At 62.6% G+C, this 138,266-nt stretch overlaps 17 non-coding genes across 17 annotated transcripts; all 17 read left to right on the forward strand.

The window, feature by feature from the left end:
• The first annotated feature begins 6,498 nt into the window (after positions 1 to 6,498).
• Positions 6,499 to 6,617, forward strand: LOC131866123 (5S ribosomal RNA). The gene has a single exon (XR_009364755.1). It is a non-coding gene; the product is annotated as a 5S ribosomal RNA (ribosomal RNA).
• Positions 6,618 to 14,424: 7,807 nt separating this feature from the next.
• LOC131866124 (5S ribosomal RNA) lies at positions 14,425 to 14,543 on the forward strand. Its single transcript, XR_009364756.1, has one exon. It is a non-coding gene; the product is annotated as a 5S ribosomal RNA (ribosomal RNA).
• A 7,805-nt stretch (positions 14,544 to 22,348) lies between these two features.
• Positions 22,349 to 22,467, forward strand: LOC131866106 (5S ribosomal RNA). Its single transcript, XR_009364738.1, has one exon. It is a non-coding gene; the product is annotated as a 5S ribosomal RNA (ribosomal RNA).
• A 7,805-nt stretch (positions 22,468 to 30,272) lies between these two features.
• LOC131866125 (5S ribosomal RNA) lies at positions 30,273 to 30,391 on the forward strand. The gene has a single exon (XR_009364757.1). It is a non-coding gene; the product is annotated as a 5S ribosomal RNA (ribosomal RNA).
• Positions 30,392 to 38,195: 7,804 nt separating this feature from the next.
• On the forward strand, positions 38,196 to 38,314 carry LOC131866126 (5S ribosomal RNA). Its single transcript, XR_009364758.1, has one exon. It is a non-coding gene; the product is annotated as a 5S ribosomal RNA (ribosomal RNA).
• Positions 38,315 to 46,118: 7,804 nt separating this feature from the next.
• LOC131866127 (5S ribosomal RNA) lies at positions 46,119 to 46,237 on the forward strand. Its single transcript, XR_009364759.1, has one exon. It is a non-coding gene; the product is annotated as a 5S ribosomal RNA (ribosomal RNA).
• A 7,817-nt stretch (positions 46,238 to 54,054) lies between these two features.
• Positions 54,055 to 54,173, forward strand: LOC131866128 (5S ribosomal RNA). Its single transcript, XR_009364760.1, has one exon. It is a non-coding gene; the product is annotated as a 5S ribosomal RNA (ribosomal RNA).
• Positions 54,174 to 61,955: 7,782 nt separating this feature from the next.
• On the forward strand, positions 61,956 to 62,074 carry LOC131866129 (5S ribosomal RNA). The gene has a single exon (XR_009364761.1). It is a non-coding gene; the product is annotated as a 5S ribosomal RNA (ribosomal RNA).
• Positions 62,075 to 69,878: 7,804 nt separating this feature from the next.
• On the forward strand, positions 69,879 to 69,997 carry LOC131866130 (5S ribosomal RNA). The gene has a single exon (XR_009364762.1). It is a non-coding gene; the product is annotated as a 5S ribosomal RNA (ribosomal RNA).
• A 7,803-nt stretch (positions 69,998 to 77,800) lies between these two features.
• LOC131866131 (5S ribosomal RNA) lies at positions 77,801 to 77,919 on the forward strand. Its single transcript, XR_009364763.1, has one exon. It is a non-coding gene; the product is annotated as a 5S ribosomal RNA (ribosomal RNA).
• A 7,805-nt stretch (positions 77,920 to 85,724) lies between these two features.
• Positions 85,725 to 85,843, forward strand: LOC131866133 (5S ribosomal RNA). Its single transcript, XR_009364765.1, has one exon. It is a non-coding gene; the product is annotated as a 5S ribosomal RNA (ribosomal RNA).
• A 7,804-nt stretch (positions 85,844 to 93,647) lies between these two features.
• Positions 93,648 to 93,766, forward strand: LOC131866134 (5S ribosomal RNA). The gene has a single exon (XR_009364766.1). It is a non-coding gene; the product is annotated as a 5S ribosomal RNA (ribosomal RNA).
• Positions 93,767 to 101,570: 7,804 nt separating this feature from the next.
• Positions 101,571 to 101,689, forward strand: LOC131866135 (5S ribosomal RNA). The gene has a single exon (XR_009364767.1). It is a non-coding gene; the product is annotated as a 5S ribosomal RNA (ribosomal RNA).
• Positions 101,690 to 109,493: 7,804 nt separating this feature from the next.
• Positions 109,494 to 109,612, forward strand: LOC131866136 (5S ribosomal RNA). The gene has a single exon (XR_009364768.1). It is a non-coding gene; the product is annotated as a 5S ribosomal RNA (ribosomal RNA).
• Positions 109,613 to 117,416: 7,804 nt separating this feature from the next.
• On the forward strand, positions 117,417 to 117,535 carry LOC131866137 (5S ribosomal RNA). Its single transcript, XR_009364769.1, has one exon. It is a non-coding gene; the product is annotated as a 5S ribosomal RNA (ribosomal RNA).
• A 7,730-nt stretch (positions 117,536 to 125,265) lies between these two features.
• Positions 125,266 to 125,384, forward strand: LOC131866138 (5S ribosomal RNA). The gene has a single exon (XR_009364770.1). It is a non-coding gene; the product is annotated as a 5S ribosomal RNA (ribosomal RNA).
• A 7,800-nt stretch (positions 125,385 to 133,184) lies between these two features.
• On the forward strand, positions 133,185 to 133,303 carry LOC131866139 (5S ribosomal RNA). The gene has a single exon (XR_009364771.1). It is a non-coding gene; the product is annotated as a 5S ribosomal RNA (ribosomal RNA).
• Positions 133,304 to 138,266: the final 4,963 nt, after the last annotated feature.

The following is a 138,266-nucleotide window of genomic DNA, read 5'->3' on the forward strand; positions in this document are numbered from 1 at the left end:
TAGCATTTAGGAGACCTGCCGCGTCCCTCACACTCGACAAATGGTGGTGCACGTTTATAAATCCGAGCGATCCCAACCCTTTCAAGCACCAACATCGGTCGAGATAGAGGGGCACGGAGGGGGCTGCGTGAGACAACACAGTCCCCTATATAAGTTATTTGTCCGATTCTCACACATCCGAAGAATGGTCATCAAATCGGACAACAGCCCAAACTTCCGACTTCCGTCCCAGAAAGCCCAAGAGCTATCTAAAACGTTCATGGCCGGAACTCGATCGCGGCTATACCAGTCCGCCAAGCAACCCAAAAGCTAGACTGGAGCTCTAGTCGAATCACCTCTGTGGCCATTGCAAGGACGTGTTGGAGCGACTACCATTGCCGAACCATTCCGCAGGTCGAGTCCATACCAAGGCCGCATAGAGATTCACGATGAGCTCCTGCATAGCAATCAGGAGACTTGCCGTGTCCATCACAATCGATAAATCCTGGTGCAAGATTTTTGCATCCGAGCGCTCCAACCAGTCGAGCACCAGCATCAATCGACATAAACGGGCACGGGGGGAGGATGCTCGAGAACACTACCTCCCCTATATAAGTTATTTGTCCGATTCTCAAGCAGCCGAAGTCTGGTCATCGAATCGGGTCAAAGACCACAACTTCCGACTTTACCCACAATGCAAGTCATCGAATCGAACATCGGCCCCCGAGTCGGACTCCATGCGTATGTCAGGTCATCGGACCCAAATTCCGCCTTCCTGCGCATGGCGGGCCATCAATATCAACTCGGTCATCAGACCCAAACTCCGCCTTTTTGCGTATGGCACGCCTTCAAATCGGTCATCGGACCCAAATTCCGCCTTCCTGTGCATGGCGGGCCATCAACATCAACTCGGTCATCGGACCCAAATTCCGCCTTTCTGCGCATGGCACGCCATCAACTCGGTCATCGGACCCAAATTCCGCCTTCCTGCGCATGGCAGGTCATCGGACACAAATTCAGACCTCGCCAATATGCCTACGTATCGAATCGGTCATCGGACCCAACTTCCGACTTCATCCATACTGTAGGGTCTTTGAGGTTGGCGCGGTGCGCTCAACCCAGGGAGTCGACCCATCGAAGCATACACCTCCCCTATATAAGCTATTTGTCCGATTCCCACACCTGTGTAGTTTGCACCTCTGACCAGGACATCGACCCCAACTTCCGAACTCGACTGCAACGACGGCACCAGCGCCTTGGTGCGCACCTTGCGACGCACAGTCCCAACATTCGCCTTCCTGCACATGGCAGGTCATCGGACCCAAATTCCGACCTCGCGAGTATGCCTACATATCGAATCGGTCATCGGACCCAACTTCCGACTTCATCCATACCGTAGGGTCTTTGAGGTTGGCGCGGTGCGCTCAACCCGGGGAGTCGACCCAACGAAGCATACACCTCCCCTATATAAGCTATTTGTCCGATTCCCACACCTGTGTAGTTTGCACCTCCGATCAAGACATCGACCCCAACTTCCGAACTCGCCTCCAACGACCGAACCAGCGCCTTGGTGCGCACCTTGCAACGCACAGTGCCAACATTCGCCTTCCTGCACGTGGCAGGTCATCGGACCCAAATTCCGACCTCGCGAGTATGCCTACATATCGAATCGGTCATCGGACCCAACTTCCGACTTCATCCATACCGTAGGGTCTTTGAGGTTGGCGCGGTGCGCTCAACCCGGGGAGTCGACCCAACGAAGCATACACCTCCCCTATATAAGCTATTTGTCCGATTCCCACACCTGTGTAGCTTGCACCTCCGATCAGGACATCGACCCCAACTTCCGAACTCGACTAAAAAGACCGCACCAGCGCCTTGGTGTGCACCTTGCAACGCACAGTGTCAACATTCGCCTTCCTGCACATGGCAGGTCATCGGACCCAAATTCCGACCTCATGAGCATACCTACTAATCGAATTGGTCATCGGACCCAACTTCCGACTTCATCCATACCGTAGGGTCTTTGAGGTTGGCGCGGTGCGCTCAACCTGGGGAGTCGACCCATCGAAGCATACACCTCCCCTATATAAGCTATTTGTCCGATTCCGACACCTGTGTAGTTTGCACCTCCGCTCAGGACATCGACCCCAACTTCCGAACTCGCCTGCAACGACCGAACCAGCGCCTTGGTGCGCACCAAAAGTGCGCACTTTTGGAGGGCACTTTTGTGCGCTCCAAAGGTGCGCACTTTTGGAGGGCACTTTTCTGCGCTCCAAAGGTGCGCACTTTTGGAGGGCACTTTTTGGAGGGCACTTTTCTGCGCTCCAAAGGTGCGCACTTTTGGAGGGCACTTTTTGGAGGGCACTTTTCTGCGCTCCAAAGGTGCGCACTTTTGGAGGGCACTTTTTGGAGGGCACTTTTCTGCGCTCCAAAGGTGCGCACTTTTGGAGGGCACTTTTTGGAGGGCACTTTTCTGCGCTCCAAAGGTGCGCACTTTTGGAGGGCACTTTTTGGAGGGCACTTTTCTGCGCTCCAAAGGTGCGCACTTTTGGAGGGCACTTTTCTGCGCTCCAAAGGTGCGCACTTTTGGAGGGCACTTTTTGGAGGGCACTTTTCTGCGCTCCAAAGGTGCGCACTTTTGGAGGGCACTTTTTGGAGGGCACTTTTCTGCGCTCCAAAGGTGCGCACTTTTGGAGGGCACTTTTTGGAGGGCACTTTTCTGCGCTCCAAAGGTGCGCACTTTTGGAGGGCACTTTTGTGCACTCCAAAGGTGCGCACTTTTGGAGGGCACTTTTCCTGTGCTCCAAAGGTGCACACCTAGGTGAGCACCTTCGACCACACCTTGTAGCACACCAAACTCTGACTTTCGACTTCATCCGCAATGCAGGGTCTTTGAGGTTGGCGCAATGCGCACAACCAGGGGAGTCGACCCATCAAACCCAACACCTCCCCTATATAAGCTATTTGTCTGATTCTCATACATGCGTAGCCTGCAGGAGCAATTAGGACATCGACCCCAACTTTCGGCTTCTAAACGAAAACAAGGTCTTTGAGGTTGGTGTAATGCGAACAACTAGGGGAGTCAACCCATCAAACCCAACACCTCCCCTATATAAGCTATTTGTCTGATTCTCATACATGTGTAGTCTACAGGAGCAATTAGGACATCGACCCCAACTTTTGACTTCTTAACGAAAACAAGGTCTTTGAGGTTGACGTAATGCGCACAACCAGGGGAGTCGACCCATCAAACCCAACACCTCCCCTATATAAGCTATTTGTCCGATTCTCATACATGTGTAGCCTGCAGGAGCCATTAGGACATTGACCCCAACTTTTGACTTCTTAACGAAAACAAGGTCTTTGAGGTTGGCGTAATGCGCACAACCAAGGGAGTTGACCCATCAAACCCAACACCTCCCCTATATAAGCTATTTGTCTGATTCTCATACATGTGTAGCCTGCAACAACGATTAGGACATCCACCCCAACTTCTGAATTCGTCTGCGTTGACCGCACCAAAGGTGCACGCCTTGGTGCTCACCAAAATCCGACTTCCGACTTCTTCTGCTATGCGGGGTCTTTGAGGTTGGCGCAGTGCGCACAACCAGGGGAGTCAACCCACCGAATGCAACACCTCCCCTATATAAGCTATTTGTCTGATTCTCATACATGCGTAGACTGCAGCAATGATTAGGACATCCACCCCAACTTTTGACTTCTTAAACAAGACAGGGTCTTTGAAGTTGGTGCAGTGCACACAACCAGGGGAGTCGACCCATCAAACGCAACACCTCCCCTATATAAAGCTATTTGTCCGATTCTCATACGTGTAGTCTGCAGCAGCGATTAGGACATCGACCCCAACTTCCGAATTCGTTTGCATTGACCGCACCAAAGGTGCACGCCTTGGTGTGCACCCTGGAGTGCACTTTGGTGCTCACCTCGGTGCACACTTTGGTGTGCACCTCGGTGTGCACCAAAGGTGCGCACCTTGGAGCGCACCAAAGGTGTACACTTTGGAGCGCACCACATAGGGTCTTTGAGAGGTTGGCGCAGTGCGCACACCAAGGTGGGTGTTGAGGTGCGTGCCGAGGTGGGTGGGTGCTAGGGTGCGCTCCATGGTGGGTGCCAGGGTGGGTGCGTGCTAGGGTGGATTCCAAAGAGGGTCATAGGGTGGGTGCCAAGGTGGGTTGGTGATATAGTGGGTTCAAAGGTGGGTACTAGGGTGGGTTCCAAGGTGGGTCACAAGTTGGGTGCCAGGATGCGTGGGTGTTAGGTTGGGTGCCAAGGTGGGCTCCTGCGTGGGTGGGTGCTAGGGTGGGTTTCAAGGTGGACGCGAGGGCGGGTGCCAAGGTGGGTAACAAGTTGGGTGTTAGGATGGGTGAGTGCTAGAGTGGGTGCCAAGGTGGGTGGGTGCTAAGGTGGATGCCAAGGTGGTTCACAGGGTGGGTGGGTTCTAGGGTGAGTTCCAAGGTGGGTCACAGGTTCAGTGCTAGGGTGGGTGTCAAGGCGGGTGTCGAGGTGCCTGGGTGCTAGGGTGTGGATGCCAATGTGGGTCATAGGGTGGGTACTAGGGTGGGCTGCAATGTGGGTGCCAAGGTGGGTAACATGCTCGGTGGGTTCTAAATTGGGTGCCAGGGTGGGTGTGCACCCACCTTGCCCGAGGTGGGTGCCAAGGTGCCAGTGTGGGTGGGTGCTAAGGTGGATGCCAAGGTGGGTGAGAAGGTGGGTGATAGGTTGAGTGGTAGGATGGGTGGGTGCCAAGATGGGTCACAGGGTGGGTGCAAGGGTGGGTAGGTGCTAGGGTTGGTGTCAGGGTGGGTGGGTGCTAGGTTGGGTTCCAAGGTGGGTGCGAGGGTGAGTGTCAAGGTGGGTCACAGGTTAGGTGCTAGGATGGGTGAGTGCTAGGGTGCAAAGGTGCCAGGGTGGGTGCTAGGATGGGTCGATGCTAGGGTGAGTGGCAAGGTGGGTCCACAAGTGTCAAGGTGGGTGCCGAGGTGGGTGCCAAGTCGGCGACTGCTATGGTGGATGCCAAGGTGGGTCACGGGGTGGGTGCCAAGTTGCTAGGTTGGGTTCCAAGGTGGGTGCCAACGTGGGTGCTAGGGTGCGTGGGTTAAAGGGTGTGTCACAACGTGGGTGCCAGGATGGGTGCGCACCCACACTGGCCAAGACGGGTGCGGGTGCAAGGTTGGGTTCCAAGCCCGGTCACAGGCTGGGTGCTAGGATGGGTGGGTGCCAAGGTGGGCACCAGGGTGGGTGCACCCACCCTGGCCAAGGTGGGTCACGGGGTGGGTCCTAGGGTGGGTAACGGGGTGGGTACTAAGGTGCGTGCCAAGGTGGGTCATAGGGTGGGTGCCAAGGTGGGCACCAGGGTGGGTGTGCACCAACCCTAGCCAGGGTAGGTCACGGGGTGGTTGTCGGGGTGGGCGTCAAGGAGCCAAGGTGGGTGGCAAGTAGCCAAGTTGCGTGCCAAGGTGGGTGTCGGGGTGGGTGCCAAGGATCCAAGGTGGGTGCCAAGGAACCAAGGTGGGTGTCTGGGTGGGTGCCGAGGTGGGAGCCAGGGTGGGTCCCAAGGTGAGTGCAAAGGTGGGTGCCAGGGTCAAGGTGAGTGCCAATGTGGGTTCCAAGGTGCCAGGGTCAGGGTGAGTGCCAATGTGGGTTCAAAGGTGCTAAGTTGGGTGCGAGGTTGGGTGCGAGGGTGGGTGGGTGCCAAGGTGTGCTAGGTGGAAGCCCGGGTGGGTCGGCATCCCATGGGTGTCGAGTTGGGTGCCTGATGGGTGCTTCTTGTCAAGTTTTAGTCGTCGGGACTCATTTCGAGCCTTAGAGGTCGTTTCTTGTCCGGTTGCCCTGTCTTCGACCTGGGAACCCAATTTTGGTCCTCGGGTCCCATTTTTTTTTGTCTCGCATCCCACTTTTGGCCTGTGGCCTTTTCGGGGTCGATTCTCGTTTTGGGCATCAGAGCATGTTTCTTCTCCTAAAACCCAATATTTGTTTATTAAGTCTCGGAACACATTTTTGTTCTCGTGGACCCATCATGGGTCTTGGAACGCATTTGTGGTCCTTGGGTCCCATTTTGCATCCCGAAACTTGTGTTTTGGTGCTTGATCCCTATTTTGGGTGCCCACCTTGCACCAAGTGCGCACCCGGGGCAAACCGAGCGCCTTGGTGCACCGGGGCAAGATCGAGCGTGCACCCGAGGCGCCCCGAACATGCACCAAGGTGCACTCGGCCCACATGTGAGCGCAGGTCGTTGCGCCCGAGGTGGTGTGTGGGCACCGCGTTGCAGACGGGACACTGCACGCACACGACGCCCCCTCCAGGTGCACGCACGTAGGCCGGGCCGGGTGCACACCCGACGCCCTAGCAAGGTGCGCGCACCCGGGCAGGGCTCACACTTGGCGAACGGGGCGCACTTCGCGAGGGAGGGTGTGCACCTCGACGGGGGTGGGTGGCCGGGGTGGATTCGCACGTGGGTCGCGGTTTGCTAAGTACACACTGCGACAAGCTCATAACGGGTGCGATCATACCAGCGTTAGTGCACCGGATCCCATCAGAACTCCGCAGTTAAGCGCGCTTGGGCCGGAGTAGTACTGGGATGGGTGACCTCCCGGGAAGTCCCGGTGTTGCACCCTTTTTTAGTTTTTCGCCGGGCGTCGCAATGCTATTTGAATAAACCTTTTGCCCGTTTGCGTTCTCGTCGGGGCCGGGCCGGGCCGGGGTGCGCTGCCCGCACTACCGCGCGCGCGGGGGCGACACCGAGCGCGCACCCGAGGCGCCCCGAGCACACAGGCCACGGTGCAACCCGGGCGTTGTGTGCGCGCACCCCGGTGCGCCCGAGGTGCTGCGCGCGCACCCAGGTGAAATCGGTGTGCACCTCGGCCAGTGCGCGCTCGGTCGAGTCGCGCACGTTGGCCAAGGTGCACGGTGATGTTTCTTACTCTAAGGTTCCGCACCAGACGCCCGGGACAGGTGAGCGAAGCTGGGCGGGGCCGGGTGCGCGGCCGGGGCAGGTGCACGCAGCTGGAGAGAGCTTTGGAGCACACTTCGGAGCGCACCAATGATGCGCTCCATTCAAAAGTTTCCTGAAAAGGCAAAAAAAGTTGAGATTATAGAATTTCCCACTTGAGAGATTGTAAAAAAAAAAAATTTAAAATGAAGGAAACGCGGGTGCCAAGGTGTGCGCAGCCCAGCCAAGGTGTGCGCACCAAGGCGCCCACCCTGGCGAAGGTGCACGCAAGGTGCGCACCCGAGGCAAACCGGACAATTAACCCAACTTTCGACTTCGCGCGCACCTTGGAGCGCACTTCGGAGCGCTCCTTGGTGCGCACCAATCTTGGGCACCTCGGAGTGCACCATGGCGCCCACCAAGGTGCGCACCCGGGGCAAACCGAGCTCCGACTTCGTGCGCACCTTGGAGCGCACGAAAGGTGCGCACCATGGCGCCCACCAAGGTGCGCAGCCCAGCCAAGGCGTGCGCATCAAGGTGCGCACCCTGGCGAAGGTGCGCACCCGGGGCAAACCGAGCTCCGACTTCGTGCGCACCTTGGAGCGCACAAAAGGTGCGCAACCCAGCCAAGGTGTGCGCACCCCGGTCAAACCGAGCTCCGAATCGTGCGCACCAGAGGTGCACGCCATCGTGCGCACCTTGGAGCACACTTCGGAGCCCTCCTTGGTGCGCGCCGATGTTGCGCACCTCGGAGCGCACCCGGGGAAAACAATGCAATTAACCCGACTTTCGACTTCGTGGGCACCTCGGAGCGCTCTCGGGTTCGCACCTCGGAGCACACCGAGGTGCGCACCTTTGATGCGCTGCCTTCACCAATTTCCAGAAAAGGCAAGAAAACATTGAGAAGGTGTGCGCACCGAGGTGCCCACCCTGGCGAAGGTGCACGCGAGGTGCGCACCCGGGGCAAACCGGGCTCCGACTTCGTGCACGCCGCACCTTGGAGCACACTTCGGAGCGCTCCTTGGTGCGCACCAGGGCGCGCAACCCAGCCGAGGTGCCCACCCCGGCGAAGGTGCACGCGAGGTGCGCACCCGGGGCAAACCGGGCTCCGACTTCGTGCACGCCATGGTGCCCACCGCGGCGAAGGTGCACGCGAGGTGCGCACCCGGGGCAAACCGGGCTCCGACTTCGTGCACGCCGCACCTTGGAGCACACTTCGGAGCGCTCCTTGGTGCGCACCATGGTGCCCACCAGGGCGCGCAACCCCGCCGAAGGTGCACGCGAGGTGCGCACCCGGGGCAAACCGGGCTCCGACTTCGTGCACGCCGCACCTTGGAGCACACTTCGGAGCGCTCCTTGGTGCGCACCATGGTGCCCACCAGGGCGCGCAACCCCGCCGAAGGTGCACGCGAGGTGCGCACCCGGGGCAAAACCGGGCTCCGACTTCGTGCACGCCATGGTGCGCACCGCGGCGAAGGTGCGCACCCGGGGCAAACCGGGCTCCGACTTCGTGCACGCCGCACCTTGGAGCACACTTCGGAGCGCTCCTTGGTGCGCACCAGGGCGCGCAACCCAGCCGAGGTGCCCACCCCGGCGAAGGTGCACGCGAGGTGCGTACCCGGGGCAAACCGGGCTCCGACTTCGTGCACGCCGCACCTTGGAGCACACTTCGGAGCGCTCCTTGGTGCGCACCATGGTGCCCACCAGGCCGCGCAACCCAGCCAAGGTGTGCGCACCAAGGTGCACGCGAGGTGCGCACCCGGGGCAAACCGGGGTCCGACTTCGTGCACGCCGCACCTTGGAGCACACATCGGGGCGCTCCCGGGTTCGCACCGGCGTTGCGCACCGTGGTGGGCACCTCGGAGCACACCAAGGTGGGCAGCGAGGTGCGCACCTTTGATGCGATGCCTTCACTAATTTCCATAAAAGGCAAAAAAAAAACGAGATTTTAAAATTTCCGTTTTGAAAGATAGTGAGAAAAAGGGAATGCTGGTGCCATCTTGAGCCCGCCCTGGTGCGCAGCCCAGCCAAGGTGTGCGCACCAAGGTGCCCACCCTGGCGAAGGTGCGCGCCCGGGCAATTAACCCAACTTCCAACTTCGCGCGCGCCAGGGTGGGAGCGCACCCAACAACCGGGCCTGGGAAGAGCCAATGCGAGAAACCCCACCAAACGCTCTGACAAAAAAAGAGGGGGCGCTCCAGTAACCCCGCTTCGGAGCGCACCCTGGGCAAACCCAGCCAAGGTGCCCACCCCGGCCAAGGTGCAGGCGAGGTGCGCACCCGGGGCAAACCGGGCTCCGACAACGTGCACGCCGCACCTTGGAGCACACTTCGTAGCGCTCCCGGGTGCGCACCTCAGAGCACACCAAGGTGGGCAGCGAGGTGCGCACCTTTGATGCGCTGCCTTCACTAATTTCCAGAAAAGGCAAAAAAAAAAGGAGATTTTAAAATTTCCGTTTTGAAAGATAGTGAAAAAAACGGAACGCGCGTGCCATCTTGAGCCCGCCCTGGTGCGCAGCCCAGGTAAGGTGCCCACCCTGGCAAAGGTGCGCACCCGGGCAATTAACCCTACTTCCGACTTCGTGCGCGCCAGGGTGGCAACCGGGCCTCGGAAGAGCCAATGCGAGAAACCCCACCAAACGCTCCGACAAAAAAAGAGGCGGCGCTCCAATAACCCCGCTTCGGAGCGCAGCCGGGGCAAACCCAGCCAAGGTGCCCACCCCGACGAAGGTGCACGCGAGGTGCGCACCCGGGGCAAACCGGGCTCCGACAACGTGCACGCAGCACCTTGGAGCACACTTCGAAGCACTCCCGGGTGCCCACCGGCGTTGCGCACCGTGGTGGGCAGCGAGGTGCGCACCTTTGATGCGCTGCCTTCACTAATTTCCAGAAAAAGGCAAAAAAAAATGAGATTTTAAAATTTCCGTTTTGAAAGATAGTGAAAAAAAAGGAACGCGGGTGCCATCTTGAGCCCGCCCTGGTGCGCAGCCCAGGCAAGGCATGCGCACCAAGGTGCCCACCCGAGGTGCACACCCGGGGCAAACCGGGCTCCGACTTCGTGCAGGCCGCACCTTGGAGCACACTTCGGAGCGCTCCTTGGTGCGCACCATGGTGCCCACCAGGGCGCGCAACCCAGCCAAGGTCTGCACACTAAGGTGCCCACCCCGGCGAAGGTGCACGCGAGGTGCGCACCCGGGGCAAACCGGGCTCCGACTTCGTGCACGCCATGGTGCCCACCGCGGCGAAGGTGCACGCGAGGTGCGCACCCGGGGCAAACCGGGCTCCGACTTCGTGCACGCCGCACCTTGGAGCACACTTCGGAGCGCTCCTTGGTGCGCACCATGGTGCCCACCAGGGCGCGCAACCCAGCCAAGGTGTGCGCACCAAGGTGCACGCGAGGTGCGCACCCGGGGCAAACCGGGGTCCGACTTCGTGCACGCCGCACCTTGGAGCACACATCGGAGCGCTCCCAGGTTCGCACCAGCGTTGCGCACCTTTGATGCGCTGCCTTCACTAATTTCCAGAAAAGGCAAAAAAAAACGATATTTTAAAATTTCCGTTCTGAAAGATAGTGAAAAAAACGGAACGCGGGTGCCATCTTGAGCCCTTCCTGGTGCGCAGCCCAGGCAAGTTGTGCGCACCAAGGTGCCCACCCTGGCGGAGGTGCGCGCCCGGGGCAAACCGGGCTCCGACTTCGTGCACTGCATGGTGCCCACCAAGGCGCGCAACCCAGCCAAGGTGCCCACCGCAGCGAAGGTGCACGCGAGGTGCACACCCGGGGCAAACCGGGCTCCGACTTCGTGCACGCCGCACCTTGGAGCACACTTCAGAGCGCTCCTTGGTGCGCACCAGGGCGCGCAACCCAGCCGAGGTGCCCACCCCGGCGAAGGTGCACGCGAGGTGCGCACCCGGGGCAAACCGGGCTCCGACTTCGTGCACGCCATGGTGCCCACCGCGGCGAAGGTGCGCACCCGGGGCAAACCGGGCTCCGACTTCGTGCACGCCGCACCTTGGAGCACACTTCGGAGCGCTCCTTGGTGCGCACCATGGTGCCCACCAGGCCGCGCAACCCAGCCAAGGTGTGCGCACCAAGGTGCACGCGAGGTGCGCACCCGGGGCAAACCGGGGTCCGACTTCGTGCACGCCGCACCTTGGAGCACACATCGGGGCGCTCCCGGGTTCGCACCGGCGTTGCGCACCGTGGTGGGCACCTCGGAGCACACCAAGGTGGGCAGCGAGGTGCGCACCTTTGATGCGATGCCTTCACTAATTTCCATAAAAGGCAAAAAAAAAACGAGATTTTAAAATTTCCGTTTTGAAAGATAGTGAGAAAAAGGGAATGCTGGTGCCATCTTGAGCCCGCCCTGGTGCGCAGCCCAGCCAAGGTTTGCGCACCAAGGTGCCCACCCTGGCGAAGGTGCGCGCCCGGGCAATTAACCCAACTTCCAACTTCGCGCGCGCCAGGGTGGGAGCGCACCCAACAACCGGGCCTGGGAAGAGCCAATGCGAGAAACCCCACCAAACTCTCTGACAAAAAAAGAGGGGGCGCTCCAGTAACCCCGCTTCGGAGCGCACCCTGGGCAAACCCAGCCAAGGTGCCCACCCCGGCCAAGGTGCAGGCGAGGTGCGCACCCGGGGCAAACCGGGCTCCGACAACGTGCACGCCGCACCTTGGAGCACACTTCGTAGCGCTCCCGGGTGCGCACCTCAGAGCACACCAAGGTGGGCAGCGAGGTGCGCACCTTTGATGCGCTGCCTTCACTAATTTCCAGAAAAGGCAAAAAAAAAAGGAGATTTTAAAATTTCCGTTTTGAAAGATAGTGAAAAAAACGGAACGCGCGTGCCATCTTGAGCCCGCCCTGGTGCGCAGCCCAGGTAAGGTGCCACCCTGGCAAAGGTGCGCACCCGGGCAATTAACCCTACTTCCGACTTCGTGCGCGCCAGGGTGGCAACCGGGCCTCGGAAGAGCCAATGCGAGAAACCCCACCAAACGCTCCGACAAAAAAAGAGGCGGCGCTCCAATAACCCCGCTTCGGAGCGCAGCCGGGGCAAACCAAGCCAAGGTGCCCACCCCGACGAAGGTGCACGCGAGGTGCGCACCCGGGGCAAACCGGGCTCCGACAACGTGCACGCAGCACCTTGGAGCACACTTCGAAGCACTCCCGGGTGCCCACCGGCGTTGCGCACCGTGGTGGGCAGCGAGGTGCGCACCTTTGATGCGCTGCCTTCACTAATTTCCAGAAAAAGGCAAAAAAAAATGAGATTTTAAAATTTCCGTTTTGAAAGATAGTGAAAAAAAAGGAACGCGGGTGCCATCTTGAGCCCGCCCTGGTGCGCAGCCCAGGCAAGGCATGCGCACCAAGGTGCCCACCCGAGGTGCACACCCGGGGCAAACCGGGCTCCGACTTCGTGCAGGCCGCACCTTGGAGCACACTTCGGAGCGCTCCTTGGTGCGCACCATGGTGCCCACCAGGGCGCACCCGAGGCAAACCGGGCTCCGACTTCGTGCACGCCGCACCTTGGAGCACACATCGGAGCGCTCCCAGGTTCGCACCAGCGTTGCGCACCTTTGATGCGCTGCCTTCACTAATTTCCAGAAAAGGCAAAAAAAAACGATATTTTAAAATTTCCGTTCTGAAAGATAGTGAAAAAAACGGAACGCGGGTGCCATCTTGAGCCCTTCCTGATGCGCAGCCCAGGCAAGTTGTGCGCACCAAGGTGCCCACCCTGGCGGAGGTGCGCGCCCGGGGCAAACCGGGCTCCGACTTCGTGCACTGCATGGTGCCCACCAAGGCGCGCAACCCAGCCAAGGTGCCCACCGCAGCGAAGGTGCACGCGAGGTGCGCACCCGAGGTGCACACCCGGGGCAAACCGGGCTCCGACTTCGTGCACGCCGCACCTTGGAGCACACTTCAGAGCGCTCCTTGGTACGCACCAGGGCGCGCAACCCAGCCAAGGTGCTCACCCCGGCGAAGGTGCACGCGAGGTGCGCACCCGGGGCAAACCGGGCTCGGACTTCGTGCACGCCGCACCTTGGAGCACACATCGGAGCGCTCCCGGGTTCGCACCAGCATTGCGCACCTTTGATGCGCTGCCTTCACTAATTTCCAGAAAAGGCAAAAAAAAGAAAAAAATGAGATTTTAAAATTTCCGTTTTGAAAGATAGTGAAAAAAACGGAACGCGGGTGCCATCTTGAGCCCGCCCTGGTGTGCAGCCCAGGCAAGTTGTGCGCACCAAGGCACCCACCCTGGCCAAGGTGGGTCACGGGGTGGGTCCTAGGGTGGGTAACGGGGTGGGTACTAAGGTGCGTGCCAAGGTGGGTCATAGGGTGGGTGCCAAGGTGGGCACCAGGGTGGGTGTGCACCAACCCTAGCCAGGGTAGGTCACGGGGTGGTTGTCGGGGTGGGCGTCAAGGAGCCAAGGTGGGTGGCAAGTAGCCAAGTTGCGTGCCAAGGTGGGTGTCGGGGTGGGTGCCAAGGATCCAAGGTGGGTGCCAAGGAACCAAGGTGGGTGTCTGGGTGGGTGCCGAGGTGGGAGCCAGGGTGGGTCCCAAGGTGAGTGCAAAGGTGGGTGCCAGGGTCAAGGTGAGTGCCAATGTGGGTTCCAAGGTGCCAGGGTCAGGGTGAGTGCCAATGTGGGTTCAAAGGTGCTAAGTTGGGTGCGAGGTTGGGTGCGAGGGTGGGTGGGTGCCAAGGTGTGCTAGGTGGAAGCCCGGGTGGGTCGGCATCCCATGGGTGTCGAGTTGGGTGCCTGATGGGTGCTTCTTGTCAAGTTTTAGTCGTCGGGACTCATTTCGAGCCTTAGAGGTCGTTTCTTGTCCGGTTGCCCTGTCTTCGACCTGGGAACCCAATTTTGGTCCTCGGGTCCCATTTTTTTTTGTCTCGCATCCCACTTTTGGCCTGTGGCCTTTTCGGGGTCGATTCTCGTTTTGGGCATCAGAGCATGTTTCTTCTCCTAAAACCCAATATTTGTTTATTAAGTCTCGGAACACATTTTTGTTCTCGTGGACCCATCATGGGTCTTGGAACGCATTTGTGGTCCTTGGGTCCCATTTTGCATCCCGAAACTTGTGTTTTGGTGCTTGATCCCTATTTTGGGTGCCCACCTTGCACCAAGTGCGCACCCGGGGCAAACCGAGCGCCTTGGTGCACCGGGGCAAGATCGAGCGTGCACCCGAGGCGCCCCGAACATGCACCAAGGTGCACTCGGCCCACATGTGAGCGCAGGTCGTTGCGCCCGAGGTGGTGTGTGGGCACCGCGTTGCAGACGGGACACTGCACGCACACGACGCCCCCTCCAGGTGCACGCACGTAGGCCGGGCCGGGTGCACACCCGACGCCCTAGCAAGGTGCGCGCACCCGGGCAGGGCTCACACTTGGCGAACGGGGCGCACTTCGCGAGGGAGGGTGTGCACCTCGACGGGGGTGGGTGGCCGGGGTGGATTCGCACGTGGGTCGCGGTTTGCTAAGTACACACTGCGACAAGCTCATAACGGGTGCGATCATACCAGCGTTAGTGCACCGGATCCCATCAGAACTCCGCAGTTAAGCGCGCTTGGGCCGGAGTAGTACTGGGATGGGTGACCTCCCGGGAAGTCCCGGTGTTGCACCCTTTTTTAGTTTTTCGCCGGGCGTCGCAATGCTATTTGAATAAACCTTTTGCCCGTTTGCGTTCTCGTCGGGGCCGGGCCGGGCCGGGGTGCGCTGCCCGCACTACCGCGCGCGCGGGGGGCGACACCGAGCGCGCACCCGAGGCGCCCCGAGCACACAGGCCACGGTGCAACCCGGGCGTTGTGCGCGCACCCCGGTGCGCCCGAGGTGCTGCGCGCGCACCCAGGTGAAATCGGTGTGCACCTCGGCCAGTGCGCGCTCGGTCGAGTCGCGCACGTTGGCCAAGGTGCACGGTGATGTTTCTTACTCTAAGGTTCCGCACCAGACGCCCGGGACAGGTGAGCGAAGCTGGGCGGGGCCGGGTGCGCGGCCGGGGCAGGTGCACGCAGCTGGAGAGAGCTTTGGAGCACACTTCGGAGCGCACCAATGATGCGCTCCATTCAAAAGTTTCCTGAAAAGGCAAAAAAAGTTGAGATTATAGAATTTCCCACTTGAGAGATTGTAAAAAAAAAAAATTTAAAATGAAGGAAACGCGGGTGCCAAGGTGTGCGCAGCCCAGCCAAGGTGTGCGCACCAAGGCGCCCACCCTGGCGAAGGTGCACGCAAGGTGCGCACCCGAGGCAAACCGGACAATTAACCCAACTTTCGACTTCGCGCGCACCTTGGAGCGCACTTCGGAGCGCTCCTTGGTGCGCACCAATCTTGGGCACCTCGGAGTGCACCATGGCGCCCACCAAGGTGCGCACCCGGGGCAAACCGAGCTCCGACTTCGTGCGCACCTTGGAGCGCACGAAAGGTGCGCACCATGGCGCCCACCAAGGTGCGCAGCCCAGCCAAGGCGTGCGCATCAAGGTGCGCACCCTGGCGAAGGTGCGCACCCGGGGCAAACCGAGCTCCGACTTCGTGCGCACCTTGGAGCGCACAAAAGGTGCGCAACCCAGCCAAGGTGTGCGCACCCCGGTCAAACCGAGCTCCGAATCGTGCGCACCAGAGGTGCACGCCATCGTGCGCACCTTGGAGCACACTTCGGAGCCCTCCTTGGTGCGCGCCGATGTTGCGCACCTCGGAGCGCACCCGGGGAAAACAATGCAATTAACCCGACTTTCGACTTCGTGGGCACCTCGGAGCGCTCTCGGGTTCGCACCTCGGAGCACACCGAGGTGCGCACCTTTGATGCGCTGCCTTCACCAATTTCCAGAAAAGGCAAGAAAACATTGAGAAGGTGTGCGCACCGAGGTGCCCACCCTGGCGAAGGTGCACGCGAGGTGCGCACCCGGGGCAAACCGGGCTCCGACTTCGTGCACGCCGCACCTTGGAGCACACTTCGGAGCGCTCCTTGGTGCGCACCAGGGCGCGCAACCCAGCCGAGGTGCCCACCCCGGCGAAGGTGCACGCGAGGTGCGCACCCGGGGCAAACCGGGCTCCGACTTCGTGCACGCCATGGTGCCCACCGCGGCGAAGGTGCACGCGAGGTGCGCACCCGGGGCAAACCGGGCTCCGACTTCGTGCACGCCGCACCTTGGAGCACACTTCGGAGCGCTCCTTGGTGCGCACCATGGTGCCCACCAGGGCGCGCAACCCCGCCGAAGGTGCACGCGAGGTGCGCACCCGGGGCAAACCGGGCTCCGACTTCGTGCACGCCGCACCTTGGAGCACACTTCGGAGCGCTCCTTGGTGCGCACCATGGTGCCCACCAGGGCGCGCAACCCCGCCGAAGGTGCACGCGAGGTGCGCACCCGGGGCAAACCGGGCTCCGACTTCGTGCACGCCATGGTGCGCACCGCGGCGAAGGTGCGCACCCGGGGCAAACCGGGCTCCGACTTCGTGCACGCCGCACCTTGGAGCACACTTCGGAGCGCTCCTTGGTGCGCACCAGGGCGCGCAACCCAGCCGAGGTGCCCACCCCGGCGAAGGTGCACGCGAGGTGCGTACCCGGGGCAAACCGGGCTCCGACTTCGTGCACGCCGCACCTTGGAGCACACTTCGGAGCGCTCCTTGGTGCGCACCATGGTGCCCACCAGGCCGCGCAACCCAGCCAAGGTGTGCGCACCAAGGTGCACGCGAGGTGCGCACCCGGGGCAAACCGGGGTCCGACTTCGTGCACGCCGCACCTTGGAGCACACATCGGGGCGCTCCCGGGTTCGCACCGGCGTTGCGCACCGTGGTGGGCACCTCGGAGCACACCAAGGTGGGCAGCGAGGTGCGCACCTTTGATGCGATGCCTTCACTAATTTCCATAAAAGGCAAAAAAAAAATGAGATTTTAAAATTTCCGTTTTGAAAGATAGTGAGAAAAAGGGAATGCTGGTGCCATCTTGAGCCCGCCCTGGTGCGCAGCCCAGCCAAGGTGTGCGCACCAAGGTGCCCACCCTGGCGAAGGTGCGCGCCCGGGCAATTAACCCAACTTCCAACTTCGCGCGCGCCAGGGTGGGAGCGCACCCAACAACCGGGCCTGGGAAGAGCCAATGCGAGAAACCCCACCAAACGCTCTGACAAAAAAAGAGGGGGCGCTCCAGTAACCCCGCTTCGGAGCGCACCCTGGGCAAACCCAGCCAAGGTGCCCACCCCGGCCAAGGTGCAGGCGAGGTGCGCACCCGGGGCAAACCGGGCTCCGACAACGTGCACGCCGCACCTTGGAGCACACTTCGTAGCGCTCCCGGGTGCGCACCTCAGAGCACACCAAGGTGGGCAGCGAGGTGCGCACCTTTGATGCGCTGCCTTCACTAATTTCCAGAAAAGGCAAAAAAAAAAGGAGATTTTAAAATTTCCGTTTTGAAAGATAGTGAAAAAAACGGAACGCGCGTGCCATCTTGAGCCCGCCCTGGTGCGCAGCCCAGGTAAGGTGCCCACCCTGGCAAAGGTGCGCACCCGGGCAATTAACCCTACTTCCGACTTCGTGCGCGCCAGGGTGGCAACCGGGCCTCGGAAGAGCCAATGCGAGAAACCCCACCAAACGCTCCGACAAAAAAAGAGGCGGCGCTCCAATAACCCCGCTTCGGAGCGCAGCCGGGGCAAACCCAGCCAAGGTGCCCACCCCGACGAAGGTGCACGCGAGGTGCGCACCCGGGGCAAACCGGGCTCCGACAACGTGCACGCAGCACCTTGGAGCACACTTCGAAGCACTCCCGGGTGCCCACCGGCGTTGCGCACCGTGGTGGGCAGCGAGGTGCGCACCTTTGATGCGCTGCCTTCACTAATTTCCAGAAAAAGGCAAAAAAAAATGAGATTTTAAAATTTCCGTTTTGAAAGATAGTGAAAAAAAAGGAACGCGGGTGCCATCTTGAGCCCGCCCTGGTGCGCAGCCCAGGCAAGGCATGCGCACCAAGGTGCCCACCCGAGGTGCACACCCGGGGCAAACCGGGCTCCGACTTCGTGCAGGCCGCACCTTGGAGCACACTTCGGAGCGCTCCTTGGTGCGCACCATGGTGCCCACCAGGGCGCGCAACCCAGCCAAGGTCTGCACACTAAGGTGCCCACCCCGGCGAAGGTGCACGCGAGGTGCGCACCCGGGGCAAACCGGGCTCCGACTTCGTGCACGCCATGGTGCCCACCGCGGCGAAGGTGCACGCGAGGTGCGCACCCGGGGCAAACCGGGCTCCGACTTCGTGCACGCCGCACCTTGGAGCACACTTCGGAGCGCTCCTTGGTGCGCACCATGGTGCCCACCAGGGCGCGCAACCCAGCCAAGGTGTGCGCACCAAGGTGCACGCGAGGTGCGCACCCGGGGCAAACCGGGGTCCGACTTCGTGCACGCCGCACCTTGGAGCACACATCGGAGCGCTCCCAGGTTCGCACCAGCGTTGCGCACCTTTGATGCGCTGCCTTCACTAATTTCCAGAAAAGGCAAAAAAAAACGATATTTTAAAATTTCCGTTCTGAAAGATAGTGAAAAAAACGGAACGCGGGTGCCATCTTGAGCCCTTCCTGGTGCGCAGCCCAGGCAAGTTGTGCGCACCAAGGTGCCCACCCTGGCGGAGGTGCGCGCCCGGGGCAAACCGGGCTCCGACTTCGTGCACTGCATGGTGCCCACCAAGGCGCGCAACCCAGCCAAGGTGCCCACCGCAGCGAAGGTGCACGCGAGGTGCACACCCGGGGCAAACCGGGCTCCGACTTCGTGCACGCCGCACCTTGGAGCACACTTCAGAGCGCTCCTTGGTGCGCACCAGGGCGCGCAACCCAGCCGAGGTGCCCACCCCGGCGAAGGTGCACGCGAGGTGCGCACCCGGGGCAAACCGGGCTCCGACTTCGTGCACGCCATGGTGCCCACCGCGGCGAAGGTGCGCACCCGGGGCAAACCGGGCTCCGACTTCGTGCACGCCGCACCTTGGAGCACACTTCGGAGCGCTCCTTGGTGCGCACCATGGTGCCCACCAGGCCGCGCAACCCAGCCAAGGTGTGCGCACCAAGGTGCACGCGAGGTGCGCACCCGGGGCAAACCGGGGTCCGACTTCGTGCACGCCGCACCTTGGAGCACACATCGGGGCGCTCCCGGGTTCGCACCGGCGTTGCGCACCGTGGTGGGCACCTCGGAGCACACCAAGGTGGGCAGCGAGGTGCGCACCTTTGATGCGATGCCTTCACTAATTTCCATAAAAGGCAAAAAAAAAACGAGATTTTAAAATTTCCGTTTTGAAAGATAGTGAGAAAAAGGGAATGCTGGTGCCATCTTGAGCCCGCCCTGGTGCGCAGCCCAGCCAAGGTTTGCGCACCAAGGTGCCCACCCTGGCGAAGGTGCGCGCCCGGGCAATTAACCCAACTTCCAACTTCGCGCGCGCCAGGGTGGGAGCGCACCCAACAACCGGGCCTGGGAAGAGCCAATGCGAGAAACCCCACCAAACTCTCTGACAAAAAAAGAGGGGGCGCTCCAGTAACCCCGCTTCGGAGCGCACCCTGGGCAAACCCAGCCAAGGTGCCCACCCCGGCCAAGGTGCAGGCGAGGTGCGCACCCGGGGCAAACCGGGCTCCGACAACGTGCACGCCGCACCTTGGAGCACACTTCGTAGCGCTCCCGGGTGCGCACCTCAGAGCACACCAAGGTGGGCAGCGAGGTGCGCACCTTTGATGCGCTGCCTTCACTAATTTCCAGAAAAGGCAAAAAAAAAAGGAGATTTTAAAATTTCCGTTTTGAAAGATAGTGAAAAAAACGGAACGCGCGTGCCATCTTGAGCCCGCCCTGGTGCGCAGCCCAGGTAAGGTGCCACCCTGGCAAAGGTGCGCACCCGGGCAATTAACCCTACTTCCGACTTCGTGCGCGCCAGGGTGGCAACCGGGCCTCGGAAGAGCCAATGCGAGAAACCCCACCAAACGCTCCGACAAAAAAAGAGGCGGCGCTCCAATAACCCCGCTTCGGAGCGCAGCCGGGGCAAACCAAGCCAAGGTGCCCACCCCGACGAAGGTGCACGCGAGGTGCGCACCCGGGGCAAACCGGGCTCCGACAACGTGCACGCAGCACCTTGGAGCACACTTCGAAGCACTCCCGGGTGCCCACCGGCGTTGCGCACCGTGGTGGGCAGCGAGGTGCGCACCTTTGATGCGCTGCCTTCACTAATTTCCAGAAAAAGGCAAAAAAAAATGAGATTTTAAAATTTCCGTTTTGAAAGATAGTGAAAAAAAAGGAACGCGGGTGCCATCTTGAGCCCGCCCTGGTGCGCAGCCCAGGCAAGGCATGCGCACCAAGGTGCCCACCCGAGGTGCACACCCGGGGCAAACCGGGCTCCGACTTCGTGCAGGCCGCACCTTGGAGCACACTTCGGAGCGCTCCTTGGTGCGCACCATGGTGCCCACCAGGGCGCACCCGAGGCAAACCGGGCTCCGACTTCGTGCACGCCGCACCTTGGAGCACACATCGGAGCGCTCCCAGGTTCGCACCAGCGTTGCGCACCTTTGATGCGCTGCCTTCACTAATTTCCAGAAAAGGCAAAAAAAAACGATATTTTAAAATTTCCGTTCTGAAAGATAGTGAAAAAAACGGAACGCGGGTGCCATCTTGAGCCCTTCCTGATGCGCAGCCCAGGCAAGTTGTGCGCACCAAGGTGCCCACCCTGGCGGAGGTGCGCGCCCGGGGCAAACCGGGCTCCGACTTCGTGCACTGCATGGTGCCCACCAAGGCGCGCAACCCAGCCAAGGTGCCCACCGCAGCGAAGGTGCACGCGAGGTGCGCACCCGAGGTGCACACCCGGGGCAAACCGGGCTCCGACTTCGTGCACGCCGCACCTTGGAGCACACTTCAGAGCGCTCCTTGGTACGCACCAGGGCGCGCAACCCAGCCAAGGTGCTCACCCCGGCGAAGGTGCACGCGAGGTGCGCACCCGGGGCAAACCGGGCTCGGACTTCGTGCACGCCGCACCTTGGAGCACACATCGGAGCGCTCCCGGGTTCGCACCAGCATTGCGCACCTTTGATGCGCTGCCTTCACTAATTTCCAGAAAAGGCAAAAAAAAGAAAAAAATGAGATTTTAAAATTTCCGTTTTGAAAGATAGTGAAAAAAACGGAACGCGGGTGCCATCTTGAGCCCGCCCTGGTGTGCAGCCCAGGCAAGTTGTGCGCACCAAGGCACCCACCCTGGCCAAGGTGGGTCACGGGGTGGGTCCTAGGGTGGGTAACGGGGTGGGTACTAAGGTGCGTGCCAAGGTGGGTCATAGGGTGGGTGCCAAGGTGGGCACCAGGGTGGGTGTGCACCAACCCTAGCCAGGGTAGGTCACGGGGTGGTTGTCGGGGTGGGCGTCAAGGAGCCAAGGTGGGTGGCAAGTAGCCAAGTTGCGTGCCAAGGTGGGTGTCGGGGTGGGTGCCAAGGATCCAAGGTGGGTGCCAAGGAACCAAGGTGGGTGTCTGGGTGGGTGCCGAGGTGGGAGCCAGGGTGGGTCCCAAGGTGAGTGCAAAGGTGGGTGCCAGGGTCAAGGTGAGTGCCAATGTGGGTTCCAAGGTGCCAGGGTCAGGGTGAGTGCCAATGTGGGTTCAAAGGTGCTAAGTTGGGTGCGAGGTTGGGTGCGAGGGTGGGTGGGTGCCAAGGTGTGCTAGGTGGAAGCCCGGGTGGGTCGGCATCCCATGGGTGTCGAGTTGGGTGCCTGATGGGTGCTTCTTGTCAAGTTTTAGTCGTCGGGACTCATTTCGAGCCTTAGAGGTCGTTTCTTGTCCGGTTGCCCTGTCTTCGACCTGGGAACCCAATTTTGGTCCTCGGGTCCCATTTTTTTTTGTCTCGCATCCCACTTTTGGCCTGTGGCCTTTTCGGGGTCGATTCTCGTTTTGGGCATCAGAGCATGTTTCTTCTCCTAAAACCCAATATTTGTTTATTAAGTCTCGGAACACATTTTTGTTCTCGTGGACCCATCATGGGTCTTGGAACGCATTTGTGGTCCTTGGGTCCCATTTTGCATCCCGAAACTTGTGTTTTGGTGCTTGATCCCTATTTTGGGTGCCCACCTTGCACCAAGTGCGCACCCGGGGCAAACCGAGCGCCTTGGTGCACCGGGGCAAGATCGAGCGTGCACCCGAGGCGCCCCGAACATGCACCAAGGTGCACTCGGCCCACATGTGAGCGCAGGTCGTTGCGCCCGAGGTGGTGTGTGGGCACCGCGTTGCAGACGGGACACTGCACGCACACGACGCCCCCTCCAGGTGCACGCACGTAGGCCGGGCCGGGTGCACACCCGACGCCCTAGCAAGGTGCGCGCACCCGGGCAGGGCTCACACTTGGCGAACGGGGCGCACTTCGCGAGGGAGGGTGTGCACCTCGACGGGGGTGGGTGGCCGGGGTGGATTCGCACGTGGGTCGCGGTTTGCTAAGTACACACTGCGACAAGCTCATAACGGGTGCGATCATACCAGCGTTAGTGCACCGGATCCCATCAGAACTCCGCAGTTAAGCGCGCTTGGGCCGGAGTAGTACTGGGATGGGTGACCTCCTGGGAAGTCCCGGTGTTGCACCCTTTTTTAGTTTTTCGCCGGGCGTCGCAATGCTATTTGAATAAACCTTTTGCCCGTTTGCGTTCTCGTCGGGGCCGGGCCGGGCCGGGGTGCGCTGCCCGCACTACCGCGCGCGCGGGGGGCGACACCGAGCGCGCACCCGAGGCGCCCCGAGCACACAGGCCACGGTGCAACCCGGGCGTTGTGCGCGCACCCCGGTGCGCCCGAGGTGCTGCGCGCGCACCCAGGTGAAATCGGTGTGCACCTCGGCCAGTGCGCGCTCGGTCGAGTCGCGCACGTTGGCCAAGGTGCACGGTGATGTTTCTTACTCTAAGGTTCCGCACCAGACGCCCGGGACAGGTGAGCGAAGCTGGGCGGGGCCGGGTGCGCGGCCGGGGCAGGTGCACGCAGCTGGAGAGAGCTTTGGAGCACACTTCGGAGCGCACCAATGATGCGCTCCATTCAAAAGTTTCCTGAAAAGGCAAAAAAAGTTGAGATTATAGAATTTCCCACTTGAGAGATTGTAAAAAAAAAAAATTTAAAATGAAGGAAACGCGGGTGCCAAGGTGTGCGCAGCCCAGCCAAGGTGTGCGCACCAAGGCGCCCACCCTGGCGAAGGTGCACGCAAGGTGCGCACCCGAGGCAAACCGGACAATTAACCCAACTTTCGACTTCGCGCGCACCTTGGAGCGCACTTCGGAGCGCTCCTTGGTGCGCACCAATCTTGGGCACCTCGGAGTGCACCATGGCGCCCACCAAGGTGCGCACCCGGGGCAAACCGAGCTCCGACTTCGTGCGCACCTTGGAGCGCACGAAAGGTGCGCACCATGGCGCCCACCAAGGTGCGCAGCCCAGCCAAGGCGTGCGCATCAAGGTGCGCACCCTGGCGAAGGTGCGCACCCGGGGCAAACCGAGCTCCGACTTCGTGCGCACCTTGGAGCGCACAAAAGGTGCGCAACCCAGCCAAGGTGTGCGCACCCCGGTCAAACCGAGCTCCGAATCGTGCGCACCAGAGGTGCACGCCATCGTGCGCACCTTGGAGCACACTTCGGAGCCCTCCTTGGTGCGCGCCGATGTTGCGCACCTCGGAGCGCACCCGGGGAAAACAATGCAATTAACCCGACTTTCGACTTCGTGGGCACCTCGGAGCGCTCTCGGGTTCGCACCTCGGAGCACACCGAGGTGCGCACCTTTGATGCGCTGCCTTCACCAATTTCCAGAAAAGGCAAGAAAACATTGAGAAGGTGTGCGCACCGAGGTGCCCACCCTGGCGAAGGTGCACGCGAGGTGCGCACCCGGGGCAAACCGGGCTCCGACTTCGTGCACGCCGCACCTTGGAGCACACTTCGGAGCGCTCCTTGGTGCGCACCAGGGCGCGCAACCCAGCCGAGGTGCCCACCCCGGCGAAGGTGCACGCGAGGTGCGCACCCGGGGCAAACCGGGCTCCGACTTCGTGCACGCCATGGTGCCCACCGCGGCGAAGGTGCACGCGAGGTGCGCACCCGGGGCAAACCGGGCTCCGACTTCGTGCACGCCGCACCTTGGAGCACACTTCGGAGCGCTCCTTGGTGCGCACCATGGTGCCCACCAGGGCGCGCAACCCCGCCGAAGGTGCACGCGAGGTGCGCACCCGGGGCAAACCGGGCTCCGACTTCGTGCACGCCGCACCTTGGAGCACACTTCGGAGCGCTCCTTGGTGCGCACCATGGTGCCCACCAGGGCGCGCAACCCCGCCGAAGGTGCACGCGAGGTGCGCACCCGGGGCAAACCGGGCTCCGACTTCGTGCACGCCATGGTGCGCACCGCGGCGAAGGTGCGCACCCGGGGCAAACCGGGCTCCGACTTCGTGCACGCCGCACCTTGGAGCACACTTCGGAGCGCTCCTTGGTGCGCACCAGGGCGCGCAACCCAGCCGAGGTGCCCACCCCGGCGAAGGTGCACGCGAGGTGCGTACCCGGGGCAAACCGGGCTCCGACTTCGTGCACGCCGCACCTTGGAGCACACTTCGGAGCGCTCCTTGGTGCGCACCATGGTGCCCACCAGGCCGCGCAACCCAGCCAAGGTGTGCGCACCAAGGTGCACGCGAGGTGCGCACCCGGGGCAAACCGGGGTCCGACTTCGTGCACGCCGCACCTTGGAGCACACATCGGGGCGCTCCCGGGTTCGCACCGGCGTTGCGCACCGTGGTGGGCACCTCGGAGCACACCAAGGTGGGCAGCGAGGTGCGCACCTTTGATGCGATGCCTTCACTAATTTCCATAAAAGGCAAAAAAAAAACGAGATTTTAAAATTTCCGTTTTGAAAGATAGTGAGAAAAAGGGAATGCTGGTGCCATCTTGAGCCCGCCCTGGTGCGCAGCCCAGCCAAGGTGTGCGCACCAAGGTGCCCACCCTGGCGAAGGTGCGCGCCCGGGCAATTAACCCAACTTCCAACTTCGCGCGCGCCAGGGTGGGAGCGCACCCAACAACCGGGCCTGGGAAGAGCCAATGCGAGAAACCCCACCAAACGCTCTGACAAAAAAAGAGGGGGCGCTCCAGTAACCCCGCTTCGGAGCGCACCCTGGGCAAACCCAGCCAAGGTGCCCACCCCGGCCAAGGTGCAGGCGAGGTGCGCACCCGGGGCAAACCGGGCTCCGACAACGTGCACGCCGCACCTTGGAGCACACTTCGTAGCGCTCCCGGGTGCGCACCTCAGAGCACACCAAGGTGGGCAGCGAGGTGCGCACCTTTGATGCGCTGCCTTCACTAATTTCCAGAAAAGGCAAAAAAAAAAGGAGATTTTAAAATTTCCGTTTTGAAAGATAGTGAAAAAAACGGAACGCGCGTGCCATCTTGAGCCCGCCCTGGTGCGCAGCCCAGGTAAGGTGCCCACCCTGGCAAAGGTGCGCACCCGGGCAATTAACCCTACTTCCGACTTCGTGCGCGCCAGGGTGGCAACCGGGCCTCGGAAGAGCCAATGCGAGAAACCCCACCAAACGCTCCGACAAAAAAAGAGGCGGCGCTCCAATAACCCCGCTTCGGAGCGCAGCCGGGGCAAACCCAGCCAAGGTGCCCACCCCGACGAAGGTGCACGCGAGGTGCGCACCCGGGGCAAACCGGGCTCCGACAACGTGCACGCAGCACCTTGGAGCACACTTCGAAGCACTCCCGGGTGCCCACCGGCGTTGCGCACCGTGGTGGGCAGCGAGGTGCGCACCTTTGATGCGCTGCCTTCACTAATTTCCAGAAAAAGGCAAAAAAAAATGAGATTTTAAAATTTCCGTTTTGAAAGATAGTGAAAAAAAAGGAACGCGGGTGCCATCTTGAGCCCGCCCTGGTGCGCAGCCCAGGCAAGGCATGCGCACCAAGGTGCCCACCCGAGGTGCACACCCGGGGCAAACCGGGCTCCGACTTCGTGCAGGCCGCACCTTGGAGCACACTTCGGAGCGCTCCTTGGTGCGCACCATGGTGCCCACCAGGGCGCGCAACCCAGCCAAGGTCTGCACACTAAGGTGCCCACCCCGGCGAAGGTGCACGCGAGGTGCGCACCCGGGGCAAACCGGGCTCCGACTTCGTGCACGCCATGGTGCCCACCGCGGCGAAGGTGCACGCGAGGTGCGCACCCGGGGCAAACCGGGCTCCGACTTCGTGCACGCCGCACCTTGGAGCACACTTCGGAGCGCTCCTTGGTGCGCACCATGGTGCCCACCAGGGCGCGCAACCCAGCCAAGGTGTGCGCACCAAGGTGCACGCGAGGTGCGCACCCGGGGCAAACCGGGGTCCGACTTCGTGCACGCCGCACCTTGGAGCACACATCGGAGCGCTCCCAGGTTCGCACCAGCGTTGCGCACCTTTGATGCGCTGCCTTCACTAATTTCCAGAAAAGGCAAAAAAAAACGATATTTTAAAATTTCCGTTCTGAAAGATAGTGAAAAAAACGGAACGCGGGTGCCATCTTGAGCCCTTCCTGGTGCGCAGCCCAGGCAAGTTGTGCGCACCAAGGTGCCCACCCTGGCGGAGGTGCGCGCCCGGGGCAAACCGGGCTCCGACTTCGTGCACTGCATGGTGCCCACCAAGGCGCGCAACCCAGCCAAGGTGCCCACCGCAGCGAAGGTGCACGCGAGGTGCACACCCGGGGCAAACCGGGCTCCGACTTCGTGCACGCCGCACCTTGGAGCACACTTCAGAGCGCTCCTTGGTGCGCACCAGGGCGCGCAACCCAGCCGAGGTGCCCACCCCGGCGAAGGTGCACGCGAGGTGCGCACCCGGGGCAAACCGGGCTCCGACTTCGTGCACGCCATGGTGCCCACCGCGGCGAAGGTGCGCACCCGGGGCAAACCGGGCTCCGACTTCGTGCACGCCGCACCTTGGAGCACACTTCGGAGCGCTCCTTGGTGCGCACCATGGTGCCCACCAGGCCGCGCAACCCAGCCAAGGTGTGCGCACCAAGGTGCACGCGAGGTGCGCACCCGGGGCAAACCGGGGTCCGACTTCGTGCACGCCGCACCTTGGAGCACACATCGGGGCGCTCCCGGGTTCGCACCGGCGTTGCGCACCGTGGTGGGCACCTCGGAGCACACCAAGGTGGGCAGCGAGGTGCGCACCTTTGATGCGATGCCTTCACTAATTTCCATAAAAGGCAAAAAAAAAACGAGATTTTAAAATTTCCGTTTTGAAAGATAGTGAGAAAAAGGGAATGCTGGTGCCATCTTGAGCCCGCCCTGGTGCGCAGCCCAGCCAAGGTTTGCGCACCAAGGTGCCCACCCTGGCGAAGGTGCGCGCCCGGGCAATTAACCCAACTTCCAACTTCGCGCGCGCCAGGGTGGGAGCGCACCCAACAACCGGGCCTGGGAAGAGCCAATGCGAGAAACCCCACCAAACTCTCTGACAAAAAAAGAGGGGGCGCTCCAGTAACCCCGCTTCGGAGCGCACCCTGGGCAAACCCAGCCAAGGTGCCCACCCCGGCCAAGGTGCAGGCGAGGTGCGCACCCGGGGCAAACCGGGCTCCGACAACGTGCACGCCGCACCTTGGAGCACACTTCGTAGCGCTCCCGGGTGCGCACCTCAGAGCACACCAAGGTGGGCAGCGAGGTGCGCACCTTTGATGCGCTGCCTTCACTAATTTCCAGAAAAGGCAAAAAAAAAAGGAGATTTTAAAATTTCCGTTTTGAAAGATAGTGAAAAAAACGGAACGCGCGTGCCATCTTGAGCCCGCCCTGGTGCGCAGCCCAGGTAAGGTGCCACCCTGGCAAAGGTGCGCACCCGGGCAATTAACCCTACTTCCGACTTCGTGCGCGCCAGGGTGGCAACCGGGCCTCGGAAGAGCCAATGCGAGAAACCCCACCAAACGCTCCGACAAAAAAAGAGGCGGCGCTCCAATAACCCCGCTTCGGAGCGCAGCCGGGGCAAACCAAGCCAAGGTGCCCACCCCGACGAAGGTGCACGCGAGGTGCGCACCCGGGGCAAACCGGGCTCCGACAACGTGCACGCAGCACCTTGGAGCACACTTCGAAGCACTCCCGGGTGCCCACCGGCGTTGCGCACCGTGGTGGGCAGCGAGGTGCGCACCTTTGATGCGCTGCCTTCACTAATTTCCAGAAAAAGGCAAAAAAAAATGAGATTTTAAAATTTCCGTTTTGAAAGATAGTGAAAAAAAAGGAACGCGGGTGCCATCTTGAGCCCGCCCTGGTGCGCAGCCCAGGCAAGGCATGCGCACCAAGGTGCCCACCCGAGGTGCACACCCGGGGCAAACCGGGCTCCGACTTCGTGCAGGCCGCACCTTGGAGCACACTTCGGAGCGCTCCTTGGTGCGCACCATGGTGCCCACCAGGGCGCACCCGAGGCAAACCGGGCTCCGACTTCGTGCACGCCGCACCTTGGAGCACACATCGGAGCGCTCCCAGGTTCGCACCAGCGTTGCGCACCTTTGATGCGCTGCCTTCACTAATTTCCAGAAAAGGCAAAAAAAAACGATATTTTAAAATTTCCGTTCTGAAAGATAGTGAAAAAAACGGAACGCGGGTGCCATCTTGAGCCCTTCCTGATGCGCAGCCCAGGCAAGTTGTGCGCACCAAGGTGCCCACCCTGGCGGAGGTGCGCGCCCGGGGCAAACCGGGCTCCGACTTCGTGCACTGCATGGTGCCCACCAAGGCGCGCAACCCAGCCAAGGTGCCCACCGCAGCGAAGGTGCACGCGAGGTGCGCACCCGAGGTGCACACCCGGGGCAAACCGGGCTCCGACTTCGTGCACGCCGCACCTTGGAGCACACTTCAGAGCGCTCCTTGGTACGCACCAGGGCGCGCAACCCAGCCAAGGTGCTCACCCCGGCGAAGGTGCACGCGAGGTGCGCACCCGGGGCAAACCGGGCTCGGACTTCGTGCACGCCGCACCTTGGAGCACACATCGGAGCGCTCCCGGGTTCGCACCAGCATTGCGCACCTTTGATGCGCTGCCTTCACTAATTTCCAGAAAAGGCAAAAAAAAGAAAAAAATGAGATTTTAAAATTTCCGTTTTGAAAGATAGTGAAAAAAACGGAACGCGGGTGCCATCTTGAGCCCGCCCTGGTGTGCAGCCCAGGCAAGTTGTGCGCACCAAGGCACCCACCCTGGCCAAGGTGGGTCACGGGGTGGGTCCTAGGGTGGGTAACGGGGTGGGTACTAAGGTGCGTGCCAAGGTGGGTCATAGGGTGGGTGCCAAGGTGGGCACCAGGGTGGGTGTGCACCAACCCTAGCCAGGGTAGGTCACGGGGTGGTTGTCGGGGTGGGCGTCAAGGAGCCAAGGTGGGTGGCAAGTAGCCAAGTTGCGTGCCAAGGTGGGTGTCGGGGTGGGTGCCAAGGATCCAAGGTGGGTGCCAAGGAACCAAGGTGGGTGTCTGGGTGGGTGCCGAGGTGGGAGCCAGGGTGGGTCCCAAGGTGAGTGCAAAGGTGGGTGCCAGGGTCAAGGTGAGTGCCAATGTGGGTTCCAAGGTGCCAGGGTCAGGGTGAGTGCCAATGTGGGTTCAAAGGTGCTAAGTTGGGTGCGAGGTTGGGTGCGAGGGTGGGTGGGTGCCAAGGTGTGCTAGGTGGAAGCCCGGGTGGGTCGGCATCCCATGGGTGTCGAGTTGGGTGCCTGATGGGTGCTTCTTGTCAAGTTTTAGTCGTCGGGACTCATTTCGAGCCTTAGAGGTCGTTTCTTGTCCGGTTGCCCTGTCTTCGACCTGGGAACCCAATTTTGGTCCTCGGGTCCCATTTTTTTTTGTCTCGCATCCCACTTTTGGCCTGTGGCCTTTTCGGGGTCGATTCTCGTTTTGGGCATCAGAGCATGTTTCTTCTCCTAAAACCCAATATTTGTTTATTAAGTCTCGGAACACATTTTTGTTCTCGTGGACCCATCATGGGTCTTGGAACGCATTTGTGGTCCTTGGGTCCCATTTTGCATCCCGAAACTTGTGTTTTGGTGCTTGATCCCTATTTTGGGTGCCCACCTTGCACCAAGTGCGCACCCGGGGCAAACCGAGCGCCTTGGTGCACCGGGGCAAGATCGAGCGTGCACCCGAGGCGCCCCGAACATGCACCAAGGTGCACTCGGCCCACATGTGAGCGCAGGTCGTTGCGCCCGAGGTGGTGTGTGGGCACCGCGTTGCAGACGGGACACTGCACGCACACGACGCCCCCTCCAGGTGCACGCACGTAGGCCGGGCCGGGTGCACACCCGACGCCCTAGCAAGGTGCGCGCACCCGGGCAGGGCTCACACTTGGCGAACGGGGCGCACTTCGCGAGGGAGGGTGTGCACCTCGACGGGGGTGGGTGGCCGGGGTGGATTCGCACGTGGGTCGCGGTTTGCTAAGTACACACTGCGACAAGCTCATAACGGGTGCGATCATACCAGCGTTAGTGCACCGGATCCCATCAGAACTCCGCAGTTAAGCGCGCTTGGGCCGGAGTAGTACTGGGATGGGTGACCTCCCGGGAAGTCCCGGTGTTGCACCCTTTTTTAGTTTTTCGCCGGGCGTCGCAATGCTATTTGAATAAACCTTTTGCCCGTTTGCGTTCTCGTCGGGGCCGGGCCGGGCCGGGGTGCGCTGCCCGCACTACCGCGCGCGCGGGGGCGACACCGAGCGCGCACCCGAGGCGCCCCAAGCACACAGGCCACGGTGCAACCCGGGCGTTGTGCGCGCACCCCGGTGCGCCCGAGGTGCTGCGCGCGCACCCAGGTGAAATCGGTGTGCACCTCGGCCAGTGCGCGCTCGGTCGAGTCGCGCACGTTGGCCAAGGTGCACGGTGATGTTTCTTACTCTAAGGTTCCGCACCAGACGCCCGGGACAGGTGAGCGAAGCTGGGCGGGGCCGGGTGCGCGGCCGGGGCAGGTGCACGCAGCTGGAGAGAGCTTTGGAGCACACTTCGGAGCGCACCAATGATGCGCTCCATTCAAAAGTTTCCTGAAAAGGCAAAAAAAGTTGAGATTATAGAATTTCCCACTTGAGAGATTGTAAAAAAAAAAAATTTAAAATGAAGGAAACGCGGGTGCCAAGGTGTGCGCAGCCCAGCCAAGGTGTGCGCACCAAGGCGCCCACCCTGGCGAAGGTGCACGCAAGGTGCGCACCCGAGGCAAACCGGACAATTAACCCAACTTTCGACTTCGCGCGCACCTTGGAGCGCACTTCGGAGCGCTCCTTGGTGCGCACCAATCTTGGGCACCTCGGAGTGCACCATGGCGCCCACCAAGGTGCGCACCCGGGGCAAACCGAGCTCCGACTTCGTGCGCACCTTGGAGCGCACGAAAGGTGCGCACCATGGCGCCCACCAAGGTGCGCAGCCCAGCCAAGGCGTGCGCATCAAGGTGCGCACCCTGGCGAAGGTGCGCACCCGGGGCAAACCGAGCTCCGACTTCGTGCGCACCTTGGAGCGCACAAAAGGTGCGCAACCCAGCCAAGGTGTGCGCACCCCGGTCAAACCGAGCTCCGAATCGTGCGCACCAGAGGTGCACGCCATCGTGCGCACCTTGGAGCACACTTCGGAGCCCTCCTTGGTGCGCGCCGATGTTGCGCACCTCGGAGCGCACCCGGGGAAAACAATGCAATTAACCCGACTTTCGACTTCGTGGGCACCTCGGAGCGCTCTCGGGTTCGCACCTCGGAGCACACCGAGGTGCGCACCTTTGATGCGCTGCCTTCACCAATTTCCAGAAAAGGCAAGAAAACATTGAGAAGGTGTGCGCACCGAGGTGCCCACCCTGGCGAAGGTGCACGCGAGGTGCGCACCCGGGGCAAACCGGGCTCCGACTTCGTGCACGCCGCACCTTGGAGCACACTTCGGAGCGCTCCTTGGTGCGCACCAGGGCGCGCAACCCAGCCGAGGTGCCCACCCCGGCGAAGGTGCACGCGAGGTGCGCACCCGGGGCAAACCGGGCTCCGACTTCGTGCACGCCATGGTGCCCACCGCGGCGAAGGTGCACGCGAGGTGCGCACCCGGGGCAAACCGGGCTCCGACTTCGTGCACGCCGCACCTTGGAGCACACTTCGGAGCGCTCCTTGGTGCGCACCATGGTGCCCACCAGGGCGCGCAACCCCGCCGAAGGTGCACGCGAGGTGCGCACCCGGGGCAAACCGGGCTCCGACTTCGTGCACGCCGCACCTTGGAGCACACTTCGGAGCGCTCCTTGGTGCGCACCATGGTGCCCACCAGGGCGCGCAACCCCGCCGAAGGTGCACGCGAGGTGCGCACCCGGGGCAAACCGGGCTCCGACTTCGTGCACGCCATGGTGCGCACCGCGGCGAAGGTGCGCACCCGGGGCAAACCGGGCTCCGACTTCGTGCACGCCGCACCTTGGAGCACACTTCGGAGCGCTCCTTGGTGCGCACCAGGGCGCGCAACCCAGCCGAGGTGCCCACCCCGGCGAAGGTGCACGCGAGGTGCGTACCCGGGGCAAACCGGGCTCCGACTTCGTGCACGCCGCACCTTGGAGCACACTTCGGAGCGCTCCTTGGTGCGCACCATGGTGCCCACCAGGCCGCGCAACCCAGCCAAGGTGTGCGCACCAAGGTGCACGCGAGGTGCGCACCCGGGGCAAACCGGGGTCCGACTTCGTGCACGCCGCACCTTGGAGCACACATCGGGGCGCTCCCGGGTTCGCACCGGCGTTGCGCACCGTGGTGGGCACCTCGGAGCACACCAAGGTGGGCAGCGAGGTGCGCACCTTTGATGCGATGCCTTCACTAATTTCCATAAAAGGCAAAAAAAAAACGAGATTTTAAAATTTCCGTTTTGAAAGATAGTGAGAAAAAGGGAATGCTGGTGCCATCTTGAGCCCGCCCTGGTGCGCAGCCCAGCCAAGGTGTGCGCACCAAGGTGCCCACCCTGGCGAAGGTGCGCGCCCGGGCAATTAACCCAACTTCCAACTTCGCGCGCGCCAGGGTGGGAGCGCACCCAACAACCGGGCCTGGGAAGAGCCAATGCGAGAAACCCCACCAAACGCTCTGACAAAAAAAGAGGGGGCGCTCCAGTAACCCCGCTTCGGAGCGCACCCTGGGCAAACCCAGCCAAGGTGCCCACCCCGGCCAAGGTGCAGGCGAGGTGCGCACCCGGGGCAAACCGGGCTCCGACAACGTGCACGCCGCACCTTGGAGCACACTTCGTAGCGCTCCCGGGTGCGCACCTCAGAGCACACCAAGGTGGGCAGCGAGGTGCGCACCTTTGATGCGCTGCCTTCACTAATTTCCAGAAAAGGCAAAAAAAAAAGGAGATTTTAAAATTTCCGTTTTGAAAGATAGTGAAAAAAACGGAACGCGCGTGCCATCTTGAGCCCGCCCTGGTGCGCAGCCCAGGTAAGGTGCCCACCCTGGCAAAGGTGCGCACCCGGGCAATTAACCCTACTTCCGACTTCGTGCGCGCCAGGGTGGCAACCGGGCCTCGGAAGAGCCAATGCGAGAAACCCCACCAAACGCTCCGACAAAAAAAGAGGCGGCGCTCCAATAACCCCGCTTCGGAGCGCAGCCGGGGCAAACCCAGCCAAGGTGCCCACCCCGACGAAGGTGCACGCGAGGTGCGCACCCGGGGCAAACCGGGCTCCGACAACGTGCACGCAGCACCTTGGAGCACACTTCGAAGCACTCCCGGGTGCCCACCGGCGTTGCGCACCGTGGTGGGCAGCGAGGTGCGCACCTTTGATGCGCTGCCTTCACTAATTTCCAGAAAAAGGCAAAAAAAAATGAGATTTTAAAATTTCCGTTTTGAAAGATAGTGAAAAAAAAGGAACGCGGGTGCCATCTTGAGCCCGCCCTGGTGCGCAGCCCAGGCAAGGCATGCGCACCAAGGTGCCCACCCGAGGTGCACACCCGGGGCAAACCGGGCTCCGACTTCGTGCAGGCCGCACCTTGGAGCACACTTCGGAGCGCTCCTTGGTGCGCACCATGGTGCCCACCAGGGCGCGCAACCCAGCCAAGGTCTGCACACTAAGGTGCCCACCCCGGCGAAGGTGCACGCGAGGTGCGCACCCGGGGCAAACCGGGCTCCGACTTCGTGCACGCCATGGTGCCCACCGCGGCGAAGGTGCACGCGAGGTGCGCACCCGGGGCAAACCGGGCTCCGACTTCGTGCACGCCGCACCTTGGAGCACACTTCGGAGCGCTCCTTGGTGCGCACCATGGTGCCCACCAGGGCGCGCAACCCAGCCAAGGTGTGCGCACCAAGGTGCACGCGAGGTGCGCACCCGGGGCAAACCGGGGTCCGACTTCGTGCACGCCGCACCTTGGAGCACACATCGGAGCGCTCCCAGGTTCGCACCAGCGTTGCGCACCTTTGATGCGCTGCCTTCACTAATTTCCAGAAAAGGCAAAAAAAAACGATATTTTAAAATTTCCGTTCTGAAAGATAGTGAAAAAAACGGAACGCGGGTGCCATCTTGAGCCCTTCCTGGTGCGCAGCCCAGGCAAGTTGTGCGCACCAAGGTGCCCACCCTGGCGGAGGTGCGCGCCCGGGGCAAACCGGGCTCCGACTTCGTGCACTGCATGGTGCCCACCAAGGCGCGCAACCCAGCCAAGGTGCCCACCGCAGCGAAGGTGCACGCGAGGTGCACACCCGGGGCAAACCGGGCTCCGACTTCGTGCACGCCGCACCTTGGAGCACACTTCAGAGCGCTCCTTGGTGCGCACCAGGGCGCGCAACCCAGCCGAGGTGCCCACCCCGGCGAAGGTGCACGCGAGGTGCGCACCCGGGGCAAACCGGGCTCCGACTTCGTGCACGCCATGGTGCCCACCGCGGCGAAGGTGCGCACCCGGGGCAAACCGGGCTCCGACTTCGTGCACGCCGCACCTTGGAGCACACTTCGGAGCGCTCCTTGGTGCGCACCATGGTGCCCACCAGGCCGCGCAACCCAGCCAAGGTGTGCGCACCAAGGTGCACGCGAGGTGCGCACCCGGGGCAAACCGGGGTCCGACTTCGTGCACGCCGCACCTTGGAGCACACATCGGGGCGCTCCCGGGTTCGCACCGGCGTTGCGCACCGTGGTGGGCACCTCGGAGCACACCAAGGTGGGCAGCGAGGTGCGCACCTTTGATGCGATGCCTTCACTAATTTCCATAAAAGGCAAAAAAAAAACGAGATTTTAAAATTTCCGTTTTGAAAGATAGTGAGAAAAAGGGAATGCTGGTGCCATCTTGAGCCCGCCCTGGTGCGCAGCCCAGCCAAGGTTTGCGCACCAAGGTGCCCACCCTGGCGAAGGTGCGCGCCCGGGCAATTAACCCAACTTCCAACTTCGCGCGCGCCAGGGTGGGAGCGCACCCAACAACCGGGCCTGGGAAGAGCCAATGCGAGAAACCCCACCAAACTCTCTGACAAAAAAAGAGGGGGCGCTCCAGTAACCCCGCTTCGGAGCGCACCCTGGGCAAACCCAGCCAAGGTGCCCACCCCGGCCAAGGTGCAGGCGAGGTGCGCACCCGGGGCAAACCGGGCTCCGACAACGTGCACGCCGCACCTTGGAGCACACTTCGTAGCGCTCCCGGGTGCGCACCTCAGAGCACACCAAGGTGGGCAGCGAGGTGCGCACCTTTGATGCGCTGCCTTCACTAATTTCCAGAAAAGGCAAAAAAAAAAGGAGATTTTAAAATTTCCGTTTTGAAAGATAGTGAAAAAAACGGAACGCGCGTGCCATCTTGAGCCCGCCCTGGTGCGCAGCCCAGGTAAGGTGCCACCCTGGCAAAGGTGCGCACCCGGGCAATTAACCCTACTTCCGACTTCGTGCGCGCCAGGGTGGCAACCGGGCCTCGGAAGAGCCAATGCGAGAAACCCCACCAAACGCTCCGACAAAAAAAGAGGCGGCGCTCCAATAACCCCGCTTCGGAGCGCAGCCGGGGCAAACCAAGCCAAGGTGCCCACCCCGACGAAGGTGCACGCGAGGTGCGCACCCGGGGCAAACCGGGCTCCGACAACGTGCACGCAGCACCTTGGAGCACACTTCGAAGCACTCCCGGGTGCCCACCGGCGTTGCGCACCGTGGTGGGCAGCGAGGTGCGCACCTTTGATGCGCTGCCTTCACTAATTTCCAGAAAAAGGCAAAAAAAAATGAGATTTTAAAATTTCCGTTTTGAAAGATAGTGAAAAAAAAGGAACGCGGGTGCCATCTTGAGCCCGCCCTGGTGCGCAGCCCAGGCAAGGCATGCGCACCAAGGTGCCCACCCGAGGTGCACACCCGGGGCAAACCGGGCTCCGACTTCGTGCAGGCCGCACCTTGGAGCACACTTCGGAGCGCTCCTTGGTGCGCACCATGGTGCCCACCAGGGCGCACCCGAGGCAAACCGGGCTCCGACTTCGTGCACGCCGCACCTTGGAGCACACATCGGAGCGCTCCCAGGTTCGCACCAGCGTTGCGCACCTTTGATGCGCTGCCTTCACTAATTTCCAGAAAAGGCAAAAAAAAACGATATTTTAAAATTTCCGTTCTGAAAGATAGTGAAAAAAACGGAACGCGGGTGCCATCTTGAGCCCTTCCTGATGCGCAGCCCAGGCAAGTTGTGCGCACCAAGGTGCCCACCCTGGCGGAGGTGCGCGCCCGGGGCAAACCGGGCTCCGACTTCGTGCACTGCATGGTGCCCACCAAGGCGCGCAACCCAGCCAAGGTGCCCACCGCAGCGAAGGTTCACGCGAGGTGCGCACCCGAGGTGCACACCCGGGGCAAACCGGGCTCCGACTTCGTGCACGCCGCACCTTGGAGCACACTTCAGAGCGCTCCTTGGTACGCACCAGGGCGCGCAACCCAGCCAAGGTGCTCACCCCGGCGAAGGTGCACGCGAGGTGCGCACCCGGGGCAAACCGGGCTCGGACTTCGTGCACGCCGCACCTTGGAGCACACATCGGAGCGCTCCCGGGTTCGCACCAGCATTGCGCACCTTTGATGCGCTGCCTTCACTAATTTCCAGAAAAGGCAAAAAAAAGAAAAAAATGAGATTTTAAAATTTCCGTTTTGAAAGATAGTGAAAAAAACGGAACGCGGGTGCCATCTTGAGCCCGCCCTGGTGTGCAGCCCAGGCAAGTTGTGCGCACCAAGGCACCCACCCTGGCCAAGGTGGGTCACGGGGTGGGTCCTAGGGTGGGTAACGGGGTGGGTACTAAGGTGCGTGCCAAGGTGGGTCATAGGGTGGGTGCCAAGGTGGGCACCAGGGTGGGTGTGCACCAACCCTAGCCAGGGTAGGTCACGGGGTGGTTGTCGGGGTGGGCGTCAAGGAGCCAAGGTGGGTGGCAAGTAGCCAAGTTGCGTGCCAAGGTGGGTGTCGGGGTGGGTGCCAAGGATCCAAGGTGGGTGCCAAGGAACCAAGGTGGGTGTCTGGGTGGGTGCCGAGGTGGGAGCCAGGGTGGGTCCCAAGGTGAGTGCAAAGGTGGGTGCCAGGGTCAAGGTGAGTGCCAATGTGGGTTCCAAGGTGCCAGGGTCAGGGTGAGTGCCAATGTGGGTTCAAAGGTGCTAAGTTGGGTGCGAGGTTGGGTGCGAGGGTGGGTGGGTGCCAAGGTGTGCTAGGTGGAAGCCCGGGTGGGTCGGCATCCCATGGGTGTCGAGTTGGGTGCCTGATGGGTGCTTCTTGTCAAGTTTTAGTCGTCGGGACTCATTTCGAGCCTTAGAGGTCGTTTCTTGTCCGGTTGCCCTGTCTTCGACCTGGGAACCCAATTTTGGTCCTCGGGTCCCATTTTTTTTTGTCTCGCATCCCACTTTTGGCCTGTGGCCTTTTCGGGGTCGATTCTCGTTTTGGGCATCAGAGCATGTTTCTTCTCCTAAAACCCAATATTTGTTTATTAAGTCTCGGAACACATTTTTGTTCTCGTGGACCCATCATGGGTCTTGGAACGCATTTGTGGTCCTTGGGTCCCATTTTGCATCCCGAAACTTGTGTTTTGGTGCTTGATCCCTATTTTGGGTGCCCACCTTGCACCAAGTGCGCACCCGGGGCAAACCGAGCGCCTTGGTGCACCGGGGCAAGATCGAGCGTGCACCCGAGGCGCCCCGAACATGCACCAAGGTGCACTCGGCCCACATGTGAGCGCAGGTCGTTGCGCCCGAGGTGGTGTGTGGGCACCGCGTTGCAGACGGGACACTGCACGCACACGACGCCCCCTCCAGGTGCACGCACGTAGGCCGGGCCGGGTGCACACCCGACGCCCTAGCAAGGTGCGCGCACCCGGGCAGGGCTCACACTTGGCGAACGGGGCGCACTTCGCGAGGGAGGGTGTGCACCTCGACGGGGGTGGGTGGCCGGGGTGGATTCGCACGTGGGTCGCGGTTTGCTAAGTACACACTGCGACAAGCTCATAACGGGTGCGATCATACCAGCGTTAGTGCACCGGATCCCATCAGAACTCCGCAGTTAAGCGCGCTTGGGCCGGAGTAGTACTGGGATGGGTGACCTCCCGGGAAGTCCCGGTGTTGCACCCTTTTTTAGTTTTTCGCCGGGCGTCGCAATGCTATTTGAATAAACCTTTTGCCCGTTTGCGTTCTCGTCGGGGCCGGGCCGGGCCGGGGTGCGCTGCCCGCACTACCGCGCGCGCGGGGGCGACACCGAGCGCGCACCCGAGGCGCCCCGAGCACACAGGCCACGGTGCAACCCGGGCGTTGTGCGCGCACCCCGGTGCGCCCGAGGTGCTGCGCGCGCACCCAGGTGAAATCGGTGTGCACCTCGGCCAGTGCGCGCTCGGTCGAGTCGCGCACGTTGGCCAAGGTGCACGGTGATGTTTCTTACTCTAAGGTTCCGCACCAGACGCCCGGGACAGGTGAGCGAAGCTGGGCGGGGCCGGGTGCGCGGCCGGGGCAGGTGCACGCAGCTGGAGAGAGCTTTGGAGCACACTTCGGAGCGCACCAATGATGCGCTCCATTCAAAAGTTTCCTGAAAAGGCAAAAAAAGTTGAGATTATAGAATTTCCCACTTGAGAGATTGTAAAAAAAAAAAATTTAAAATGAAGGAAACGCGGGTGCCAAGGTGTGCGCAGCCCAGCCAAGGTGTGCGCACCAAGGCGCCCACCCTGGCGAAGGTGCACGCAAGGTGCGCACCCGAGGCAAACCGGACAATTAACCCAACTTTCGACTTCGCGCGCACCTTGGAGCGCACTTCGGAGCGCTCCTTGGTGCGCACCAATCTTGGGCACCTCGGAGTGCACCATGGCGCCCACCAAGGTGCGCACCCGGGGCAAACCGAGCTCCGACTTCGTGCGCACCTTGGAGCGCACGAAAGGTGCGCACCATGGCGCCCACCAAGGTGCGCAGCCCAGCCAAGGCGTGCGCATCAAGGTGCGCACCCTGGCGAAGGTGCGCACCCGGGGCAAACCGAGCTCCGACTTCGTGCGCACCTTGGAGCGCACAAAAGGTGCGCAACCCAGCCAAGGTGTGCGCACCCCGGTCAAACCGAGCTCCGAATCGTGCGCACCAGAGGTGCACGCCATCGTGCGCACCTTGGAGCACACTTCGGAGCCCTCCTTGGTGCGCGCCGATGTTGCGCACCTCGGAGCGCACCCGGGGAAAACAATGCAATTAACCCGACTTTCGACTTCGTGGGCACCTCGGAGCGCTCTCGGGTTCGCACCTCGGAGCACACCGAGGTGCGCACCTTTGATGCGCTGCCTTCACCAATTTCCAGAAAAGGCAAGAAAACATTGAGAAGGTGTGCGCACCGAGGTGCCCACCCTGGCGAAGGTGCACGCGAGGTGCGCACCCGGGGCAAACCGGGCTCCGACTTCGTGCACGCCGCACCTTGGAGCACACTTCGGAGCGCTCCTTGGTGCGCACCAGGGCGCGCAACCCAGCCGAGGTGCCCACCCCGGCGAAGGTGCACGCGAGGTGCGCACCCGGGGCAAACCGGGCTCCGACTTCGTGCACGCCATGGTGCCCACCGCGGCGAAGGTGCACGCGAGGTGCGCACCCGGGGCAAACCGGGCTCCGACTTCGTGCACGCCGCACCTTGGAGCACACTTCGGAGCGCTCCTTGGTGCGCACCATGGTGCCCACCAGGGCGCGCAACCCCGCCGAAGGTGCACGCGAGGTGCGCACCCGGGGCAAACCGGGCTCCGACTTCGTGCACGCCGCACCTTGGAGCACACTTCGGAGCGCTCCTTGGTGCGCACCATGGTGCCCACCAGGGCGCGCAACCCCGCCGAAGGTGCACGCGAGGTGCGCACCCGGGGCAAACCGGGCTCCGACTTCGTGCACGCCATGGTGCGCACCGCGGCGAAGGTGCGCACCCGGGGCAAACCGGGCTCCGACTTCGTGCACGCCGCACCTTGGAGCACACTTCGGAGCGCTCCTTGGTGCGCACCAGGGCACGCAACCCAGCCGAGGTGCCCACCCCGGCGAAGGTGCACGCGAGGTGCGTACCCGGGGCAAACCGGGCTCCGACTTCGTGCACGCCGCACCTTGGAGCACACTTCGGAGCGCTCCTTGGTGCGCACCATGGTGCCCACCAGGCCGCGCAACCCAGCCAAGGTGTGCGCACCAAGGTGCACGCGAGGTGCGCACCCGGGGCAAACCGGGGTCCGACTTCGTGCACGCCGCACCTTGGAGCACACATCGGGGCGCTCCCGGGTTCGCACCGGCGTTGCGCACCGTGGTGGGCACCTCGGAGCACACCAAGGTGGGCAGCGAGGTGCGCACCTTTGATGCGATGCCTTCACTAATTTCCATAAAAGGCAAAAAAAAAACGAGATTTTAAAATTTCCGTTTTGAAAGATAGTGAGAAAAAGGGAATGCTGGTGCCATCTTGAGCCCGCCCTGGTGCGCAGCCCAGCCAAGGTGTGCGCACCAAGGTGCCCACCCTGGCGAAGGTGCGCGCCCGGGCAATTAACCCAACTTCCAACTTCGCGCGCGCCAGGGTGGGAGCGCACCCAACAACCGGGCCTGGGAAGAGCCAATGCGAGAAACCCCACCAAACGCTCTGACAAAAAAAGAGGGGGCGCTCCAGTAACCCCGCTTCGGAGCGCACCCTGGGCAAACCCAGCCAAGGTGCCCACCCCGGCCAAGGTGCAGGCGAGGTGCGCACCCGGGGCAAACCGGGCTCCGACAACGTGCACGCCGCACCTTGGAGCACACTTCGTAGCGCTCCCGGGTGCGCACCTCAGAGCACACCAAGGTGGGCAGCGAGGTGCGCACCTTTGATGCGCTGCCTTCACTAATTTCCAGAAAAGGCAAAAAAAAAAGGAGATTTTAAAATTTCCGTTTTGAAAGATAGTGAAAAAAACGGAACGCGCGTGCCATCTTGAGCCCGCCCTGGTGCGCAGCCCAGGTAAGGTGCCCACCCTGGCAAAGGTGCGCACCCGGGCAATTAACCCTACTTCCGACTTCGTGCGCGCCAGGGTGGCAACCGGGCCTCGGAAGAGCCAATGCGAGAAACCCCACCAAACGCTCCGACAAAAAAAGAGGCGGCGCTCCAATAACCCCGCTTCGGAGCGCAGCCGGGGCAAACCCAGCCAAGGTGCCCACCCCGACGAAGGTGCACGCGAGGTGCGCACCCGGGGCAAACCGGGCTCCGACAACGTGCACGCAGCACCTTGGAGCACACTTCGAAGCACTCCCGGGTGCCCACCGGCGTTGCGCACCGTGGTGGGCAGCGAGGTGCGCACCTTTGATGCGCTGCCTTCACTAATTTCCAGAAAAAGGCAAAAAAAAATGAGATTTTAAAATTTCCGTTTTGAAAGATAGTGAAAAAAAAGGAACGCGGGTGCCATCTTGAGCCCGCCCTGGTGCGCAGCCCAGGCAAGGCATGCGCACCAAGGTGCCCACCCGAGGTGCACACCCGGGGCAAACCGGGCTCCGACTTCGTGCAGGCCGCACCTTGGAGCACACTTCGGAGCGCTCCTTGGTGCGCACCATGGTGCCCACCAGGGCGCGCAACCCAGCCAAGGTCTGCACACTAAGGTGCCCACCCCGGCGAAGGTGCACGCGAGGTGCGCACCCGGGGCAAACCGGGCTCCGACTTCGTGCACGCCATGGTGCCCACCGCGGCGAAGGTGCACGCGAGGTGCGCACCCGGGGCAAACCGGGCTCCGACTTCGTGCACGCCGCACCTTGGAGCACACTTCGGAGCGCTCCTTGGTGCGCACCATGGTGCCCACCAGGGCGCGCAACCCAGCCAAGGTGTGCGCACCAAGGTGCACGCGAGGTGCGCACCCGGGGCAAACCGGGGTCCGACTTCGTGCACGCCGCACCTTGGAGCACACATCGGAGCGCTCCCAGGTTCGCACCAGCGTTGCGCACCTTTGATGCGCTGCCTTCACTAATTTCCAGAAAAGGCAAAAAAAAACGATATTTTAAAATTTCCGTTCTGAAAGATAGTGAAAAAAACGGAACGCGGGTGCCATCTTGAGCCCTTCCTGGTGCGCAGCCCAGGCAAGTTGTGCGCACCAAGGTGCCCACCCTGGCGGAGGTGCGCGCCCGGGGCAAACCGGGCTCCGACTTCGTGCACTGCATGGTGCCCACCAAGGCGCGCAACCCAGCCAAGGTGCCCACCGCAGCGAAGGTGCACGCGAGGTGCACACCCGGGGCAAACCGGGCTCCGACTTCGTGCACGCCGCACCTTGGAGCACACTTCAGAGCGCTCCTTGGTGCGCACCAGGGCGCGCAACCCAGCCGAGGTGCCCACCCCGGCGAAGGTGCACGCGAGGTGCGCACCCGGGGCAAACCGGGCTCCGACTTCGTGCACGCCATGGTGCCCACCGCGGCGAAGGTGCGCACCCGGGGCAAACCGGGCTCCGACTTCGTGCACGCCGCACCTTGGAGCACACTTCGGAGCGCTCCTTGGTGCGCACCATGGTGCCCACCAGGCCGCGCAACCCAGCCAAGGTGTGCGCACCAAGGTGCACGCGAGGTGCGCACCCGGGGCAAACCGGGGTCCGACTTCGTGCACGCCGCACCTTGGAGCACACATCGGGGCGCTCCCGGGTTCGCACCGGCGTTGCGCACCGTGGTGGGCACCTCGGAGCACACCAAGGTGGGCAGCGAGGTGCGCACCTTTGATGCGATGCCTTCACTAATTTCCATAAAAGGCAAAAAAAAAACGAGATTTTAAAATTTCCGTTTTGAAAGATAGTGAGAAAAAGGGAATGCTGGTGCCATCTTGAGCCCGCCCTGGTGCGCAGCCCAGCCAAGGTTTGCGCACCAAGGTGCCCACCCTGGCGAAGGTGCGCGCCCGGGCAATTAACCCAACTTCCAACTTCGCGCGCGCCAGGGTGGGAGCGCACCCAACAACCGGGCCTGGGAAGAGCCAATGCGAGAAACCCCACCAAACTCTCTGACAAAAAAAGAGGGGGCGCTCCAGTAACCCCGCTTCGGAGCGCACCCTGGGCAAACCCAGCCAAGGTGCCCACCCCGGCCAAGGTGCAGGCGAGGTGCGCACCCGGGGCAAACCGGGCTCCGACAACGTGCACGCCGCACCTTGGAGCACACTTCGTAGCGCTCCCGGGTGCGCACCTCAGAGCACACCAAGGTGGGCAGCGAGGTGCGCACCTTTGATGCGCTGCCTTCACTAATTTCCAGAAAAGGCAAAAAAAAAAGGAGATTTTAAAATTTCCGTTTTGAAAGATAGTGAAAAAAACGGAACGCGCGTGCCATCTTGAGCCCGCCCTGGTGCGCAGCCCAGGTAAGGTGCCACCCTGGCAAAGGTGCGCACCCGGGCAATTAACCCTACTTCCGACTTCGTGCGCGCCAGGGTGGCAACCGGGCCTCGGAAGAGCCAATGCGAGAAACCCCACCAAACGCTCCGACAAAAAAAGAGGCGGCGCTCCAATAACCCCGCTTCGGAGCGCAGCCGGGGCAAACCAAGCCAAGGTGCCCACCCCGACGAAGGTGCACGCGAGGTGCGCACCCGGGGCAAACCGGGCTCCGACAACGTGCACGCAGCACCTTGGAGCACACTTCGAAGCACTCCCGGGTGCCCACCGGCGTTGCGCACCGTGGTGGGCAGCGAGGTGCGCACCTTTGATGCGCTGCCTTCACTAATTTCCAGAAAAAGGCAAAAAAAAATGAGATTTTAAAATTTCCGTTTTGAAAGATAGTGAAAAAAAAGGAACGCGGGTGCCATCTTGAGCCCGCCCTGGTGCGCAGCCCAGGCAAGGCATGCGCACCAAGGTGCCCACCCGAGGTGCACACCCGGGGCAAACCGGGCTCCGACTTCGTGCAGGCCGCACCTTGGAGCACACTTCGGAGCGCTCCTTGGTGCGCACCATGGTGCCCACCAGGGCGCACCCGAGGCAAACCGGGCTCCGACTTCGTGCACGCCGCACCTTGGAGCACACATCGGAGCGCTCCCAGGTTCGCACCAGCGTTGCGCACCTTTGATGCGCTGCCTTCACTAATTTCCAGAAAAGGCAAAAAAAAACGATATTTTAAAATTTCCGTTCTGAAAGATAGTGAAAAAAACGGAACGCGGGTGCCATCTTGAGCCCTTCCTGATGCGCAGCCCAGGCAAGTTGTGCGCACCAAGGTGCCCACCCTGGCGGAGGTGCGCGCCCGGGGCAAACCGGGCTCCGACTTCGTGCACTGCATGGTGCCCACCAAGGCGCGCAACCCAGCCAAGGTGCCCACCGCAGCGAAGGTGCACGCGAGGTGCGCACCCGAGGTGCACACCCGGGGCAAACCGGGCTCCGACTTCGTGCACGCCGCACCTTGGAGCACACTTCAGAGCGCTCCTTGGTACGCACCAGGGCGCGCAACCCAGCCAAGGTGCTCACCCCGGCGAAGGTGCACGCGAGGTGCGCACCCGGGGCAAACCGGGCTCGGACTTCGTGCACGCCGCACCTTGGAGCACACATCGGAGCGCTCCCGGGTTCGCACCAGCATTGCGCACCTTTGATGCGCTGCCTTCACTAATTTCCAGAAAAGGCAAAAAAAAGAAAAAAATGAGATTTTAAAATTTCCGTTTTGAAAGATAGTGAAAAAAACGGAACGCGGGTGCCATCTTGAGCCCGCCCTGGTGTGCAGCCCAGGCAAGTTGTGCGCACCAAGGCACCCACCCTGGCCAAGGTGGGTCACGGGGTGGGTCCTAGGGTGGGTAACGGGGTGGGTACTAAGGTGCGTGCCAAGGTGGGTCATAGGGTGGGTGCCAAGGTGGGCACCAGGGTGGGTGTGCACCAACCCTAGCCAGGGTAGGTCACGGGGTGGTTGTCGGGGTGGGCGTCAAGGAGCCAAGGTGGGTGGCAAGTAGCCAAGTTGCGTGCCAAGGTGGGTGTCGGGGTGGGTGCCAAGGATCCAAGGTGGGTGCCAAGGAACCAAGGTGGGTGTCTGGGTGGGTGCCGAGGTGGGAGCCAGGGTGGGTCCCAAGGTGAGTGCAAAGGTGGGTGCCAGGGTCAAGGTGAGTGCCAATGTGGGTTCCAAGGTGCCAGGGTCAGGGTGAGTGCCAATGTGGGTTCAAAGGTGCTAAGTTGGGTGCGAGGTTGGGTGCGAGGGTGGGTGGGTGCCAAGGTGTGCTAGGTGGAAGCCCGGGTGGGTCGGCATCCCATGGGTGTCGAGTTGGGTGCCTGATGGGTGCTTCTTGTCAAGTTTTAGTCGTCGGGACTCATTTCGAGCCTTAGAGGTCGTTTCTTGTCCGGTTGCCCTGTCTTCGACCTGGGAACCCAATTTTGGTCCTCGGGTCCCATTTTTTTTTGTCTCGCATCCCACTTTTGGCCTGTGGCCTTTTCGGGGTCGATTCTCGTTTTGGGCATCAGAGCATGTTTCTTCTCCTAAAACCCAATATTTGTTTATTAAGTCTCGGAACACATTTTTGTTCTCGTGGACCCATCATGGGTCTTGGAACGCATTTGTGGTCCTTGGGTCCCATTTTGCATCCCGAAACTTGTGTTTTGGTGCTTGATCCCTATTTTGGGTGCCCACCTTGCACCAAGTGCGCACCCGGGGCAAACCGAGCGCCTTGGTGCACCGGGGCAAGATCGAGCGTGCACCCGAGGCGCCCCGAACATGCACCAAGGTGCACTCGGCCCACATGTGAGCGCAGGTCGTTGCGCCCGAGGTGGTGTGTGGGCACCGCGTTGCAGACGGGACACTGCACGCACACGACGCCCCCTCCAGGTGCACGCACGTAGGCCGGGCCGGGTGCACACCCGACGCCCTAGCAAGGTGCGCGCACCCGGGCAGGGCTCACACTTGGCGAACGGGGCGCACTTCGCGAGGGAGGGTGTGCACCTCGACGGGGGTGGGTGGCCGGGGTGGATTCGCACGTGGGTCGCGGTTTGCTAAGTACACACTGCGACAAGCTCATAACGGGTGCGATCATACCAGCGTTAGTGCACCGGATCCCATCAGAACTCCGCAGTTAAGCGCGCTTGGGCCGGAGTAGTACTGGGATGGGTGACCTCCCGGGAAGTCCCGGTGTTGCACCCTTTTTTAGTTTTTCGCCGGGCGTCGCAATGCTATTTGAATAAACCTTTTGCCCGTTTGCGTTCTCGTCGGGGCCGGGCCGGGCCGGGGTGCGCTGCCCGCACTACCGCGCGCGCGGGGGCGACACCGAGCGCGCACCCGAGGCGCCCCGAGCACACAGGCCACGGTGCAACCCGGGCGTTGTGCGCGCACCCCGGTGCGCCCGAGGTGCTGCGCGCGCACCCAGGTGAAATCGGTGTGCACCTCGGCCAGTGCGCGCTCGGTCGAGTCGCGCACGTTGGCCAAGGTGCACGGTGATGTTTCTTACTCTAAGGTTCCGCACCAGACGCCCGGGACAGGTGAGCGAAGCTGGGCGGGGCCGGGTGCGCGGCCGGGGCAGGTGCACGCAGCTGGAGAGAGCTTTGGAGCACACTTCGGAGCGCACCAATGATGCGCTCCATTCAAAAGTTTCCTGAAAAGGCAAAAAAAGTTGAGATTATAGAATTTCCCACTTGAGAGATTGTAAAAAAAAAAAATTTAAAATGAAGGAAACGCGGGTGCCAAGGTGTGCGCAGCCCAGCCAAGGTGTGCGCACCAAGGCGCCCACCCTGGCGAAGGTGCACGCAAGGTGCGCACCCGAGGCAAACCGGACAATTAACCCAACTTTCGACTTCGCGCGCACCTTGGAGCGCACTTCGGAGCGCTCCTTGGTGCGCACCAATCTTGGGCACCTCGGAGTGCACCATGGCGCCCACCAAGGTGCGCACCCGGGGCAAACCGAGCTCCGACTTCGTGCGCACCTTGGAGCGCACGAAAGGTGCGCACCATGGCGCCCACCAAGGTGCGCAGCCCAGCCAAGGCGTGCGCATCAAGGTGCGCACCCTGGCGAAGGTGCGCACCCGGGGCAAACCGAGCTCCGACTTCGTGCGCACCTTGGAGCGCACAAAAGGTGCGCAACCCAGCCAAGGTGTGCGCACCCCGGTCAAACCGAGCTCCGAATCGTGCGCACCAGAGGTGCACGCCATCGTGCGCACCTTGGAGCACACTTCGGAGCCCTCCTTGGTGCGCGCCGATGTTGCGCACCTCGGAGCGCACCCGGGGAAAACAATGCAATTAACCCGACTTTCGACTTCGTGGGCACCTCGGAGCGCTCTCGGGTTCGCACCTCGGAGCACACCGAGGTGCGCACCTTTGATGCGCTGCCTTCACCAATTTCCAGAAAAGGCAAGAAAACATTGAGAAGGTGTGCGCACCGAGGTGCCCACCCTGGCGAAGGTGCACGCGAGGTGCGCACCCGGGGCAAACCGGGCTCCGACTTCGTGCACGCCGCACCTTGGAGCACACTTCGGAGCGCTCCTTGGTGCGCACCAGGGCGCGCAACCCAGCCGAGGTGCCCACCCCGGCGAAGGTGCACGCGAGGTGCGCACCCGGGGCAAACCGGGCTCCGACTTCGTGCACGCCATGGTGCCCACCGCGGCGAAGGTGCACGCGAGGTGCGCACCCGGGGCAAACCGGGCTCCGACTTCGTGCACGCCGCACCTTGGAGCACACTTCGGAGCGCTCCTTGGTGCGCACCATGGTGCCCACCAGGGCGCGCAACCCCGCCGAAGGTGCACGCGAGGTGCGCACCCGGGGCAAACCGGGCTCCGACTTCGTGCACGCCGCACCTTGGAGCACACTTCGGAGCGCTCCTTGGTGCGCACCATGGTGCCCACCAGGGCGCGCAACCCCGCCGAAGGTGCACGCGAGGTGCGCACCCGGGGCAAACCGGGCTCCGACTTCGTGCACGCCATGGTGCGCACCGCGGCGAAGGTGCGCACCCGGGGCAAACCGGGCTCCGACTTCGTGCACGCCGCACCTTGGAGCACACTTCGGAGCGCTCCTTGGTGCGCACCAGGGCGCGCAACCCAGCCGAGGTGCCCACCCCGGCGAAGGTGCACGCGAGGTGCGTACCCGGGGCAAACCGGGCTCCGACTTCGTGCACGCCGCACCTTGGAGCACACTTCGGAGCGCTCCTTGGTGCGCACCATGGTGCCCACCAGGCCGCGCAACCCAGCCAAGGTGTGCGCACCAAGGTGCACGCGAGGTGCGCACCCGGGGCAAACCGGGGTCCGACTTCGTGCACGCCGCACCTTGGAGCACACATCGGGGCGCTCCCGGGTTCGCACCGGCGTTGCGCACCGTGGTGGGCACCTCGGAGCACACCAAGGTGGGCAGCGAGGTGCGCACCTTTGATGCGATGCCTTCACTAATTTCCATAAAAGGCAAAAAAAAAACGAGATTTTAAAATTTCCGTTTTGAAAGATAGTGAGAAAAAGGGAATGCTGGTGCCATCTTGAGCCCGCCCTGGTGCGCAGCCCAGCCAAGGTGTGCGCACCAAGGTGCCCACCCTGGCGAAGGTGCGCGCCCGGGCAATTAACCCAACTTCCAACTTCGCGCGCGCCAGGGTGGGAGCGCACCCAACAACCGGGCCTGGGAAGAGCCAATGCGAGAAACCCCACCAAACGCTCTGACAAAAAAAGAGGGGGCGCTCCAGTAACCCCGCTTCGGAGCGCACCCTGGGCAAACCCAGCCAAGGTGCCCACCCCGGCCAAGGTGCAGGCGAGGTGCGCACCCGGGGCAAACCGGGCTCCGACAACGTGCACGCCGCACCTTGGAGCACACTTCGTAGCGCTCCCGGGTGCGCACCTCAGAGCACACCAAGGTGGGCAGCGAGGTGCGCACCTTTGATGCGCTGCCTTCACTAATTTCCAGAAAAGGCAAAAAAAAAAGGAGATTTTAAAATTTCCGTTTTGAAAGATAGTGAAAAAAACGGAACGCGCGTGCCATCTTGAGCCCGCCCTGGTGCGCAGCCCAGGTAAGGTGCCCACCCTGGCAAAGGTGCGCACCCGGGCAATTAACCCTACTTCCGACTTCGTGCGCGCCAGGGTGGCAACCGGGCCTCGGAAGAGCCAATGCGAGAAACCCCACCAAACGCTCCGACAAAAAAAGAGGCGGCGCTCCAATAACCCCGCTTCGGAGCGCAGCCGGGGCAAACCCAGCCAAGGTGCCCACCCCGACGAAGGTGCACGCGAGGTGCGCACCCGGGGCAAACCGGGCTCCGACAACGTGCACGCAGCACCTTGGAGCACACTTCGAAGCACTCCCGGGTGCCCACCGGCGTTGCGCACCGTGGTGGGCAGCGAGGTGCGCACCTTTGATGCGCTGCCTTCACTAATTTCCAGAAAAAGGCAAAAAAAAATGAGATTTTAAAATTTCCGTTTTGAAAGATAGTGAAAAAAAAGGAACGCGGGTGCCATCTTGAGCCCGCCCTGGTGCGCAGCCCAGGCAAGGCATGCGCACCAAGGTGCCCACCCGAGGTGCACACCCGGGGCAAACCGGGCTCCGACTTCGTGCAGGCCGCACCTTGGAGCACACTTCGGAGCGCTCCTTGGTGCGCACCATGGTGCCCACCAGGGCGCGCAACCCAGCCAAGGTCTGCACACTAAGGTGCCCACCCCGGCGAAGGTGCACGCGAGGTGCGCACCCGGGGCAAACCGGGCTCCGACTTCGTGCACGCCATGGTGCCCACCGCGGCGAAGGTGCACGCGAGGTGCGCACCCGGGGCAAACCGGGCTCCGACTTCGTGCACGCCGCACCTTGGAGCACACTTCGGAGCGCTCCTTGGTGCGCACCATGGTGCCCACCAGGGCGCGCAACCCAGCCAAGGTGTGCGCACCAAGGTGCACGCGAGGTGCGCACCCGGGGCAAACCGGGGTCCGACTTCGTGCACGCCGCACCTTGGAGCACACATCGGAGCGCTCCCAGGTTCGCACCAGCGTTGCGCACCTTTGATGCGCTGCCTTCACTAATTTCCAGAAAAGGCAAAAAAAAACGATATTTTAAAATTTCCGTTCTGAAAGATAGTGAAAAAAACGGAACGCGGGTGCCATCTTGAGCCCTTCCTGGTGCGCAGCCCAGGCAAGTTGTGCGCACCAAGGTGCCCACCCTGGCGGAGGTGCGCGCCCGGGGCAAACCGGGCTCCGACTTCGTGCACTGCATGGTGCCCACCAAGGCGCGCAACCCAGCCAAGGTGCCCACCGCAGCGAAGGTGCACGCGAGGTGCACACCCGGGGCAAACCGGGCTCCGACTTCGTGCACGCCGCACCTTGGAGCACACTTCAGAGCGCTCCTTGGTGCGCACCAGGGCGCGCAACCCAGCCGAGGTGCCCACCCCGGCGAAGGTGCACGCGAGGTGCGCACCCGGGGCAAACCGGGCTCCGACTTCGTGCACGCCATGGTGCCCACCGCGGCGAAGGTGCGCACCCGGGGCAAACCGGGCTCCGACTTCGTGCACGCCGCACCTTGGAGCACACTTCGGAGCGCTCCTTGGTGCGCACCATGGTGCCCACCAGGCCGCGCAACCCAGCCAAGGTGTGCGCACCAAGGTGCACGCGAGGTGCGCACCCGGGGCAAACCGGGGTCCGACTTCGTGCACGCCGCACCTTGGAGCACACATCGGGGCGCTCCCGGGTTCGCACCGGCGTTGCGCACCGTGGTGGGCACCTCGGAGCACACCAAGGTGGGCAGCGAGGTGCGCACCTTTGATGCGATGCCTTCACTAATTTCCATAAAAGGCAAAAAAAAAACGAGATTTTAAAATTTCCGTTTTGAAAGATAGTGAGAAAAAGGGAATGCTGGTGCCATCTTGAGCCCGCCCTGGTGCGCAGCCCAGCCAAGGTTTGCGCACCAAGGTGCCCACCCTGGCGAAGGTGCGCGCCCGGGCAATTAACCCAACTTCCAACTTCGCGCGCGCCAGGGTGGGAGCGCACCCAACAACCGGGCCTGGGAAGAGCCAATGCGAGAAACCCCACCAAACTCTCTGACAAAAAAAGAGGGGGCGCTCCAGTAACCCCGCTTCGGAGCGCACCCTGGGCAAACCCAGCCAAGGTGCCCACCCCGGCCAAGGTGCAGGCGAGGTGCGCACCCGGGGCAAACCGGGCTCCGACAACGTGCACGCCGCACCTTGGAGCACACTTCGTAGCGCTCCCGGGTGCGCACCTCAGAGCACACCAAGGTGGGCAGCGAGGTGCGCACCTTTGATGCGCTGCCTTCACTAATTTCCAGAAAAGGCAAAAAAAAAAGGAGATTTTAAAATTTCCGTTTTGAAAGATAGTGAAAAAAACGGAACGCGCGTGCCATCTTGAGCCCGCCCTGGTGCGCAGCCCAGGTAAGGTGCCACCCTGGCAAAGGTGCGCACCCGGGCAATTAACCCTACTTCCGACTTCGTGCGCGCCAGGGTGGCAACCGGGCCTCGGAAGAGCCAATGCGAGAAACCCCACCAAACGCTCCGACAAAAAAAGAGGCGGCGCTCCAATAACCCCGCTTCGGAGCGCAGCCGGGGCAAACCAAGCCAAGGTGCCCACCCCGACGAAGGTGCACGCGAGGTGCGCACCCGGGGCAAACCGGGCTCCGACAACGTGCACGCAGCACCTTGGAGCACACTTCGAAGCACTCCCGGGTGCCCACCGGCGTTGCGCACCGTGGTGGGCAGCGAGGTGCGCACCTTTGATGCGCTGCCTTCACTAATTTCCAGAAAAAGGCAAAAAAAAATGAGATTTTAAAATTTCCGTTTTGAAAGATAGTGAAAAAAAAGGAACGCGGGTGCCATCTTGAGCCCGCCCTGGTGCGCAGCCCAGGCAAGGCATGCGCACCAAGGTGCCCACCCGAGGTGCACACCCGGGGCAAACCGGGCTCCGACTTCGTGCAGGCCGCACCTTGGAGCACACTTCGGAGCGCTCCTTGGTGCGCACCATGGTGCCCACCAGGGCGCACCCGAGGCAAACCGGGCTCCGACTTCGTGCACGCCGCACCTTGGAGCACACATCGGAGCGCTCCCAGGTTCGCACCAGCGTTGCGCACCTTTGATGCGCTGCCTTCACTAATTTCCAGAAAAGGCAAAAAAAAACGATATTTTAAAATTTCCGTTCTGAAAGATAGTGAAAAAAACGGAACGCGGGTGCCATCTTGAGCCCTTCCTGATGCGCAGCCCAGGCAAGTTGTGCGCACCAAGGTGCCCACCCTGGCGGAGGTGCGCGCCCGGGGCAAACCGGGCTCCGACTTCGTGCACTGCATGGTGCCCACCAAGGCGCGCAACCCAGCCAAGGTGCCCACCGCAGCGAAGGTTCACGCGAGGTGCGCACCCGAGGTGCACACCCGGGGCAAACCGGGCTCCGACTTCGTGCACGCCGCACCTTGGAGCACACTTCAGAGCGCTCCTTGGTACGCACCAGGGCGCGCAACCCAGCCAAGGTGCTCACCCCGGCGAAGGTGCACGCGAGGTGCGCACCCGGGGCAAACCGGGCTCGGACTTCGTGCACGCCGCACCTTGGAGCACACATCGGAGCGCTCCCGGGTTCGCACCAGCATTGCGCACCTTTGATGCGCTGCCTTCACTAATTTCCAGAAAAGGCAAAAAAAAGAAAAAAATGAGATTTTAAAATTTCCGTTTTGAAAGATAGTGAAAAAAACGGAACGCGGGTGCCATCTTGAGCCCGCCCTGGTGTGCAGCCCAGGCAAGTTGTGCGCACCAAGGCACCCACCCTGGCCAAGGTGGGTCACGGGGTGGGTCCTAGGGTGGGTAACGGGGTGGGTACTAAGGTGCGTGCCAAGGTGGGTCATAGGGTGGGTGCCAAGGTGGGCACCAGGGTGGGTGTGCACCAACCCTAGCCAGGGTAGGTCACGGGGTGGTTGTCGGGGTGGGCGTCAAGGAGCCAAGGTGGGTGGCAAGTAGCCAAGTTGCGTGCCAAGGTGGGTGTCGGGGTGGGTGCCAAGGATCCAAGGTGGGTGCCAAGGAACCAAGGTGGGTGTCTGGGTGGGTGCCGAGGTGGGAGCCAGGGTGGGTCCCAAGGTGAGTGCAAAGGTGGGTGCCAGGGTCAAGGTGAGTGCCAATGTGGGTTCCAAGGTGCCAGGGTCAGGGTGAGTGCCAATGTGGGTTCAAAGGTGCTAAGTTGGGTGCGAGGTTGGGTGCGAGGGTGGGTGGGTGCCAAGGTGTGCTAGGTGGAAGCCCGGGTGGGTCGGCATCCCATGGGTGTCGAGTTGGGTGCCTGATGGGTGCTTCTTGTCAAGTTTTAGTCGTCGGGACTCATTTCGAGGACTCATTTCGAGCCTTAGAGGTCGTTTCTTGTCCGGTTGCCCTGTCTTCGACCTGGGAACCCAATTTTGGTCCTCGGGTCCCATTTTTTTTTGTCTCGCATCCCACTTTTGGCCTGTGGCCTTTTCGGGGTCGATTCTCGTTTTGGGCATCAGAGCATGTTTCTTCTCCTAAAACCCAATATTTGTTTATTAAGTCTCGGAACACATTTTTGTTCTCGTGGACCCATCATGGGTCTTGGAACGCATTTGTGGTCCTTGGGTCCCATTTTGCATCCCGAAACTTGTGTTTTGGTGCTTGATCCCTATTTTGGGTGCCCACCTTGCACCAAGTGCGCACCCGGGGCAAACCGAGCGCCTTGGTGCACCGGGGCAAGATCGAGCGTGCACCCGAGGCGCCCCGAACATGCACCAAGGTGCACTCGGCCCACATGTGAGCGCAGGTCGTTGCGCCCGAGGTGGTGTGTGGGCACCGCGTTGCAGACGGGACACTGCACGCACACGACGCCCCCTCCAGGTGCACGCACGTAGGCCGGGCCGGGTGCACACCCGACGCCCTAGCAAGGTGCGCGCACCCGGGCAGGGCTCACACTTGGCGAACGGGGCGCACTTCGCGAGGGAGGGTGTGCACCTCGACGGGGGTGGGTGGCCGGGGTGGATTCGCACGTGGGTCGCGGTTTGCTAAGTACACACTGCGACAAGCTCATAACGGGTGCGATCATACCAGCGTTAGTGCACCGGATCCCATCAGAACTCCGCAGTTAAGCGCGCTTGGGCCGGAGTAGTACTGGGATGGGTGACCTCCCGGGAAGTCCCGGTGTTGCACCCTTTTTTAGTTTTTCGCCGGGCGTCGCAATGCTATTTGAATAAACCTTTTGCCCGTTTGCGTTCTCGTCGGGGCCGGGCCGGGCCGGGGTGCGCTGCCCGCACTACCGCGCGCGCGGGGGCGACACCGAGCGCGCACCCGAGGCGCCCCGAGCACACAGGCCACGGTGCAACCCGGGCGTTGTGCGCGCACCCCGGTGCGCCCGAGGTGCTGCGCGCGCACCCAGGTGAAATCGGTGTGCACCTCGGCCAGTGCGCGCTCGGTCGAGTCGCGCACGTTGGCCAAGGTGCACGGTGATGTTTCTTACTCTAAGGTTCCGCACCAGACGCCCGGGACAGGTGAGCGAAGCTGGGCGGGGCCGGGTGCGCGGCCGGGGCAGGTGCACGCAGCTGGAGAGAGCTTTGGAGCACACTTCGGAGCGCACCAATGATGCGCTCCATTCAAAAGTTTCCTGAAAAGGCAAAAAAAGTTGAGATTATAGAATTTCCCACTTGAGAGATTGTAAAAAAAAAAAATTTAAAATGAAGGAAACGCGGGTGCCAAGGTGTGCGCAGCCCAGCCCACCCTGGCGAAGGTGCACGCAAGGTGCGCACCCGAGGCAAACCGGACAATTAACCCAACTTTCGACTTCGCGCGCACCTTGGAGCGCACTTCGGAGCGCTCCTTGGTGCGCACCAATCTTGGGCACCTCGGAGTGCACCATGGCGCCCACCAAGGTGCGCACCCGGGGCAAACCGAGCTCCGACTTCGTGCGCACCTTGGAGCGCACGAAAGGTGCGCACCATGGCGCCCACCAAGGTGCGCAGCCCAGCCAAGGCGTGCGCATCAAGGTGCGCACCCTGGCGAAGGTGCGCACCCGGGGCAAACCGAGCTCCGACTTCGTGCGCACCTTGGAGCGCACAAAAGGTGCGCAACCCAGCCAAGGTGTGCGCACCCCGGTCAAACCGAGCTCCGAATCGTGCGCACCAGAGGTGCACGCCATCGTGCGCACCTTGGAGCACACTTCGGAGCCCTCCTTGGTGCGCGCCGATGTTGCGCACCTCGGAGCGCACCCGGGGAAAACAATGCAATTAACCCGACTTTCGACTTCGTGGGCACCTCGGAGCGCTCTCGGGTTCGCACCTCGGAGCACACCGAGGTGCGCACCTTTGATGCGCTGCCTTCACCAATTTCCAGAAAAGGCAAGAAAACATTGAGAAGGTGTGCGCACCGAGGTGCCCACCCTGGCGAAGGTGCACGCGAGGTGCGCACCCGGGGCAAACCGGGCTCCGACTTCGTGCACGCCGCACCTTGGAGCACACTTCGGAGCGCTCCTTGGTGCGCACCAGGGCGCGCAACCCAGCCGAGGTGCCCACCCCGGCGAAGGTGCACGCGAGGTGCGCACCCGGGGCAAACCGGGCTCCGACTTCGTGCACGCCATGGTGCCCACCGCGGCGAAGGTGCACGCGAGGTGCGCACCCGGGGCAAACCGGGCTCCGACTTCGTGCACGCCGCACCTTGGAGCACACTTCGGAGCGCTCCTTGGTGCGCACCATGGTGCCCACCAGGGCGCGCAACCCCGCCGAAGGTGCACGCGAGGTGCGCACCCGGGGCAAACCGGGCTCCGACTTCGTGCACGCCGCACCTTGGAGCACACTTCGGAGCGCTCCTTGGTGCGCACCATGGTGCCCACCAGGGCGCGCAACCCCGCCGAAGGTGCACGCGAGGTGCGCACCCGGGGCAAACCGGGCTCCGACTTCGTGCACGCCATGGTGCGCACCGCGGCGAAGGTGCGCACCCGGGGCAAACCGGGCTCCGACTTCGTGCACGCCGCACCTTGGAGCACACTTCGGAGCGCTCCTTGGTGCGCACCAGGGCGCGCAACCCAGCCGAGGTGCCCACCCCGGCGAAGGTGCACGCGAGGTGCGTACCCGGGGCAAACCGGGCTCCGACTTCGTGCACGCCGCACCTTGGAGCACACTTCGGAGCGCTCCTTGGTGCGCACCATGGTGCCCACCAGGCCGCGCAACCCAGCCAAGGTGTGCGCACCAAGGTGCACGCGAGGTGCGCACCCGGGGCAAACCGGGGTCCGACTTCGTGCACGCCGCACCTTGGAGCACACATCGGGGCGCTCCCGGGTTCGCACCGGCGTTGCGCACCGTGGTGGGCACCTCGGAGCACACCAAGGTGGGCAGCGAGGTGCGCACCTTTGATGCGATGCCTTCACTAATTTCCATAAAAGGCAAAAAAAAAACGAGATTTTAAAATTTCCGTTTTGAAAGATAGTGAGAAAAAGGGAATGCTGGTGCCATCTTGAGCCCGCCCTGGTGCGCAGCCCAGCCAAGGTGTGCGCACCAAGGTGCCCACCCTGGCGAAGGTGCGCGCCCGGGCAATTAACCCAACTTCCAACTTCGCGCGCGCCAGGGTGGGAGCGCACCCAACAACCGGGCCTGGGAAGAGCCAATGCGAGAAACCCCACCAAACGCTCTGACAAAAAAAGAGGGGGCGCTCCAGTAACCCCGCTTCGGAGCGCACCCTGGGCAAACCCAGCCAAGGTGCCCACCCCGGCCAAGGTGCAGGCGAGGTGCGCACCCGGGGCAAACCGGGCTCCGACAACGTGCACGCCGCACCTTGGAGCACACTTCGTAGCGCTCCCGGGTGCGCACCTCAGAGCACACCAAGGTGGGCAGCGAGGTGCGCACCTTTGATGCGCTGCCTTCACTAATTTCCAGAAAAGGCAAAAAAAAAAGGAGATTTTAAAATTTCCGTTTTGAAAGATAGTGAAAAAAACGGAACGCGCGTGCCATCTTGAGCCCGCCCTGGTGCGCAGCCCAGGTAAGGTGCCCACCCTGGCAAAGGTGCGCACCCGGGCAATTAACCCTACTTCCGACTTCGTGCGCGCCAGGGTGGCAACCGGGCCTCGGAAGAGCCAATGCGAGAAACCCCACCAAACGCTCCGACAAAAAAAGAGGCGGCGCTCCAATAACCCCGCTTCGGAGCGCAGCCGGGGCAAACCCAGCCAAGGTGCCCACCCCGACGAAGGTGCACGCGAGGTGCGCACCCGGGGCAAACCGGGCTCCGACAACGTGCACGCAGCACCTTGGAGCACACTTCGAAGCACTCCCGGGTGCCCACCGGCGTTGCGCACCGTGGTGGGCAGCGAGGTGCGCACCTTTGATGCGCTGCCTTCACTAATTTCCAGAAAAAGGCAAAAAAAAATGAGATTTTAAAATTTCCGTTTTGAAAGATAGTGAAAAAAAAGGAACGCGGGTGCCATCTTGAGCCCGCCCTGGTGCGCAGCCCAGGCAAGGCATGCGCACCAAGGTGCCCACCCGAGGTGCACACCCGGGGCAAACCGGGCTCCGACTTCGTGCAGGCCGCACCTTGGAGCACACTTCGGAGCGCTCCTTGGTGCGCACCATGGTGCCCACCAGGGCGCGCAACCCAGCCAAGGTCTGCACACTAAGGTGCCCACCCCGGCGAAGGTGCACGCGAGGTGCGCACCCGGGGCAAACCGGGCTCCGACTTCGTGCACGCCATGGTGCCCACCGCGGCGAAGGTGCACGCGAGGTGCGCACCCGGGGCAAACCGGGCTCCGACTTCGTGCACGCCGCACCTTGGAGCACACTTCGGAGCGCTCCTTGGTGCGCACCATGGTGCCCACCAGGGCGCGCAACCCAGCCAAGGTGTGCGCACCAAGGTGCACGCGAGGTGCGCACCCGGGGCAAACCGGGGTCCGACTTCGTGCACGCCGCACCTTGGAGCACACATCGGAGCGCTCCCAGGTTCGCACCAGCGTTGCGCACCTTTGATGCGCTGCCTTCACTAATTTCCAGAAAAGGCAAAAAAAAACGATATTTTAAAATTTCCGTTCTGAAAGATAGTGAAAAAAACGGAACGCGGGTGCCATCTTGAGCCCTTCCTGGTGCGCAGCCCAGGCAAGTTGTGCGCACCAAGGTGCCCACCCTGGCGGAGGTGCGCGCCCGGGGCAAACCGGGCTCCGACTTCGTGCACTGCATGGTGCCCACCAAGGCGCGCAACCCAGCCAAGGTGCCCACCGCAGCGAAGGTGCACGCGAGGTGCACACCCGGGGCAAACCGGGCTCCGACTTCGTGCACGCCGCACCTTGGAGCACACTTCAGAGCGCTCCTTGGTGCGCACCAGGGCGCGCAACCCAGCCGAGGTGCCCACCCCGGCGAAGGTGCACGCGAGGTGCGCACCCGGGGCAAACCGGGCTCCGACTTCGTGCACGCCATGGTGCCCACCGCGGCGAAGGTGCGCACCCGGGGCAAACCGGGCTCCGACTTCGTGCACGCCGCACCTTGGAGCACACTTCGGAGCGCTCCTTGGTGCGCACCATGGTGCCCACCAGGCCGCGCAACCCAGCCAAGGTGTGCGCACCAAGGTGCACGCGAGGTGCGCACCCGGGGCAAACCGGGGTCCGACTTCGTGCACGCCGCACCTTGGAGCACACATCGGGGCGCTCCCGGGTTCGCACCGGCGTTGCGCACCGTGGTGGGCACCTCGGAGCACACCAAGGTGGGCAGCGAGGTGCGCACCTTTGATGCGATGCCTTCACTAATTTCCATAAAAGGCAAAAAAAAAACGAGATTTTAAAATTTCCGTTTTGAAAGATAGTGAGAAAAAGGGAATGCTGGTGCCATCTTGAGCCCGCCCTGGTGCGCAGCCCAGCCAAGGTTTGCGCACCAAGGTGCCCACCCTGGCGAAGGTGCGCGCCCGGGCAATTAACCCAACTTCCAACTTCGCGCGCGCCAGGGTGGGAGCGCACCCAACAACCGGGCCTGGGAAGAGCCAATGCGAGAAACCCCACCAAACTCTCTGACAAAAAAAGAGGGGGCGCTCCAGTAACCCCGCTTCGGAGCGCACCCTGGGCAAACCCAGCCAAGGTGCCCACCCCGGCCAAGGTGCAGGCGAGGTGCGCACCCGGGGCAAACCGGGCTCCGACAACGTGCACGCCGCACCTTGGAGCACACTTCGTAGCGCTCCCGGGTGCGCACCTCAGAGCACACCAAGGTGGGCAGCGAGGTGCGCACCTTTGATGCGCTGCCTTCACTAATTTCCAGAAAAGGCAAAAAAAAAAGGAGATTTTAAAATTTCCGTTTTGAAAGATAGTGAAAAAAACGGAACGCGCGTGCCATCTTGAGCCCGCCCTGGTGCGCAGCCCAGGTAAGGTGCCACCCTGGCAAAGGTGCGCACCCGGGCAATTAACCCTACTTCCGACTTCGTGCGCGCCAGGGTGGCAACCGGGCCTCGGAAGAGCCAATGCGAGAAACCCCACCAAACGCTCCGACAAAAAAAGAGGCGGCGCTCCAATAACCCCGCTTCGGAGCGCAGCCGGGGCAAACCAAGCCAAGGTGCCCACCCCGACGAAGGTGCACGCGAGGTGCGCACCCGGGGCAAACCGGGCTCCGACAACGTGCACGCAGCACCTTGGAGCACACTTCGAAGCACTCCCGGGTGCCCACCGGCGTTGCGCACCGTGGTGGGCAGCGAGGTGCGCACCTTTGATGCGCTGCCTTCACTAATTTCCAGAAAAAGGCAAAAAAAAATGAGATTTTAAAATTTCCGTTTTGAAAGATAGTGAAAAAAAAGGAACGCGGGTGCCATCTTGAGCCCGCCCTGGTGCGCAGCCCAGGCAAGGCATGCGCACCAAGGTGCCCACCCGAGGTGCACACCCGGGGCAAACCGGGCTCCGACTTCGTGCAGGCCGCACCTTGGAGCACACTTCGGAGCGCTCCTTGGTGCGCACCATGGTGCCCACCAGGGCGCACCCGAGGCAAACCGGGCTCCGACTTCGTGCACGCCGCACCTTGGAGCACACATCGGAGCGCTCCCAGGTTCGCACCAGCGTTGCGCACCTTTGATGCGCTGCCTTCACTAATTTCCAGAAAAGGCAAAAAAAAACGATATTTTAAAATTTCCGTTCTGAAAGATAGTGAAAAAAACGGAACGCGGGTGCCATCTTGAGCCCTTCCTGATGCGCAGCCCAGGCAAGTTGTGCGCACCAAGGTGCCCACCCTGGCGGAGGTGCGCGCCCGGGGCAAACCGGGCTCCGACTTCGTGCACTGCATGGTGCCCACCAAGGCGCGCAACCCAGCCAAGGTGCCCACCGCAGCGAAGGTGCACGCGAGGTGCGCACCCGAGGTGCACACCCGGGGCAAACCGGGCTCCGACTTCGTGCACGCCGCACCTTGGAGCACACTTCAGAGCGCTCCTTGGTACGCACCAGGGCGCGCAACCCAGCCAAGGTGCTCACCCCGGCGAAGGTGCACGCGAGGTGCGCACCCGGGGCAAACCGGGCTCGGACTTCGTGCACGCCGCACCTTGGAGCACACATCGGAGCGCTCCCGGGTTCGCACCAGCATTGCGCACCTTTGATGCGCTGCCTTCACTAATTTCCAGAAAAGGCAAAAAAAAGAAAAAAATGAGATTTTAAAATTTCCGTTTTGAAAGATAGTGAAAAAAACGGAACGCGGGTGCCATCTTGAGCCCGCCCTGGTGTGCAGCCCAGGCAAGTTGTGCGCACCAAGGCACCCACCCTGGCCAAGGTGGGTCACGGGGTGGGTCCTAGGGTGGGTAACGGGGTGGGTACTAAGGTGCGTGCCAAGGTGGGTCATAGGGTGGGTGCCAAGGTGGGCACCAGGGTGGGTGTGCACCAACCCTAGCCAGGGTAGGTCACGGGGTGGTTGTCGGGGTGGGCGTCAAGGAGCCAAGGTGGGTGGCAAGTAGCCAAGTTGCGTGCCAAGGTGGGTGTCGGGGTGGGTGCCAAGGATCCAAGGTGGGTGCCAAGGAACCAAGGTGGGTGTCTGGGTGGGTGCCGAGGTGGGAGCCAGGGTGGGTCCCAAGGTGAGTGCAAAGGTGGGTGCCAGGGTCAAGGTGAGTGCCAATGTGGGTTCCAAGGTGCCAGGGTCAGGGTGAGTGCCAATGTGGGTTCAAAGGTGCTAAGTTGGGTGCGAGGTTGGGTGCGAGGGTGGGTGGGTGCCAAGGTGTGCTAGGTGGAAGCCCGGGTGGGTCGGCATCCCATGGGTGTCGAGTTGGGTGCCTGATGGGTGCTTCTTGTCAAGTTTTAGTCGTCGGGACTCATTTCGAGCCTTAGAGGTCGTTTCTTGTCCGGTTGCCCTGTCTTCGACCTGGGAACCCAATTTTGGTCCTCGGGTCCCATTTTTTTTTGTCTCGCATCCCACTTTTGGCCTGTGGCCTTTTCGGGGTCGATTCTCGTTTTGGGCATCAGAGCATGTTTCTTCTCCTAAAACCCAATATTTGTTTATTAAGTCTCGGAACACATTTTTGTTCTCGTGGACCCATCATGGGTCTTGGAACGCATTTGTGGTCCTTGGGTCCCATTTTGCATCCCGAAACTTGTGTTTTGGTGCTTGATCCCTATTTTGGGTGCCCACCTTGCACCAAGTGCGCACCCGGGGCAAACCGAGCGCCTTGGTGCACCGGGGCAAGATCGAGCGTGCACCCGAGGCGCCCCGAACATGCACCAAGGTGCACTCGGCCCACATGTGAGCGCAGGTCGTTGCGCCCGAGGTGGTGTGTGGGCACCGCGTTGCAGACGGGACACTGCACGCACACGACGCCCCCTCCAGGTGCACGCACGTAGGCCGGGCCGGGTGCACACCCGACGCCCTAGCAAGGTGCGCGCACCCGGGCAGGGCTCACACTTGGCGAACGGGGCGCACTTCGCGAGGGAGGGTGTGCACCTCGACGGGGGTGGGTGGCCGGGGTGGATTCGCACGTGGGTCGCGGTTTGCTAAGTACACACTGCGACAAGCTCATAACGGGTGCGATCATACCAGCGTTAGTGCACCGGATCCCATCAGAACTCCGCAGTTAAGCGCGCTTGGGCCGGAGTAGTACTGGGATGGGTGACCTCCCGGGAAGTCCCGGTGTTGCACCCTTTTTTAGTTTTTCGCCGGGCGTCGCAATGCTATTTGAATAAACCTTTTGCCCGTTTGCGTTCTCGTCGGGGCCGGGCCGGGCCGGGGTGCGCTGCCCGCACTACCGCGCGCGCGGGGGCGACACCGAGCGCGCACCCGAGGCGCCCCGAGCACACAGGCCACGGTGCAACCCGGGCGTTGTGCGCGCACCCCGGTGCGCCCGAGGTGCTGCGCGCGCACCCAGGTGAAATCGGTGTGCACCTCGGCCAGTGCGCGCTCGGTCGAGTCGCGCACGTTGGCCAAGGTGCACGGTGATGTTTCTTACTCTAAGGTTCCGCACCAGACGCCCGGGACAGGTGAGCGAAGCTGGGCGGGGCCGGGTGCGCGGCCGGGGCAGGTGCACGCAGCTGGAGAGAGCTTTGGAGCACACTTCGGAGCGCACCAATGATGCGCTCCATTCAAAAGTTTCCTGAAAAGGCAAAAAAAGTTGAGATTATAGAATTTCCCACTTGAGAGATTGTAAAAAAAAAAAATTTAAAATGAAGGAAACGCGGGTGCCAAGGTGTGCGCAGCCCAGCCAAGGTGTGCGCACCAAGGCGCCCACCCTGGCGAAGGTGCACGCAAGGTGCGCACCCGAGGCAAACCGGACAATTAACCCAACTTTCGACTTCGCGCGCACCTTGGAGCGCACTTCGGAGCGCTCCTTGGTGCGCACCAATCTTGGGCACCTCGGAGTGCACCATGGCGCCCACCAAGGTGCGCACCCGGGGCAAACCGAGCTCCGACTTCGTGCGCACCTTGGAGCGCACGAAAGGTGCGCACCATGGCGCCCACCAAGGTGCGCAGCCCAGCCAAGGCGTGCGCATCAAGGTGCGCACCCTGGCGAAGGTGCGCACCCGGGGCAAACCGAGCTCCGACTTCGTGCGCACCTTGGAGCGCACAAAAGGTGCGCAACCCAGCCAAGGTGTGCGCACCCCGGTCAAACCGAGCTCCGAATCGTGCGCACCAGAGGTGCACGCCATCGTGCGCACCTTGGAGCACACTTCGGAGCCCTCCTTGGTGCGCGCCGATGTTGCGCACCTCGGAGCGCACCCGGGGAAAACAATGCAATTAACCCGACTTTCGACTTCGTGGGCACCTCGGAGCGCTCTCGGGTTCGCACCTCGGAGCACACCGAGGTGCGCACCTTTGATGCGCTGCCTTCACCAATTTCCAGAAAAGGCAAGAAAACATTGAGAAGGTGTGCGCACCGAGGTGCCCACCCTGGCGAAGGTGCACGCGAGGTGCGCACCCGGGGCAAACCGGGCTCCGACTTCGTGCACGCCGCACCTTGGAGCACACTTCGGAGCGCTCCTTGGTGCGCACCAGGGCGCGCAACCCAGCCGAGGTGCCCACCCCGGCGAAGGTGCACGCGAGGTGCGCACCCGGGGCAAACCGGGCTCCGACTTCGTGCACGCCATGGTGCCCACCGCGGCGAAGGTGCACGCGAGGTGCGCACCCGGGGCAAACCGGGCTCCGACTTCGTGCACGCCGCACCTTGGAGCACACTTCGGAGCGCTCCTTGGTGCGCACCATGGTGCCCACCAGGGCGTGCAACCCCGCCGAAGGTGCACGCGAGGTGCGCACCCGGGGCAAACCGGGCTCCGACTTCGTGCACGCCGCACCTTGGAGCACACTTCGGAGCGCTCCTTGGTGCGCACCATGGTGCCCACCAGGGCGCGCAACCCCGCCGAAGGTGCACGCGAGGTGCGCACCCGGGGCAAACCGGGCTCCGACTTCGTGCACGCCATGGTGCGCACCGCGGCGAAGGTGCGCACCCGGGGCAAACCGGGCTCCGACTTCGTGCACGCCGCACCTTGGAGCACACTTCGGAGCGCTCCTTGGTGCGCACCAGGGCGCGCAACCCAGCCGAGGTGCCCACCCCGGCGAAGGTGCACGCGAGGTGCGTACCCGGGGCAAACCGGGCTCCGACTTCGTGCACGCCGCACCTTGGAGCACACTTCGGAGCGCTCCTTGGTGCGCACCATGGTGCCCACCAGGCCGCGCAACCCAGCCAAGGTGTGCGCACCAAGGTGCACGCGAGGTGCGCACCCGGGGCAAACCGGGGTCCGACTTCGTGCACGCCGCACCTTGGAGCACACATCGGGGCGCTCCCGGGTTCGCACCGGCGTTGCGCACCGTGGTGGGCACCTCGGAGCACACCAAGGTGGGCAGCGAGGTGCGCACCTTTGATGCGATGCCTTCACTAATTTCCATAAAAGGCAAAAAAAAAACGAGATTTTAAAATTTCCGTTTTGAAAGATAGTGAGAAAAAGGGAATGCTGGTGCCATCTTGAGCCCGCCCTGGTGCGCAGCCCAGCCAAGGTGTGCGCACCAAGGTGCCCACCCTGGCGAAGGTGCGCGCCCGGGCAATTAACCCAACTTCCAACTTCGCGCGCGCCAGGGTGGGAGCGCACCCAACAACCGGGCCTGGGAAGAGCCAATGCGAGAAACCCCACCAAACGCTCTGACAAAAAAAGAGGGGGCGCTCCAGTAACCCCGCTTCGGAGCGCACCCTGGGCAAACCCAGCCAAGGTGCCCACCCCGGCCAAGGTGCAGGCGAGGTGCGCACCCGGGGCAAACCGGGCTCCGACAACGTGCACGCCGCACCTTGGAGCACACTTCGTAGCGCTCCCGGGTGCGCACCTCAGAGCACACCAAGGTGGGCAGCGAGGTGCGCACCTTTGATGCGCTGCCTTCACTAATTTCCAGAAAAGGCAAAAAAAAAAGGAGATTTTAAAATTTCCGTTTTGAAAGATAGTGAAAAAAACGGAACGCGCGTGCCATCTTGAGCCCGCCCTGGTGCGCAGCCCAGGTAAGGTGCCCACCCTGGCAAAGGTGCGCACCCGGGCAATTAACCCTACTTCCGACTTCGTGCGCGCCAGGGTGGCAACCGGGCCTCGGAAGAGCCAATGCGAGAAACCCCACCAAACGCTCCGACAAAAAAAGAGGCGGCGCTCCAATAACCCCGCTTCGGAGCGCAGCCGGGGCAAACCCAGCCAAGGTGCCCACCCCGACGAAGGTGCACGCGAGGTGCGCACCCGGGGCAAACCGGGCTCCGACAACGTGCACGCAGCACCTTGGAGCACACTTCGAAGCACTCCCGGGTGCCCACCGGCGTTGCGCACCGTGGTGGGCAGCGAGGTGCGCACCTTTGATGCGCTGCCTTCACTAATTTCCAGAAAAAGGCAAAAAAAAATGAGATTTTAAAATTTCCGTTTTGAAAGATAGTGAAAAAAAAGGAACGCGGGTGCCATCTTGAGCCCGCCCTGGTGCGCAGCCCAGGCAAGGCATGCGCACCAAGGTGCCCACCCGAGGTGCACACCCGGGGCAAACCGGGCTCCGACTTCGTGCAGGCCGCACCTTGGAGCACACTTCGGAGCGCTCCTTGGTGCGCACCATGGTGCCCACCAGGGCGCGCAACCCAGCCAAGGTCTGCACACTAAGGTGCCCACCCCGGCGAAGGTGCACGCGAGGTGCGCACCCGGGGCAAACCGGGCTCCGACTTCGTGCACGCCATGGTGCCCACCGCGGCGAAGGTGCACGCGAGGTGCGCACCCGGGGCAAACCGGGCTCCGACTTCGTGCACGCCGCACCTTGGAGCACACTTCGGAGCGCTCCTTGGTGCGCACCATGGTGCCCACCAGGGCGCGCAACCCAGCCAAGGTGTGCGCACCAAGGTGCACGCGAGGTGCGCACCCGGGGCAAACCGGGGTCCGACTTCGTGCACGCCGCACCTTGGAGCACACATCGGAGCGCTCCCAGGTTCGCACCAGCGTTGCGCACCTTTGATGCGCTGCCTTCACTAATTTCCAGAAAAGGCAAAAAAAAACGATATTTTAAAATTTCCGTTCTGAAAGATAGTGAAAAAAACGGAACGCGGGTGCCATCTTGAGCCCTTCCTGGTGCGCAGCCCAGGCAAGTTGTGCGCACCAAGGTGCCCACCCTGGCGGAGGTGCGCGCCCGGGGCAAACCGGGCTCCGACTTCGTGCACTGCATGGTGCCCACCAAGGCGCGCAACCCAGCCAAGGTGCCCACCGCAGCGAAGGTGCACGCGAGGTGCACACCCGGGGCAAACCGGGCTCCGACTTCGTGCACGCCGCACCTTGGAGCACACTTCAGAGCGCTCCTTGGTGCGCACCAGGGCGCGCAACCCAGCCGAGGTGCCCACCCCGGCGAAGGTGCACGCGAGGTGCGCACCCGGGGCAAACCGGGCTCCGACTTCGTGCACGCCATGGTGCCCACCGCGGCGAAGGTGCGCACCCGGGGCAAACCGGGCTCCGACTTCGTGCACGCCGCACCTTGGAGCACACTTCGGAGCGCTCCTTGGTGCGCACCATGGTGCCCACCAGGCCGCGCAACCCAGCCAAGGTGTGCGCACCAAGGTGCACGCGAGGTGCGCACCCGGGGCAAACCGGGGTCCGACTTCGTGCACGCCGCACCTTGGAGCACACATCGGGGCGCTCCCGGGTTCGCACCGGCGTTGCGCACCGTGGTGGGCACCTCGGAGCACACCAAGGTGGGCAGCGAGGTGCGCACCTTTGATGCGATGCCTTCACTAATTTCCATAAAAGGCAAAAAAAAAACGAGATTTTAAAATTTCCGTTTTGAAAGATAGTGAGAAAAAGGGAATGCTGGTGCCATCTTGAGCCCGCCCTGGTGCGCAGCCCAGCCAAGGTTTGCGCACCAAGGTGCCCACCCTGGCGAAGGTGCGCGCCCGGGCAATTAACCCAACTTCCAACTTCGCGCGCGCCAGGGTGGGAGCGCACCCAACAACCGGGCCTGGGAAGAGCCAATGCGAGAAACCCCACCAAACTCTCTGACAAAAAAAGAGGGGGCGCTCCAGTAACCCCGCTTCGGAGCGCACCCTGGGCAAACCCAGCCAAGGTGCCCACCCCGGCCAAGGTGCAGGCGAGGTGCGCACCCGGGGCAAACCGGGCTCCGACAACGTGCACGCCGCACCTTGGAGCACACTTCGTAGCGCTCCCGGGTGCGCACCTCAGAGCACACCAAGGTGGGCAGCGAGGTGCGCACCTTTGATGCGCTGCCTTCACTAATTTCCAGAAAAGGCAAAAAAAAAAGGAGATTTTAAAATTTCCGTTTTGAAAGATAGTGAAAAAAACGGAACGCGCGTGCCATCTTGAGCCCGCCCTGGTGCGCAGCCCAGGTAAGGTGCCACCCTGGCAAAGGTGCGCACCCGGGCAATTAACCCTACTTCCGACTTCGTGCGCGCCAGGGTGGCAACCGGGCCTCGGAAGAGCCAATGCGAGAAACCCCACCAAACGCTCCGACAAAAAAAGAGGCGGCGCTCCAATAACCCCGCTTCGGAGCGCAGCCGGGGCAAACCAAGCCAAGGTGCCCACCCCGACGAAGGTGCACGCGAGGTGCGCACCCGGGGCAAACCGGGCTCCGACAACGTGCACGCAGCACCTTGGAGCACACTTCGAAGCACTCCCGGGTGCCCACCGGCGTTGCGCACCGTGGTGGGCAGCGAGGTGCGCACCTTTGATGCGCTGCCTTCACTAATTTCCAGAAAAAGGCAAAAAAAAATGAGATTTTAAAATTTCCGTTTTGAAAGATAGTGAAAAAAAAGGAACGCGGGTGCCATCTTGAGCCCGCCCTGGTGCGCAGCCCAGGCAAGGCATGCGCACCAAGGTGCCCACCCGAGGTGCACACCCGGGGCAAACCGGGCTCCGACTTCGTGCAGGCCGCACCTTGGAGCACACTTCGGAGCGCTCCTTGGTGCGCACCATGGTGCCCACCAGGGCGCACCCGAGGCAAACCGGGCTCCGACTTCGTGCACGCCGCACCTTGGAGCACACATCGGAGCGCTCCCAGGTTCGCACCAGCGTTGCGCACCTTTGATGCGCTGCCTTCACTAATTTCCAGAAAAGGCAAAAAAAAACGATATTTTAAAATTTCCGTTCTGAAAGATAGTGAAAAAAACGGAACGCGGGTGCCATCTTGAGCCCTTCCTGATGCGCAGCCCAGGCAAGTTGTGCGCACCAAGGTGCCCACCCTGGCGGAGGTGCGCGCCCGGGGCAAACCGGGCTCCGACTTCGTGCACTGCATGGTGCCCACCAAGGCGCGCAACCCAGCCAAGGTGCCCACCGCAGCGAAGGTGCACGCGAGGTGCGCACCCGAGGTGCACACCCGGGGCAAACCGGGCTCCGACTTCGTGCACGCCGCACCTTGGAGCACACTTCAGAGCGCTCCTTGGTACGCACCAGGGCGCGCAACCCAGCCAAGGTGCTCACCCCGGCGAAGGTGCACGCGAGGTGCGCACCCGGGGCAAACCGGGCTCGGACTTCGTGCACGCCGCACCTTGGAGCACACATCGGAGCGCTCCCGGGTTCGCACCAGCATTGCGCACCTTTGATGCGCTGCCTTCACTAATTTCCAGAAAAGGCAAAAAAAAGAAAAAAATGAGATTTTAAAATTTCCGTTTTGAAAGATAGTGAAAAAAACGGAACGCGGGTGCCATCTTGAGCCCGCCCTGGTGTGCAGCCCAGGCAAGTTGTGCGCACCAAGGCACCCACCCTGGCCAAGGTGGGTCACGGGGTGGGTCCTAGGGTGGGTAACGGGGTGGGTACTAAGGTGCGTGCCAAGGTGGGTCATAGGGTGGGTGCCAAGGTGGGCACCAGGGTGGGTGTGCACCAACCCTAGCCAGGGTAGGTCACGGGGTGGTTGTCGGGGTGGGCGTCAAGGAGCCAAGGTGGGTGGCAAGTAGCCAAGTTGCGTGCCAAGGTGGGTGTCGGGGTGGGTGCCAAGGATCCAAGGTGGGTGCCAAGGAACCAAGGTGGGTGTCTGGGTGGGTGCCGAGGTGGGAGCCAGGGTGGGTCCCAAGGTGAGTGCAAAGGTGGGTGCCAGGGTCAAGGTGAGTGCCAATGTGGGTTCCAAGGTGCCAGGGTCAGGGTGAGTGCCAATGTGGGTTCAAAGGTGCTAAGTTGGGTGCGAGGTTGGGTGCGAGGGTGGGTGGGTGCCAAGGTGTGCTAGGTGGAAGCCCGGGTGGGTCGGCATCCCATGGGTGTCGAGTTGGGTGCCTGATGGGTGCTTCTTGTCAAGTTTTAGTCGTCGGGACTCATTTCGAGCCTTAGAGGTCGTTTCTTGTCCGGTTGCCCTGTCTTCGACCTGGGAACCCAATTTTGGTCCTCGGGTCCCATTTTTTTTTGTCTCGCATCCCACTTTTGGCCTGTGGCCTTTTCGGGGTCGATTCTCGTTTTGGGCATCAGAGCATGTTTCTTCTCCTAAAACCCAATATTTGTTTATTAAGTCTCGGAACACATTTTTGTTCTCGTGGACCCATCATGGGTCTTGGAACGCATTTGTGGTCCTTGGGTCCCATTTTGCATCCCGAAACTTGTGTTTTGGTGCTTGATCCCTATTTTGGGTGCCCACCTTGCACCAAGTGCGCACCCGGGGCAAACCGAGCGCCTTGGTGCACCGGGGCAAGATCGAGCGTGCACCCGAGGCGCCCCGAACATGCACCAAGGTGCACTCGGCCCACATGTGAGCGCAGGTCGTTGCGCCCGAGGTGGTGTGTGGGCACCGCGTTGCAGACGGGACACTGCACGCACACGACGCCCCCTCCAGGTGCACGCACGTAGGCCGGGCCGGGTGCACACCCGACGCCCTAGCAAGGTGCGCGCACCCGGGCAGGGCTCACACTTGGCGAACGGGGCGCACTTCGCGAGGGAGGGTGTGCACCTCGACGGGGGTGGGTGGCCGGGGTGGATTCGCACGTGGGTCGCGGTTTGCTAAGTACACACTGCGACAAGCTCATAACGGGTGCGATCATACCAGCGTTAGTGCACCGGATCCCATCAGAACTCCGCAGTTAAGCGCGCTTGGGCCGGAGTAGTACTGGGATGGGTGACCTCCCGGGAAGTCCCGGTGTTGCACCCTTTTTTAGTTTTTCGCCGGGCGTCGCAATGCTATTTGAATAAACCTTTTGCCCGTTTGCGTTCTCGTCGGGGCCGGGCCGGGCCGGGGTGCGCTGCCCGCACTACCGCGCGCGCGGGGGCGACACCGAGCGCGCACCCGAGGCGCCCCGAGCACACAGGCCACGGTGCAACCCGGGCGTTGTGCGCGCACCCCGGTGCGCCCGAGGTGCTGCGCGCGCACCCAGGTGAAATCGGTGTGCACCTCGGCCAGTGCGCGCTCGGTCGAGTCGCGCACGTTGGCCAAGGTGCACGGTGATGTTTCTTACTCTAAGGTTCCGCACCAGACGCCCGGGACAGGTGAGCGAAGCTGGGCGGGGCCGGGTGCGCGGCCGGGGCAGGTGCACGCAGCTGGAGAGAGCTTTGGAGCACACTTCGGAGCGCACCAATGATGCGCTCCATTCAAAAGTTTCCTGAAAAGGCAAAAAAAGTTGAGATTATAGAATTTCCCACTTGAGAGATTGTAAAAAAAAAAAATTTAAAATGAAGGAAACGCGGGTGCCAAGGTGTGCGCAGCCCAGCCAAGGTGTGCGCACCAAGGCGCCCACCCTGGCGAAGGTGCACGCAAGGTGCGCACCCGAGGCAAACCGGACAATTAACCCAACTTTCGACTTCGCGCGCACCTTGGAGCGCACTTCGGAGCGCTCCTTGGTGCGCACCAATCTTGGGCACCTCGGAGTGCACCATGGCGCCCACCAAGGTGCGCACCCGGGGCAAACCGAGCTCCGACTTCGTGCGCACCTTGGAGCGCACGAAAGGTGCGCACCATGGCGCCCACCAAGGTGCGCAACCCAGCCAAGGCGTGCGCATCAAGGTGCGCACCCTGGCGAAGGTGCGCACCCGGGGCAAACCGAGCTCCGACTTCGTGCGCACCTTGGAGCGCACAAAAGGTGCGCAACCCAGCCAAGGTGTGCGCACCCCGGTCAAACCGAGCTCCGAATCGTGCGCACCAGAGGTGCACGCCATCGTGCGCACCTTGGAGCACACTTCGGAGCCCTCCTTGGTGCGCGCCGATGTTGCGCACCTCGGAGCGCACCCGGGGAAAACAATGCAATTAACCCGACTTTCGACTTCGTGGGCACCTCGGAGCGCTCTCGGGTTCGCACCTCGGAGCACACCGAGGTGCGCACCTTTGATGCGCTGCCTTCACCAATTTCCAGAAAAGGCAAGAAAACATTGAGAAGGTGTGCGCACCGAGGTGCCCACCCTGGCGAAGGTGCACGCGAGGTGCGCACCCGGGGCAAACCGGGCTCCGACTTCGTGCACGCCGCACCTTGGAGCACACTTCGGAGCGCTCCTTGGTGCGCACCAGGGCGCGCAACCCAGCCGAGGTGCCCACCCCGGCGAAGGTGCACGCGAGGTGCGCACCCGGGGCAAACCGGGCTCCGACTTCGTGCACGCCATGGTGCCCACCGCGGCGAAGGTGCACGCGAGGTGCGCACCCGGGGCAAACCGGGCTCCGACTTCGTGCACGCCGCACCTTGGAGCACACTTCGGAGCGCTCCTTGGTGCGCACCATGGTGCCCACCAGGGCGCGCAACCCCGCCGAAGGTGCACGCGAGGTGCGCACCCGGGGCAAACCGGGCTCCGACTTCGTGCACGCCGCACCTTGGAGCACACTTCGGAGCGCTCCTTGGTGCGCACCATGGTGCCCACCAGGGCGCGCAACCCCGCCGAAGGTGCACGCGAGGTGCGCACCCGGGGCAAACCGGGCTCCGACTTCGTGCACGCCATGGTGCGCACCGCGGCGAAGGTGCGCACCCGGGGCAAACCGGGCTCCGACTTCGTGCACGCCGCACCTTGGAGCACACTTCGGAGCGCTCCTTGGTGCGCACCAGGGCGCGCAACCCAGCCGAGGTGCCCACCCCGGCGAAGGTGCACGCGAGGTGCGTACCCGGGGCAAACCGGGCTCCGACTTCGTGCACGCCGCACCTTGGAGCACACTTCGGAGCGCTCCTTGGTGCGCACCATGGTGCCCACCAGGCCGCGCAACCCAGCCAAGGTGTGCGCACCAAGGTGCACGCGAGGTGCGCACCCGGGGCAAACCGGGGTCCGACTTCGTGCACGCCGCACCTTGGAGCACACATCGGGGCGCTCCCGGGTTCGCACCGGCGTTGCGCACCGTGGTGGGCACCTCGGAGCACACCAAGGTGGGCAGCGAGGTGCGCACCTTTGATGCGATGCCTTCACTAATTTCCATAAAAGGCAAAAAAAAAACGAGATTTTAAAATTTCCGTTTTGAAAGATAGTGAGAAAAAGGGAATGCTGGTGCCATCTTGAGCCCGCCCTGGTGCGCAGCCCAGCCAAGGTGTGCGCACCAAGGTGCCCACCCTGGCGAAGGTGCGCGCCCGGGCAATTAACCCAACTTCCAACTTCGCGCGCGCCAGGGTGGGAGCGCACCCAACAACCGGGCCTGGGAAGAGCCAATGCGAGAAACCCCACCAAACGCTCTGACAAAAAAAGAGGGGGCGCTCCAGTAACCCCGCTTCGGAGCGCACCCTGGGCAAACCCAGCCAAGGTGCCCACCCCGGCCAAGGTGCAGGCGAGGTGCGCACCCGGGGCAAACCGGGCTCCGACAACGTGCACGCCGCACCTTGGAGCACACTTCGTAGCGCTCCCGGGTGCGCACCTCAGAGCACACCAAGGTGGGCAGCGAGGTGCGCACCTTTGATGCGCTGCCTTCACTAATTTCCAGAAAAGGCAAAAAAAAAAGGAGATTTTAAAATTTCCGTTTTGAAAGATAGTGAAAAAAACGGAACGCGCGTGCCATCTTGAGCCCGCCCTGGTGCGCAGCCCAGGTAAGGTGCCCACCCTGGCAAAGGTGCGCACCCGGGCAATTAACCCTACTTCCGACTTCGTGCGCGCCAGGGTGGCAACCGGGCCTCGGAAGAGCCAATGCGAGAAACCCCACCAAACGCTCCGACAAAAAAAGAGGCGGCGCTCCAATAACCCCGCTTCGGAGCGCAGCCGGGGCAAACCCAGCCAAGGTGCCCACCCCGACGAAGGTGCACGCGAGGTGCGCACCCGGGGCAAACCGGGCTCCGACAACGTGCACGCAGCACCTTGGAGCACACTTCGAAGCACTCCCGGGTGCCCACCGGCGTTGCGCACCGTGGTGGGCAGCGAGGTGCGCACCTTTGATGCGCTGCCTTCACTAATTTCCAGAAAAAGGCAAAAAAAAATGAGATTTTAAAATTTCCGTTTTGAAAGATAGTGAAAAAAAAGGAACGCGGGTGCCATCTTGAGCCCGCCCTGGTGCGCAGCCCAGGCAAGGCATGCGCACCAAGGTGCCCACCCGAGGTGCACACCCGGGGCAAACCGGGCTCCGACTTCGTGCAGGCCGCACCTTGGAGCACACTTCGGAGCGCTCCTTGGTGCGCACCATGGTGCCCACCAGGGCGCGCAACCCAGCCAAGGTCTGCACACTAAGGTGCCCACCCCGGCGAAGGTGCACGCGAGGTGCGCACCCGGGGCAAACCGGGCTCCGACTTCGTGCACGCCATGGTGCCCACCGCGGCGAAGGTGCACGCGAGGTGCGCACCCGGGGCAAACCGGGCTCCGACTTCGTGCACGCCGCACCTTGGAGCACACTTCGGAGCGCTCCTTGGTGCGCACCATGGTGCCCACCAGGGCGCGCAACCCAGCCAAGGTGTGCGCACCAAGGTGCACGCGAGGTGCGCACCCGGGGCAAACCGGGGTCCGACTTCGTGCACGCCGCACCTTGGAGCACACATCGGAGCGCTCCCAGGTTCGCACCAGCGTTGCGCACCTTTGATGCGCTGCCTTCACTAATTTCCAGAAAAGGCAAAAAAAAACGATATTTTAAAATTTCCGTTCTGAAAGATAGTGAAAAAAACGGAACGCGGGTGCCATCTTGAGCCCTTCCTGGTGCGCAGCCCAGGCAAGTTGTGCGCACCAAGGTGCCCACCCTGGCGGAGGTGCGCGCCCGGGGCAAACCGGGCTCCGACTTCGTGCACTGCATGGTGCCCACCAAGGCGCGCAACCCAGCCAAGGTGCCCACCGCAGCGAAGGTGCACGCGAGGTGCACACCCGGGGCAAACCGGGCTCCGACTTCGTGCACGCCGCACCTTGGAGCACACTTCAGAGCGCTCCTTGGTGCGCACCAGGGCGCGCAACCCAGCCGAGGTGCCCACCCCGGCGAAGGTGCACGCGAGGTGCGCACCCGGGGCAAACCGGGCTCCGACTTCGTGCACGCCATGGTGCCCACCGCGGCGAAGGTGCGCACCCGGGGCAAACCGGGCTCCGACTTCGTGCACGCCGCACCTTGGAGCACACTTCGGAGCGCTCCTTGGTGCGCACCATGGTGCCCACCAGGCCGCGCAACCCAGCCAAGGTGTGCGCACCAAGGTGCACGCGAGGTGCGCACCCGGGGCAAACCGGGGTCCGACTTCGTGCACGCCGCACCTTGGAGCACACATCGGGGCGCTCCCGGGTTCGCACCGGCGTTGCGCACCGTGGTGGGCACCTCGGAGCACACCAAGGTGGGCAGCGAGGTGCGCACCTTTGATGCGATGCCTTCACTAATTTCCATAAAAGGCAAAAAAAAAACGAGATTTTAAAATTTCCGTTTTGAAAGATAGTGAGAAAAAGGGAATGCTGGTGCCATCTTGAGCCCGCCCTGGTGCGCAGCCCAGCCAAGGTTTGCGCACCAAGGTGCCCACCCTGGCGAAGGTGCGCGCCCGGGCAATTAACCCAACTTCCAACTTCGCGCGCGCCAGGGTGGGAGCGCACCCAACAACCGGGCCTGGGAAGAGCCAATGCGAGAAACCCCACCAAACTCTCTGACAAAAAAAGAGGGGGCGCTCCAGTAACCCCGCTTCGGAGCGCACCCTGGGCAAACCCAGCCAAGGTGCCCACCCCGGCCAAGGTGCAGGCGAGGTGCGCACCCGGGGCAAACCGGGCTCCGACAACGTGCACGCCGCACCTTGGAGCACACTTCGTAGCGCTCCCGGGTGCGCACCTCAGAGCACACCAAGGTGGGCAGCGAGGTGCGCACCTTTGATGCGCTGCCTTCACTAATTTCCAGAAAAGGCAAAAAAAAAAGGAGATTTTAAAATTTCCGTTTTGAAAGATAGTGAAAAAAACGGAACGCGCGTGCCATCTTGAGCCCGCCCTGGTGCGCAGCCCAGGTAAGGTGCCACCCTGGCAAAGGTGCGCACCCGGGCAATTAACCCTACTTCCGACTTCGTGCGCGCCAGGGTGGCAACCGGGCCTCGGAAGAGCCAATGCGAGAAACCCCACCAAACGCTCCGACAAAAAAAGAGGCGGCGCTCCAATAACCCCGCTTCGGAGCGCAGCCGGGGCAAACCAAGCCAAGGTGCCCACCCCGACGAAGGTGCACGCGAGGTGCGCACCCGGGGCAAACCGGGCTCCGACAACGTGCACGCAGCACCTTGGAGCACACTTCGAAGCACTCCCGGGTGCCCACCGGCGTTGCGCACCGTGGTGGGCAGCGAGGTGCGCACCTTTGATGCGCTGCCTTCACTAATTTCCAGAAAAAGGCAAAAAAAAATGAGATTTTAAAATTTCCGTTTTGAAAGATAGTGAAAAAAAAGGAACGCGGGTGCCATCTTGAGCCCGCCCTGGTGCGCAGCCCAGGCAAGGCATGCGCACCAAGGTGCCCACCCGAGGTGCACACCCGGGGCAAACCGGGCTCCGACTTCGTGCAGGCCGCACCTTGGAGCACACTTCGGAGCGCTCCTTGGTGCGCACCATGGTGCCCACCAGGGCGCACCCGAGGCAAACCGGGCTCCGACTTCGTGCACGCCGCACCTTGGAGCACACATCGGAGCGCTCCCAGGTTCGCACCAGCGTTGCGCACCTTTGATGCGCTGCCTTCACTAATTTCCAGAAAAGGCAAAAAAAAACGATATTTTAAAATTTCCGTTCTGAAAGATAGTGAAAAAAACGGAACGCGGGTGCCATCTTGAGCCCTTCCTGATGCGCAGCCCAGGCAAGTTGTGCGCACCAAGGTGCCCACCCTGGCGGAGGTGCGCGCCCGGGGCAAACCGGGCTCCGACTTCGTGCACTGCATGGTCCCACCAAGGCGCGCAACCCAGCCAAGGTGCCCACCGCAGCGAAGGTGCACGCGAGGTGCGCACCCGAGGTGCACACCCGGGGCAAACCGGGCTCCGACTTCGTGCACGCCGCACCTTGGAGCACACTTCAGAGCGCTCCTTGGTACGCACCAGGGCGCGCAACCCAGCCAAGGTGCTCACCCCGGCGAAGGTGCACGCGAGGTGCGCACCCGGGGCAAACCGGGCTCGGACTTCGTGCACGCCGCACCTTGGAGCACACATCGGAGCGCTCCCGGGTTCGCACCAGCATTGCGCACCTTTGATGCGCTGCCTTCACTAATTTCCAGAAAAGGCAAAAAAAAGAAAAAAATGAGATTTTAAAATTTCCGTTTTGAAAGATAGTGAAAAAAACGGAACGCGGGTGCCATCTTGAGCCCGCCCTGGTGTGCAGCCCAGGCAAGTTGTGCGCACCAAGGCACCCACCCTGGCCAAGGTGGGTCACGGGGTGGGTCCTAGGGTGGGTAACGGGGTGGGTACTAAGGTGCGTGCCAAGGTGGGTCATAGGGTGGGTGCCAAGGTGGGCACCAGGGTGGGTGTGCACCAACCCTAGCCAGGGTAGGTCACGGGGTGGTTGTCGGGGTGGGCGTCAAGGAGCCAAGGTGGGTGGCAAGTAGCCAAGTTGCGTGCCAAGGTGGGTGTCGGGGTGGGTGCCAAGGATCCAAGGTGGGTGCCAAGGAACCAAGGTGGGTGTCTGGGTGGGTGCCGAGGTGGGAGCCAGGGTGGGTCCCAAGGTGAGTGCAAAGGTGGGTGCCAGGGTCAAGGTGAGTGCCAATGTGGGTTCCAAGGTGCCAGGGTCAGGGTGAGTGCCAATGTGGGTTCAAAGGTGCTAAGTTGGGTGCGAGGTTGGGTGCGAGGGTGGGTGGGTGCCAAGGTGTGCTAGGTGGAAGCCCGGGTGGGTCGGCATCCCATGGGTGTCGAGTTGGGTGCCTGATGGGTGCTTCTTGTCAAGTTTTAGTCGTCGGGACTCATTTCGAGCCTTAGAGGTCGTTTCTTGTCCGGTTGCCCTGTCTTCGACCTGGGAACCCAATTTTGGTCCTCGGGTCCCATTTTTTTTTGTCTCGCATCCCACTTTTGGCCTGTGGCCTTTTCGGGGTCGATTCTCGTTTTGGGCATCAGAGCATGTTTCTTCTCCTAAAACCCAATATTTGTTTATTAAGTCTCGGAACACATTTTTGTTCTCGTGGACCCATCATGGGTCTTGGAACGCATTTGTGGTCCTTGGGTCCCATTTTGCATCCCGAAACTTGTGTTTTGGTGCTTGATCCCTATTTTGGGTGCCCACCTTGCACCAAGTGCGCACCCGGGGCAAACCGAGCGCCTTGGTGCACCGGGGCAAGATCGAGCGTGCACCCGAGGCGCCCCGAACATGCACCAAGGTGCACTCGGCCCACATGTGAGCGCAGGTCGTTGCGCCCGAGGTGGTGTGTGGGCACCGCGTTGCAGACGGGACACTGCACGCACACGACGCCCCCTCCAGGTGCACGCACGTAGGCCGGGCCGGGTGCACACCCGACGCCCTAGCAAGGTGCGCGCACCCGGGCAGGGCTCACACTTGGCGAACGGGGCGCACTTCGCGAGGGAGGGTGTGCACCTCGACGGGGGTGGGTGGCCGGGGTGGATTCGCACGTGGGTCGCGGTTTGCTAAGTACACACTGCGACAAGCTCATAACGGGTGCGATCATACCAGCGTTAGTGCACCGGATCCCATCAGAACTCCGCAGTTAAGCGCGCTTGGGCCGGAGTAGTACTGGGATGGGTGACCTCCCGGGAAGTCCCGGTGTTGCACCCTTTTTTAGTTTTTCGCCGGGCGTCGCAATGCTATTTGAATAAACCTTTTGCCCGTTTGCGTTCTCGTCGGGGCCGGGCCGGGCCGGGGTGCGCTGCCCGCACTACCGCGCGCGCGGGGGGCGACACCGAGCGCGCACCCGAGGCGCCCCGAGCACACAGGCCACGGTGCAACCCGGGCGTTGTGCGCGCACCCCGGTGCGCCCGAGGTGCTGCGCGCGCACCCAGGTGAAATCGGTGTGCACCTCGGCCAGTGCGCGCTCGGTCGAGTCGCGCACGTTGGCCAAGGTGCACGGTGATGTTTCTTACTCTAAGGTTCCGCACCAGACGCCCGGGACAGGTGAGCGAAGCTGGGCGGGGCCGGGTGCGCGGCCGGGGCAGGTGCACGCAGCTGGAGAGAGCTTTGGAGCACACTTCGGAGCGCACCAATGATGCGCTCCATTCAAAAGTTTCCTGAAAAGGCAAAAAAAGTTGAGATTATAGAATTTCCCACTTGAGAGATTGTAAAAAAAAAAAATTTAAAATGAAGGAAACGCGGGTGCCAAGGTGTGCGCAGCCCAGCCAAGGTGTGCGCACCAAGGCGCCCACCCTGGCGAAGGTGCACGCAAGGTGCGCACCCGAGGCAAACCGGACAATTAACCCAACTTTCGACTTCGCGCGCACCTTGGAGCGCACTTCGGAGCGCTCCTTGGTGCGCACCAATCTTGGGCACCTCGGAGTGCACCATGGCGCCCACCAAGGTGCGCACCCGGGGCAAACCGAGCTCCGACTTCGTGCGCACCTTGGAGCGCACGAAAGGTGCGCACCATGGCGCCCACCAAGGTGCGCAGCCCAGCCAAGGCGTGCGCATCAAGGTGCGCACCCTGGCGAAGGTGCGCACCCGGGGCAAACCGAGCTCCGACTTCGTGCGCACCTTGGAGCGCACAAAAGGTGCGCAACCCAGCCAAGGTGTGCGCACCCCGGTCAAACCGAGCTCCGAATCGTGCGCACCAGAGGTGCACGCCATCGTGCGCACCTTGGAGCACACTTCGGAGCCCTCCTTGGTGCGCGCCGATGTTGCGCACCTCGGAGCGCACCCGGGGAAAACAATGCAATTAACCCGACTTTCGACTTCGTGGGCACCTCGGAGCGCTCTCGGGTTCGCACCTCGGAGCACACCGAGGTGCGCACCTTTGATGCGCTGCCTTCACCAATTTCCAGAAAAGGCAAGAAAACATTGAGAAGGTGTGCGCACCGAGGTGCCCACCCTGGCGAAGGTGCACGCGAGGTGCGCACCCGGGGCAAACCGGGCTCCGACTTCGTGCACGCCGCACCTTGGAGCACACTTCGGAGCGCTCCTTGGTGCGCACCAGGGCGCGCAACCCAGCCGAGGTGCCCACCCCGGCGAAGGTGCACGCGAGGTGCGCACCCGGGGCAAACCGGGCTCCGACTTCGTGCACGCCATGGTGCCCACCGCGGCGAAGGTGCACGCGAGGTGCGCACCCGGGGCAAACCGGGCTCCGACTTCGTGCACGCCGCACCTTGGAGCACACTTCGGAGCGCTCCTTGGTGCGCACCATGGTGCCCACCAGGGCGCGCAACCCCGCCGAAGGTGCACGCGAGGTGCGCACCCGGGGCAAACCGGGCTCCGACTTCGTGCACGCCGCACCTTGGAGCACACTTCGGAGCGCTCCTTGGTGCGCACCATGGTGCCCACCAGGGCGCGCAACCCCGCCGAAGGTGCACGCGAGGTGCGCACCCGGGGCAAACCGGGCTCCGACTTCGTGCACGCCATGGTGCGCACCGCGGCGAAGGTGCGCACCCGGGGCAAACCGGGCTCCGACTTCGTGCACGCCGCACCTTGGAGCACACTTCGGAGCGCTCCTTGGTGCGCACCAGGGCGCGCAACCCAGCCGAGGTGCCCACCCCGGCGAAGGTGCACGCGAGGTGCGTACCCGGGGCAAACCGGGCTCCGACTTCGTGCACGCCGCACCTTGGAGCACACTTCGGAGCGCTCCTTGGTGCGCACCATGGTGCCCACCAGGCCGCGCAACCCAGCCAAGGTGTGCGCACCAAGGTGCACGCGAGGTGCGCACCCGGGGCAAACCGGGGTCCGACTTCGTGCACGCCGCACCTTGGAGCACACATCGGGGCGCTCCCGGGTTCGCACCGGCGTTGCGCACCGTGGTGGGCACCTCGGAGCACACCAAGGTGGGCAGCGAGGTGCGCACCTTTGATGCGATGCCTTCACTAATTTCCATAAAAGGCAAAAAAAAAACGAGATTTTAAAATTTCCGTTTTGAAAGATAGTGAGAAAAAGGGAATGCTGGTGCCATCTTGAGCCCGCCCTGGTGCGCAGCCCAGCCAAGGTGTGCGCACCAAGGTGCCCACCCTGGCGAAGGTGCGCGCCCGGGCAATTAACCCAACTTCCAACTTCGCGCGCGCCAGGGTGGGAGCGCACCCAACAACCGGGCCTGGGAAGAGCCAATGCGAGAAACCCCACCAAACGCTCTGACAAAAAAAGAGGGGGCGCTCCAGTAACCCCGCTTCGGAGCGCACCCTGGGCAAACCCAGCCAAGGTGCCCACCCCGGCCAAGGTGCAGGCGAGGTGCGCACCCGGGGCAAACCGGGCTCCGACAACGTGCACGCCGCACCTTGGAGCACACTTCGTAGCGCTCCCGGGTGCGCACCTCAGAGCACACCAAGGTGGGCAGCGAGGTGCGCACCTTTGATGCGCTGCCTTCACTAATTTCCAGAAAAGGCAAAAAAAAAAGGAGATTTTAAAATTTCCGTTTTGAAAGATAGTGAAAAAAACGGAACGCGCGTGCCATCTTGAGCCCGCCCTGGTGCGCAGCCCAGGTAAGGTGCCCACCCTGGCAAAGGTGCGCACCCGGGCAATTAACCCTACTTCCGACTTCGTGCGCGCCAGGGTGGCAACCGGGCCTCGGAAGAGCCAATGCGAGAAACCCCACCAAACGCTCCGACAAAAAAAGAGGCGGCGCTCCAATAACCCCGCTTCGGAGCGCAGCCGGGGCAAACCCAGCCAAGGTGCCCACCCCGACGAAGGTGCACGCGAGGTGCGCACCCGGGGCAAACCGGGCTCCGACAACGTGCACGCAGCACCTTGGAGCACACTTCGAAGCACTCCCGGGTGCCCACCGGCGTTGCGCACCGTGGTGGGCAGCGAGGTGCGCACCTTTGATGCGCTGCCTTCACTAATTTCCAGAAAAAGGCAAAAAAAAATGAGATTTTAAAATTTCCGTTTTGAAAGATAGTGAAAAAAAAGGAACGCGGGTGCCATCTTGAGCCCGCCCTGGTGCGCAGCCCAGGCAAGGCATGCGCACCAAGGTGCCCACCCGAGGTGCACACCCGGGGCAAACCGGGCTCCGACTTCGTGCAGGCCGCACCTTGGAGCACACTTCGGAGCGCTCCTTGGTGCGCACCATGGTGCCCACCAGGGCGCGCAACCCAGCCAAGGTCTGCACACTAAGGTGCCCACCCCGGCGAAGGTGCACGCGAGGTGCGCACCCGGGGCAAACCGGGCTCCGACTTCGTGCACGCCATGGTGCCCACCGCGGCGAAGGTGCACGCGAGGTGCGCACCCGGGGCAAACCGGGCTCCGACTTCGTGCACGCCGCACCTTGGAGCACACTTCGGAGCGCTCCTTGGTGCGCACCATGGTGCCCACCAGGGCGCGCAACCCAGCCAAGGTGTGCGCACCAAGGTGCACGCGAGGTGCGCACCCGGGGCAAACCGGGGTCCGACTTCGTGCACGCCGCACCTTGGAGCACACATCGGAGCGCTCCCAGGTTCGCACCAGCGTTGCGCACCTTTGATGCGCTGCCTTCACTAATTTCCAGAAAAGGCAAAAAAAAACGATATTTTAAAATTTCCGTTCTGAAAGATAGTGAAAAAAACGGAACGCGGGTGCCATCTTGAGCCCTTCCTGGTGCGCAGCCCAGGCAAGTTGTGCGCACCAAGGTGCCCACCCTGGCGGAGGTGCGCGCCCGGGGCAAACCGGGCTCCGACTTCGTGCACTGCATGGTGCCCACCAAGGCGCGCAACCCAGCCAAGGTGCCCACCGCAGCGAAGGTGCACGCGAGGTGCACACCCGGGGCAAACCGGGCTCCGACTTCGTGCACGCCGCACCTTGGAGCACACTTCAGAGCGCTCCTTGGTGCGCACCAGGGCGCGCAACCCAGCCGAGGTGCCCACCCCGGCGAAGGTGCACGCGAGGTGCGCACCCGGGGCAAACCGGGCTCCGACTTCGTGCACGCCATGGTGCCCACCGCGGCGAAGGTGCGCACCCGGGGCAAACCGGGCTCCGACTTCGTGCACGCCGCACCTTGGAGCACACTTCGGAGCGCTCCTTGGTGCGCACCATGGTGCCCACCAGGCCGCGCAACCCAGCCAAGGTGTGCGCACCAAGGTGCACGCGAGGTGCGCACCCGGGGCAAACCGGGGTCCGACTTCGTGCACGCCGCACCTTGGAGCACACATCGGGGCGCTCCCGGGTTCGCACCGGCGTTGCGCACCGTGGTGGGCACCTCGGAGCACACCAAGGTGGGCAGCGAGGTGCGCACCTTTGATGCGATGCCTTCACTAATTTCCATAAAAGGCAAAAAAAAAACGAGATTTTAAAATTTCCGTTTTGAAAGATAGTGAGAAAAAGGGAATGCTGGTGCCATCTTGAGCCCGCCCTGGTGCGCAGCCCAGCCAAGGTTTGCGCACCAAGGTGCCCACCCTGGCGAAGGTGCGCGCCCGGGCAATTAACCCAACTTCCAACTTCGCGCGCGCCAGGGTGGGAGCGCACCCAACAACCGGGCCTGGGAAGAGCCAATGCGAGAAACCCCACCAAACTCTCTGACAAAAAAAGAGGGGGCGCTCCAGTAACCCCGCTTCGGAGCGCACCCTGGGCAAACCCAGCCAAGGTGCCCACCCCGGCCAAGGTGCAGGCGAGGTGCGCACCCGGGGCAAACCGGGCTCCGACAACGTGCACGCCGCACCTTGGAGCACACTTCGTAGCGCTCCCGGGTGCGCACCTCAGAGCACACCAAGGTGGGCAGCGAGGTGCGCACCTTTGATGCGCTGCCTTCACTAATTTCCAGAAAAGGCAAAAAAAAAAGGAGATTTTAAAATTTCCGTTTTGAAAGATAGTGAAAAAAACGGAACGCGCGTGCCATCTTGAGCCCGCCCTGGTGCGCAGCCCAGGTAAGGTGCCACCCTGGCAAAGGTGCGCACCCGGGCAATTAACCCTACTTCCGACTTCGTGCGCGCCAGGGTGGCAACCGGGCCTCGGAAGAGCCAATGCGAGAAACCCCACCAAACGCTCCGACAAAAAAAGAGGCGGCGCTCCAATAACCCCGCTTCGGAGCGCAGCCGGGGCAAACCAAGCCAAGGTGCCCACCCCGACGAAGGTGCACGCGAGGTGCGCACCCGGGGCAAACCGGGCTCCGACAACGTGCACGCAGCACCTTGGAGCACACTTCGAAGCACTCCCGGGTGCCCACCGGCGTTGCGCACCGTGGTGGGCAGCGAGGTGCGCACCTTTGATGCGCTGCCTTCACTAATTTCCAGAAAAAGGCAAAAAAAAATGAGATTTTAAAATTTCCGTTTTGAAAGATAGTGAAAAAAAAGGAACGCGGGTGCCATCTTGAGCCCGCCCTGGTGCGCAGCCCAGGCAAGGCATGCGCACCAAGGTGCCCACCCGAGGTGCACACCCGGGGCAAACCGGGCTCCGACTTCGTGCAGGCCGCACCTTGGAGCACACTTCGGAGCGCTCCTTGGTGCGCACCATGGTGCCCACCAGGGCGCACCCGAGGCAAACCGGGCTCCGACTTCGTGCACGCCGCACCTTGGAGCACACATCGGAGCGCTCCCAGGTTCGCACCAGCGTTGCGCACCTTTGATGCGCTGCCTTCACTAATTTCCAGAAAAGGCAAAAAAAAACGATATTTTAAAATTTCCGTTCTGAAAGATAGTGAAAAAAACGGAACGCGGGTGCCATCTTGAGCCCTTCCTGATGCGCAGCCCAGGCAAGTTGTGCGCACCAAGGTGCCCACCCTGGCGGAGGTGCGCGCCCGGGGCAAACCGGGCTCCGACTTCGTGCACTGCATGGTGCCCACCAAGGCGCGCAACCCAGCCAAGGTGCCCACCGCAGCGAAGGTGCACGCGAGGTGCGCACCCGAGGTGCACACCCGGGGCAAACCGGGCTCCGACTTCGTGCACGCCGCACCTTGGAGCACACTTCAGAGCGCTCCTTGGTACGCACCAGGGCGCGCAACCCAGCCAAGGTGCTCACCCCGGCGAAGGTGCACGCGAGGTGCGCACCCGGGGCAAACCGGGCTCGGACTTCGTGCACGCCGCACCTTGGAGCACACATCGGAGCGCTCCCGGGTTCGCACCAGCATTGCGCACCTTTGATGCGCTGCCTTCACTAATTTCCAGAAAAGGCAAAAAAAAGAAAAAAATGAGATTTTAAAATTTCCGTTTTGAAAGATAGTGAAAAAAACGGAACGCGGGTGCCATCTTGAGCCCGCCCTGGTGTGCAGCCCAGGCAAGTTGTGCGCACCAAGGCACCCACCCTGGCCAAGGTGGGTCACGGGGTGGGTCCTAGGGTGGGTAACGGGGTGGGTACTAAGGTGCGTGCCAAGGTGGGTCATAGGGTGGGTGCCAAGGTGGGCACCAGGGTGGGTGTGCACCAACCCTAGCCAGGGTAGGTCACGGGGTGGTTGTCGGGGTGGGCGTCAAGGAGCCAAGGTGGGTGGCAAGTAGCCAAGTTGCGTGCCAAGGTGGGTGTCGGGGTGGGTGCCAAGGATCCAAGGTGGGTGCCAAGGAACCAAGGTGGGTGTCTGGGTGGGTGCCGAGGTGGGAGCCAGGGTGGGTCCCAAGGTGAGTGCAAAGGTGGGTGCCAGGGTCAAGGTGAGTGCCAATGTGGGTTCCAAGGTGCCAGGGTCAGGGTGAGTGCCAATGTGGGTTCAAAGGTGCTAAGTTGGGTGCGAGGTTGGGTGCGAGGGTGGGTGGGTGCCAAGGTGTGCTAGGTGGAAGCCCGGGTGGGTCGGCATCCCATGGGTGTCGAGTTGGGTGCCTGATGGGTGCTTCTTGTCAAGTTTTAGTCGTCGGGACTCATTTCGAGCCTTAGAGGTCGTTTCTTGTCCGGTTGCCCTGTCTTCGACCTGGGAACCCAATTTTGGTCCTCGGGTCCCATTTTTTTTTGTCTCGCATCCCACTTTTGGCCTGTGGCCTTTTCGGGGTCGATTCTCGTTTTGGGCATCAGAGCATGTTTCTTCTCCTAAAACCCAATATTTGTTTATTAAGTCTCGGAACACATTTTTGTTCTCGTGGACCCATCATGGGTCTTGGAACGCATTTGTGGTCCTTGGGTCCCATTTTGCATCCCGAAACTTGTGTTTTGGTGCTTGATCCCTATTTTGGGTGCCCACCTTGCACCAAGTGCGCACCCGGGGCAAACCGAGCGCCTTGGTGCACCGGGGCAAGATCGAGCGTGCACCCGAGGCGCCCCGAACATGCACCAAGGTGCACTCGGCCCACATGTGAGCGCAGGTCGTTGCGCCCGAGGTGGTGTGTGGGCACCGCGTTGCAGACGGGACACTGCACGCACACGACGCCCCCTCCAGGTGCACGCACGTAGGCCGGGCCGGGTGCACACCCGACGCCCTAGCAAGGTGCGCGCACCCGGGCAGGGCTCACACTTGGCGAACGGGGCGCACTTCGCGAGGGAGGGTGTGCACCTCGACGGGGGTGGGTGGCCGGGGTGGATTCGCACGTGGGTCGCGGTTTGCTAAGTACACACTGCGACAAGCTCATAACGGGTGCGATCATACCAGCGTTAGTGCACCGGATCCCATCAGAACTCCGCAGTTAAGCGCGCTTGGGCCGGAGTAGTACTGGGATGGGTGACCTCCCGGGAAGTCCCGGTGTTGCACCCTTTTTTAGTTTTTCGCCGGGCGTCGCAATGCTATTTGAATAAACCTTTTGCCCGTTTGCGTTCTCGTCGGGGCCGGGCCGGGCCGGGGTGCGCTGCCCGCACTACCGCGCGCGCGGGGGCGACACCGAGCGCGCACCCGAGGCGCCCCGAGCACACAGGCCACGGTGCAACCCGGGCGTTGTGCGCGCACCCCGGTGCGCCCGAGGTGCTGCGCGCGCACCCAGGTGAAATCGGTGTGCACCTCGGCCAGTGCGCGCTCGGTCGAGTCGCGCACGTTGGCCAAGGTGCACGGTGATGTTTCTTACTCTAAGGTTCCGCACCAGACGCCCGGGACAGGTGAGCGAAGCTGGGCGGGGCCGGGTGCGCGGCCGGGGCAGGTGCACGCAGCTGGAGAGAGCTTTGGAGCACACTTCGGAGCGCACCAATGATGCGCTCCATTCAAAAGTTTCCTGAAAAGGCAAAAAAAGTTGAGATTATAGAATTTCCCACTTGAGAGATTGTAAAAAAAAAAAATTTAAAATGAAGGAAACGCGGGTGCCAAGGTGTGCGCAGCCCAGCCAAGGTGTGCGCACCAAGGCGCCCACCCTGGCGAAGGTGCACGCAAGGTGCGCACCCGAGGCAAACCGGACAATTAACCCAACTTTCGACTTCGCGCGCACCTTGGAGCGCACTTCGGAGCGCTCCTTGGTGCGCACCAATCTTGGGCACCTCGGAGTGCACCATGGCGCCCACCAAGGTGCGCACCCGGGGCAAACCGAGCTCCGACTTCGTGCGCACCTTGGAGCGCACGAAAGGTGCGCACCATGGCGCCCACCAAGGTGCGCAGCCCAGCCAAGGCGTGCGCATCAAGGTGCGCACCCTGGCGAAGGTGCGCACCCGGGGCAAACCGAGCTCCGACTTCGTGCGCACCTTGGAGCGCACAAAAGGTGCGCAACCCAGCCAAGGTGTGCGCACCCCGGTCAAACCGAGCTCCGAATCGTGCGCACCAGAGGTGCACGCCATCGTGCGCACCTTGGAGCACACTTCGGAGCCCTCCTTGGTGCGCGCCGATGTTGCGCACCTCGGAGCGCACCCGGGGAAAACAATGCAATTAACCCGACTTTCGACTTCGTGGGCACCTCGGAGCGCTCTCGGGTTCGCACCTCGGAGCACACCGAGGTGCGCACCTTTGATGCGCTGCCTTCACCAATTTCCAGAAAAGGCAAGAAAACATTGAGAAGGTGTGCGCACCGAGGTGCCCACCCTGGCGAAGGTGCACGCGAGGTGCGCACCCGGGGCAAACCGGGCTCCGACTTCGTGCACGCCGCACCTTGGAGCACACTTCGGAGCGCTCCTTGGTGCGCACCAGGGCGCGCAACCCAGCCGAGGTGCCCACCCCGGCGAAGGTGCACGCGAGGTGCGCACCCGGGGCAAACCGGGCTCCGACTTCGTGCACGCCATGGTGCCCACCGCGGCGAAGGTGCACGCGAGGTGCGCACCCGGGGCAAACCGGGCTCCGACTTCGTGCACGCCGCACCTTGGAGCACACTTCGGAGCGCTCCTTGGTGCGCACCATGGTGCCCACCAGGGCGCGCAACCCCGCCGAAGGTGCACGCGAGGTGCGCACCCGGGGCAAACCGGGCTCCGACTTCGTGCACGCCGCACCTTGGAGCACACTTCGGAGCGCTCCTTGGTGCGCACCATGGTGCCCACCAGGGCGCGCAACCCCGCCGAAGGTGCACGCGAGGTGCGCACCCGGGGCAAACCGGGCTCCGACTTCGTGCACGCCATGGTGCGCACCGCGGCGAAGGTGCGCACCCGGGGCAAACCGGGCTCCGACTTCGTGCACGCCGCACCTTGGAGCACACTTCGGAGCGCTCCTTGGTGCGCACCAGGGCGCGCAACCCAGCCGAGGTGCCCACCCCGGCGAAGGTGCACGCGAGGTGCGTACCCGGGGCAAACCGGGCTCCGACTTCGTGCACGCCGCACCTTGGAGCACACTTCGGAGCGCTCCTTGGTGCGCACCATGGTGCCCACCAGGCCGCGCAACCCAGCCAAGGTGTGCGCACCAAGGTGCACGCGAGGTGCGCACCCGGGGCAAACCGGGGTCCGACTTCGTGCACGCCGCACCTTGGAGCACACATCGGGGCGCTCCCGGGTTCGCACCGGCGTTGCGCACCGTGGTGGGCACCTCGGAGCACACCAAGGTGGGCAGCGAGGTGCGCACCTTTGATGCGATGCCTTCACTAATTTCCATAAAAGGCAAAAAAAAAACGAGATTTTAAAATTTCCGTTTTGAAAGATAGTGAGAAAAAGGGAATGCTGGTGCCATCTTGAGCCCGCCCTGGTGCGCAGCCCAGCCAAGGTGTGCGCACCAAGGTGCCCACCCTGGCGAAGGTGCGCGCCCGGGCAATTAACCCAACTTCCAACTTCGCGCGCGCCAGGGTGGGAGCGCACCCAACAACCGGGCCTGGGAAGAGCCAATGCGAGAAACCCCACCAAACGCTCTGACAAAAAAAGAGGGGGCGCTCCAGTAACCCCGCTTCGGAGCGCACCCTGGGCAAACCCAGCCAAGGTGCCCACCCCGGCCAAGGTGCAGGCGAGGTGCGCACCCGGGGCAAACCGGGCTCCGACAACGTGCACGCCGCACCTTGGAGCACACTTCGTAGCGCTCCCGGGTGCGCACCTCAGAGCACACCAAGGTGGGCAGCGAGGTGCGCACCTTTGATGCGCTGCCTTCACTAATTTCCAGAAAAGGCAAAAAAAAAAGGAGATTTTAAAATTTCCGTTTTGAAAGATAGTGAAAAAAACGGAACGCGCGTGCCATCTTGAGCCCGCCCTGGTGCGCAGCCCAGGTAAGGTGCCCACCCTGGCAAAGGTGCGCACCCGGGCAATTAACCCTACTTCCGACTTCGTGCGCGCCAGGGTGGCAACCGGGCCTCGGAAGAGCCAATGCGAGAAACCCCACCAAACGCTCCGACAAAAAAAGAGGCGGCGCTCCAATAACCCCGCTTCGGAGCGCAGCCGGGGCAAACCCAGCCAAGGTGCCCACCCCGACGAAGGTGCACGCGAGGTGCGCACCCGGGGCAAACCGGGCTCCGACAACGTGCACGCAGCACCTTGGAGCACACTTCGAAGCACTCCCGGGTGCCCACCGGCGTTGCGCACCGTGGTGGGCAGCGAGGTGCGCACCTTTGATGCGCTGCCTTCACTAATTTCCAGAAAAAGGCAAAAAAAAATGAGATTTTAAAATTTCCGTTTTGAAAGATAGTGAAAAAAAAGGAACGCGGGTGCCATCTTGAGCCCGCCCTGGTGCGCAGCCCAGGCAAGGCATGCGCACCAAGGTGCCCACCCGAGGTGCACACCCGGGGCAAACCGGGCTCCGACTTCGTGCAGGCCGCACCTTGGAGCACACTTCGGAGCGCTCCTTGGTGCGCACCATGGTGCCCACCAGGGCGCGCAACCCAGCCAAGGTCTGCACACTAAGGTGCCCACCCCGGCGAAGGTGCACGCGAGGTGCGCACCCGGGGCAAACCGGGCTCCGACTTCGTGCACGCCATGGTGCCCACCGCGGCGAAGGTGCACGCGAGGTGCGCACCCGGGGCAAACCGGGCTCCGACTTCGTGCACGCCGCACCTTGGAGCACACTTCGGAGCGCTCCTTGGTGCGCACCATGGTGCCCACCAGGGCGCGCAACCCAGCCAAGGTGTGCGCACCAAGGTGCACGCGAGGTGCGCACCCGGGGCAAACCGGGGTCCGACTTCGTGCACGCCGCACCTTGGAGCACACATCGGAGCGCTCCCAGGTTCGCACCAGCGTTGCGCACCTTTGATGCGCTGCCTTCACTAATTTCCAGAAAAGGCAAAAAAAAACGATATTTTAAAATTTCCGTTCTGAAAGATAGTGAAAAAAACGGAACGCGGGTGCCATCTTGAGCCCTTCCTGGTGCGCAGCCCAGGCAAGTTGTGCGCACCAAGGTGCCCACCCTGGCGGAGGTGCGCGCCCGGGGCAAACCGGGCTCCGACTTCGTGCACTGCATGGTGCCCACCAAGGCGCGCAACCCAGCCGAGGTGCCCACCGCAGCGAAGGTGCACGCGAGGTGCACACCCGGGGCAAACCGGGCTCCGACTTCGTGCACGCCGCACCTTGGAGCACACTTCAGAGCGCTCCTTGGTGCGCACCAGGGCGCGCAACCCAGCCGAGGTGCCCACCCCGGCGAAGGTGCACGCGAGGTGCGCACCCGGGGCAAACCGGGCTCCGACTTCGTGCACGCCATGGTGCCCACCGCGGCGAAGGTGCGCACCCGGGGCAAACCGGGCTCCGACTTCGTGCACGCCGCACCTTGGAGCACACTTCGGAGCGCTCCTTGGTGCGCACCATGGTGCCCACCAGGCCGCGCAACCCAGCCAAGGTGTGCGCACCAAGGTGCACGCGAGGTGCGCACCCGGGGCAAACCGGGGTCCGACTTCGTGCACGCCGCACCTTGGAGCACACATCGGGGCGCTCCCGGGTTCGCACCGGCGTTGCGCACCGTGGTGGGCACCTCGGAGCACACCAAGGTGGGCAGCGAGGTGCGCACCTTTGATGCGATGCCTTCACTAATTTCCATAAAAGGCAAAAAAAAAACGAGATTTTAAAATTTCCGTTTTGAAAGATAGTGAGAAAAAGGGAATGCTGGTGCCATCTTGAGCCCGCCCTGGTGCGCAGCCCAGCCAAGGTTTGCGCACCAAGGTGCCCACCCTGGCGAAGGTGCGCGCCCGGGCAATTAACCCAACTTCCAACTTCGCGCGCGCCAGGGTGGGAGCGCACCCAACAACCGGGCCTGGGAAGAGCCAATGCGAGAAACCCCACCAAACTCTCTGACAAAAAAAGAGGGGGCGCTCCAGTAACCCCGCTTCGGAGCGCACCCTGGGCAAACCCAGCCAAGGTGCCCACCCCGGCCAAGGTGCAGGCGAGGTGCGCACCCGGGGCAAACCGGGCTCCGACAACGTGCACGCCGCACCTTGGAGCACACTTCGTAGCGCTCCCGGGTGCGCACCTCAGAGCACACCAAGGTGGGCAGCGAGGTGCGCACCTTTGATGCGCTGCCTTCACTAATTTCCAGAAAAGGCAAAAAAAAAAGGAGATTTTAAAATTTCCGTTTTGAAAGATAGTGAAAAAAACGGAACGCGCGTGCCATCTTGAGCCCGCCCTGGTGCGCAGCCCAGGTAAGGTGCCACCCTGGCAAAGGTGCGCACCCGGGCAATTAACCCTACTTCCGACTTCGTGCGCGCCAGGGTGGCAACCGGGCCTCGGAAGAGCCAATGCGAGAAACCCCACCAAACGCTCCGACAAAAAAAGAGGCGGCGCTCCAATAACCCCGCTTCGGAGCGCAGCCGGGGCAAACCAAGCCAAGGTGCCCACCCCGACGAAGGTGCACGCGAGGTGCGCACCCGGGGCAAACCGGGCTCCGACAACGTGCACGCAGCACCTTGGAGCACACTTCGAAGCACTCCCGGGTGCCCACCGGCGTTGCGCACCGTGGTGGGCAGCGAGGTGCGCACCTTTGATGCGCTGCCTTCACTAATTTCCAGAAAAAGGCAAAAAAAAATGAGATTTTAAAATTTCCGTTTTGAAAGATAGTGAAAAAAAAGGAACGCGGGTGCCATCTTGAGCCCGCCCTGGTGCGCAGCCCAGGCAAGGCATGCGCACCAAGGTGCCCACCCGAGGTGCACACCCGGGGCAAACCGGGCTCCGACTTCGTGCAGGCCGCACCTTGGAGCACACTTCGGAGCGCTCCTTGGTGCGCACCATGGTGCCCACCAGGGCGCACCCGAGGCAAACCGGGCTCCGACTTCGTGCACGCCGCACCTTGGAGCACACATCGGAGCGCTCCCAGGTTCGCACCAGCGTTGCGCACCTTTGATGCGCTGCCTTCACTAATTTCCAGAAAAGGCAAAAAAAAACGATATTTTAAAATTTCCGTTCTGAAAGATAGTGAAAAAAACGGAACGCGGGTGCCATCTTGAGCCCTTCCTGATGCGCAGCCCAGGCAAGTTGTGCGCACCAAGGTGCCCACCCTGGCGGAGGTGCGCGCCCGGGGCAAACCGGGCTCCGACTTCGTGCACTGCATGGTGCCCACCAAGGCGCGCAACCCAGCCAAGGTGCCCACCGCAGCGAAGGTGCACGCGAGGTGCGCACCCGAGGTGCACACCCGGGGCAAACCGGGCTCCGACTTCGTGCACGCCGCACCTTGGAGCACACTTCAGAGCGCTCCTTGGTACGCACCAGGGCGCGCAACCCAGCCAAGGTGCTCACCCCGGCGAAGGTGCACGCGAGGTGCGCACCCGGGGCAAACCGGGCTCGGACTTCGTGCACGCCGCACCTTGGAGCACACATCGGAGCGCTCCCGGGTTCGCACCAGCATTGCGCACCTTTGATGCGCTGCCTTCACTAATTTCCAGAAAAGGCAAAAAAAAGAAAAAAATGAGATTTTAAAATTTCCGTTTTGAAAGATAGTGAAAAAAACGGAACGCGGGTGCCATCTTGAGCCCGCCCTGGTGTGCAGCCCAGGCAAGTTGTGCGCACCAAGGCACCCACCCTGGCCAAGGTGGGTCACGGGGTGGGTCCTAGGGTGGGTAACGGGGTGGGTACTAAGGTGCGTGCCAAGGTGGGTCATAGGGTGGGTGCCAAGGTGGGCACCAGGGTGGGTGTGCACCAACCCTAGCCAGGGTAGGTCACGGGGTGGTTGTCGGGGTGGGCGTCAAGGAGCCAAGGTGGGTGGCAAGTAGCCAAGTTGCGTGCCAAGGTGGGTGTCGGGGTGGGTGCCAAGGATCCAAGGTGGGTGCCAAGGAACCAAGGTGGGTGTCTGGGTGGGTGCCGAGGTGGGAGCCAGGGTGGGTCCCAAGGTGAGTGCAAAGGTGGGTGCCAGGGTCAAGGTGAGTGCCAATGTGGGTTCCAAGGTGCCAGGGTCAGGGTGAGTGCCAATGTGGGTTCAAAGGTGCTAAGTTGGGTGCGAGGTTGGGTGCGAGGGTGGGTGGGTGCCAAGGTGTGCTAGGTGGAAGCCCGGGTGGGTCGGCATCCCATGGGTGTCGAGTTGGGTGCCTGATGGGTGCTTCTTGTCAAGTTTTAGTCGTCGGGACTCATTTCGAGCCTTAGAGGTCGTTTCTTGTCCGGTTGCCCTGTCTTCGACCTGGGAACCCAATTTTGGTCCTCGGGTCCCATTTTTTTTTGTCTCGCATCCCACTTTTGGCCTGTGGCCTTTTCGGGGTCGATTCTCGTTTTGGGCATCAGAGCATGTTTCTTCTCCTAAAACCCAATATTTGTTTATTAAGTCTCGGAACACATTTTTGTTCTCGTGGACCCATCATGGGTCTTGGAACGCATTTGTGGTCCTTGGGTCCCATTTTGCATCCCGAAACTTGTGTTTTGGTGCTTGATCCCTATTTTGGGTGCCCACCTTGCACCAAGTGCGCACCCGGGGCAAACCGAGCGCCTTGGTGCACCGGGGCAAGATCGAGCGTGCACCCGAGGCGCCCCGAACATGCACCAAGGTGCACTCGGCCCACATGTGAGCGCAGGTCGTTGCGCCCGAGGTGGTGTGTGGGCACCGCGTTGCAGACGGGACACTGCACGCACACGACGCCCCCTCCAGGTGCACGCACGTAGGCCGGGCCGGGTGCACACCCGACGCCCTAGCAAGGTGCGCGCACCCGGGCAGGGCTCACACTTGGCGAACGGGGCGCACTTCGCGAGGGAGGGTGTGCACCTCGACGGGGGTGGGTGGCCGGGGTGGATTCGCACGTGGGTCGCGGTTTGCTAAGTACACACTGCGACAAGCTCATAACGGGTGCGATCATACCAGCGTTAGTGCACCGGATCCCATCAGAACTCCGCAGTTAAGCGCGCTTGGGCCGGAGTAGTACTGGGATGGGTGACCTCCCGGGAAGTCCCGGTGTTGCACCCTTTTTTAGTTTTTCGCCGGGCGTCGCAATGCTATTTGAATAAACCTTTTGCCCGTTTGCGTTCTCGTCGGGGCCGGGCCGGGCCGGGGTGCGCTGCCCGCACTACCGCGCGCGCGGGGGCGACACCGAGCGCGCACCCGAGGCGCCCCGAGCACACAGGCCACGGTGCAACCCGGGCGTTGTGCGCGCACCCCGGTGCGCCCGAGGTGCTGCGCGCGCACCCAGGTGAAATCGGTGTGCACCTCGGCCAGTGCGCGCTCGGTCGAGTCGCGCACGTTGGCCAAGGTGCACGGTGATGTTTCTTACTCTAAGGTTCCGCACCAGACGCCCGGGACAGGTGAGCGAAGCTGGGCGGGGCCGGGTGCGCGGCCGGGGCAGGTGCACGCAGCTGGAGAGAGCTTTGGAGCACACTTCGGAGCGCACCAATGATGCGCTCCATTCAAAAGTTTCCTGAAAAGGCAAAAAAAGTTGAGATTATAGAATTTCCCACTTGAGAGATTGTAAAAAAAAAAAATTTAAAATGAAGGAAACGCGGGTGCCAAGGTGTGCGCAGCCCAGCCAAGGTGTGCGCACCAAGGCGCCCACCCTGGCGAAGGTGCACGCAAGGTGCGCACCCGAGGCAAACCGGACAATTAACCCAACTTTCGACTTCGCGCGCACCTTGGAGCGCACTTCGGAGCGCTCCTTGGTGCGCACCAATCTTGGGCACCTCGGAGTGCACCATGGCGCCCACCAAGGTGCGCACCCGGGGCAAACCGAGCTCCGACTTCGTGCGCACCTTGGAGCGCACGAAAGGTGCGCACCATGGCGCCCACCAAGGTGCGCAGCCCAGCCAAGGCGTGCGCATCAAGGTGCGCACCCTGGCGAAGGTGCGCACCCGGGGCAAACCGAGCTCCGACTTCGTGCGCACCTTGGAGCGCACAAAAGGTGCGCAACCCAGCCAAGGTGTGCGCACCCCGGTCAAACCGAGCTCCGAATCGTGCGCACCAGAGGTGCACGCCATCGTGCGCACCTTGGAGCACACTTCGGAGCCCTCCTTGGTGCGCGCCGATGTTGCGCACCTCGGAGCGCACCCGGGGAAAACAATGCAATTAACCCGACTTTCGACTTCGTGGGCACCTCGGAGCGCTCTCGGGTTCGCACCTCGGAGCACACCGAGGTGCGCACCTTTGATGCGCTGCCTTCACCAATTTCCAGAAAAGGCAAGAAAACATTGAGAAGGTGTGCGCACCGAGGTGCCCACCCTGGCGAAGGTGCACGCGAGGTGCGCACCCGGGGCAAACCGGGCTCCGACTTCGTGCACGCCGCACCTTGGAGCACACTTCGGAGCGCTCCTTGGTGCGCACCAGGGCGCGCAACCCAGCCGAGGTGCCCACCCCGGCGAAGGTGCACGCGAGGTGCGCACCCGGGGCAAACCGGGCTCCGACTTCGTGCACGCCATGGTGCCCACCGCGGCGAAGGTGCACGCGAGGTGCGCACCCGGGGCAAACCGGGCTCCGACTTCGTGCACGCCGCACCTTGGAGCACACTTCGGAGCGCTCCTTGGTGCGCACCATGGTGCCCACCAGGGCGCGCAACCCCGCCGAAGGTGCACGCGAGGTGCGCACCCGGGGCAAACCGGGCTCCGACTTCGTGCACGCCGCACCTTGGAGCACACTTCGGAGCGCTCCTTGGTGCGCACCATGGTGCCCACCAGGGCGCGCAACCCCGCCGAAGGTGCACGCGAGGTGCGCACCCGGGGCAAACCGGGCTCCGACTTCGTGCACGCCATGGTGCGCACCGCGGCGAAGGTGCGCACCCGGGGCAAACCGGGCTCCGACTTCGTGCACGCCGCACCTTGGAGCACACTTCGGAGCGCTCCTTGGTGCGCACCAGGGCGCGCAACCCAGCCGAGGTGCCCACCCCGGCGAAGGTGCACGCGAGGTGCGTACCCGGGGCAAACCGGGCTCCGACTTCGTGCACGCCGCACCTTGGAGCACACTTCGGAGCGCTCCTTGGTGCGCACCATGGTGCCCACCAGGCCGCGCAACCCAGCCAAGGTGTGCGCACCAAGGTGCACGCGAGGTGCGCACCCGGGGCAAACCGGGGTCCGACTTCGTGCACGCCGCACCTTGGAGCACACATCGGGGCGCTCCCGGGTTCGCACCGGCGTTGCGCACCGTGGTGGGCACCTCGGAGCACACCAAGGTGGGCAGCGAGGTGCGCACCTTTGATGCGATGCCTTCACTAATTTCCATAAAAGGCAAAAAAAAAACGAGATTTTAAAATTTCCGTTTTGAAAGATAGTGAGAAAAAGGGAATGCTGGTGCCATCTTGAGCCCGCCCTGGTGCGCAGCCCAGCCAAGGTGTGCGCACCAAGGTGCCCACCCTGGCGAAGGTGCGCGCCCGGGCAATTAACCCAACTTCCAACTTCGCGCGCGCCAGGGTGGGAGCGCACCCAACAACCGGGCCTGGGAAGAGCCAATGCGAGAAACCCCACCAAACGCTCTGACAAAAAAAGAGGGGGCGCTCCAGTAACCCCGCTTCGGAGCGCACCCTGGGCAAACCCAGCCAAGGTGCCCACCCCGGCCAAGGTGCAGGCGAGGTGCGCACCCGGGGCAAACCGGGCTCCGACAACGTGCACGCCGCACCTTGGAGCACACTTCGTAGCGCTCCCGGGTGCGCACCTCAGAGCACACCAAGGTGGGCAGCGAGGTGCGCACCTTTGATGCGCTGCCTTCACTAATTTCCAGAAAAGGCAAAAAAAAAAGGAGATTTTAAAATTTCCGTTTTGAAAGATAGTGAAAAAAACGGAACGCGCGTGCCATCTTGAGCCCGCCCTGGTGCGCAGCCCAGGTAAGGTGCCCACCCTGGCAAAGGTGCGCACCCGGGCAATTAACCCTACTTCCGACTTCGTGCGCGCCAGGGTGGCAACCGGGCCTCGGAAGAGCCAATGCGAGAAACCCCACCAAACGCTCCGACAAAAAAAGAGGCGGCGCTCCAATAACCCCGCTTCGGAGCGCAGCCGGGGCAAACCCAGCCAAGGTGCCCACCCCGACGAAGGTGCACGCGAGGTGCGCACCCGGGGCAAACCGGGCTCCGACAACGTGCACGCAGCACCTTGGAGCACACTTCGAAGCACTCCCGGGTGCCCACCGGCGTTGCGCACCGTGGTGGGCAGCGAGGTGCGCACCTTTGATGCGCTGCCTTCACTAATTTCCAGAAAAAGGCAAAAAAAAATGAGATTTTAAAATTTCCGTTTTGAAAGATAGTGAAAAAAAAGGAACGCGGGTGCCATCTTGAGCCCGCCCTGGTGCGCAGCCCAGGCAAGGCATGCGCACCAAGGTGCCCACCCGAGGTGCACACCCGGGGCAAACCGGGCTCCGACTTCGTGCAGGCCGCACCTTGGAGCACACTTCGGAGCGCTCCTTGGTGCGCACCATGGTGCCCACCAGGGCGCGCAACCCAGCCAAGGTCTGCACACTAAGGTGCCCACCCCGGCGAAGGTGCACGCGAGGTGCGCACCCGGGGCAAACCGGGCTCCGACTTCGTGCACGCCATGGTGCCCACCGCGGCGAAGGTGCACGCGAGGTGCGCACCCGGGGCAAACCGGGCTCCGACTTCGTGCACGCCGCACCTTGGAGCACACTTCGGAGCGCTCCTTGGTGCGCACCATGGTGCCCACCAGGGCGCGCAACCCAGCCAAGGTGTGCGCACCAAGGTGCACGCGAGGTGCGCACCCGGGGCAAACCGGGGTCCGACTTCGTGCACGCCGCACCTTGGAGCACACATCGGAGCGCTCCCAGGTTCGCACCAGCGTTGCGCACCTTTGATGCGCTGCCTTCACTAATTTCCAGAAAAGGCAAAAAAAAACGATATTTTAAAATTTCCGTTCTGAAAGATAGTGAAAAAAACGGAACGCGGGTGCCATCTTGAGCCCTTCCTGGTGCGCAGCCCAGGCAAGTTGTGCGCACCAAGGTGCCCACCCTGGCGGAGGTGCGCGCCCGGGGCAAACCGGGCTCCGACTTCGTGCACTGCATGGTGCCCACCAAGGCGCGCAACCCAGCCAAGGTGCCCACCGCAGCGAAGGTGCACGCGAGGTGCACACCCGGGGCAAACCGGGCTCCGACTTCGTGCACGCCGCACCTTGGAGCACACTTCAGAGCGCTCCTTGGTGCGCACCAGGGCGCGCAACCCAGCCGAGGTGCCCACCCCGGCGAAGGTGCACGCGAGGTGCGCACCCGGGGCAAACCGGGCTCCGACTTCGTGCACGCCATGGTGCCCACCGCGGCGAAGGTGCGCACCCGGGGCAAACCGGGCTCCGACTTCGTGCACGCCGCACCTTGGAGCACACTTCGGAGCGCTCCTTGGTGCGCACCATGGTGCCCACCAGGCCGCGCAACCCAGCCAAGGTGTGCGCACCAAGGTGCACGCGAGGTGCGCACCCGGGGCAAACCGGGGTCCGACTTCGTGCACGCCGCACCTTGGAGCACACATCGGGGCGCTCCCGGGTTCGCACCGGCGTTGCGCACCGTGGTGGGCACCTCGGAGCACACCAAGGTGGGCAGCGAGGTGCGCACCTTTGATGCGATGCCTTCACTAATTTCCATAAAAGGCAAAAAAAAAACGAGATTTTAAAATTTCCGTTTTGAAAGATAGTGAGAAAAAGGGAATGCTGGTGCCATCTTGAGCCCGCCCTGGTGCGCAGCCCAGCCAAGGTTTGCGCACCAAGGTGCCCACCCTGGCGAAGGTGCGCGCCCGGGCAATTAACCCAACTTCCAACTTCGCGCGCGCCAGGGTGGGAGCGCACCCAACAACCGGGCCTGGGAAGAGCCAATGCGAGAAACCCCACCAAACTCTCTGACAAAAAAAGAGGGGGCGCTCCAGTAACCCCGCTTCGGAGCGCACCCTGGGCAAACCCAGCCAAGGTGCCCACCCCGGCCAAGGTGCAGGCGAGGTGCGCACCCGGGGCAAACCGGGCTCCGACAACGTGCACGCCGCACCTTGGAGCACACTTCGTAGCGCTCCCGGGTGCGCACCTCAGAGCACACCAAGGTGGGCAGCGAGGTGCGCACCTTTGATGCGCTGCCTTCACTAATTTCCAGAAAAGGCAAAAAAAAAAGGAGATTTTAAAATTTCCGTTTTGAAAGATAGTGAAAAAAACGGAACGCGCGTGCCATCTTGAGCCCGCCCTGGTGCGCAGCCCAGGTAAGGTGCCACCCTGGCAAAGGTGCGCACCCGGGCAATTAACCCTACTTCCGACTTCGTGCGCGCCAGGGTGGCAACCGGGCCTCGGAAGAGCCAATGCGAGAAACCCCACCAAACGCTCCGACAAAAAAAGAGGCGGCGCTCCAATAACCCCGCTTCGGAGCGCAGCCGGGGCAAACCAAGCCAAGGTGCCCACCCCGACGAAGGTGCACGCGAGGTGCGCACCCGGGGCAAACCGGGCTCCGACAACGTGCACGCAGCACCTTGGAGCACACTTCGAAGCACTCCCGGGTGCCCACCGGCGTTGCGCACCGTGGTGGGCAGCGAGGTGCGCACCTTTGATGCGCTGCCTTCACTAATTTCCAGAAAAAGGCAAAAAAAAATGAGATTTTAAAATTTCCGTTTTGAAAGATAGTGAAAAAAAAGGAACGCGGGTGCCATCTTGAGCCCGCCCTGGTGCGCAGCCCAGGCAAGGCATGCGCACCAAGGTGCCCACCCGAGGTGCACACCCGGGGCAAACCGGGCTCCGACTTCGTGCAGGCCGCACCTTGGAGCACACTTCGGAGCGCTCCTTGGTGCGCACCATGGTGCCCACCAGGGCGCACCCGAGGCAAACCGGGCTCCGACTTCGTGCACGCCGCACCTTGGAGCACACATCGGAGCGCTCCCAGGTTCGCACCAGCGTTGCGCACCTTTGATGCGCTGCCTTCACTAATTTCCAGAAAAGGCAAAAAAAAACGATATTTTAAAATTTCCGTTCTGAAAGATAGTGAAAAAAACGGAACGCGGGTGCCATCTTGAGCCCTTCCTGATGCGCAGCCCAGGCAAGTTGTGCGCACCAAGGTGCCCACCCTGGCGGAGGTGCGCGCCCGGGGCAAACCGGGCTCCGACTTCGTGCACTGCATGGTGCCCACCAAGGCGCGCAACCCAGCCAAGGTGCCCACCGCAGCGAAGGTGCACGCGAGGTGCGCACCCGAGGTGCACACCCGGGGCAAACCGGGCTCCGACTTCGTGCACGCCGCACCTTGGAGCACACTTCAGAGCGCTCCTTGGTACGCACCAGGGCGCGCAACCCAGCCAAGGTGCTCACCCCGGCGAAGGTGCACGCGAGGTGCGCACCCGGGGCAAACCGGGCTCGGACTTCGTGCACGCCGCACCTTGGAGCACACATCGGAGCGCTCCCGGGTTCGCACCAGCATTGCGCACCTTTGATGCGCTGCCTTCACTAATTTCCAGAAAAGGCAAAAAAAAGAAAAAAATGAGATTTTAAAATTTCCGTTTTGAAAGATAGTGAAAAAAACGGAACGCGGGTGCCATCTTGAGCCCGCCCTGGTGTGCAGCCCAGGCAAGTTGTGCGCACCAAGGCACCCACCCTGGCCAAGGTGGGTCACGGGGTGGGTCCTAGGGTGGGTAACGGGGTGGGTACTAAGGTGCGTGCCAAGGTGGGTCATAGGGTGGGTGCCAAGGTGGGCACCAGGGTGGGTGTGCACCAACCCTAGCCAGGGTAGGTCACGGGGTGGTTGTCGGGGTGGGCGTCAAGGAGCCAAGGTGGGTGGCAAGTAGCCAAGTTGCGTGCCAAGGTGGGTGTCGGGGTGGGTGCCAAGGATCCAAGGTGGGTGCCAAGGAACCAAGGTGGGTGTCTGGGTGGGTGCCGAGGTGGGAGCCAGGGTGGGTCCCAAGGTGAGTGCAAAGGTGGGTGCCAGGGTCAAGGTGAGTGCCAATGTGGGTTCCAAGGTGCCAGGGTCAGGGTGAGTGCCAATGTGGGTTCAAAGGTGCTAAGTTGGGTGCGAGGTTGGGTGCGAGGGTGGGTGGGTGCCAAGGTGTGCTAGGTGGAAGCCCGGGTGGGTCGGCATCCCATGGGTGTCGAGTTGGGTGCCTGATGGGTGCTTCTTGTCAAGTTTTAGTCGTCGGGACTCATTTCGAGCCTTAGAGGTCGTTTCTTGTCCGGTTGCCCTGTCTTCGACCTGGGAACCCAATTTTGGTCCTCGGGTCCCATTTTTTTTTGTCTCGCATCCCACTTTTGGCCTGTGGCCTTTTCGGGGTCGATTCTCGTTTTGGGCATCAGAGCATGTTTCTTCTCCTAAAACCCAATATTTGTTTATTAAGTCTCGGAACACATTTTTGTTCTCGTGGACCCATCATGGGTCTTGGAACGCATTTGTGGTCCTTGGGTCCCATTTTGCATCCCGAAACTTGTGTTTTGGTGCTTGATCCCTATTTTGGGTGCCCACCTTGCACCAAGTGCGCACCCGGGGCAAACCGAGCGCCTTGGTGCACCGGGGCAAGATCGAGCGTGCACCCGAGGCGCCCCGAACATGCACCAAGGTGCACTCGGCCCACATGTGAGCGCAGGTCGTTGCGCCCGAGGTGGTGTGTGGGCACCGCGTTGCAGACGGGACACTGCACGCACACGACGCCCCCTCCAGGTGCACGCACGTAGGCCGGGCCGGGTGCACACCCGACGCCCTAGCAAGGTGCGCGCACCCGGGCAGGGCTCACACTTGGCGAACGGGGCGCACTTCGCGAGGGAGGGTGTGCACCTCGACGGGGGTGGGTGGCCGGGGTGGATTCGCACGTGGGTCGCGGTTTGCTAAGTACACACTGCGACAAGCTCATAACGGGTGCGATCATACCAGCGTTAGTGCACCGGATCCCATCAGAACTCCGCAGTTAAGCGCGCTTGGGCCGGAGTAGTACTGGGATGGGTGACCTCCCGGGAAGTCCCGGTGTTGCACCCTTTTTTAGTTTTTCGCCGGGCGTCGCAATGCTATTTGAATAAACCTTTTGCCCGTTTGCGTTCTCGTCGGGGCCGGGCCGGGCCGGGGTGCGCTGCCCGCACTACCGCGCGCGCGGGGGCGACACCGAGCGCGCACCCGAGGCGCCCCGAGCACACAGGCCACGGTGCAACCCGGGCGTTGTGCGCGCACCCCGGTGCGCCCGAGGTGCTGCGCGCGCACCCAGGTGAAATCGGTGTGCACCTCGGCCAGTGCGCGCTCGGTCGAGTCGCGCACGTTGGCCAAGGTGCACGGTGATGTTTCTTACTCTAAGGTTCCGCACCAGACGCCCGGGACAGGTGAGCGAAGCTGGGCGGGGCCGGGTGCGCGGCCGGGGCAGGTGCACGCAGCTGGAGAGAGCTTTGGAGCACACTTCGGAGCGCACCAATGATGCGCTCCATTCAAAAGTTTCCTGAAAAGGCAAAAAAAGTTGAGATTATAGAATTTCCCACTTGAGAGATTGTAAAAAAAAAAAATTTAAAATGAAGGAAACGCGGGTGCCAAGGTGTGCGCAGCCCAGCCAAGGTGTGCGCACCAAGGCGCCCACCCTGGCGAAGGTGCACGCAAGGTGCGCACCCGAGGCAAACCGGACAATTAACCCAACTTTCGACTTCGCGCGCACCTTGGAGCGCACTTCGGAGCGCTCCTTGGTGCGCACCAATCTTGGGCACCTCGGAGTGCACCATGGCGCCCACCAAGGTGCGCACCCGGGGCAAACCGAGCTCCGACTTCGTGCGCACCTTGGAGCGCACGAAAGGTGCGCACCATGGCGCCCACCAAGGTGCGCAGCCCAGCCAAGGCGTGCGCATCAAGGTGCGCACCCTGGCGAAGGTGCGCACCCGGGGCAAACCGAGCTCCGACTTCGTGCGCACCTTGGAGCGCACAAAAGGTGCGCAACCCAGCCAAGGTGTGCGCACCCCGGTCAAACCGAGCTCCGAATCGTGCGCACCAGAGGTGCACGCCATCGTGCGCACCTTGGAGCACACTTCGGAGCCCTCCTTGGTGCGCGCCGATGTTGCGCACCTCAGAGCGCACCCGGGGAAAACAATGCAATTAACCCGACTTTCGACTTCGTGGGCACCTCGGAGCGCTCTCGGGTTCGCACCTCGGAGCACACCGAGGTGCGCACCTTTGATGCGCTGCCTTCACCAATTTCCAGAAAAGGCAAGAAAACATTGAGAAGGTGTGCGCACCGAGGTGCCCACCCTGGCGAAGGTGCACGCGAGGTGCGCACCCGGGGCAAACCGGGCTCCGACTTCGTGCACGCCGCACCTTGGAGCACACTTCGGAGCGCTCCTTGGTGCGCACCAGGGCGCGCAACCCAGCCGAGGTGCCCACCCCGGCGAAGGTGCACGCGAGGTGCGCACCCGGGGCAAACCGGGCTCCGACTTCGTGCACGCCATGGTGCCCACCGCGGCGAAGGTGCACGCGAGGTGCGCACCCGGGGCAAACCGGGCTCCGACTTCGTGCACGCCGCACCTTGGAGCACACTTCGGAGCGCTCCTTGGTGCGCACCATGGTGCCCACCAGGGCGCGCAACCCCGCCGAAGGTGCACGCGAGGTGCGCACCCGGGGCAAACCGGGCTCCGACTTCGTGCACGCCGCACCTTGGAGCACACTTCGGAGCGCTCCTTGGTGCGCACCATGGTGCCCACCAGGGCGCGCAACCCCGCCGAAGGTGCACGCGAGGTGCGCACCCGGGGCAAATCGGGCTCCGACTTCGTGCACGCCATGGTGCGCACCGCGGCGAAGGTGCGCACCCGGGGCAAACCGGGCTCCGACTTCGTGCACGCCGCACCTTGGAGCACACTTCAGAGCGCTCCTTGGTGCGCACCAGGGCGCGCAACCCAGCCGAGGTGCCCACCCCGGCGAAGGTGCACGCGAGGTGCGTACCCGGGGCAAACCGGGCTCCGACTTCGTGCACGCCGCACCTTGGAGCACACTTCGGAGCGCTCCTTGGTGCGCACCATGGTGCCCACCAGGCCGCGCAACCCAGCCAAGGTGTGCGCACCAAGGTGCACGCGAGGTGCGCACCCGGGGCAAACCGGGGTCCGACTTCGTGCACGCCGCACCTTGGAGCACACATCGGGGCGCTCCCGGGTTCGCACCGGCGTTGCGCACCGTGGTGGGCACCTCGGAGCACACCAAGGTGGGCAGCGAGGTGCGCACCTTTGATGCGATGCCTTCACTAATTTCCATAAAAGGCAAAAAAAAAACGAGATTTTAAAATTTCCGTTTTGAAAGATAGTGAGAAAAAGGGAATGCTGGTGCCATCTTGAGCCCGCCCTGGTGCGCAGCCCAGCCAAGGTGTGCGCACCAAGGTGCCCACCCTGGCGAAGGTGCGCGCCCGGGCAATTAACCCAACTTCCAACTTCGCGCGCGCCAGGGTGGGAGCGCACCCAACAACCGGGCCTGGGAAGAGCCAATGCGAGAAACCCCACCAAACGCTCTGACAAAAAAAGAGGGGGCGCTCCAGTAACCCCGCTTCGGAGCGCACCCTGGGCAAACCCAGCCAAGGTGCCCACCCCGGCCAAGGTGCAGGCGAGGTGCGCACCCGGGGCAAACCGGGCTCCGACAACGTGCACGCCGCACCTTGGAGCACACTTCGTAGCGCTCCCGGGTGCGCACCTCAGAGCACACCAAGGTGGGCAGCGAGGTGCGCACCTTTGATGCGCTGCCTTCACTAATTTCCAGAAAAGGCAAAAAAAAAAGGAGATTTTAAAATTTCCGTTTTGAAAGATAGTGAAAAAAACGGAACGCGCGTGCCATCTTGAGCCCGCCCTGGTGCGCAGCCCAGGTAAGGTGCCCACCCTGGCAAAGGTGCGCACCCGGGCAATTAACCCTACTTCCGACTTCGTGCGCGCCAGGGTGGCAACCGGGCCTCGGAAGAGCCAATGCGAGAAACCCCACCAAACGCTCCGACAAAAAAAGAGGCGGCGCTCCAATAACCCCGCTTCGGAGCGCAGCCGGGGCAAACCCAGCCAAGGTGCCCACCCCGACGAAGGTGCACGCGAGGTGCGCACCCGGGGCAAACCGGGCTCCGACAACGTGCACGCAGCACCTTGGAGCACACTTCGAAGCACTCCCGGGTGCCCACCGGCGTTGCGCACCGTGGTGGGCAGCGAGGTGCGCACCTTTGATGCGCTGCCTTCACTAATTTCCAGAAAAAGGCAAAAAAAAATGAGATTTTAAAATTTCCGTTTTGAAAGATAGTGAAAAAAAAGGAACGCGGGTGCCATCTTGAGCCCGCCCTGGTGCGCAGCCCAGGCAAGGCATGCGCACCAAGGTGCCCACCCGAGGTGCACACCCGGGGCAAACCGGGCTCCGACTTCGTGCAGGCCGCACCTTGGAGCACACTTCGGAGCGCTCCTTGGTGCGCACCATGGTGCCCACCAGGGCGCGCAACCCAGCCAAGGTCTGCACACTAAGGTGCCCACCCCGGCGAAGGTGCACGCGAGGTGCGCACCCGGGGCAAACCGGGCTCCGACTTCGTGCACGCCATGGTGCCCACCGCGGCGAAGGTGCACGCGAGGTGCGCACCCGGGGCAAACCGGGCTCCGACTTCGTGCACGCCGCACCTTGGAGCACACTTCGGAGCGCTCCTTGGTGCGCACCATGGTGCCCACCAGGGCGCGCAACCCAGCCAAGGTGTGCGCACCAAGGTGCACGCGAGGTGCGCACCCGGGGCAAACCGGGGTCCGACTTCGTGCACGCCGCACCTTGGAGCACACATCGGAGCGCTCCCAGGTTCGCACCAGCGTTGCGCACCTTTGATGCGCTGCCTTCACTAATTTCCAGAAAAGGCAAAAAAAAACGATATTTTAAAATTTCCGTTCTGAAAGATAGTGAAAAAAACGGAACGCGGGTGCCATCTTGAGCCCTTCCTGGTGCGCAGCCCAGGCAAGTTGTGCGCACCAAGGTGCCCACCCTGGCGGAGGTGCGCGCCCGGGGCAAACCGGGCTCCGACTTCGTGCACTGCATGGTGCCCACCAAGGCGCGCAACCCAGCCAAGGTGCCCACCGCAGCGAAGGTGCACGCGAGGTGCACACCCGGGGCAAACCGGGCTCCGACTTCGTGCACGCCGCACCTTGGAGCACACTTCAGAGCGCTCCTTGGTGCGCACCAGGGCGCGCAACCCAGCCGAGGTGCCCACCCCGGCGAAGGTGCACGCGAGGTGCGCACCCGGGGCAAACCGGGCTCCGACTTCGTGCACGCCATGGTGCCCACCGCGGCGAAGGTGCGCACCCGGGGCAAACCGGGCTCCGACTTCGTGCACGCCGCACCTTGGAGCACACTTCGGAGCGCTCCTTGGTGCGCACCATGGTGCCCACCAGGCCGCGCAACCCAGCCAAGGTGTGCGCACCAAGGTGCACGCGAGGTGCGCACCCGGGGCAAACCGGGGTCCGACTTCGTGCACGCCGCACCTTGGAGCACACATCGGGGCGCTCCCGGGTTCGCACCGGCGTTGCGCACCGTGGTGGGCACCTCGGAGCACACCAAGGTGGGCAGCGAGGTGCGCACCTTTGATGCGATGCCTTCACTAATTTCCATAAAAGGCAAAAAAAAAACGAGATTTTAAAATTTCCGTTTTGAAAGATAGTGAGAAAAAGGGAATGCTGGTGCCATCTTGAGCCCGCCCTGGTGCGCAGCCCAGCCAAGGTTTGCGCACCAAGGTGCCCACCCTGGCGAAGGTGCGCGCCCGGGCAATTAACCCAACTTCCAACTTCGCGCGCGCCAGGGTGGGAGCGCACCCAACAACCGGGCCTGGGAAGAGCCAATGCGAGAAACCCCACCAAACTCTCTGACAAAAAAAGAGGGGGCGCTCCAGTAACCCCGCTTCGGAGCGCACCCTGGGCAAACCCAGCCAAGGTGCCCACCCCGGCCAAGGTGCAGGCGAGGTGCGCACCCGGGGCAAACCGGGCTCCGACAACGTGCACGCCGCACCTTGGAGCACACTTCGTAGCGCTCCCGGGTGCGCACCTCAGAGCACACCAAGGTGGGCAGCGAGGTGCGCACCTTTGATGCGCTGCCTTCACTAATTTCCAGAAAAGGCAAAAAAAAAAGGAGATTTTAAAATTTCCGTTTTGAAAGATAGTGAAAAAAACGGAACGCGCGTGCCATCTTGAGCCCGCCCTGGTGCGCAGCCCAGGTAAGGTGCCACCCTGGCAAAGGTGCGCACCCGGGCAATTAACCCTACTTCCGACTTCGTGCGCGCCAGGGTGGCAACCGGGCCTCGGAAGAGCCAATGCGAGAAACCCCACCAAACGCTCCGACAAAAAAAGAGGCGGCGCTCCAATAACCCCGCTTCGGAGCGCAGCCGGGGCAAACCAAGCCAAGGTGCCCACCCCGACGAAGGTGCACGCGAGGTGCGCACCCGGGGCAAACCGGGCTCCGACAACGTGCACGCAGCACCTTGGAGCACACTTCGAAGCACTCCCGGGTGCCCACCGGCGTTGCGCACCGTGGTGGGCAGCGAGGTGCGCACCTTTGATGCGCTGCCTTCACTAATTTCCAGAAAAAGGCAAAAAAAAATGAGATTTTAAAATTTCCGTTTTGAAAGATAGTGAAAAAAAAGGAACGCGGGTGCCATCTTGAGCCCGCCCTGGTGCGCAGCCCAGGCAAGGCATGCGCACCAAGGTGCCCACCCGAGGTGCACACCCGGGGCAAACCGGGCTCCGACTTCGTGCAGGCCGCACCTTGGAGCACACTTCGGAGCGCTCCTTGGTGCGCACCATGGTGCCCACCAGGGCGCACCCGAGGCAAACCGGGCTCCGACTTCGTGCACGCCGCACCTTGGAGCACACATCGGAGCGCTCCCAGGTTCGCACCAGCGTTGCGCACCTTTGATGCGCTGCCTTCACTAATTTCCAGAAAAGGCAAAAAAAAACGATATTTTAAAATTTCCGTTCTGAAAGATAGTGAAAAAAACGGAACGCGGGTGCCATCTTGAGCCCTTCCTGATGCGCAGCCCAGGCAAGTTGTGCGCACCAAGGTGCCCACCCTGGCGGAGGTGCGCGCCCGGGGCAAACCGGGCTCCGACTTCGTGCACTGCATGGTGCCCACCAAGGCGCGCAACCCAGCCAAGGTGCCCACCGCAGCGAAGGTGCACGCGAGGTGCGCACCCGAGGTGCACACCCGGGGCAAACCGGGCTCCGACTTCGTGCACGCCGCACCTTGGAGCACACTTCAGAGCGCTCCTTGGTACGCACCAGGGCGCGCAACCCAGCCAAGGTGCTCACCCCGGCGAAGGTGCACGCGAGGTGCGCACCCGGGGCAAACCGGGCTCGGACTTCGTGCACGCCGCACCTTGGAGCACACATCGGAGCGCTCCCGGGTTCGCACCAGCATTGCGCACCTTTGATGCGCTGCCTTCACTAATTTCCAGAAAAGGCAAAAAAAAGAAAAAAATGAGATTTTAAAATTTCCGTTTTGAAAGATAGTGAAAAAAACGGAACGCGGGTGCCATCTTGAGCCCGCCCTGGTGTGCAGCCCAGGCAAGTTGTGCGCACCAAGGCACCCACCCTGGCCAAGGTGGGTCACGGGGTGGGTCCTAGGGTGGGTAACGGGGTGGGTACTAAGGTGCGTGCCAAGGTGGGTCATAGGGTGGGTGCCAAGGTGGGCACCAGGGTGGGTGTGCACCAACCCTAGCCAGGGTAGGTCACGGGGTGGTTGTCGGGGTGGGCGTCAAGGAGCCAAGGTGGGTGGCAAGTAGCCAAGTTGCGTGCCAAGGTGGGTGTCGGGGTGGGTGCCAAGGATCCAAGGTGGGTGCCAAGGAACCAAGGTGGGTGTCTGGGTGGGTGCCGAGGTGGGAGCCAGGGTGGGTCCCAAGGTGAGTGCAAAGGTGGGTGCCAGGGTCAAGGTGAGTGCCAATGTGGGTTCCAAGGTGCCAGGGTCAGGGTGAGTGCCAATGTGGGTTCAAAGGTGCTAAGTTGGGTGCGAGGTTGGGTGCGAGGGTGGGTGGGTGCCAAGGTGTGCTAGGTGGAAGCCCGGGTGGGTCGGCATCCCATGGGTGTCGAGTTGGGTGCCTGATGGGTGCTTCTTGTCAAGTTTTAGTCGTCGGGACTCATTTCGAGCCTTAGAGGTCGTTTCTTGTCCGGTTGCCCTGTCTTCGACCTGGGAACCCAATTTTGGTCCTCGGGTCCCATTTTTTTTTGTCTCGCATCCCACTTTTGGCCTGTGGCCTTTTCGGGGTCGATTCTCGTTTTGGGCATCAGAGCATGTTTCTTCTCCTAAAACCCAATATTTGTTTATTAAGTCTCGGAACACATTTTTGTTCTCGTGGACCCATCATGGGTCTTGGAACGCATTTGTGGTCCTTGGGTCCCATTTTGCATCCCGAAACTTGTGTTTTGGTGCTTGATCCCTATTTTGGGTGCCCACCTTGCACCAAGTGCGCACCCGGGGCAAACCGAGCGCCTTGGTGCACCGGGGCAAGATCGAGCGTGCACCCGAGGCGCCCCGAACATGCACCAAGGTGCACTCGGCCCACATGTGAGCGCAGGTCGTTGCGCCCGAGGTGGTGTGTGGGCACCGCGTTGCAGACGGGACACTGCACGCACACGACGCCCCCTCCAGGTGCACGCACGTAGGCCGGGCCGGGTGCACACCCGACGCCCTAGCAAGGTGCGCGCACCCGGGCAGGGCTCACACTTGGCGAACGGGGCGCACTTCGCGAGGGAGGGTGTGCACCTCGACGGGGGTGGGTGGCCGGGGTGGATTCGCACGTGGGTCGCGGTTTGCTAAGTACACACTGCGACAAGCTCATAACGGGTGCGATCATACCAGCGTTAGTGCACCGGATCCCATCAGAACTCCGCAGTTAAGCGCGCTTGGGCCGGAGTAGTACTGGGATGGGTGACCTCCCGGGAAGTCCCGGTGTTGCACCCTTTTTTAGTTTTTCGCCGGGCGTCGCAATGCTATTTGAATAAACCTTTTGCCCGTTTGCGTTCTCGTCGGGGCCGGGCCGGGCCGGGGTGCGCTGCCCGCACTACCGCGCGCGCGGGGGCGACACCGAGCGCGCACCCGAGGCGCCCCGAGCACACAGGCCACGGTGCAACCCGGGCGTTGTGCGCGCACCCCGGTGCGCCCGAGGTGCTGCGCGCGCACCCAGGTGAAATCGGTGTGCACCTCGGCCAGTGCGCGCTCGGTCGAGTCGCGCACGTTGGCCAAGGTGCACGGTGATGTTTCTTACTCTAAGGTTCCGCACCAGACGCCCGGGACAGGTGAGCGAAGCTGGGCGGGGCCGGGTGCGCGGCCGGGGCAGGTGCACGCAGCTGGAGAGAGCTTTGGAGCACACTTCGGAGCGCACCAATGATGCGCTCCATTCAAAAGTTTCCTGAAAAGGCAAAAAAAGTTGAGATTATAGAATTTCCCACTTGAGAGATTGTAAAAAAAAAAAATTTAAAATGAAGGAAACGCGGGTGCCAAGGTGTGCGCAGCCCAGCCAAGGTGTGCGCACCAAGGCGCCCACCCTGGCGAAGGTGCACGCAAGGTGCGCACCCGAGGCAAACCGGACAATTAACCCAACTTTCGACTTCGCGCGCACCTTGGAGCGCACTTCGGAGCGCTCCTTGGTGCGCACCAATCTTGGGCACCTCGGAGTGCACCATGGCGCCCACCAAGGTGCGCACCCGGGGCAAACCGAGCTCCGACTTCGTGCGCACCTTGGAGCGCACGAAAGGTGCGCACCATGGCGCCCACCAAGGTGCGCAGCCCAGCCAAGGCGTGCGCATCAAGGTGCGCACCCTGGCGAAGGTGCGCACCCGGGGCAAACCGAGCTCCGACTTCGTGCGCACCTTGGAGCACACAAAAGGTGCGCAACCCAGCCAAGGTGTGCGCACCCCGGTCAAACCGAGCTCCGAATCGTGCGCACCAGAGGTGCACGCCATCGTGCGCACCTTGGAGCACACTTCGGAGCCCTCCTTGGTGCGCGCCGATGTTGCGCACCTCGGAGCGCACCCGGGGAAAACAATGCAATTAACCCGACTTTCGACTTCGTGGGCACCTCGGAGCGCTCTCGGGTTCGCACCTCGGAGCACACCGAGGTGCGCACCTTTGATGCGCTGCCTTCACCAATTTCCAGAAAAGGCAAGAAAACATTGAGAAGGTGTGCGCACCGAGGTGCCCACCCTGGCGAAGGTGCACGCGAGGTGCGCACCCGGGGCAAACCGGGCTCCGACTTCGTGCACGCCGCACCTTGGAGCACACTTCGGAGCGCTCCTTGGTGCGCACCAGGGCGCGCAACCCAGCCGAGGTGCCCACCCCGGCGAAGGTGCACGCGAGGTGCGCACCCGGGGCAAACCGGGCTCCGACTTCGTGCACGCCATGGTGCCCACCGCGGCGAAGGTGCACGCGAGGTGCGCACCCGGGGCAAACCGGGCTCCGACTTCGTGCACGCCGCACCTTGGAGCACACTTCGGAGCGCTCCTTGGTGCGCACCATGGTGCCCACCAGGGCGCGCAACCCCGCCGAAGGTGCACGCGAGGTGCGCACCCGGGGCAAACCGGGCTCCGACTTCGTGCACGCCGCACCTTGGAGCACACTTCGGAGCGCTCCTTGGTGCGCACCATGGTGCCCACCAGGGCGCGCAACCCCGCCGAAGGTGCACGCGAGGTGCGCACCCGGGGCAAACCGGGCTCCGACTTCGTGCACGCCATGGTGCGCACCGCGGCGAAGGTGCGCACCCGGGGCAAACCGGGCTCCGACTTCTTGTACGCCGCACCTTGGAGCACACTTCGGAGCGCTCCTTGGTGCGCACCAGGGCGCGCAACCCAGCCGAGGTGCCCACCCCGGCGAAGGTGCACGCGAGGTGCGTACCCGGGGCAAACCGGGCTCCGACTTCGTGCACGCCGCACCTTGGAGCACACTTCGGAGCGCTCCTTGGTGCGCACCATGGTGCCCACCAGGCCGCGCAACCCAGCCAAGGTGTGCGCACCAAGGTGCACGCGAGGTGCGCACCCGGGGCAAACCGGGGTCCGACTTCGTGCACGCCGCACCTTGGAGCACACATCGGGGCGCTCCCGGGTTCGCACCGGCGTTGCGCACCGTGGTGGGCACCTCGGAGCACACCAAGGTGGGCAGCGAGGTGCGCACCTTTGATGCGATGCCTTCACTAATTTCCATAAAAGGCAAAAAAAAAACGAGATTTTAAAATTTCCGTTTTGAAAGATAGTGAGAAAAAGGGAATGCTGGTGCCATCTTGAGCCCGCCCTGGTGCGCAGCCCAGCCAAGGTGTGCGCACCAAGGTGCCCACCCTGGCGAAGGTGCGCGCCCGGGCAATTAACCCAACTTCCAACTTCGCGCGCGCCAGGGTGGGAGCGCACCCAACAACCGGGCCTGGGAAGAGCCAATGCGAGAAACCCCACCAAACGCTCTGACAAAAAAAGAGGGGGCGCTCCAGTAACCCCGCTTCGGAGCGCACCCTGGGCAAACCCAGCCAAGGTGCCCACCCCGGCCAAGGTGCAGGCGAGGTGCGCACCCGGGGCAAACCGGGCTCCGACAACGTGCACGCCGCACCTTGGAGCACACTTCGTAGCGCTCCCGGGTGCGCACCTCAGAGCACACCAAGGTGGGCAGCGAGGTGCGCACCTTTGATGCGCTGCCTTCACTAATTTCCAGAAAAGGCAAAAAAAAAAGGAGATTTTAAAATTTCCGTTTTGAAAGATAGTGAAAAAAACGGAACGCGCGTGCCATCTTGAGCCCGCCCTGGTGCGCAGCCCAGGTAAGGTGCCCACCCTGGCAAAGGTGCGCACCCGGGCAATTAACCCTACTTCCGACTTCGTGCGCGCCAGGGTGGCAACCGGGCCTCGGAAGAGCCAATGCGAGAAACCCCACCAAACGCTCCGACAAAAAAAGAGGCGGCGCTCCAATAACCCCGCTTCGGAGCGCAGCCGGGGCAAACCCAGCCAAGGTGCCCACCCCGACGAAGGTGCACGCGAGGTGCGCACCCGGGGCAAACCGGGCTCCGACAACGTGCACGCAGCACCTTGGAGCACACTTCGAAGCACTCCCGGGTGCCCACCGGCGTTGCGCACCGTGGTGGGCAGCGAGGTGCGCACCTTTGATGCGCTGCCTTCACTAATTTCCAGAAAAAGGCAAAAAAAAATGAGATTTTAAAATTTCCGTTTTGAAAGATAGTGAAAAAAAAGGAACGCGGGTGCCATCTTGAGCCCGCCCTGGTGCGCAGCCCAGGCAAGGCATGCGCACCAAGGTGCCCACCCGAGGTGCACACCCGGGGCAAACCGGGCTCCGACTTCGTGCAGGCCGCACCTTGGAGCACACTTCGGAGCGCTCCTTGGTGCGCACCATGGTGCCCACCAGGGCGCGCAACCCAGCCAAGGTCTGCACACTAAGGTGCCCACCCCGGCGAAGGTGCACGCGAGGTGCGCACCCGGGGCAAACCGGGCTCCGACTTCGTGCACGCCATGGTGCCCACCGCGGCGAAGGTGCACGCGAGGTGCGCACCCGGGGCAAACCGGGCTCCGACTTCGTGCACGCCGCACCTTGGAGCACACTTCGGAGCGCTCCTTGGTGCGCACCATGGTGCCCACCAGGGCGCGCAACCCAGCCAAGGTGTGCGCACCAAGGTGCACGCGAGGTGCGCACCCGGGGCAAACCGGGGTCCGACTTCGTGCACGCCGCACCTTGGAGCACACATCGGAGCGCTCCCAGGTTCGCACCAGCGTTGCGCACCTTTGATGCGCTGCCTTCACTAATTTCCAGAAAAGGCAAAAAAAAACGATATTTTAAAATTTCCGTTCTGAAAGATAGTGAAAAAAACGGAACGCGGGTGCCATCTTGAGCCCTTCCTGGTGCGCAGCCCAGGCAAGTTGTGCGCACCAAGGTGCCCACCCTGGCGGAGGTGCGCGCCCGGGGCAAACCGGGCTCCGACTTCGTGCACTGCATGGTGCCCACCAAGGCGCGCAACCCAGCCAAGGTGCCCACCGCAGCGAAGGTGCACGCGAGGTGCACACCCGGGGCAAACCGGGCTCCGACTTCGTGCACGCCGCACCTTGGAGCACACTTCAGAGCGCTCCTTGGTGCGCACCAGGGCGCGCAACCCAGCCGAGGTGCCCACCCCGGCGAAGGTGCACGCGAGGTGCGCACCCGGGGCAAACCGGGCTCCGACTTCGTGCACGCCATGGTGCCCACCGCGGCGAAGGTGCGCACCCGGGGCAAACCGGGCTCCGACTTCGTGCACGCCGCACCTTGGAGCACACTTCGGAGCGCTCCTTGGTGCGCACCATGGTGCCCACCAGGCCGCGCAACCCAGCCAAGGTGTGCGCACCAAGGTGCACGCGAGGTGCGCACCCGGGGCAAACCGGGGTCCGACTTCGTGCACGCCGCACCTTGGAGCACACATCGGGGCGCTCCCGGGTTCGCACCGGCGTTGCGCACCGTGGTGGGCACCTCGGAGCACACCAAGGTGGGCAGCGAGGTGCGCACCTTTGATGCGATGCCTTCACTAATTTCCATAAAAGGCAAAAAAAAAACGAGATTTTAAAATTTCCGTTTTGAAAGATAGTGAGAAAAAGGGAATGCTGGTGCCATCTTGAGCCCGCCCTGGTGCGCAGCCCAGCCAAGGTTTGCGCACCAAGGTGCCCACCCTGGCGAAGGTGCGCGCCCGGGCAATTAACCCAACTTCCAACTTCGCGCGCGCCAGGGTGGGAGCGCACCCAACAACCGGGCCTGGGAAGAGCCAATGCGAGAAACCCCACCAAACTCTCTGACAAAAAAAGAGGGGGCGCTCCAGTAACCCCGCTTCGGAGCGCACCCTGGGCAAACCCAGCCAAGGTGCCCACCCCGGCCAAGGTGCAGGCGAGGTGCGCACCCGGGGCAAACCGGGCTCCGACAACGTGCACGCCGCACCTTGGAGCACACTTCGTAGCGCTCCCGGGTGCGCACCTCAGAGCACACCAAGGTGGGCAGCGAGGTGCGCACCTTTGATGCGCTGCCTTCACTAATTTCCAGAAAAGGCAAAAAAAAAAGGAGATTTTAAAATTTCCGTTTTGAAAGATAGTGAAAAAAACGGAACGCGCGTGCCATCTTGAGCCCGCCCTGGTGCGCAGCCCAGGTAAGGTGCCACCCTGGCAAAGGTGCGCACCCGGGCAATTAACCCTACTTCCGACTTCGTGCGCGCCAGGGTGGCAACCGGGCCTCGGAAGAGCCAATGCGAGAAACCCCACCAAACGCTCCGACAAAAAAAGAGGCGGCGCTCCAATAACCCCGCTTCGGAGCGCAGCCGGGGCAAACCAAGCCAAGGTGCCCACCCCGACGAAGGTGCACGCGAGGTGCGCACCCGGGGCAAACCGGGCTCCGACAACGTGCACGCAGCACCTTGGAGCACACTTCGAAGCACTCCCGGGTGCCCACCGGCGTTGCGCACCGTGGTGGGCAGCGAGGTGCGCACCTTTGATGCGCTGCCTTCACTAATTTCCAGAAAAAGGCAAAAAAAAATGAGATTTTAAAATTTCCGTTTTGAAAGATAGTGAAAAAAAAGGAACGCGGGTGCCATCTTGAGCCCGCCTTGGTGCGCAGCCCAGGCAAGGCATGCGCACCAAGGTGCCCACCCGAGGTGCACACCCGGGGCAAACCGGGCTCCGACTTCGTGCAGGCCGCACCTTGGAGCACACTTCGGAGCGCTCCTTGGTGCGCACCATGGTGCCCACCAGGGCGCACCCGAGGCAAACCGGGCTCCGACTTCGTGCACGCCGCACCTTGGAGCACACATCGGAGCGCTCCCAGGTTCGCACCAGCGTTGCGCACCTTTGATGCGCTGCCTTCACTAATTTCCAGAAAAGGCAAAAAAAAACGATATTTTAAAATTTCCGTTCTGAAAGATAGTGAAAAAAACGGAACGCGGGTGCCATCTTGAGCCCTTCCTGATGCGCAGCCCAGGCAAGTTGTGCGCACCAAGGTGCCCACCCTGGCGGAGGTGCGCGCCCGGGGCAAACCGGGCTCCGACTTCGTGCACTGCATGGTGCCCACCAAGGCGCGCAACCCAGCCAAGGTGCCCACCGCAGCGAAGGTGCACGCGAGGTGCGCACCCGAGGTGCACACCCGGGGCAAACCGGGCTCCGACTTCGTGCACGCCGCACCTTGGAGCACACTTCAGAGCGCTCCTTGGTACGCACCAGGGCGCGCAACCCAGCCAAGGTGCTCACCCCGGCGAAGGTGCACGCGAGGTGCGCACCCGGGGCAAACCGGGCTCGGACTTCGTGCACGCCGCACCTTGGAGCACACATCGGAGCGCTCCCGGGTTCGCACCAGCATTGCGCACCTTTGATGCGCTGCCTTCACTAATTTCCAGAAAAGGCAAAAAAAAGAAAAAAATGAGATTTTAAAATTTCCGTTTTGAAAGATAGTGAAAAAAACGGAACGCGGGTGCCATCTTGAGCCCGCCCTGGTGTGCAGCCCAGGCAAGTTGTGCGCACCAAGGCACCCACCCTGGCCAAGGTGGGTCACGGGGTGGGTCCTAGGGTGGGTAACGGGGTGGGTACTAAGGTGCGTGCCAAGGTGGGTCATAGGGTGGGTGCCAAGGTGGGCACCAGGGTGGGTGTGCACCAACCCTAGCCAGGGTAGGTCACGGGGTGGTTGTCGGGGTGGGCGTCAAGGAGCCAAGGTGGGTGGCAAGTAGCCAAGTTGCGTGCCAAGGTGGGTGTCGGGGTGGGTGCCAAGGATCCAAGGTGGGTGCCAAGGAACCAAGGTGGGTGTCTGGGTGGGTGCCGAGGTGGGAGCCAGGGTGGGTCCCAAGGTGAGTGCAAAGGTGGGTGCCAGGGTCAAGGTGAGTGCCAATGTGGGTTCCAAGGTGCCAGGGTCAGGGTGAGTGCCAATGTGGGTTCAAAGGTGCTAAGTTGGGTGCGAGGTTGGGTGCGAGGGTGGGTGGGTGCCAAGGTGTGCTAGGTGGAAGCCCGGGTGGGTCGGCATCCCATGGGTGTCGAGTTGGGTGCCTGATGGGTGCTTCTTGTCAAGTTTTAGTCGTCGGGACTCATTTCGAGCCTTAGAGGTCGTTTCTTGTCCGGTTGCCCTGTCTTCGACCTGGGAACCCAATTTTGGTCCTCGGGTCCCATTTTTTTTTGTCTCGCATCCCACTTTTGGCCTGTGGCCTTTTCGGGGTCGATTCTCGTTTTGGGCATCAGAGCATGTTTCTTCTCCTAAAACCCAATATTTGTTTATTAAGTCTCGGAACACATTTTTGTTCTCGTGGACCCATCATGGGTCTTGGAACGCATTTGTGGTCCTTGGGTCCCATTTTGCATCCCGAAACTTGTGTTTTGGTGCTTGATCCCTATTTTGGGTGCCCACCTTGCACCAAGTGCGCACCCGGGGCAAACCGAGCGCCTTGGTGCACCGGGGCAAGATCGAGCGTGCACCCGAGGCGCCCCGAACATGCACCAAGGTGCACTCGGCCCACATGTGAGCGCAGGTCGTTGCGCCCGAGGTGGTGTGTGGGCACCGCGTTGCAGACGGGACACTGCACGCACACGACGCCCCCTCCAGGTGCACGCACGTAGGCCGGGCCGGGTGCACACCCGACGCCCTAGCAAGGTGCGCGCACCCGGGCAGGGCTCACACTTGGCGAACGGGGCGCACTTCGCGAGGGAGGGTGTGCACCTCGACGGGGGTGGGTGGCCGGGGTGGATTCGCACGTGGGTCGCGGTTTGCTAAGTACACACTGCGACAAGCTCATAACGGGTGCGATCATACCAGCGTTAGTGCACCGGATCCCATCAGAACTCCGCAGTTAAGCGCGCTTGGGCCGGAGTAGTACTGGGATGGGTGACCTCCCGGGAAGTCCCGGTGTTGCACCCTTTTTTAGTTTTTCGCCGGGCGTCGCAATGCTATTTGAATAAACCTTTTGCCCGTTTGCGTTCTCGTCGGGGCCGGGCCGGGCCGGGGTGCGCTGCCCGCACTACCGCGCGCGCGGGGGCGACACCGAGCGCGCACCCGAGGCGCCCCGAGCACACAGGCCACGGTGCAACCCGGGCGTTGTGCGCGCACCCCGGTGCGCCCGAGGTGCTGCGCGCGCACCCAGGTGAAATCGGTGTGCACCTCGGCCAGTGCGCGCTCGGTCGAGTCGCGCACGTTGGCCAAGGTGCACGGTGATGTTTCTTACTCTAAGGTTCCGCACCAGACGCCCGGGACAGGTGAGCGAAGCTGGGCGGGGCCGGGTGCGCGGCCGGGGCAGGTGCACGCAGCTGGAGAGAGCTTTGGAGCACACTTCGGAGCGCACCAATGATGCGCTCCATTCAAAAGTTTCCTGAAAAGGCAAAAAAAGTTGAGATTATAGAATTTCCCACTTGAGAGATTGTAAAAAAAAAAAATTTAAAATGAAGGAAACGCGGGTGCCAAGGTGTGCGCAGCCCAGCCAAGGTGTGCGCACCAAGGCGCCCACCCTGGCGAAGGTGCACGCAAGGTGCGCACCCGAGGCAAACCGGACAATTAACCCAACTTTCGACTTCGCGCGCACCTTGGAGCGCACTTCGGAGCGCTCCTTGGTGCGCACCAATCTTGGGCACCTCGGAGTGCACCATGGCGCCCACCAAGGTGCGCACCCGGGGCAAACCGAGCTCCGACTTCGTGCGCACCTTGGAGCGCACGAAAGGTGCGCACCATGGCGCCCACCAAGGTGCGCAGCCCAGCCAAGGCGTGCGCATCAAGGTGCGCACCCTGGCGAAGGTGCGCACCCGGGGCAAACCGAGCTCCGACTTCGTGCGCACCTTGGAGCGCACAAAAGGTGCGCAACCCAGCCAAGGTGTGCGCACCCCGGTCAAACCGAGCTCCGAATCGTGCGCACCAGAGGTGCACGCCATCGTGCGCACCTTGGAGCACACTTCGGAGCCCTCCTTGGTGCGCGCCGATGTTGCGCACCTCGGAGCGCACCCGGGGAAAACAATGCAATTAACCCGACTTTCGACTTCGTGGGCACCTCGGAGCGCTCTCGGGTTCGCACCTCGGAGCACACCGAGGTGCGCACCTTTGATGCGCTGCCTTCACCAATTTCCAGAAAAGGCAAGAAAACATTGAGAAGGTGTGCGCACCGAGGTGCCCACCCTGGCGAAGGTGCACGCGAGGTGCGCACCCGGGGCAAACCGGGCTCCGACTTCGTGCACGCCGCACCTTGGAGCACACTTCGGAGCGCTCCTTGGTGCGCACCAGGGCGCGCAACCCAGCCGAGGTGCCCACCCCGGCGAAGGTGCACGCGAGGTGCGCACCCGGGGCAAACCGGGCTCCGACTTCGTGCACGCCATGGTGCCCACCGCGGCGAAGGTGCACGCGAGGTGCGCACCCGGGGCAAACCGGGCTCCGACTTCGTGCACGCCGCACCTTGGAGCACACTTCGGAGCGCTCCTTGGTGCGCACCATGGTGCCCACCAGGGCGCGCAACCCCGCCGAAGGTGCACGCGAGGTGCGCACCCGGGGCAAACCGGGCTCCGACTTCGTGCACGCCGCACCTTGGAGCACACTTCGGAGCGCTCCTTGGTGCGCACCATGGTGCCCACCAGGGCGCGCAACCCCGCCGAAGGTGCACGCGAGGTGCGCACCCGGGGCAAACCGGGCTCCGACTTCGTGCACGCCATGGTGCGCACCGCGGCGAAGGTGCGCACCCGGGGCAAACCGGGCTCCGACTTCGTGCACGCCGCACCTTGGAGCACACTTCGGAGCGCTCCTTGGTGCGCACCAGGGCGCGCAACCCAGCCGAGGTGCCCACCCCGGCGAAGGTGCACGCGAGGTGCGTACCCGGGGCAAACCGGGCTCCGACTTCGTGCACGCCGCACCTTGGAGCACACTTCGGAGCGCTCCTTGGTGCGCACCATGGTGCCCACCAGGCCGCGCAACCCAGCCAAGGTGTGCGCACCAAGGTGCACGCGAGGTGCGCACCCGGGGCAAACCGGGGTCCGACTTCGTGCACGCCGCACCTTGGAGCACACATCGGGGCGCTCCCGGGTTCGCACCGGCGTTGCGCACCGTGGTGGGCACCTCGGAGCACACCAAGGTGGGCAGCGAGGTGCGCACCTTTGATGCGATGCCTTCACTAATTTCCATAAAAGGCAAAAAAAAAACGAGATTTTAAAATTTCCGTTTTGAAAGATAGTGAGAAAAAGGGAATGCTGGTGCCATCTTGAGCCCGCCCTGGTGCGCAGCCCAGCCAAGGTGTGCGCACCAAGGTGCCCACCCTGGCGAAGGTGCGCGCCCGGGCAATTAACCCAACTTCCAACTTCGCGCGCGCCAGGGTGGGAGCGCACCCAACAACCGGGCCTGGGAAGAGCCAATGCGAGAAACCCCACCAAACGCTCTGACAAAAAAAGAGGGGGCGCTCCAGTAACCCCGCTTCGGAGCGCACCCTGGGCAAACCCAGCCAAGGTGCCCACCCCGGCCAAGGTGCAGGCGAGGTGCGCACCCGGGGCAAACCGGGCTCCGACAACGTGCACGCCGCACCTTGGAGCACACTTCGTAGCGCTCCCGGGTGCGCACCTCAGAGCACACCAAGGTGGGCAGCGAGGTGCGCACCTTTGATGCGCTGCCTTCACTAATTTCCAGAAAAGGCAAAAAAAAAAGGAGATTTTAAAATTTCCGTTTTGAAAGATAGTGAAAAAAACGGAACGCGCGTGCCATCTTGAGCCCGCCCTGGTGCGCAGCCCAGGTAAGGTGCCCACCCTGGCAAAGGTGCGCACCCGGGCAATTAACCCTACTTCCGACTTCGTGCGCGCCAGGGTGGCAACCGGGCCTCGGAAGAGCCAATGCGAGAAACCCCACCAAACGCTCCGACAAAAAAAGAGGCGGCGCTCCAATAACCCCGCTTCGGAGCGCAGCCGGGGCAAACCCAGCCAAGGTGCCCACCCCGACGAAGGTGCACGCGAGGTGCGCACCCGGGGCAAACCGGGCTCCGACAACGTGCACGCAGCACCTTGGAGCACACTTCGAAGCACTCCCGGGTGCCCACCGGCGTTGCGCACCGTGGTGGGCAGCGAGGTGCGCACCTTTGATGCGCTGCCTTCACTAATTTCCAGAAAAAGGCAAAAAAAAATGAGATTTTAAAATTTCCGTTTTGAAAGATAGTGAAAAAAAAGGAACGCGGGTGCCATCTTGAGCCCGCCCTGGTGCGCAGCCCAGGCAAGGCATGCGCACCAAGGTGCCCACCCGAGGTGCACACCCGGGGCAAACCGGGCTCCGACTTCGTGCAGGCCGCACCTTGGAGCACACTTCGGAGCGCTCCTTGGTGCGCACCATGGTGCCCACCAGGGCGCGCAACCCAGCCAAGGTCTGCACACTAAGGTGCCCACCGCGGCGAAGGTGCACGCGAGGTGCGCACCCGGGGCAAACCGGGCTCCGACTTCGTGCACGCCGCACCTTGGAGCACACTTCGGAGCGCTCCTTGGTGCGCACCATGGTGCCCACCAGGGCGCGCAACCCAGCCAAGGTGTGCGCACCAAGGTGCACGCGAGGTGCGCACCCGGGGCAAACCGGGGTCCGACTTCGTGCACGCCGCACCTTGGAGCACACATCGGAGCGCTCCCAGGTTCGCACCAGCGTTGCGCACCTTTGATGCGCTGCCTTCACTAATTTCCAGAAAAGGCAAAAAAAAACGATATTTTAAAATTTCCGTTCTGAAAGATAGTGAAAAAAACGGAACGCGGGTGCCATCTTGAGCCCTTCCTGGTGCGCAGCCCAGGCAAGTTGTGCGCACCAAGGTGCCCACCCTGGCGGAGGTGCGCGCCCGGGGCAAACCGGGCTCCGACTTCGTGCACTGCATGGTGCCCACCAAGGCGCGCAACCCAGCCAAGGTGCCCACCGCAGCGAAGGTGCACGCGAGGTGCACACCCGGGGCAAACCGGGCTCCGACTTCGTGCACGCCGCACCTTGGAGCACACTTCAGAGCGCTCCTTGGTGCGCACCAGGGCGCGCAACCCAGCCGAGGTGCCCACCCCGGCGAAGGTGCACGCGAGGTGCGCACCCGGGGCAAACCGGGCTCCGACTTCGTGCACGCCATGGTGCCCACCGCGGCGAAGGTGCGCACCCGGGGCAAACCGGGCTCCGACTTCGTGCACGCCGCACCTTGGAGCACACTTCGGAGCGCTCCTTGGTGCGCACCATGGTGCCCACCAGGCCGCGCAACCCAGCCAAGGTGTGCGCACCAAGGTGCACGCGAGGTGCGCACCCGGGGCAAACCGGGGTCCGACTTCGTGCACGCCGCACCTTGGAGCACACATCGGGGCGCTCCCGGGTTCGCACCGGCGTTGCGCACCGTGGTGGGCACCTCGGAGCACACCAAGGTGGGCAGCGAGGTGCGCACCTTTGATGCGATGCCTTCACTAATTTCCATAAAAGGCAAAAAAAAAACGAGATTTTAAAATTTCCGTTTTGAAAGATAGTGAGAAAAAGGGAATGCTGGTGCCATCTTGAGCCCGCCCTGGTGCGCAGCCCAGCCAAGGTTTGCGCACCAAGGTGCCCACCCTGGCGAAGGTGCGCGCCCGGGCAATTAACCCAACTTCCAACTTCGCGCGCGCCAGGGTGGGAGCGCACCCAACAACCGGGCCTGGGAAGAGCCAATGCGAGAAACCCCACCAAACTCTCTGACAAAAAAAGAGGGGGCGCTCCAGTAACCCCGCTTCGGAGCGCACCCTGGGCAAACCCAGCCAAGGTGCCCACCCCGGCCAAGGTGCAGGCGAGGTGCGCACCCGGGGCAAACCGGGCTCCGACAACGTGCACGCCGCACCTTGGAGCACACTTCGTAGCGCTCCCGGGTGCGCACCTCAGAGCACACCAAGGTGGGCAGCGAGGTGCGCACCTTTGATGCGCTGCCTTCACTAATTTCCAGAAAAGGCAAAAAAAAAAGGAGATTTTAAAATTTCCGTTTTGAAAGATAGTGAAAAAAACGGAACGCGCGTGCCATCTTGAGCCCGCCCTGGTGCGCAGCCCAGGTAAGGTGCCACCCTGGCAAAGGTGCGCACCCGGGCAATTAACCCTACTTCCGACTTCGTGCGCGCCAGGGTGGCAACCGGGCCTCGGAAGAGCCAATGCGAGAAACCCCACCAAACGCTCCGACAAAAAAAGAGGCGGCGCTCCAATAACCCCGCTTCGGAGCGCAGCCGGGGCAAACCAAGCCAAGGTGCCCACCCCGACGAAGGTGCACGCGAGGTGCGCACCCGGGGCAAACCGGGCTCCGACAACGTGCACGCAGCACCTTGGAGCACACTTCGAAGCACTCCCGGGTGCCCACCGGCGTTGCGCACCGTGGTGGGCAGCGAGGTGCGCACCTTTGATGCGCTGCCTTCACTAATTTCCAGAAAAAGGCAAAAAAAAATGAGATTTTAAAATTTCCGTTTTGAAAGATAGTGAAAAAAAAGGAACGCGGGTGCCATCTTGAGCCCGCCCTGGTGCGCAGCCCAGGCAAGGCATGCGCACCAAGGTGCCCACCCGAGGTGCACACCCGGGGCAAACCGGGCTCCGACTTCGTGCAGGCCGCACCTTGGAGCACACTTCGGAGCGCTCCTTGGTGCGCACCATGGTGCCCACCAGGGCGCACCCGAGGCAAACCGGGCTCCGACTTCGTGCACGCCGCACCTTGGAGCACACATCGGAGCGCTCCCAGGTTCGCACCAGCGTTGCGCACCTTTGATGCGCTGCCTTCACTAATTTCCAGAAAAGGCAAAAAAAAACGATATTTTAAAATTTCCGTTCTGAAAGATAGTGAAAAAAACGGAACGCGGGTGCCATCTTGAGCCCTTCCTGATGCGCAGCCCAGGCAAGTTGTGCGCACCAAGGTGCCCACCCTGGCGGAGGTGCGCGCCCGGGGCAAACCGGGCTCCGACTTCGTGCACTGCATGGTGCCCACCAAGGCGCGCAACCCAGCCAAGGTGCCCACCGCAGCGAAGGTGCACGCGAGGTGCGCACCCGAGGTGCACACCCGGGGCAAACCGGGCTCCGACTTCGTGCACGCCGCACCTTGGAGCACACTTCAGAGCGCTCCTTGGTACGCACCAGGGCGCGCAACCCAGCCAAGGTGCTCACCCCGGCGAAGGTGCACGCGAGGTGCGCACCCGGGGCAAACCGGGCTCGGACTTCGTGCACGCCGCACCTTGGAGCACACATCGGAGCGCTCCCGGGTTCGCACCAGCATTGCGCACCTTTGATGCGCTGCCTTCACTAATTTCCAGAAAAGGCAAAAAAAAGAAAAAAATGAGATTTTAAAATTTCCGTTTTGAAAGATAGTGAAAAAAACGGAACGCGGGTGCCATCTTGAGCCCGCCCTGGTGTGCAGCCCAGGCAAGTTGTGCGCACCAAGGCACCCACCCTGGCCAAGGTGGGTCACGGGGTGGGTCCTAGGGTGGGTAACGGGGTGGGTACTAAGGTGCGTGCCAAGGTGGGTCATAGGGTGGGTGCCAAGGTGGGCACCAGGGTGGGTGTGCACCAACCCTAGCCAGGGTAGGTCACGGGGTGGTTGTCGGGGTGGGCGTCAAGGAGCCAAGGTGGGTGGCAAGTAGCCAAGTTGCGTGCCAAGGTGGGTGTCGGGGTGGGTGCCAAGGATCCAAGGTGGGTGCCAAGGAACCAAGGTGGGTGTCTGGGTGGGTGCCGAGGTGGGAGCCAGGGTGGGTCCCAAGGTGAGTGCAAAGGTGGGTGCCAGGGTCAAGGTGAGTGCCAATGTGGGTTCCAAGGTGCCAGGGTCAGGGTGAGTGCCAATGTGGGTTCAAAGGTGCTAAGTTGGGTGCGAGGTTGGGTGCGAGGGTGGGTGGGTGCCAAGGTGTGCTAGGTGGAAGCCCGGGTGGGTCGGCATCCCATGGGTGTCGAGTTGGGTGCCTGATGGGTGCTTCTTGTCAAGTTTTAGTCGTCGGGACTCATTTCGAGCCTTAGAGGTCGTTTCTTGTCCGGTTGCCCTGTCTTCGACCTGGGAACCCAATTTTGGTCCTCGGGTCCCATTTTTTTTTGTCTCGCATCCCACTTTTGGCCTGTGGCCTTTTCGGGGTCGATTCTCGTTTTGGGCATCAGAGCATGTTTCTTCTCCTAAAACCCAATATTTGTTTATTAAGTCTCGGAACACATTTTTGTTCTCGTGGACCCATCATGGGTCTTGGAACGCATTTGTGGTCCTTGGGTCCCATTTTGCATCCCGAAACTTGTGTTTTGGTGCTTGATCCCTATTTTGGGTGCCCACCTTGCACCAAGTGCGCACCCGGGGCAAACCGAGCGCCTTGGTGCACCGGGGCAAGATCGAGCGTGCACCCGAGGCGCCCCGAACATGCACCAAGGTGCACTCGGCCCACATGTGAGCGCAGGTCGTTGCGCCCGAGGTGGTGTGTGGGCACCGCGTTGCAGACGGGACACTGCACGCACACGACGCCCCCTCCAGGTGCACGCACGTAGGCCGGGCCGGGTGCACACCCGACGCCCTAGCAAGGTGCGCGCACCCGGGCAGGGCTCACACTTGGCGAACGGGGCGCACTTCGCGAGGGAGGGTGTGCACCTCGACGGGGGTGGGTGGCCGGGGTGGATTCGCACGTGGGTCGCGGTTTGCTAAGTACACACTGCGACAAGCTCATAACGGGTGCGATCATACCAGCGTTAGTGCACCGGATCCCATCAGAACTCCGCAGTTAAGCGCGCTTGGGCCGGAGTAGTACTGGGATGGGTGACCTCCCGGGAAGTCCCGGTGTTGCACCCTTTTTTAGTTTTTTGCCGGGCGTCGCAATGCTATTTGAATAAACCTTTTGCCCGTTTGCGTTCTCGTCGGGGCCGGGCCGGGCCGGGGTGCGCTGCCCGCACTACCGCGCGCGCGGGGGCGACACCGAGCGCGCACCCGAGGCGCCCCGAGCACACAGGCCACGGTGCAACCCGGGCGTTGTGCGCGCACCCCGGTGCGCCCGAGGTGCTGCGCGCGCACCCAGGTGAAATCGGTGTGCACCTCGGCCAGTGCGCGCTCGGTCGAGTCGCGCACGTTGGCCAAGGTGCACGGTGATGTTTCTTACTCTAAGGTTCCGCACCAGACGCCCGGGACAGGTGAGCGAAGCTGGGCGGGGCCGGGTGCGCGGCCGGGGCAGGTGCACGCAGCTGGAGAGAGCTTTGGAGCACACTTCGGAGCGCACCAATGATGCGCTCCATTCAAAAGTTTCCTGAAAAGGCAAAAAAAGTTGAGATTATAGAATTTCCCACTTGAGAGATTGTAAAAAAAAAAAATTTAAAATGAAGGAAACGCGGGTGCCAAGGTGTGCGCAGCCCAGCCAAGGTGTGCGCACCAAGGCGCCCACCCTGGCGAAGGTGCACGCAAGGTGCGCACCCGAGGCAAACCGGACAATTAACCCAACTTTCGACTTCGCGCGCACCTTGGAGCGCACTTCGGAGCGCTCCTTGGTGCGCACCAATCTTGGGCACCTCGGAGTGCACCATGGCGCCCACCAAGGTGCGCACCCGGGGCAAACCGAGCTCCGACTTCGTGCGCACCTTGGAGCGCACGAAAGGTGCGCACCATGGCGCCCACCAAGGTGCGCAGCCCAGCCAAGGCGTGCGCATCAAGGTGCGCACCCTGGCGAAGGTGCGCACCCGGGGCAAACCGAGCTCCGACTTCGTGCGCACCTTGGAGCGCACAAAAGGTGCGCAACCCAGCCAAGGTGTGCGCACCCCGGTCAAACCGAGCTCCGAATCGTGCGCACCAGAGGTGCACGCCATCGTGCGCACCTTGGAGCACACTTCGGAGCCCTCCTTGGTGCGCGCCGATGTTGCGCACCTCGGAGCGCACCCGGGGAAAACAATGCAATTAACCCGACTTTCGACTTCGTGGGCACCTCGGAGCGCTCTCGGGTTCGCACCTCGGAGCACACCGAGGTGCGCACCTTTGATGCGCTGCCTTCACCAATTTCCAGAAAAGGCAAGAAAACATTGAGAAGGTGTGCGCACCGAGGTGCCCACCCTGGCGAAGGTGCACGCGAGGTGCGCACCCGGGGCAAACCGGGCTCCGACTTCGTGCACGCCGCACCTTGGAGCACACTTCGGAGCGCTCCTTGGTGCGCACCAGGGCGCGCAACCCAGCCGAGGTGCCCACCCCGGCGAAGGTGCACGCGAGGTGCGCACCCGGGGCAAACCGGGCTCCGACTTCGTGCACGCCATGGTGCCCACCGCGGCGAAGGTGCACGCGAGGTGCGCACCCGGGGCAAACCGGGCTCCGACTTCGTGCACGCCGCACCTTGGAGCACACTTCGGAGCGCTCCTTGGTGCGCACCATGGTGCCCACCAGGGCGCGCAACCCCGCCGAAGGTGCACGCGAGGTGCGCACCCGGGGCAAACCGGGCTCCGACTTCGTGCACGCCGCACCTTGGAGCACACTTCGGAGCGCTCCTTGGTGCGCACCATGGTGCCCACCAGGGCGCGCAACCCCGCCGAAGGTGCACGCGAGGTGCGCACCCGGGGCAAACCGGGCTCCGACTTCGTGCACGCCATGGTGCGCACCGCGGCGAAGGTGCGCACCCGGGGCAAACCGGGCTCCGACTGCACGCCGCACCTTGGAGCACACTTCGGAGCGCTCCTTGGTGCGCACCAGGGCGCGCAACCCAGCCGAGGTGCCCACCCCGGCGAAGGTGCACGCGAGGTGCGTACCCGGGGCAAACCGGGCTCCGACTTCGTGCACGCCGCACCTTGGAGCACACTTCGGAGCGCTCCTTGGTGCGCACCATGGTGCCCACCAGGCCGCGCAACCCAGCCAAGGTGTGCGCACCAAGGTGCACGCGAGGTGCGCACCCGGGGCAAACCGGGGTCCGACTTCGTGCACGCCGCACCTTGGAGCACACATCGGGGCGCTCCCGGGTTCGCACCGGCGTTGCGCACCGTGGTGGGCACCTCGGAGCACACCAAGGTGGGCAGCGAGGTGCGCACCTTTGATGCGATGCCTTCACTAATTTCCATAAAAGGCAAAAAAAAAACGAGATTTTAAAATTTCCGTTTTGAAAGATAGTGAGAAAAAGGGAATGCTGGTGCCATCTTGAGCCCGCCCTGGTGCGCAGCCCAGCCAAGGTGTGCGCACCAAGGTGCCCACCCTGGCGAAGGTGCGCGCCCGGGCAATTAACCCAACTTCCAACTTCGCGCGCGCCAGGGTGGGAGCGCACCCAACAACCGGGCCTGGGAAGAGCCAATGCGAGAAACCCCACCAAACGCTCTGACAAAAAAAGAGGGGGCGCTCCAGTAACCCCGCTTCGGAGCGCACCCTGGGCAAACCCAGCCAAGGTGCCCACCCCGGCCAAGGTGCAGGCGAGGTGCGCACCCGGGGCAAACCGGGCTCCGACAACGTGCACGCCGCACCTTGGAGCACACTTCGTAGCGCTCCCGGGTGCGCACCTCAGAGCACACCAAGGTGGGCAGCGAGGTGCGCACCTTTGATGCGCTGCCTTCACTAATTTCCAGAAAAGGCAAAAAAAAAAGGAGATTTTAAAATTTCCGTTTTGAAAGATAGTGAAAAAAACGGAACGCGCGTGCCATCTTGAGCCCGCCCTGGTGCGCAGCCCAGGTAAGGTGCCCACCCTGGCAAAGGTGCGCACCCGGGCAATTAACCCTACTTCCGACTTCGTGCGCGCCAGGGTGGCAACCGGGCCTCGGAAGAGCCAATGCGAGAAACCCCACCAAACGCTCCGACAAAAAAAGAGGCGGCGCTCCAATAACCCCGCTTCGGAGCGCAGCCGGGGCAAACCCAGCCAAGGTGCCCACCCCGACGAAGGTGCACGCGAGGTGCGCACCCGGGGCAAACCGGGCTCCGACAACGTGCACGCAGCACCTTGGAGCACACTTCGAAGCACTCCCGGGTGCCCACCGGCGTTGCGCACCGTGGTGGGCAGCGAGGTGCGCACCTTTGATGCGCTGCCTTCACTAATTTCCAGAAAAAGGCAAAAAAAAATGAGATTTTAAAATTTCCGTTTTGAAAGATAGTGAAAAAAAAGGAACGCGGGTGCCATCTTGAGCCCGCCCTGGTGCGCAGCCCAGGCAAGGCATGCGCACCAAGGTGCCCACCCGAGGTGCACACCCGGGGCAAACCGGGCTCCGACTTCGTGCAGGCCGCACCTTGGAGCACACTTCGGAGCGCTCCTTGGTGCGCACCATGGTGCCCACCAGGGCGCGCAACCCAGCCAAGGTCTGCACACTAAGGTGCCCACCCCGGCGAAGGTGCACGCGAGGTGCGCACCCGGGGCAAACCGGGCTCCGACTTCGTGCACGCCATGGTGCCCACCGCGGCGAAGGTGCACGCGAGGTGCGCACCCGGGGCAAACCGGGCTCCGACTTCGTGCACGCCGCACCTTGGAGCACACTTCGGAGCGCTCCTTGGTGCGCACCATGGTGCCCACCAGGGCGCGCAACCCAGCCAAGGTGTGCGCACCAAGGTGCACGCGAGGTGCGCACCCGGGGCAAACCGGGGTCCGACTTCGTGCACGCCGCACCTTGGAGCACACATCGGAGCGCTCCCAGGTTCGCACCAGCGTTGCGCACCTTTGATGCGCTGCCTTCACTAATTTCCAGAAAAGGCAAAAAAAAACGATATTTTAAAATTTCCGTTCTGAAAGATAGTGAAAAAAACGGAACGCGGGTGCCATCTTGAGCCCTTCCTGGTGCGCAGCCCAGGCAAGTTGTGCGCACCAAGGTGCCCACCCTGGCGGAGGTGCGCGCCCGGGGCAAACCGGGCTCCGACTTCGTGCACTGCATGGTGCCCACCAAGGCGCGCAACCCAGCCAAGGTGCCCACCGCAGCGAAGGTGCACGCGAGGTGCACACCCGGGGCAAACCGGGCTCCGACTTCGTGCACGCCGCACCTTGGAGCACACTTCAGAGCGCTCCTTGGTGCGCACCAGGGCGCGCAACCCAGCCGAGGTGCCCACCCCGGCGAAGGTGCACGCGAGGTGCGCACCCGGGGCAAACCGGGCTCCGACTTCGTGCACGCCATGGTGCCCACCGCGGCGAAGGTGCGCACCCGGGGCAAACCGGGCTCCGACTTCGTGCACGCCGCACCTTGGAGCACACTTCGGAGCGCTCCTTGGTGCGCACCATGGTGCCCACCAGGCCGCGCAACCCAGCCAAGGTGTGCGCACCAAGGTGCACGCGAGGTGCGCACCCGGGGCAAACCGGGGTCCGACTTCGTGCACGCCGCACCTTGGAGCACACATCGGGGCGCTCCCGGGTTCGCACCGGCGTTGCGCACCGTGGTGGGCACCTCGGAGCACACCAAGGTGGGCAGCGAGGTGCGCACCTTTGATGCGATGCCTTCACTAATTTCCATAAAAGGCAAAAAAAAAACGAGATTTTAAAATTTCCGTTTTGAAAGATAGTGAGAAAAAGGGAATGCTGGTGCCATCTTGAGCCCGCCCTGGTGCGCAGCCCAGCCAAGGTTTGCGCACCAAGGTGCCCACCCTGGCGAAGGTGCGCGCCCGGGCAATTAACCCAACTTCCAACTTCGCGCGCGCCAGGGTGGGAGCGCACCCAACAACCGGGCCTGGGAAGAGCCAATGCGAGAAACCCCACCAAACTCTCTGACAAAAAAAGAGGGGGCGCTCCAGTAACCCCGCTTCGGAGCGCACCCTGGGCAAACCCAGCCAAGGTGCCCACCCCGGCCAAGGTGCAGGCGAGGTGCGCACCCGGGGCAAACCGGGCTCCGACAACGTGCACGCCGCACCTTGGAGCACACTTCGTAGCGCTCCCGGGTGCGCACCTCAGAGCACACCAAGGTGGGCAGCGAGGTGCGCACCTTTGATGCGCTGCCTTCACTAATTTCCAGAAAAGGCAAAAAAAAAAGGAGATTTTAAAATTTCCGTTTTGAAAGATAGTGAAAAAAACGGAACGCGCGTGCCATCTTGAGCCCGCCCTGGTGCGCAGCCCAGGTAAGGTGCCACCCTGGCAAAGGTGCGCACCCGGGCAATTAACCCTACTTCCGACTTCGTGCGCGCCAGGGTGGCAACCGGGCCTCGGAAGAGCCAATGCGAGAAACCCCACCAAACGCTCCGACAAAAAAAGAGGCGGCGCTCCAATAACCCCGCTTCGGAGCGCAGCCGGGGCAAACCAAGCCAAGGTGCCCACCCCGACGAAGGTGCACGCGAGGTGCGCACCCGGGGCAAACCGGGCTCCGACAACGTGCACGCAGCACCTTGGAGCACACTTCGAAGCACTCCCGGGTGCCCACCGGCGTTGCGCACCGTGGTGGGCAGCGAGGTGCGCACCTTTGATGCGCTGCCTTCACTAATTTCCAGAAAAAGGCAAAAAAAAATGAGATTTTAAAATTTCCGTTTTGAAAGATAGTGAAAAAAAAGGAACGCGGGTGCCATCTTGAGCCCGCCCTGGTGCGCAGCCCAGGCAAGGCATGCGCACCAAGGTGCCCACCCGAGGTGCACACCCGGGGCAAACCGGGCTCCGACTTCGTGCAGGCCGCACCTTGGAGCACACTTCGGAGCGCTCCTTGGTGCGCACCATGGTGCCCACCAGGGCGCACCCGAGGCAAACCGGGCTCCGACTTCGTGCACGCCGCACCTTGGAGCACACATCGGAGCGCTCCCAGGTTCGCACCAGCGTTGCGCACCTTTGATGCGCTGCCTTCACTAATTTCCAGAAAAGGCAAAAAAAAACGATATTTTAAAATTTCCGTTCTGAAAGATAGTGAAAAAAACGGAACGCGGGTGCCATCTTGAGCCCTTCCTGATGCGCAGCCCAGGCAAGTTGTGCGCACCAAGGTGCCCACCCTGGCGGAGGTGCGCGCCCGGGGCAAACCGGGCTCCGACTTCGTGCACTGCATGGTGCCCACCAAGGCGCGCAACCCAGCCAAGGTGCCCACCGCAGCGAAGGTGCACGCGAGGTGCGCACCCGAGGTGCACACCCGGGGCAAACCGGGCTCCGACTTCGTGCACGCCGCACCTTGGAGCACACTTCAGAGCGCTCCTTGGTACGCACCAGGGCGCGCAACCCAGCCAAGGTGCTCACCCCGGCGAAGGTGCACGCGAGGTGCGCACCCGGGGCAAACCGGGCTCGGACTTCGTGCACGCCGCACCTTGGAGCACACATCGGAGCGCTCCCGGGTTCGCACCAGCATTGCGCACCTTTGATGCGCTGCCTTCACTAATTTCCAGAAAAGGCAAAAAAAAGAAAAAAATGAGATTTTAAAATTTCCGTTTTGAAAGATAGTGAAAAAAACGGAACGCGGGTGCCATCTTGAGCCCGCCCTGGTGTGCAGCCCAGGCAAGTTGTGCGCACCAAGGCACCCACCCTGGCCAAGGTGGGTCACGGGGTGGGTCCTAGGGTGGGTAACGGGGTGGGTACTAAGGTGCGTGCCAAGGTGGGTCATAGGGTGGGTGCCAAGGTGGGCACCAGGGTGGGTGTGCACCAACCCTAGCCAGGGTAGGTCACGGGGTGGTTGTCGGGGTGGGCGTCAAGGAGCCAAGGTGGGTGGCAAGTAGCCAAGTTGCGTGCCAAGGTGGGTGTCGGGGTGGGTGCCAAGGATCCAAGGTGGGTGCCAAGGAACCAAGGTGGGTGTCTGGGTGGGTGCCGAGGTGGGAGCCAGGGTGGGTCCCAAGGTGAGTGCAAAGGTGGGTGCCAGGGTCAAGGTGAGTGCCAATGTGGGTTCCAAGGTGCCAGGGTCAGGGTGAGTGCCAATGTGGGTTCAAAGGTGCTAAGTTGGGTGCGAGGTTGGGTGCGAGGGTGGGTGGGTGCCAAGGTGTGCTAGGTGGAAGCCCGGGTGGGTCGGCATCCCATGGGTGTCGAGTTGGGTGCCTGATGGGTGCTTCTTGTCAAGTTTTAGTCGTCGGGACTCATTTCGAGCCTTAGAGGTCGTTTCTTGTCCGGTTGCCCTGTCTTCGACCTGGGAACCCAATTTTGGTCCTCGGGTCCCATTTTTTTTTGTCTCGCATCCCACTTTTGGCCTGTGGCCTTTTCGGGGTCGATTCTCGTTTTGGGCATCAGAGCATGTTTCTTCTCCTAAAACCCAATATTTGTTTATTAAGTCTCGGAACACATTTTTGTTCTCGTGGACCCATCATGGGTCTTGGAACGCATTTGTGGTCCTTGGGTCCCATTTTGCATCCCGAAACTTGTGTTTTGGTGCTTGATCCCTATTTTGGGTGCCCACCTTGCACCAAGTGCGCACCCGGGGCAAACCGAGCGCCTTGGTGCACCGGGGCAAGATCGAGCGTGCACCCGAGGCGCCCCGAACATGCACCAAGGTGCACTCGGCCCACATGTGAGCGCAGGTCGTTGCGCCCGAGGTGGTGTGTGGGCACCGCGTTGCAGACGGGACACTGCACGCACACGACGCCCCCTCCAGGTGCACGCACGTAGGCCGGGCCGGGTGCACACCCGACGCCCTAGCAAGGTGCGCGCACCCGGGCAGGGCTCACACTTGGCGAACGGGGCGCACTTCGCGAGGGAGGGTGTGCACCTCGACGGGGGTGGGTGGCCGGGGTGGATTCGCACGTGGGTCGCGGTTTGCTAAGTACACACTGCGACAAGCTCATAACGGGTGCGATCATACCAGCGTTAGTGCACCGGATCCCATCAGAACTCCGCAGTTAAGCGCGCTTGGGCCGGAGTAGTACTGGGATGGGTGACCTCCCGGGAAGTCCCGGTGTTGCACCCTTTTTTAGTTTTTCGCCGGGCGTCGCAATGCTATTTGAATAAACCTTTTGCCCGTTTGCGTTCTCGTCGGGGCCGGGCCGGGCCGGGGTGCGCTGCCCGCACTACCGCGCGCGCGGGGGCGACACCGAGCGCGCACCCGAGGCGCCCCGAGCACACAGGCCACGGTGCAACCCGGGCGTTGTGCGCGCACCCCGGTGCGCCCGAGGTGCTGCGCGCGCACCCAGGTGAAATCGGTGTGCACCTCGGCCAGTGCGCGCTCGGTCGAGTCGCGCACGTTGGCCAAGGTGCACGGTGATGTTTCTTACTCTAAGGTTCCGCACCAGACGCCCGGGACAGGTGAGCGAAGCTGGGCGGGGCCGGGTGCGCGGCCGGGGCAGGTGCACGCAGCTGGAGAGAGCTTTGGAGCACACTTCGGAGCGCACCAATGATGCGCTCCATTCAAAAGTTTCCTGAAAAGGCAAAAAAAGTTGAGATTATAGAATTTCCCACTTGAGAGATTGTAAAAAAAAAAAATTTAAAATGAAGGAAACGCGGGTGCCAAGGTGTGCGCAGCCCAGCCAAGGTGTGCGCACCAAGGCGCCCACCCTGGCGAAGGTGCACGCAAGGTGCGCACCCGAGGCAAACCGGACAATTAACCCAACTTTCGACTTCGCGCGCACCTTGGAGCGCACTTCGGAGCGCTCCTTGGTGCGCACCAATCTTGGGCACCTCGGAGTGCACCATGGCGCCCACCAAGGTGCGCACCCGGGGCAAACCGAGCTCCGACTTCGTGCGCACCTTGGAGCGCACGAAAGGTGCGCACCATGGCGCCCACCAAGGTGCGCAGCCCAGCCAAGGCGTGCGCATCAAGGTGCGCACCCTGGCGAAGGTGCGCACCCGGGGCAAACCGAGCTCCGACTTCGTGCGCACCTTGGAGCGCACAAAAGGTGCGCAACCCAGCCAAGGTGTGCGCACCCCGGTCAAACCGAGCTCCGAATCGTGCGCACCAGAGGTGCACGCCATCGTGCGCACCTTGGAGCACACTTCGGAGCCCTCCTTGGTGCGCGCCGATGTTGCGCACCTCGGAGCGCACCCGGGGAAAACAATGCAATTAACCCGACTTTCGACTTCGTGGGCACCTCGGAGCGCTCTCGGGTTCGCACCTCGGAGCACACCGAGGTGCGCACCTTTGATGCGCTGCCTTCACCAATTTCCAGAAAAGGCAAGAAAACATTGAGAAGGTGTGCGCACCGAGGTGCCCACCCTGGCGAAGGTGCACGCGAGGTGCGCACCCGGGGCAAACCGGGCTCCGACTTCGTGCACGCCGCACCTTGGAGCACACTTCGGAGCGCTCCTTGGTGCGCACCAGGGCGCGCAACCCAGCCGAGGTGCCCACCCCGGCGAAGGTGCACGCGAGGTGCGCACCCGGGGCAAACCGGGCTCCGACTTCGTGCACGCCATGGTGCCCACCGCGGCGAAGGTGCACGCGAGGTGCGCACCCGGGGCAAACCGGGCTCCGACTTCGTGCACGCCGCACCTTGGAGCACACTTCGGAGCGCTCCTTGGTGCGCACCATGGTGCCCACCAGGGCGCGCAACCCCGCCGAAGGTGCACGCGAGGTGCGCACCCGGGGCAAACCGGGCTCCGACTTCGTGCACGCCGCACCTTGGAGCACACTTCGGAGCGCTCCTTGGTGCGCACCATGGTGCCCACCAGGGCGCGCAACCCCGCCGAAGGTGCACGCGAGGTGCGCACCCGGGGCAAACCGGGCTCCGACTTCGTGCACGCCATGGTGCGCACCGCGGCGAAGGTGCGCACCCGGGGCAAACCGGGCTCCGACTTCGTGCACGCCGCACCTTGGAGCACACTTCGGAGCGCTCCTTGGTGCGCACCAGGGCGCGCAACCCAGCCGAGGTGCCCACCCCGGCGAAGGTGCACGCGAGGTGCGTACCCGGGGCAAACCGGGCTCCGACTTCGTGCACGCCGCACCTTGGAGCACACTTCGGAGCGCTCCTTGGTGCGCACCATGGTGCCCACCAGGCCGCGCAACCCAGCCAAGGTGTGCGCACCAAGGTGCACGCGAGGTGCGCACCCGGGGCAAACCGGGGTCCGACTTCGTGCACGCCGCACCTTGGAGCACACATCGGGGCGCTCCCGGGTTCGCACCGGCGTTGCGCACCGTGGTGGGCACCTCGGAGCACACCAAGGTGGGCAGCGAGGTGCGCACCTTTGATGCGATGCCTTCACTAATTTCCATAAAAGGCAAAAAAAAAACGAGATTTTAAAATTTCCGTTTTGAAAGATAGTGAGAAAAAGGGAATGCTGGTGCCATCTTGAGCCCGCCCTGGTGCGCAGCCCAGCCAAGGTGTGCGCACCAAGGTGCCCACCCTGGCGAAGGTGCGCGCCCGGGCAATTAACCCAACTTCCAACTTCGCGCGCGCCAGGGTGGGAGCGCACCCAACAACCGGGCCTGGGAAGAGCCAATGCGAGAAACCCCACCAAACGCTCTGACAAAAAAAGAGGGGGCGCTCCAGTAACCCCGCTTCGGAGCGCACCCTGGGCAAACCCAGCCAAGGTGCCCACCCCGGCCAAGGTGCAGGCGAGGTGCGCACCCGGGGCAAACCGGGCTCCGACAACGTGCACGCCGCACCTTGGAGCACACTTCGTAGCGCTCCCGGGTGCGCACCTCAGAGCACACCAAGGTGGGCAGCGAGGTGCGCACCTTTGATGCGCTGCCTTCACTAATTTCCAGAAAAGGCAAAAAAAAAAGGAGATTTTAAAATTTCCGTTTTGAAAGATAGTGAAAAAAACGGAACGCGCGTGCCATCTTGAGCCCGCCCTGGTGCGCAGCCCAGGTAAGGTGCCCACCCTGGCAAAGGTGCGCACCCGGGCAATTAACCCTACTTCCGACTTCGTGCGCGCCAGGGTGGCAACCGGGCCTCGGAAGAGCCAATGCGAGAAACCCCACCAAACGCTCCGACAAAAAAAGAGGCGGCGCTCCAATAACCCCGCTTCGGAGCGCAGCCGGGGCAAACCCAGCCAAGGTGCCCACCCCGACGAAGGTGCACGCGAGGTGCGCACCCGGGGCAAACCGGGCTCCGACAACGTGCACGCAGCACCTTGGAGCACACTTCGAAGCACTCCCGGGTGCCCACCGGCGTTGCGCACCGTGGTGGGCAGCGAGGTGCGCACCTTTGATGCGCTGCCTTCACTAATTTCCAGAAAAAGGCAAAAAAAAATGAGATTTTAAAATTTCCGTTTTGAAAGATAGTGAAAAAAAAGGAACGCGGGTGCCATCTTGAGCCCGCCCTGGTGCGCAGCCCAGGCAAGGCATGCGCACCAAGGTGCCCACCCGAGGTGCACACCCGGGGCAAACCGGGCTCCGACTTCGTGCAGGCCGCACCTTGGAGCACACTTCGGAGCGCTCCTTGGTGCGCACCATGGTGCCCACCAGGGCGCGCAACCCAGCCAAGGTCTGCACACTAAGGTGCCCACCCCGGCGAAGGTGCACGCGAGGTGCGCACCCGGGGCAAACCGGGCTCCGACTTCGTGCACGCCATGGTGCCCACCGCGGCGAAGGTGCACGCGAGGTGCGCACCCGGGGCAAACCGGGCTCCGACTTCGTGCACGCCGCACCTTGGAGCACACTTCGGAGCGCTCCTTGGTGCGCACCATGGTGCCCACCAGGGCGCGCAACCCAGCCAAGGTGTGCGCACCAAGGTGCACGCGAGGTGCGCACCCGGGGCAAACCGGGGTCCGACTTCGTGCACGCCGCACCTTGGAGCACACATCGGAGCGCTCCCAGGTTCGCACCAGCGTTGCGCACCTTTGATGCGCTGCCTTCACTAATTTCCAGAAAAGGCAAAAAAAAACGATATTTTAAAATTTCCGTTCTGAAAGATAGTGAAAAAAACGGAACGCGGGTGCCATCTTGAGCCCTTCCTGGTGCGCAGCCCAGGCAAGTTGTGCGCACCAAGGTGCCCACCCTGGCGGAGGTGCGCGCCCGGGGCAAACCGGGCTCCGACTTCGTGCACTGCATGGTGCCCACCAAGGCGCGCAACCCAGCCAAGGTGCCCACCGCAGCGAAGGTGCACGCGAGGTGCACACCCGGGGCAAACCGGGCTCCGACTTCGTGCACGCCGCACCTTGGAGCACACTTCAGAGCGCTCCTTGGTGCGCACCAGGGCGCGCAACCCAGCCGAGGTGCCCACCCCGGCGAAGGTGCACGCGAGGTGCGCACCCGGGGCAAACCGGGCTCCGACTTCGTGCACGCCATGGTGCCCACCGCGGCGAAGGTGCGCACCCGGGGCAAACCGGGCTCCGACTTCGTGCACGCCGCACCTTGGAGCACACTTCGGAGCGCTCCTTGGTGCGCACCATGGTGCCCACCAGGCCGCGCAACCCAGCCAAGGTGTGCGCACCAAGGTGCACGCGAGGTGCGCACCCGGGGCAAACCGGGGTCCGACTTCGTGCACGCCGCACCTTGGAGCACACATCGGGGCGCTCCCGGGTTCGCACCGGCGTTGCGCACCGTGGTGGGCACCTCGGAGCACACCAAGGTGGGCAGCGAGGTGCGCACCTTTGATGCGATGCCTTCACTAATTTCCATAAAAGGCAAAAAAAAAACGAGATTTTAAAATTTCCGTTTTGAAAGATAGTGAGAAAAAGGGAATGCTGGTGCCATCTTGAGCCCGCCCTGGTGCGCAGCCCAGCCAAGGTTTGCGCACCAAGGTGCCCACCCTGGCGAAGGTGCGCGCCCGGGCAATTAACCCAACTTCCAACTTCGCGCGCGCCAGGGTGGGAGCGCACCCAACAACCGGGCCTGGGAAGAGCCAATGCGAGAAACCCCACCAAACTCTCTGACAAAAAAAGAGGGGGCGCTCCAGTAACCCCGCTTCGGAGCGCACCCTGGGCAAACCCAGCCAAGGTGCCCACCCCGGCCAAGGTGCAGGCGAGGTGCGCACCCGGGGCAAACCGGGCTCCGA

This window comes from Cryptomeria japonica, unplaced genomic scaffold (genome assembly GCF_030272615.1).
Source record: "Cryptomeria japonica unplaced genomic scaffold, Sugi_1.0 HiC_scaffold_132, whole genome shotgun sequence".
NCBI classification, from domain to species: domain Eukaryota; kingdom Viridiplantae; phylum Streptophyta; class Pinopsida; order Cupressales; family Cupressaceae; genus Cryptomeria; species Cryptomeria japonica.